The sequence below is a fragment of the Trachurus japonicus genome, chromosome 22 (assembly GCF_045865225.1).
Source record: "Trachurus japonicus isolate A0001 chromosome 22, Traja_1.0".
NCBI classification, from domain to species: domain Eukaryota; kingdom Metazoa; phylum Chordata; class Actinopteri; order Carangiformes; family Carangidae; genus Trachurus; species Trachurus japonicus.
The window spans coordinates 11,459,928-11,603,165 of NC_140928.1; the positions used below are offsets into that span (position 1 = coordinate 11,459,928).

Sequence of the window (143,238 nt, forward strand, 5' to 3'; positions counted from 1 at the left end):
GGCCCTGGTCACAGTGATTCCTGGAAGATGGCAGCATCATAAATCTACAGCTTATTCATGGAGCTAACCTGACCTTTACAGCAACACCGAGAACAGAGAGGGAGAGAGGGAGGGAGAGGAGCTGGAAACCAAGCAAGCGTGGTAGAAAAGACCGGGAGGAGAAAAAAAAAGGGAGGAGGTGTGGGTTTAAAGGTAGAGCTGAGGGGATGAGGATGATAAGAGGACGCGAGGAAGCAGGAGATAGAAGAGGAGGGGAAGGTGGTGGTGGTCGAGCAAAACACAGCAAAGGAATGAAGAATAGACAGAGGTGGCTGGGGAAGATGTGAATGATGGAAGATAGAAAAGAAAATTCAGGGGAGAATAGGGGAGTGAAGAGAGCGACAATGGCAGCCAGAGGATGGAAGTGGTGGGACCAAGAGGTTATTACGGGATGAAAGCAATCAATGAGTGTGAATGGAAGGAGGAATACGGAGACGGGGAGATGGAGAATTGTGTATGCCTGAGCATTTGTGTGCGTGTGTGTGTGTGTCTGAGCTGATGGAGCCCCTCTCTCCTGGACCTCCGTCACCTGTCGAGTCTTTAATAAAGTCTCCATGTTGGGGGTTTGGTTTGCTCCCAGATGGCACCACGTCTCTCTACATGAGCTGTCTCGCACCTGACCAACAGCACTATAATGTGCTTTGAGAGTTGGCTGCTGCTGCACGGCACGCCCCCTGTGTATGGCATATAGCTTTTTAAGTGCGTTGTTTGCTTGTGTGTGTCGCTGGCTGCAGTGGTTTTTAGTGTGCATGCAGTGCAGAGAGAAGGGAGAGAGGGGGAATCCCATGAAAACTGTGATTTTTTTTTTGTCATCGTAATCAACTCAGGCTTGAAACAAAATTGATGGCTTATATGTGCAAGATACAGGAAAACTCCCTGTAACCCTATAGAGCCCTAATTGGAATAATACAAATTTAAATAATAAGGACAGACTCTCCTTCTGGAAGTAATACTTGTTCAATCAATCAAGAGCTTTCAACAACATCTCACAGTCTTCATTAGGGATGGCATTCTTTCATCAATCCAGCTAGAGGAGATGTTGATGACAACTTGATATAAATCTGCTGAAAATTGTATTAAAATAATTGTTGCTCATCAGAATAACAATAAAATGTCAAAGAGTTTCAGGAAAAGTGTTGACAGTGACGATGGATGAGAAGACACTGTGTCAATGTCTTTACACTATTTACACAAACACACACTTACATGTAGATTGAGTCCTGAAGTTCAGGTACTGGGAATAATGGGGACTGGACACCACTGGGACTTGAGGTTTAGTGACTTCACTCCAGTGAGAGACCTGAATAATAAAGCACCATATTTCAAATATAACCAATTAGTGATAATGTGGTTTTTATGCTAAACAAAAACAAAATAAGAATGTTCCAGAAAAAGAATTCAAAATGAACAAAAACTGAGTTTATGTGTGATCCCATAGGGCTAATATACCACAATTATAACTGCTTCCAACTTTCCTTTCTCGCAACTTTTTTTAATGAAAGGTACTGTATTACCAGTTATGGTCTTATCTACTGTACTATAGCCACTTTCAATTCTAGATTAAAAGCTGCCTTGTTTTCCTGATAAATTTTCTCCACCGAAGATTTATTGTACTTATTCAATTTGGGTTGACTTAAAAAGTTTTCTTTCATATTACTCTTTTATCAGTTTTATTCAGTAGTAATAGACTTTATTTTCTTCTTCTTCATCATCATCAACAAAACTTTATTCCAACACATTTCTCTAAAATTAAACATTATATACTGTTAATTAACTTGCCTGTTTTATAATCACACCATTTAACTTCAAACTGAACCCTAACCTGAGTATCAGAAATGTACAACAACGTGTTGAAATTTCACACATTTTCCTTTTAAGATGCCCCTGGAAAATACACCTGGCACACGCACGAATACACACTCGCACACAAAACACCAAGCCTACGCTGTTACCATGTCTCATTATTATCTCAAATGATACGCTAACCATTTGTACCTAATTGCTTTGGCAATATTGTTTCTTAACTTTCATTCCAATTGAGCTCATTAAACTGAAATTGCATGGAGATGGAGGTTGATTTGTGAGCTCGCGGTGTGGTGGACTGATAACTCCATTCCTATGGAAACTGCTCTGCTCATTGGTATTCTGCACCTGTCTGGCACACAGAGCCATCGTAGATCCAACGAGCAAAAAAAAAGAAAAAAGGACCATTAAAAGGCAATGACTCCACTGCTGCTGTAGAGCGAAGCCACACATACACACGCACACACACATACACACACACACACACTGTCTTTAACATTCTGCAGATGAAACGCCACTACATACAGTAAGCCAATTAGCTACTACACCATCAGCTTCAGCATCTACTTCAACAGGGAGGAAATCTTTAAGTGCAGTAAATGTTGGATGTTAACTGTTCGCCAGGAAAATGACTCCACTGCTTGTTTCTGAGTTGTGTTTATGAAGAAAGACCTTGGTTTGGTCCGGGCCTGTCACTGCTTCCCCAAAATCCACATCGAACGAATCTGAAATGACATTGCGATTCGTTAGACTGGGGCACCCTGTCAAATTTTGAGTTTGAATGCGCCGTTACAGTTCGAATTTGAACTTTTTCTCCCCCCCCTTACGTTCAAATGAATGTTCGGATTTTGAATAAACAGTGACAGCTCTAGTTTGGTGTGAGGATTATTTTCTCTCAGGCTGTTGTCTTGGGGATCTGGCTGTAATTTCAGCGAAACTAAACGATTTAGAAACTCAAATGAGATCCCCACAGACTGCCAGGAAAAATGAGTGAGTGAATGGTCAAGGCTGCGGAAAGTATACACACACACACACACACACGCACGATCACAAATATGCTCATGCACATACATCCAAGCGTGCAAGCACAGCTGCGCCCACAGGCATCCAAGCCAGCAGTCGACAGATACACTACATGCAGACACACACATACACTTTGCAGCCGTAAAATTGTGCAGGTTCACAAACTACTACACAGACTTCAGACACTCAAGTATCCATGCAGAACAATTACAGGCAGTCTTTTGGGGATAATATCTGCAAGTTTTCAGGTGATATTCAGAGAGGAGAGGGAAAAAGGAAACAAAATAATAAATAGAAAGAGATAGTAAGACTAGAAATCCAGTCTAGTAGAATAGTAATTTTTGAGTGACATGTGTTTGTTATTTCTTTCCAAGAGTCTCATGTCTGTGTGATGGCACCAAGATCAATGGAGATGTAGTCGTGACATGGTTTGTTTGGTTTAGTACAGACGTTGGAAGATTCGATTTGTAGTTAGCTTCACTCTGCTATTTTAAAGGCGAACTATGCAATTCAGTCACTTTTTCGATGTTTTGGTCAGTTTTTTTCCTCTATGCAGCTCCCCCTACAGTTTCGGAGAGCATATTTTCAGTATCGTAAAAAGTCATTGCTAAAATAAGGCCTTGTGCATTTGTTTTCAACGAAGCTGGCGTGAAGGCAATCCGTGCAGCGAGTGGTGGGTAACGAGAGATTACGGATCGCCAGACATGTTTGTGTCATAGTCCTGTAAAGCAGTCCGTGTTTCTTGCGAGACAAGAGCTAGGATACCGGGTTGGAGGTGGTGAACTTGCAAAGTTGGTTTTCGGCCAAGAGATGCTAGGTGGAAGACAGAGAACCTCTATTCTCCCCATAACAAGTCATTTAACCATCACAATTATCCGGAAAGCTGCTTTACTAAGGTGCAAATCTTGCATTGTGTTGCATGTCAACTGAAATGTAAAAGTTGCCGTTGTTTTTGCGTTAATGAATTGTTAAACGAATATCTCTGACTCACACTACAGAGTTTTGTTTTTATCTTTCTATTTACTAATGTGATACAACATGTTAATGAGTGGGCTGTGGAGGTCCTTGTAGGCAATTTTCTTTTTTAAACTTTTGACAGAGCCAGGCTGTTTCCCCATACTCCCAGTTTTTTATGCAAAGATATGCCAATTGCCTTCTGGCTTATTTGTAATGAACACTGATGCAGAGAAACATGAGAATGATATCAACCTTATGGAAGCCTTGGAAGAAAGGTCCTTCAAAAACATTTGTGGGTTTTATTTTTGTAAGTTTCTCCAAACTTCAATAAGCAGCCTAGTTGGAGTTGGTAAAAACAGCTGGAAAATGTCTCGTCCCATCATTGAGGTTGGAGGACTTGTTGCGATGCTCTGTCCAATAGTCTCTTTTAAGTCATGAGTCCTCTGCAATGATTACAAAGGTTTTCACAAAGTGGCTATTTTGACCATAATAGCTCCTAAAATGGCGTTTGTGTTGAGCTCCATCAAGCCGAGGCCTCTCCAAGGTGAAATCACAGCATTGAGCACCGGTCACCTGTTTGACATCACCTCCCCCTCCTCTCCTTCAAGCACATCGATAAGCTCTCATTCTGTCATCCTCCTCACATCCTCGTCTTTCTTCACTTCTCACCCGCTCTCCATCTTTGCCTCTATGAACCGCTCTCTTCCTCTCCTCTCTTTCCTGTCCTCCGTCTTTCCCCTCCTCCCCGTCGTCCCTGTCATCTCTCCCCCTTTTCCCTCCTCGTAACTTCATAACTCTGTCTCCTCCTTCCGTCTTCTTCTCCGCTCTCCTCCGTCTCTTCAAAGTCATCTCAGTCTCCGCTGTCACCGCGCGGAGAATTACACATCGCTCAAAGCGGTAACATCTGACAAAACGCTGTTCACTGACATTGTCAGTAGTAACACGCAGGAGTGATAGAGAAAGTTCACTCAAGCAGCCATCCTATTATGTCACCAGACGCACACACACACACACACAAACTGTACCCACACGTTGACGGCTGTATAGGTACATCCAGTTTACCTTGTAGCGGCCTCCCAAAGGGACGGCGACGACTGAACAGTTCGTAACTCAGAATGATAAAAAAGATTAAAAAAAAAAAAAAAAAAAAAACTGCATGTGAGTGTGCAATGCACCATCCACACTCTTCCACCCTCCCACTCTGCATTAAGTGCATTGGAGTGGCTGGTAACAGTAGCAGCGTCAGGCTTTTATCGCTGTAATTTGCAGCCATACATCAGTGTGACAGTGGCCGGGGCAGGACAGCATCGGCCCGCTCCCAGACACCGAACTGCTCTCTCTTCTGACATACGCCAAGGGCAGCCAGATAATGTAGATGTATGAATAAAACAACACAACTTTGATGTTGCAGATCACAATGCATCATTCATTCACATCCACAGTGAGACACAGAAGTGAAGGATACTGTTCATTTACAGCCGCGAGGATGAGATAAGGGATAAGCGATGCACTGGTCATGGCTGGACTTCAATCAGGGGTGCCTCAGTGAAAATATACAGCGTGCTATTTATGCAGTGGCTCACATCTGCATTCAAAGTGAAATAGCTAAGGGGGGGAGGAGGTGGGATGCAGAGAGAGAGAGAAAGAGAGAGGGAGATGGTGATACAGAGGGATGGAAAAGAGGATGAGAGGGATGAAATGTCAGAGCTGGGGTTGACAGACGGGGAAGGTCCATCCACTCCATCTCTGAGTATACGGCGGGATAGAGATGAAGGGAAAGGGAGGGGATGAAACGGGAGCAGGGAGATAGCCGCAAGGTAGAAGAGGACTGTATTAGAGAGCGTGGAGGGAGTAGCAGGACAAGGGAGGGAGGAAAGGGGTGATGGGAGGGGGGGGAGGAGGGCAAGGGATTAGGGAGGCAAAGGAATGAGTGTAGAAGTTATAATGGTCTGTCGGAACAGAGGAAATGGAGAGGAAAAATGTGCAGGTTGATGAAGGTGAAGAGGTACAGGTGGATTTGAATAGCAGTCTGGGGAGACGGGGGATGAGGGGACAGGAGAGAGGGAGGGAGAGGGAGAGGATTGGTAAAGGTTAAGAGGGATTTTGTTAGATCTGTTTTCTTTATTCCATCCTGACTGATTTTAATGGGGTCTTAAAATCGCCGTGAGGTTACCTAGGCAACTAAAATACGGTGTTGGACTGGTGGTGGGACATTGTTATCTGTGCAGAAGAAGGGACGGAGGAATTATCCAGCTCTGACTGCGAGAAAGGGCTGTGTGTGTATGTGTGTGTGTATTCTAGTGTCTGTCATTGAATGTGACTGTGAATACAGTGTGCTTCATGCAGCCTATAGGTTTGTGTGTTAGGAGAGTATCATGACAGTTGTGTGTTAAGTGTGTATTAGTGTACCCGTCTACATGTCAAGTCAAATTGTGTAGCACATTTCATATACGACCAGCGTTCTTGTGCGTAGAATAAGAGCTATTTAAACACAACAAAGACATAACAGCAAATAAATTACAAAGGACAAGAGCAGGGTAGCTGATTGAAACCACACACAAACCTTGTGAAAAGAGATGTTTTTAACCTGCGTTTAAGTGATAGAGGGATTGGACCGTAGTGACCAAAAGCACAGCAAGCTGATAATGTTCTTGGAAAAGTGAGGAGGCCTCTACTTCCTTACTTCCCCAAGAGTCTATCTGGTTATGTTATTGATATAAGGTGGAGCGACGCCAGCTTTGAAAACAATAAGCAAGATCTTAAAATCAGTTCTTTGTTTCACGGGAAGCCAGTGAAGAGAAATTCAAATTGAGTGATGTGCTCATATTTTTTGGTCCTGGTTATCACTCAGAGCTGCAGCATTCTGAACAAGCCGGAGTTTGTAAAGTGCCTGTTTTGTTGTGCGTTACTCGAAATGAAAGCATGCACCAACTTTTCAGCATCTGGGAGAGATATAAATGATCTAACTTTATTTATGTTTCTAAGATGATAGAATGCAGTCTTGGATATGGAGGAAATATGCTTCTGAAAATGAAGATCACTGTCAATAATAACACCTATAGGTTCTCGACATACTCACTAGGCTTCACAGAAAGAAGAGTTACGAGATAACCTTCGGACCCATGAGAAGCCCCAATTTCAGCTTTATCATTGAGTTGTAAGATGTATGTTTTTGGCTATCCAGCACCTAACAACATTAATGCACTGGATGAGATAATTTACAGGACTAAGATGTTTAGCAGAGACGGATATGTATCCCTGGGTGTCGTCGGCATAGAAATGTGATAAATTGCATTGATGGATTATGGAACCAATGCATAAATTAAAAGAAGACGGGCAAGGATAGACTTTAGGCATCCCATATGAAACAGTGACCTCATCTGATAAACAGTCTCCAATTGAAACAGAAGAGGATCTACCAGTAAGCCTTTCATATTCATCTTTGTGAGGTCCAGTTTTTAGTCACATTAACTTTTATTGCAGCACAGTGTTGGACTGTGTTCAGTTCATTTCATCATAGGCGGTGGATTTGTTTGTGAAGTTGTAATAATTCAGCTCAGTTCAGAGTTCGGCTTTGATGTGCAAATTTGTCTTGTTGACCGGTTGGCTTCACGGTGCGGCATTTTTAGGGACTGGAGAGAGTCACATCAAGCTTTCTGCATCTAGTAGTGGACTCAGTTTACGACCGGTCGTTTAAAGTGGGCATTTTTTTGGAAAGCAAGGATGTTTAAAATGGCTCTCACGTTGCCAGGGGGCTGTTTGAGTTATTATTTTTAAGATGTGTTCAGACAGAGAGCACATTTTCACCTTTTTGACCACTGCATTGTGTGTTTGTTTGCTCCAAGCAGCAGTCAGTGTACTGACTTTACATTAGCTGTAAACCCACTGGTGTGTTAACCTCAGTGTCTGATTAACTCAGAGCCAGAGACTCTTGTTCTTCCTCTTACTTCCCCCGTGGTGTCTTACATTCTCTTCATTAATGAAGGTGATTCATAAAACCAAAGGAAAACCACACATTTTTCTTCCAAATTGATATGTTCAACCCTCACAGATGTGTCTTAATGTCAGTTCTCACCACGTTTTGATGAAGTTGTAATAATTTCTCATTAACCTTTAAAGGCAATTTGTAAGTTTAATAAGCAGTGTAAAAAATGAACAGCTGCATGTGTATAAGAAATGTTTTGAGCATAAACCCTTGTTCCCTTGCTCATTGAGCTGTGTCCACCAATGAAAAGAAAAAACAATCTAAATCTTGTGTTCTCTATCTTTATTTAATATTTATTTCAGTGGCCTCTTCTCTTCTACTGAAGTTAGCATGCTAACCCATTAAACTCGACCATCTTCATCATTTTTCAACACTCAGTTACTGTAGCATCCAGTCTGCCCTGATCAAGTTAACACACCCCCTTGTCTTCTGCAACAGTGACAGAGGTTCAACAAGTGATCATTATCACCATTGGTTACCAGCAAGAAACATGTTTGTTAAGTCCGGGGTTAGAAAATCCATGGTCCTCAAAAGTACAGAGGAGCAGATTTGTGTGTGTGTGTGTGTGTGTGTGCGTGTGTGTTAGTGCAGAAATGTGTGTGGTTTCGATGTACCTGCAGTAAGTGCCTTGTACTGTTTGTTTTTTTCTTTTTTCCTCACGTGTGCTTGAGTCTTTTTGTATAGAAGTGTGTGTTTTCCTGTTGTGTGTAGGACTGTGCCTTGTGTACCTGTGTATGAGCCTTGCTGGTGTGTGTGTGTCACAGGACAGTTGGGACTGGTTTTATTGATTGTTTTGTTGTGTATATTTTAGTAGAGATTTTATGCATGTTTTTATTCTCTTGTGTGTTTTAGTTATATAACTGTGTTTTCCCACTGCCTGTGAACCCACCATCTTGATGAAATGCACTGCACCTGCGAGGCTCTCCTGTTCTCCTACAGACCAATCATCGGCGGAGGAGGAGGGCCCGGACCGGAAAAGACCGGAAACAAAAGACCGCGGAGCACCAGAACACAGAGGGAGAGCTTGGCTAGAGAAGTTGCCATGGGGAGGCCGGACACTCGAGTCGGACGAGGAAAGAGACGAAAGGAAATCCAGACGTTACGATGTGTAACACTCGCAGCGGCAGGGCTTTAACGCTCTGCCTCGTGTGTGAGTACCCTTTTGGGGATATTAGTAACGTTTTGGTGTGGAGGTCGCTAAGAGAGCTTTGCTCATTTTGAACGTGTATACTGGCAGTGATCTCGTGTGTTGCAGGTGGCCCTCCAAAGAAGGACGAGGCGCTGCACACGAGTTTCCCCTCCAATCCCACTCGCCTCCAATCCCACTCGCCATCCCGGTCTGGCTGAATCCTTTTTAAATAGAGACTGCTCGTTTTATGGATTTTACCCCTGTTGGCTTTTTAACCCTTTTAACTGGACTGCAGCTGTTTTAGAGGGTTTTTATCAACTGGGTCTTATTGTCATTTTAACTGTAAATAAACCTTGTACATGCATTGGCATCTGCGCCCTCTGTTTTTTTTTATCTTCACTGACAGTGTGCTCCCACCCGATCGTAAGAATCTGCAAATAATCCATAAACATTTATTATTCAATCTTTATTCACTATCCACCCCTTACATGTGCATGTGTCCTGTGAACAGTTTTGCTTGTGTGTGTTTGTGCGTGTGCGTGTGTGCATGCACCCATGAATCTGTCTGTCCATGTAGCTGTGCTTGCACTATACGACGGCGTGTGAATCATCAGAAGCAGCGGAGCCATAAAGCCCAGAGCTGTTAGGCAGGATGGCTCCTGGAATGATCACAGGGCGGCTGTACTTCTATTTCCCAGGCAGCCATCACTGTGGGAGGCTGAGGAGCTGCTGTTGTGTGTGTTTGAGGGGACCTGAGGGTTAGCCAGTATATAGTCACGCCTGACAGCACAGCCAATGGCCATAACGTCAGCGACAATGATTGAACACATGAAATATGTGCTCTTTGTCCGTGGTATTGGACAGGGTGGAGGTTAGAGCTAGGGTCAGGGTAAGGGTTAAGGCAAGAGGAAAATTGCCTGTTTGGAAAGAAAGCCTGCCTCTCTGACTCTGCCTCCATCTTTTATTAGTCATTGTTGAGAGCTCGCCTCAGTGACAAACAAGATATTTGTCAGGTTTGATTTCTCCTCTGCAGCAGAACTTTTGCTCGTTACCCCAACAGAACACTGTAATATCGAGATATTAATAATGCATATGTGCCGACTTCCAGGGCGGATCTATATAATTGCACCAGACAAAACATTCTTCTGATACCCACTAACGTAGCATAATTTTGAATTATATGATAAGCTCATTTGTTAAGGTTGGGATCAAAGCTGGGATCCAGCTGGGTAAACTGGGACCTGTACAATGATTACTGGTGAGGTAAGCCTAACTTTTTCTTTTTGATAAACCCACAAATGATCATTATTACCTTTAATAATGTACATCCTGATTAATGCAAGGAAAACTTAGATGGAAAATAAAAACACAAAGTAGATATATGGACCATTTGGATGGTGAAGGGGCGAGAAAATGACAAATTACACATCATATTCAATATTTTGCCCTTCAGCTGTAGACTGCTCTTTTCTGTGTTTATGCTTCTCCTTTTCACCCATTCTTCAGTTTTACTCTCCATATCCCATCATTCAGCAGTGCCAGTGTTTACATTACACCAGTGGCACCCGCAGCTGCCATTAGAATATATATGCAGCCATTGTTTTGCATGTTTTCACCATTTATATTAGTTATATGACATTTTGTGACAAGTATGAGTTTTTGTCATTTACCTTCTACTTCAGCTGGAGCGACTAAATGGAGGCTCGGCTGAATAGTGAATGAGAAATAACAACATTATTATTGTTAAGTGTTTCATAAGTAGTTTTGCAGGCAAGCACATCCATCAGCGCTCCGGGGGGGTGGAGGCGGGGAGGGGGATGTACGAACCTGGTATGAGGAGGCTGAACGGTGGTTTGGTGGTTGTTACTGCTTTTTATCAGGCTGTTGATGACTGGAGATAGCAGCAGCAGGGTATGGAAGCTCAATAGTGCCATCAACAGATGCACGGGGGCAGTGCTGCTCACTGACCGGCTCTGAGCGTTCACCGGGGTGATATTCACCGAGCTCTTTTGGGGTGTAATGGTGAAGATTTATCAGAAATATGATCAGGTCATAAAATGAAATATGCCATCGTCTTTACAGGGCTTGGTGAAGGATATATGAGGCTCGGGGATTAAGGTGAAGATGAAGCTGGCTGATGTCCAACCTATTCACTGCCAAGGTTAGACTATCCTCTGGCCTTTAAAACCCTGTCAGCCATGCACACACACACACACACACACACACACACACACACACACACACACACACACACACACACACACACACACACACACACACGTTCTGATCTTATCCTGCCCAAAAGGGAGGTCAAGGTTAGAGCCCACCCTCTCTCTCCCCCCACACCTTCATCACCTTTCACACACTCTTTTTACCTGTCTCGTAGACTCTCTCTCTCTCTCTAACACACACACACACACACACACACACACACACACACACACACACACACACACACACACACACACACACACACACACACACTCATGCATACTGGACACGGAACAAACCAAACGCACCAGAGTTTTTCCCTCCATAAAAAAAAAGCGTGGTCCATCCATCACGGGGCCTCAGTGGGCCCTGCGTGCCCTCTGGCTAGTTCAACCCAGCAGCAGCAGCAGCACACTGGGGGACAGACAAAGAAGGTCATCCCAAACCTCCACAAGGAGAGGGGTAATAATAATCATCATTCCTTTGAGTATATCTATGTGTGTGTGTGTGGATTCTTTGCAAGGCAAAGGCCCGCGGTGCGTTTAGAGTGGTTCTCTCTCTTCCCCCCCCCCCCCATCACCCTCACTACTTTGTATAGATTTTCCGTCTGTCCAAGGCTAACTGACTGTCCAGCGGAGTCGGTGTGAGAGCTTCAGTGTTAGTTGCATGTTTCACACCAGTCAATGCAGACACGGCAATGGAGCTCATGTAGAGCTTCAGGGAACCGATATACAGTAGATTCACCCCACTGATAGTGTTGTGTTGTGTTGTGGAGATAGAGGGAATGGAGGAAAGTGGATAGGAGTGTTTGCATGTTATTGATAGAGGAAACACACAAACTATATCTCAGTAAGTCTGCCTATCTGTATACAGGTTCATTTTAATAGCAGTATGAAAATATAATGATGTTTCAAAGTAGACACCAAAAGTAACGCCTATAGGACAGGTGCAACCAGAAAATTCCTTGAGAATAAAATGAAAGTTTTTTTCTTTATAACCAAAGTCTTATGTAGTTTTGCCTGTCTGATCCTCATAATAATATAATATTTTCCTCAGTTGTTGATGAAGATTTTCTACAATGTGGTCATGCAGTGGTATACAAAAGGTCAACAATTTAGATGATCGTACAGGTTGAAAACTAGATTATCCACAATACATAAATCACTGCTCAAAAAAAAAGGAAAAAAAAAGTAGCTTAACGTGGTTAGTTGAAGTTCAGGTCCAGGAGGAGACCCTGCAAAATATAATGGATGTTTAAAACAAACAGATTGTGACTGTGTCTAAACAAAAACATCTGTTCATTTAACATTTGTCCCTTTCACTGAACCATTAGTTTTAGTTACCAAATCTTAAAGCAGCTCAGTATAAATAGAATCAGTTTTATATTCACCATGGATCACATAACTCGGTAGTACTTTTTGACTTCTACAGAGCTTTGGAGCATATTTCAGCTCAATGTTTTGGTGGTAGATTTGGTTTCGTTAGTGGCCACAGTGAAGCATTGGGAAACAGAAGTAAAAAATGAAGAGCATTTAATATAGATTTGTTAATCTATCAACTTAAAGGTTACCATGTCAATGTTGTTCAGAGTCACTTTACATCTTCTACAGCATGTGCACTCTCATATAACCTCATTTTGACCTCTTTGCAGTTGATAAACTGTCCCTTGGCTTGTGTGATAGAGGAGTAGTTCTTCATCAGCCCCTCTTACCCCGCAGATCTTGTTTTTACTCCTGAGGATTTACAACTACCTGCCAGTGCGGCCTGAAAATACCAACAGTCAGCTAAGGGCGAGTACTCCCGCTTTCCTGTTTTCTATAGTATAAAGGACTGGATTGTTCTCATCTCAGGGCTCTTACATACTTTGTGTGGACAATAGATCATCTCTGTGTAAGTGCCGACTCCAAGCACATTTGGAAAATTTTACATTTGAATAAAACCCTCAAAGACAGCCCTGAGTCGTTCTTCTTTCTAACACTGCCACAATAGTGTCGTCACATGTCTTGGTCTTTTGATAGGTGGACTTGCTGAGCTGATTTGGTGAGAATTTGTAAAATTGTTTGCTCTTTTTTTGTCTCAAATGAAAGGGTTTGTTTATGACCTGATCATCTGCCTGTATTAGTTGCCCTGTTTAGATTCCTTCATAGGAACACCTCCAGATCTCTGCAGTGAGATTGGTTTGTCAAATGTGCTCATAAACAACATGAGCGGTGTCTGAAACTGCAATAATAACGGCGGCATTGACATTGTATTTTCCTCCAAAGCCACTGTATGTGAAGGAATGCATTGCGCCACCACTCCCTTCTCCTCCCACATCCACAAATCTAACCTGAGGACTCTGAGATAAATGGGCTGAAAGCATCATATATTTTACCACCAATTTTCCCCCAGAATATTTGATTTTTTTTCCCCCACAGGGACGTATACCTTCCCACAATGAAATTAAAGTCCACTATAAAGCCTTAATGAAACAACATGTACCTTAGTGTCACCTGTTTTGCCTTGTTTGCATGAATTTACACCAAAAACCAGTGGCTCACTCTTTGACACAAATAGGTTGCACCTCGTAGCGTCACGACGCCACTGCTATCAGAAGTGACAGAAATGGTTCACCCTCATCACGCCTCTTTTGTCTCCGCAGTCTAATTAGGGAGTAATCGCTGTCAATTAAGTCAGGGAATTTATGCAACACGACACATTCTTACAGCGCTCAAGGGTCTCGTGTATCCTCGTCTTGATCAGAAACTTAATGTGGTGTTCTGCTTATTTATAGGAGGCTCTTAACCTTTAAAACTGCAGGGAATGGGTCCAGCAGCGGCCGGAGACCTCATGGATTTATGTCCCCTAGTAAAATAAGATTAGTCTCAACCTCTCTGAAGCACTCTCCCCTTCAATCCAATACGATGTTGTAATTTGTTCGGCTGATAGGGAAGATTAAAGAGAAACGTCCGAAATGTCTGAAACCACCATTTAAATGAAAAGTAATATTGATTATCCTGCCATGGGAAAAAAAAAATGTGTTTTTCATTTTGATATGGACTTGCGTGAATGACTTTATTAAAACTCAGATTGGTAGATATGTTCTACCTGTTTTACTTTTTTCTCAAGGACATGGTACAGTATAGGCCTTTATTCTTGTGGCGCAGCAATTCTATTAAATGCACCCTTTTCAAAATGTTAATCACACTGTGTGCCAGGACTTGTAAGTTTCCACTTTTGTTCGGTTTTTAAATCAAGGGTCTTTTTTTTTTTTTCATTTTTCATTTGGCAACGCTAACGTTCTTAAATATTCAGCCGCTCTCCCCCCTGTGAACACCTGTTTGTAAAATGAGTCCCTCCAACCACTGGGAACCTCTTATTAGCAAGCACTTAACAGATGTTTGAAAAGCTGCTGGTGGCTCTTGCTGTTTCGACTACTAACAACCTAAATCTGATGCATCTGATGTTTTTCTAAATGAAAAAAAAAAAAGGAAATAGACATTGCATCATGTATAGTTTTCTACTGCTGCAGGCTCCCCCACCTCATCTTCATTAATGAAAAATAAGTGTAATATTCAATGGATTTATTGAGCTTTTTTAACCACTCCTTGGTTGTTTTTGATTCAGCATCGATCAGTAAGTTTGGTTTAGTTGGCACACACTGCAATACATCTCCATAGACTCTGCCCAAGGTTTCATTTTATTAACTTTTTTTTTATTGCTCTGTGTTTAATTAATCCTCATATGTCCAAAATCAACATATTACAGTACATGCTACATATCACCACCTCGTGTCCTCACAGCAGCACATTCAGTCTGTCACGTGTGATTTCCCACCCTAGCTTTCTCTTTTATTTGAACAATGACTCATTCTTCACTCTGTAGACACTATAATTTAAACAATATACTATAATATTCATTTCAATGTACAGTATGTTGGCTTCCCTATTTATTCCTTCTGTAATCCCACAGAAAACGACACCTTTTGTTTGGTCGTGCATTCTGCCTAAATGGATTTATGGTGTGACATAAAATAGATTTAACGCTTATGGGAATGCACTGAAAGAAACGTACAGTAATCTTGTAATAAAATATGATTTTAACACTAAGGCTAATGGAGTTTAAGAATCAATGAAAAGGAAAAGATGTCCACTGAAAATGGGAAATGTTTTCATGATGGCTGTTTTCATCTCTTTTTTTAAATCAAAAAGTACCAGAAAGATCATGGAGCTTAGTGTGTTACTTTTACAATTCAAATTGAGCATTATATTGTCATGAGAATCAATTTAAAGGTAAATTAGACATTTTTTTCCTTTTTTGCCATTAAATAGTACCCTTGGGTTATTAAAGAGCCAAAACTCCTTTTATGTCCACATTTTCATTCAGCGTACTGAGCTGCCGGATATATGCACAGGAAGCACTAAAGAGGCACTTTATAATGGTTCAAGGATACTCAGCCTTGAACAGGACGGCGGGTCGAAGCACTCAAGGAGAGCAGAGCGCGGTGTGAACATACAGAGTGTATTTACAGTGGAATAGATGGCAGATGAGATGAGGTCTGGTTTTAATAGAGCAGAGACCTGCTCTCACAGCCAGCTGCCTTCAGAGGTCTCGGAGGAGAGGTGCCAAGGAGAGGTGAGGAGCAGAGAGAGGGAGAGACTGTATGTGTGTGTGTGCGCGCGTGTGAATAAAGTCGGTGCTTTTTTTTTTTTTTTTTTTACAAGCATGTGGGGACATTTGGACCTTGCTCCAGCTAAAAACTTGGCTGAATAGTCACCTCTGAGGGTTATGCTCAAGACCTCATTAGTGAAAAGCTGATTTTTAACGGTAAAAATTAAGCGGTTGGGGTTATAGCCAGAGCCGTGTGTGTGTGTGTGTGTGCCAACTCGAGAACCCCATTCATGATCTATGCCTTACTCTCCTGAAATTAAGTTGTTTTTGCTTTTTTTGGCTCCTAAACCAAACCACAGATGCGTGAAACCAGAAAATAATAGTTTTATCTTCGAAACAGTGAATTATTATGGAACCAACATTAACCTGGTGATGATGTCATCAGATCATAAAGTGCTTAGGTAATAGGCATTAACAAACACATGTGTGTCATTTCCAGGGCTTGTTGGCGTCGCCTGTCTTCGATTAATTACATTTGCACACGTGTGATAGAAACATAATGCATAATGCTGCATCCATCCATTAGCTACAGTACATTGTATATAGCGTTAGCTTATCCATCCAGGCTTGTGGGAGGGTGAGGGCAGAGTTCACCACTCTATCACAGGGTCGACATATAGAGAAAAAAACACACACACTCACATTCACACCTCGTCGCCATGATCAAACATGAGTATCCATGGCACAGGGAGAACATGTTGACTGATCAACATTACCAACGTATTGACAACATATGAACACGTCTGCAAAATGTTCGTCTAATTCAGCAGAGTAGCTATTTCACTCTTGTCAGCCTTTGTGTTAAGCTAATAAACTAGGGCCAACTAACAGGAAGTGTTTTTATGCTGCATTCAAAACAGCTCGGAAGTCAGAATTCCCTACTCAGAAATTTCCAACTTCCAACATCATTGCGTTCATGCTGCAGGAACTTGGAAGAGAAAAAATATGGATACCCGAAGGAAGTTTGGCATATTGTGGCTCATTGCTGAATACGTAAAATATATGCAGCAGCAAATTATGTTTTGGAGGCAAATGAAGCGGAGAGGAGACGGCGCTGATTGCCTAGATAACCATTAAACGTTATTTCCGTTACATACAAGGACCACAATTTCACACAATACAACAATCACAGCTCCTCAACAAATAACTGAAAATTTTGAAATTCTAACCGTTTAAGACAAAGGCCGCCATGTTTTGATGTTGTTGTGATGTCAAGTCGGAAAATCGGAGCTCTGAAATGATACCCGAGTTTCCGACCTGTAATTTCCGAGTTTGATGCCGTTCAATTCATTTTTGACAACTCGAAGCTCGTTTTCTGACTTACGAGTTGTTTTGAACGCAGCATTAGTTGTCCCTTGACTAGTGGAGCAGGTATCCTCCTATTTTAGTCAATACTTGCATAATAGCAAAAAACTTTGCACCGGTAAGTTGTGTTTGTGACTGGTTCTGCACCTGAACGCCTCCTGCTGCTGCTCTGCACGTCCTGCACTGTGACATGACTACTATCACCCTTAGCATACAGACATGATAGTGGTATCAATTTTCATCTCATTGCAAGAAACAAAAAAACCATATTTCACAAAAGGTCAAACTATTCCTCTAGGTACTGTGATTTATATGCCCAACATCCACCCACTCCGGCCGCCTCCTTACCACTTGCATGCGTTAAATGTTCCATTTCTGTTCTGCTAAACATCAAGGCAGAAATTACTGAAATGAAGAAAAATGGGAGTACACATTTTCAGTGTATAAATAGAGTTTCTAAGAAACAAGGGTTGACAAATATATATACACATATACACATGGGTGTATCTGTACATTGCTCCATCCAGCTGACATCCTTTTTGCAAACATCTGCTAACCTCGTCTATATGGGACGGACCGATGACTTAGTAATTACACATATTTTTTGAATGAAAGGCCTATGAGATATTCATGCTACGCTGCTTCCTGTCTCTGTTGCATACACACATACACACACACACACACACCAGGATATTCTTCATCTGAAACTCTCTGGTCACACTGGTCCCTCACAGCTGTGTGATGATGACAAGATGCATTCAGAAACCACCCCCTCCCTCTCCCCCCTCCTCCCTCCACCATCTCACACACACAAACACTCATTCACGGTTACACCCTGTTCCTCCAGACCCTCTCTCTCACTCTCCAACACTGGTTTGACAGCTGTGGAGCAGCTTGCCAGCAATGTCACGCAGATAGAAAGCTTTTAACACAGAGAGGTGTGTAATATTCATAAGGAGTGCTCCACTTACTGTGTAAAAGACGTCGGCGAGTGCAAGTGTGAGCAACACTGATCTGGTCCTTTGGTGATGTGGTCTAATATAATATTAATGCTACTTGTGTGAGATATAGTGGCTCCTACTCTGTTGTTCGTTCTGCCCCATTTCTCACATGCAACTCACTCCCATGTTACAGCAGAGACGCTCAATAGGAGCCTGTTTAGCGTCGTATCCCACAGCAGGGTGCTGTAATACTATAGGGGTGTGCAAAAGTTTTTTTGAGTGCACCTCTTTTGAGTTTGGTTCCTGCTGAGCTGCATTCTTGTTTTCGCACACACAACTTTCCACTGTGTAGATACGGAGCAGTGATAGATTAGCTTGGCAGCAAAACAAGTCCACATTTTTGCTAACCAATTTGGCAGGGATTATCTAAGGGCACAGGCGCACTAAAGGTTTGTTTTCTTTGCTTTAAACCGTAGTTTAAAAGTTCATATCGTTGCGTTTTTTTGTAATTGGTCCCTTCATGTCCATACTGCCCAATTACAAGTGAACCAGGGCTTGTAAACAGAGGTCACAAGTAGTTCAACTGATCTGAGCAATTTTGCTAATCTGCCTTCCTGCAAGGTTGGAGAATTAGGTTTATGTGTTGGAGTTCTTGCAACTTAAATAAAGCATGAAGGACTTTCTTTGCTGTAATTCACCTCATATGATTCTCATATCAATGACGAACACATGAAGAAATGGCTGATTATGCATTGGTATGTCCTTGGTTCATTTTGTCATGCTAGACCTTCCAAGCATGAGTATATGTGCTGACTCTGAGATGTGCAGACGGTTGACAAATTAAAGGGAAAATTTGAATAAACTAGAAGGGCACTCGGGGAGCGCAAGGCCAAAGTCAAACATCACGCACCAGGCGTCAGAGGGAGAAAAAAAATTGAAATCATAGTAAATGATCCGGATCTGTTCCAAAATTTAATGGGTTCCTCTCCAGCCCGTCTCACATTCTTCTACCAAGTTCAGTGCAAATAGGTTCAATGACTCGAGTTTTGCAGACCACTCTGAGCTGAGTGTACAAATGTGTATTAGTTCTTTGAAGAAATGTATTGATGTTTTTGTATCATTTTAAGTCCCATACCAAAAGAAAAAAGTAGTTCCTATGATGTGTGGGGTTGTCAGAGGAACTGTGAAATACTAGTGCAGGTGCAACTGGTCCGCATGCTTAGAAATAAATCTTATACTTTATACAATGAGTTTTTATTTTATTTAAAATATATATCACAATATATCCCAATGCATCATATTGTCACCCCCTTCAAGATATGTGCCGTATCACCAGATTCTTACCAATACACTGCCTGATTGTCATCAACATACTGAATGAGGTAATGTCCTCTGGGACAACGGTGATCATCCCTCTGCTGGAGCTCAAGAGAATCTGTGCCGCGAAACGTTGAAATAGTTCTTGTAACTTTAACTTTTTCACACATCTGAGCATGTGCCCTTGAACCCGTGGAACCTTCTGGTAATTTGTCTCGCCCAAAAGAGGCTGAACCGTGTCCTCCTTCCCCTCGAGGAGGACCAACACCTGCATTTTCAGGTGTCTTGTTGTTTCAAGTTCTGATCTAATTCTTCTCACCTGCCTGAGTGAACCACATTTCCTTCGACCCCGACGCAAACTGAATCCGAACCACTTCGGCGATCAGCCCAACTTCTTTCTCTGCAACTATCTTTCCTCACATTTTCACATTCACCCTCATTTTCACTCCATCCCTCACTTCCTTCCTCACTTCCCCTGCCACCGTCTGCCTCTCGCTCTGCGCTTCCTTCCGTGGAGCTTCTCCTTCCTTCCCTGTTATTTCCCCTCCCTTGCTCCATCTCTGTGTAACTAATGGTCCTTAAACACAGCTCCAGCTGTCGTAGCGTTGAGACTAAATCACAACAATCATGAGTTATTATCAGCGGTGTGCTGACTGATTGTGCTAATGTCCGCGCTGATCGTATTAATGCCAGGGCTGATTGGAACGCATCCATCATAATATTCCTGGCAATGAAGAGGTAATAACCAGCATTATCCTGATAATGAAAAAGACTGTTAGGCTGAAGATTAAAACTAAACAGTGATAACAAGGGACTTCATATTAGGGAATTACTGAGAGCAGAAGCAGAAATTGCTGCTGTGCCCCTCCCTCCCTCCCTCTCTCTGCCACTGTTTTCTCTCTCTGATGATGTCCTTGTCTCTTCTCCTTTACCTCCCAGTTCATCCCATTTGCTAATCACCGACTAAATGCCTCATTTTGCTCTCTATACATCATTTTTTATGTCCTCTCCCTTAACCCCATCGACCTATTATTCACCATCTTGTCTGCCTCCTCTTCATCTTATCCCGCTTTCTTTCTCTTTATCCTCTCCTCTCAGTAGACCTCCCCGTCCCCCTTTTCTGCCTATTTTGTCCTTGTTTTTTTGTTTTTTTACACTTTTCTTCCATCACTCTGCTAATTCCTCCTCTCCATTCCCTCCTTTTTCCTTTTCCTTCTTATTTAACATCCCAACAGCTTACCCGCCCTTTTCCTGACTGTTTGTCCTTTCCCCCGTCTGCTCATTCTTCATCCTATTTGTAGAAATCCTTCCTGCTCTTTCCTCATTTTGTCTGCTTATTCTCTAACAATCCACCTGTTTCTTTTCCCTCCATTCCCTCATCTTCTCGTTTGACAGCCCACCTGCTTCACTCCCTTATCCTACCTGTCTCTCAGTTGTTTTATATATATATATATGTGTGTGTGTGTGTGTGTGCGTGTATCCCACTCTATATTCCCACCTCCACAGCACTGAGGAGTCCTGTCCATTTATGAGAAAAGAGAGGGGGAGAGAGATGGGTGGAGGAGGTGTGGGAGGGAGTTTGAAGAGTTTTAATGAGCCAGTGCTCACGCTCATGACAGGACGGGTAAGTGATGGAAAATTAATCTGTGAGAGAAAGTGAAGGAGAGAGAGTGTGTGTGTATTAAGTGGCATGTGTGGACGTGCATATGGGAATATTGTGTGTGTGGGAGTGTGTGTACACGTGTGTGATCCTATGTTGTTATCCCATGTGAATTCACTTACAAGCAAACACATTTATAACTTGTGCATTCAATATGAGTGGATGCGTACTGTATGTAGTGTGTGTGTGTGTGTGTGTGTGCGTGTGTTGTACTGATGAATGGCCCAGCTCTTAATGTTCTCAACCACTCTGTGGACTAACTAGACTATTTAATCACCCTTTCTCATCCCCCGCCTTCTCCTCCTCCTCTCTGTTTCTGCCCCTCTGCCAAAGCTGAGTGTACTGCTCAGGTTAGACAACACTTATTTTACAATACGTTTCCCCCTGTGTGTGTGTGTGTGTGTGTGTGTGTGCGTGTGTGGGCAAAAGAGTGCGTGTGTGAGCATTAGCGCTGCATCAGTCAGTGTCCAGCCTGCTGGCTCGTACACCTGTCGGCTCGTTATGGAGCACAGGAACAGATAGAGGTGGCACACTGAGCATAAATCTAACACACAACTGTGCGCACAAACACACCTACACACATCCTTGTTATACTTGTTTGAGTTACAATCACTCTCTAACTTCCCTTAACTTCCCATGCCATTGCCACCACTAATTGCTTGACCGCAGCCATTACCTTCACGTTAACATTTAACTGTGACACTTAAAATAACCCTTTTCCTAATGAGGTTCAGAAGGGGCTGCACACAAATTACTCTGTGACCAAGACCTTTTATACAATAGTGGACATAGACACATGCACCTTGAGGACTGGACCTGCAATCTACCTGTAACTGTGGGTGTTGGCACATGAGGCAATTTCTTTGTGGCGTGTGGTCTTGAGTTAGTGTGTGAAAGTGTGTGGGGGTGTGGGGGTGTGAGAGTGTGTGTGCGCCTACAGCAGTAATGAGCACTGGGCCATGGGATGCCCAAAGGCAAGGTCTCCTAACAGGGTCAGGCTCAAGGACGTCTGGCACTGATCCACGTGCCCACCTCCACCACACACATAAAACATATTGGACCAGTGGACCGCAAGCTGATCCAGCACCATTAAACAATGTGAGGAAACAACACGCGTTTCGTACATCACACCCACCCGTTGTGTTTTCTCTCAATTTGTCTGTTTTCTCTCTCTTTGATACACACACACACACACACACACCCGTACACACACCAGCACACACAGTGAAACACCCTCTATTCGTCCCCAAACGAACGAGATTCACGCTCCACTAGCAAAGACTCTCAGAGTGTAGGTTATTAATGAGAGCATGTCCTAACAGCATTACAGAGCTACTGCCCCATGGAGATGAGAGGAGAGGAGAGGAGAGGAGAGGAGAGGAGAGGAGAGGAGAGGAGAGGAGAGGAGAGGAGAGGAGAGGAGAGGAGAGGAGAGGAGAGGAGAGGAGAGGAGGAGATGGGAAAATAGAAATCAGAGAATCAGATAGTATGAAAGAGAAGAGAAGAAAAGAGGAGTGAAATACGAGAGCAGTTGGTAAGTTAACATGAATGGAGATGGGAGGAGACAGAAAAAAGGAGGAAAGAGGAGAAGAGGATAAAAACAAGAGCAAAGGAGAGAAGAGATGAAAGATGAGGGGGAAAGGAGGAGATGGAAGGATTAAAGAGGAGGAGAATAAATGAGAAAAGTCAAGGAAAGCAGAAAAGAGGCAGCGTAGAAAAACTAAGGGAGGAGAGAGAACAGGTGGACGGCAGGGGAGCAGAGGAAAGACGAGAGGCAAAGAGAAAATGTGACAAGAGCGTAGAGGAGAAGAGGAACAGAGGAAATACAGAAACACATAAAGTTGTGATCGGAGGAGAAAAGTGTCAGTTAAGTGCTATTTGAATCCCCCTGTGGGCTTATAATGGTTTTATTGGAAAAGTCATGATGGATGGGCTGCACACTGCTGAGGAGACAGTGCCATCTAGTGTTGGGCACCTGAAGCGTCTCTCAGCACAGTGAGAAACCACTGAGCTCTGCATCCTCGTGTCACACTCACCTACACACACTCACGCGTACACACACACACACACACACGACTGTGCATAAATATCCTCCTCCCGGCTGCTTCACACTCAAACAATCTGCTGCTCGTGGTCATTTTTCACCCAGCCTGTGCGTCATTTATGGAGGCAACACGCACTGTCACACAAACTGAGCGCAAAAACACATTCTAAATTGATAGCCAGTCTTGTGTGCGTCCGTGTGTGTGTGTGTGTGTGTGTTTTTTGTGTGTATGTGTGTTTGTGCTTGAGCTGCTTGGGTTTTATTGTGTAAGTGATCCGGGGAGCGTTATGGGAGCAGAGCGATAAGCCTGGTGTCACTGGCGTCTAATCATACTCCATGTTCCTTATCGGCTTCGGGCTCAGGAGACTGAGTGAACTGTGGAGAGGGAGAAGAGGAGGAGGAGGAGGAGGGGGAGGCAGAGATGGAGGGAGAAGGTGAAAAAGAAAAGGGGGCGGGGTTATAGGTGGGGAGAGAGAAGGTGATAGGGGAAGAGAGATGAGGAGGAGAAAAAGTAAAGGATGAGAGAGGTAAGAGGAGGAGTAGAGGACATGAGAGAGGAAGGAGTGGAGATTTAAGGGTCTGCTGCACTAAAAGCATATAAGAAACCAGTGCCAAGCCCCGTGTCCCGACTCACCTCGCCACCCACACAGCACAAACCCACCTTGTGTAAGAAGATCCACCACTTCCCACTCTGTGTGCATGCACGTGGGTATGTAGCCAGTGTGTGTGTGTGTTTGTGTGTGTTGGGGTTAAGGATGGGTGGTAATTGAATAATGACAGTAACACCTCTGATGGATTACCTGTCACTCTTCCCTCTACTCTCCCTCCATCACTGTCAGTCGTCTCTTCTCCGCCGCTCTCGCCTCACAACCTCCGGTCAAACCGTCTCCCCCGTCCACCGCTGTCGGTCGCTCGAACCAGCAGCAATAAAGACGCTCACAAATTACGCAAAGATGACACGGCTGTGCAGATTCACACGCGTGCTTTCACACCACAAGCTGCGTCCTCACACTTTTTTACTGCCACCCTGCCAAAAAAAAAAATCTCTCTTAAAGATACTAAGAATATGAACTAATTTGCACATACAAGTCACCTCTAGTCAGGTCAATTTGACTTGACTGGAGGTGACTGGAAATGTGTGAACAGACTGTAAAATAACTGAGAAAATTAGACCTTCCCAGACGTTTTGCTAATAAAAGCTAGTGGACTGATTTCTATGTACAACACTCTTGTAAGTCTTGCTTCAGTGGCCCTGCTATGTCCCTTTGACTTCAGTGAAACTAGTCAAATAGAGATTATAATATTCAAACTAAAACAACAGTGGAACAAACTGACTGCAGTTCACTTAACGACCACCGGTGTCAATGAGAAAAAAGTGTTTCATAGAGTACCTTTAAGTTAAAGTAAAAATTCATAGAGGTACATGACAAAATGTGAAAAAGTTACCATATCCATTGACATATCCTTCTAAGAGGGTTAAATTACAGTATATTCTACTATTGGATTATTACTGATGCATTAAGACGTTAGCAGATGCTTTAATTTTTGAGCAGCAGTTTAATTATTTGATCAATATGGAGTCAGTTCTTTATGATTAAATATATTGGACACTTAAATGCACTGCAGTGAGACATATTATTTTACAGGCTGATCATGTGCTTTTTATATGGAAAGTCTGCCAATGGTAATGCAGGAGAGTTGTTAAATTAATGTCCACTACAGCTTGAATGTTCTAGGCCTTTGAAGTGCTGCTGGGAAACTTAATCTATAATCTATCATTCATAATCTGTCTCCACTACCTTAAGTAAAAACGATAGCCATCAAAGAACGTAAAGGTGCAATATTTCCTTATAAAATGTAGACGAACTAAAGAATATAGAGACTTAAAGTGTGAATAGTGAGAAGAAGTGAACCAGGCCGCGGCTCTGCCACTTCATATTTCCACTTCACATCATTTCTGAGTTAAATATTACATGTGTTTGACAGTTATGGTTATAAGAGACTTTGCAGATGAATATTTTTTACATGCAAAACGGTTCGTAAAACATGATGCAGTAGTAAAGACAACAGTATATGAAGCAGTTTCAGTGAGCTCCACCTCACCCTCTTATACCATATTAAACTCCTGCCTACACATCGATGCATACCGGGACTGCAGAACCTACCGTATATACTGTATATTACACATTAAGCCACATTTAACGACCTCAGTACATCTTCCACCACTGCTCATTTTCCTCGTACTTATATGTCCTTTCATTTAGAGTTAATGTTTCTCAGATTAGTGTCATCTCACTGTCATTTTGGGGGTCATCGTCCGCTGTACGAGCCTGTGGTTCCTCGATCTCTCTGGCTTCATCTGTTTGTTCAAGTGCAAGGATACAATTACTTTCCACTGCTGGTATTGACCCACTTTCCCCCCTTTCACACCCACACCTCAAGGTTGAGAGGACTGTATTGAAGTCACATTAGTTGTTTTTATTTGTGCAGTACAGCAGAATGGCCGGAGCACGAGGGCTGACGATTGAGAGCGATTGCAGCACTCTGCTGCAATGCAGTTCTATCTACTGTATCTGCTCACTGCTAAATGGAGCTCCTCCATCACGGGCACAGACTTCCTCTAAAGGATTACTGTTGTAAATCAGGTGAAGCAGTGCCAGCAGGGGCTTTTGGTCCATGCAGGGAAGAGGAGGCCCGTCTCCAGCTATGATGATGGTGTGTCCCTGATTCACCTGTCTACCTGAGAAGCACTTCTCTCCACCTGAGTGAGCACCTTAGTCTGTGTGTGTGTAGGTCTTTGTGTGTTACGAATTCCCTTTTTTTCCGCCTCCCTTCATCCTAATTCTTCTTTGTTCTTTCTTTCCATTCACAAGCGTATGACAGGAAGCAAGCTGCCTGTGTCTGACTGTGTGTGAGAGAGAGAGAAAGGGAGAGAAAGAGAGAGGCAGGAAGACGGAGAGAGTGTGAGACAAGAGTGTGAGATGCAGCCAGAGAGATGATATCAAGCATAATTCATTTCCACACAGATATCATGTGGCTGTTTCGGGATAATTAGAAGTCGGCCAGAAAGGAAGAGAGGATTATTTTCTTTATCATCATTCATTTAATTGGTTGAAAAAAAAAAGGTTTGCAGCTCTACACATTAATGCGGCGAGTATTTAGTATTTACATCAAGCCTCTTTCAGGACTGTCCGACAAATGGAAAAACAAACGGCACCATTGGCACAAACCAGCGTTGAATTAGTACAACAGATATGACTTTACCCTTCACTAATGAGGTGAAAAACACAGCTTCTCTCCAGAGTTGTGGCGTCTTTCATCTCACACGTTCACACTTGGGGAGTTTTTTCTCTCTCGTTCTTTTTGCCATCAAAAGCAAAAAAAAAAAAAAAAAAAAGTAACACATGCAGTCTGGTAAAGGAGATTGTGGTGACAATTCAAAAGGAATGCACTGGGTTTCAAAACAAAGTCCCCGTTAGCTCAGGAAACGACTTTAACGTCACTCTGTTGTACGAGTTCGAGCTGGTTGTATTTCTTCCAGTATGACGAGGTCAACCACTACAGGTTGATGAGGAGAACTTCATCCAGTTTATCGGTTTCATGTCGGGCTCTGTGGTGCAGAAAGCAAATGAAATAATAGAAGTGGAGGCGACAAGAAAAGCCCAGAATTACAGTGTGTTATACATTTTTACAGTACATGACTCCTCGTGTTGAGTAAGGCTTTTAAACAAGCTGCTGGTTTCCTTTAATTACAGTAACTGAAACATGTCAGAGAAAATAAATGATCTTGTGCGTTCTCTAGGCAATCACCATTCCTCCATAGCACATTAATTCAGTTACACTCTCCTCCATGACAATACTATACACTGCACAGGCTCATTTCTGCTTCCAATACCGGCCTCTAACATCCTCCCATTCATAACTATTACCCCCTATCATATCAGCGTCTCCCCACTGGCAGCCGTGTTCAAGTATAAATGGCATATCGTGGAAAAACACACGCTCCCTCGTGTGTTGCTTTGTGAATAAAAACAGAAGCATGTTTTTGGGGGGGAATTTGGGGCGAGGCATTGACGAGAAATTTGTCAAAGCATTTACACTCAGGGGTCAGTGGAGGCAGCCCAAGCCCTAATCCCCTTTCTCCTAACTGTATGGTGTAACAATACACTCTGAGCTGGCACGGTCCGGTCCACCATACCAGACGTGAGAGAGCAGTGATCCAAAGTCGAAATCTATACAAGCCATGGGAAAGCGGCAGTCCTAGCAACACACGCACACACATAAACTTACAGACACACTTTCTCTCACACACAAGCAGTATAATATGCCAGACTGCCAATTAGGGCAATAATGGCTGTGGGAAAAAGTGTATACTCACACGTCGCACACACACATACACGCACACATACAGTTACTGAGTCTTTCAAGCTCATACTTAATAGCACCCTGTTGTTCAGTGCCAGAGACAGACCCTGTGGGAGGAGGGTACTCAAGCTCAGACTAATGCAACAAGCGAGAAGAAGCGAATTTCCCAACACACATGCAGAGCATTAACGGTTAACAGGCTCTTTTTTCTTTTTCTTTTTTTAGCGCATGTACACGTAAATCAATTTAGTTGGACACTTTTCTTGCTTGTGGTGTAATCCTACTAAAATCTTTGTCAAAATTCTCTTTTAAAAAATGCTCTAAAAAGAGAAAAAGTCTGTCAATATCATCATAACAACAACAACAACAACAACAACAACTCATTAACCTGCTCTTCTTTACTTTTCTTTTCTATTGTTTTCTAATTCTATCCTATTCTCTTTTTTTTTTATCCTATAATGTCCTTGCTTCCCAGTGTCCTTTTAATCATGCTCAATTTCAGGGACGTTTTGTATTATTTTCTGGAAGTTTTTCTTAGCCGATTAGCCCCTCTAACCCTTCCAGACTGCATATTAGAAGTCGTGGTGGGTTGGAGGAGAATGAGGATAAGATAATGGAGGACAAGTGTAATGTAATGCCGGGAAAACAAACACAAGAAGCTGAGGCAAAAAAAAAAAAGAAAAAAGTGGAGAGATGGTGAAAGAGAGGGACAAGAGTGTCAGGGAGGGAAAGCAGAGCGGGAGGATGGAGACAGAGGGACTGCAGTGGGAGTTGTTGCGCTGGACATTTCCCTACTGTTCCATCAGCAGAAGCCTGTTGGAGAGAAAGTGAAATAATGAGAGCAGCTGCAAAAGGATACACACACATGCACATTGCACACACATATACACAAAGGGGAAATCGCTCCTCCTGTCACTTAGCCACTTACTTTCCATCAGCAGATCCAAATTAACACACTTCAACACGCAGCCACTTACCCTCACACTCAAAGGCTTGCAGGATGGTGGTGTAAGAGTGGCCCAGCCAAGAGGTGTAGCTACCCAGAACCCTCTGAAGGTGGTGGGTGGCATCGCTGAAGAGCAGATCGGATTCGCCATAGCCTGCTGAGCTGAACAGGCTGAAGCCCTCGGTGGCGTTGCCAAACACATTCTGCAGGGGGGAGAGAAAAAGTGTGTGACAGCGCTTAATGCATGAGGGCATGCATGGATGTGCGTTGGCGTGCTCCGTGTACGTGTGTGTGTGGGTTTCTTTGGGACTGTGAGGACATCTGTGCGTGTGTGTGTGTATTTGTGTAGCCAGAGGGGTCAGCACAGGAGGTATCAGTCATCCCAGCGTCTCTCCCACACACTCGCTAAGAAAGAAGGATGACAGTCTCCAGCAGATACCTGTGCTCTGAGACGTGCAGATCGATATGGATGTAGACACACATAACTAACTAGGGAACAGCACACACACACACCACACAGCTGATTCGATGTCCGACCGTCCACACCCACCTGTAAACGTTCCAGGTACTTCCACACACGGCACTTGTCCTCCACGCGCACCACCACAGCGTTAGCAGGGACGGCTGCCAGGTGGCAATGTGCATGCTCGTCCAGGCCCGCCTCGGTCCCGTCTGGACACAGCAGCTTCAGGTCCTCCAGCTCCAGATCCAGGGCCCAGGACTCTGGGTTCCTACCTGGGTAGCAGAGGGGCACAGGTGTGTGTCAGAGTGGATTGAATTGAAAGAAGCTGGACATTTTGGGGGGGGATATGCGTATAAAAGACTAGGAGCAGATGAAAACAGCTAGTCTGGCTCAGTGCAAAGCTAACAAAATCCACTCACCAGCAGCTTTGAAGCTCACTGATAAACAATGTTGTTTAATTTGTAGCCTACTACACCAACTGAACTATGGTTGTTGTGGTTTTAGGAGGATTTGTCTCGGCCACGGTGAAATCCTGGAGTCTTTGCCGGTTGCTTGGAAACCTCACAGTCACAGACATCAAAGAAGTCCAGCCAAGAAATAGTCCCACACATGAGCATCCATACGGTCACACCTTGGAAAAGAGCTAGGCTAGCCGTTTCCCCCGGTTTCCAGTCTTTTTGCTAAGCTAAGCTAACAGAGTTGACAACAGTCCAAAAGTCAATGATGCAGCATTTTCATGTTAGAATAGTTTGAATCTAAATCTGACTAAATGTGTGAAAGTCAATTCCCTATGGGTCTAATTATTCTCGATTTGTTAATTATATTTTGAGTTATTTAATGACAAGTTAAACGTTCCCAAATTGCTACTGAATTAGTATTTGTTGACTTTATCTGCTGAACTTTTCATTATGAATTTTAGAGATTTTCTTGGTCCCCTCAGACTTAAAAAAAGCAAACAAATAATTAGAGGAAAACACGCGGGCTACCTTGAAGCTACTTTCTCCTCCCGCCAGACAACAGCACAGACCTTCTGTGTTTTCTTGACCTCCGTTAATTGGTCTGACTCCAGACATTTCTGAACCATATGAGAAAGCGTGCTTCGTTAAACAGCGACAGTGTTTGAGGAGCCGGCGTCAAACTGCTCCTGCTCGCCCTGTACCAGCAGAGTCTGTGTTGCGTGACCGTGATAATGATCACCATTAATTTTGGATGTTGCCCAAAGCGGAGGAGCAGATGCAGCAAAATGGAGAATTAGGGCATTTCATTTCTGGACACAGATGTCTGCTCCTCAGTCTGTTTGTCTGCATGTCTGTCCCCTCCTGTGTCCTGTCTCTGTCTGTTCTGTTGTTGTGTTGTTCTCACTTGTGTTTTCACTTATCTTGTTTTTCCTCTATAGTCCTAGAGTCTGTCTCTCTCTCACTCCCTCACACACACACACAGACACACAATTTCTGAATTTGTCCATCGCACACTCCTCTGTGGATTCCTCTGGGTGCTGCGATGCTCATCTTAGAAATATTGTAAAACAGTGACATCCAGTGTTTTGACAGGGACTAGCAGTCTCTATCTATCGGCTCCCCCTGTGTAACCAGCATCATTAATCATATAAATCATAAAATGATGTCATTACATTGTATAACTTCTGTTCTCATCTCTAAAATGCATCATAATTCAAACACTGACCATCCAGATTGTCAAAGACGGTTGTGTGTTTAACAAAGGCCACGTCGCCGAGGTTTTCAGCCACACATCTGAGGAAAAATAACAAAAAGAAAACAACAATCTGTTATTGTACTGTAACAGCAGCTCTTGTTATCTCGTGTAGCTCTTTCATTCCCATCTCAAAGGCCCTTTCACTAAGCACCGCTGAACAGCTCTATAATTATAACACGCAGGCAGTGATTGAAAAGCATTCACACCGCAAATATAAATTAACTGTGTTCATGCTCCTTTTATCTGCTTTGTTTGTTTTATCTAATGTACATTTATGCGTTTCTACCATGTAATTTAATATTGTGTGACTTCTACAAACCCTATAGGACTTCACAGAAAGCTGTGTGGGAGATGCACAGACAGCAGTCATAACAACTACACCTCCTCTGTGTGTCATAAGTGTATTATTGCACACGTTGCTGGTGTCAGTGTCGTACCTCAGTGCTCCTGCCTCTCCGTAGTGCCTCTCTCTGTGGTTGCTGGCACAGATGTGTCTGTCGTTCTCGTCTCCGATGCACGCCTCGCACAGGTTCTTGGGGTTGTTACCTCTGGGGTCGTGCTGGGGGTCCTTGACACCAGGAACACAGCTGTAACCAAAGAAGTTCCCGACCGCTGGTAAAAAAAAAAAAAAAGAAAGAAAAAAATAAGGGGAATGGGCGAGGGGAAGAGTCTCCCCTAAATTATATTAAACTGTTATGACATTCTCACATAATGTAAAAAAAAGGCTGGTGTTCTTCATTCCTTAAGATTACCATGGTCTCTTAAGAGAAATGCTAAACCAAAGCTACAGAAACACATTGTGGCAGAAATCTAAGTGTTAGGGTTTTTTTTGTCTCTCCTGTGTTTTTTGCATAAAAGAGACCATAAGGCTTGTAGTAGCACTTTAGAGCCACAGTTTCAAGGCTGTGTAAGCAGCTGTTGGAGAAGTATGTATACTAAAATGCTCCACACAGAGACATAAAGCTTCATGAAGTGTGAGTTGTCAAGGTTGTATAGAGAGTGACTCATGTATGAACCAAAACACCTATACCTAAAAATACCTGAAGTAGCACTATGAGGCCAAAGCATCTCATGGGTGGGATGGGAGCGAAGGAGCGGTGTATCAATAAAGTCTTGGTTGGAGAGTTCAAATTGAATTTTTCAGTTTGTTCTGTTGTTGTATGTGAATTGTGTTTTCTGTCTCCACAGACTGCAAGATACTACACATCCACAATTGAAGATATTGACTTTGTGTCAGCTTCTTTCTGGTATAATTGGTGTGATCCATTAATGTTTGACATGTGTACAAGTGAGCTATACAAACACATTGTGGACATCTCCAAAAATGTTCAAATAAACCTGATAGGCATTATAGGTATCAGCAAATTTTAAAAACCAATCAGTCATTAAAAGTCGAAAGCCACCCACAGTGCCACCTCATCCATGGCTCTCAAACCCCCACATGCATTTGACATATTTCAAAACACAAATATATACCATAGTTTAATGTTTTAAAGCTCAGTAATTTCCTAAAACCACTGGACGTTTTAATCAGTTGTTACTATAACGGGATAATAATCTAACGGTTGGAGACACAATTATATGTTAATCCTATTAAAGGAGCGTGTTTTAGTCAAGTTCTATGATACAGAGGATTAAAATACTAAACTAATCTACTTTGAACACTGATACAATACTTGTCAGTTGGATCATTTGTTATTAATTTAACTGTTTATCTGCGGGATTAGTTTTTTTTTCTTTTATGTAGATATAAGACAAATGTCCCCAGCCTTATTCTTGTAATGATATGTGTCTTCTCTTCACCATCCAGCTTCCTTGTTCTTCTCATGAAGATGTAATGATGTTCCAGTAGATTCTTCTGTTCATCATCACACTCCCACTCCCACACACATCCCTATCAAAATCACATTTGCAGAGAAAGATGCTGTGGTCTGTAACCGACTCTTCTCCTCTTACCTCTTGTCTCTTACATCGCTTCACCTCTCTGTTCTGCATCACTGCTTCTCCCCCTCTCTCCCTCTCAACCTCTCATATACCATCCACACAAAGACTTACACACATACACACACAGTCCATAGACCTCCACCCCCCTCTGCCTCACCTCTGGGGAAGTTGCACTGCTCCCCTACGCTGATCTGGGAGGTGTTGACCAGGTAGCCTATAGGGACCGTCCACCCCACTGTCGTACGAATGCCAGGGTGACAGGAACTGCGCTCGTGCATCTCCAGCAGGGAGAGGTCGGATGAGGAGCGACGAGCCATCGCCACCACGTAGTAGCTAATACCATCTGGAGGAACATGTTGAGAAAGCAGGTGGAGATCATTTAATAGGATAACAGTTATGTGTGTACTGCCAGATTATAAACGGTTGCCATAAAGTTGGAATATATATATTTTTTTTTTACCTTCTTCTAATGAAATAATTGTGACAATGTGATTTATTCTTGATAGATAGAATGTATATCTTCTCAAAACTTTATTGATCAATCTTTTCCAAATATATCACTGTGAAAATTAAACCACAATTAGCCTTTATAATAGGAATTAAAACAGAAAGGTGTCTAAAAACAAAATTATTCCAACTTTATGGGCAACCATGTATATTGATATGTTCGGGCATCAATAAGTGAAGCCTTTACATGTACTGTTTCACATTGGGCAAGCTGCTCCAGTGTTTACTCACCTACTCCGTTGTGGGACTCCCCGGCTGCGAGCTCCAGGCCGTGGCAGAAACCAGCACCGTAAATGTCATCTGCAAACATGGAGGCTGCATCTGCTGTCCCATTCTGAGGAAAACACATTTATTTTGTCAGTGTCAATTGGCTGATAGATGCTGGGGCTCAGTCAAAACTGTGTGAAATGGAAAGGAAAATGGAAAGACTTGATGGTTGTCAACTTCCTCTATGGAGCTGAAAATAGTTTAGATGGCAGATGTGTGATCAGTAACTAGAAACCAAAGATATATATCTCTGAAAAGACAAAATGCAACCAGCCAACCAAATCTCATATTCTTATGACTTGTTATGTCTAATTAAGACTTTTAAATGCTCAGCTGAGACTGGACAATTCACTGTTTTTTTAGGTACCTTGATCTTGTCCATACAATCTCTGGTGTTCAGGCCACGGACACATTTCAATGTTCCTCTGATATTCCGAGCTGTGGCGTTCCCGGCCAAATCCAGACACTTTTGCTCTTCAGCATCAGACACCACACACCAGGAAACTGAGCAAAACAGTGGGGAAGAGTTAAAAATTAAGTGAAGATTAAATCCAAATCCTCCTGTACAAGAGCAAACTATGAACATATTCCTATGCATTATTTTGAGCATGCAAGTACGTTAATTGCACAAATCCATCAAAAGCCAATTTAACATCATCTACCTGTAGTTTTTTGATTGGAGACACAGTTGACAGACAGAAGAGGCAGAAGAAGGAGAAAAGCTACAGGCAGCTTTCTCTGTAGATGCTCCATGTCGGCTGTGATGGGAAACCTTCTTAGGACAATCTCTCTAATGCAACAGGAATAAAGAGCAGGTGGACTTCATTGAAAAAAGTCTCACACCTGTCCCCTCCCTCTCTTATAACCTGGCCATCAGACAGAGGTGGGAGAACGCGGCAGGTAGGCAGGATGTAGAAGAGAAGAAAACATTACATTATTCCTCTATCCCCTCCTCTTAAGTCAAAGTCCTCAGTAGATAATCCTTCATCCATCTCATGATAACAGTATAGCATTTCCCCCACTCCAATTATCCAGTGAGACTTATCCCCAGTGGAGAGGATAGTGCTCGGCACATGTACGCTCGGAGCAGTTCAGGTCACCTGGCACGGAGTGTCGACCCCAGGCTTTTAATTAAAAAAGCTGTGGACAATGTGTCTCTGTGCTGGAGCTGTGTTCGTGGAGAATAGATACCGGCTGGGCCTTGCTCCGACTCACTGGAGACTAAAGCCCCAGGTAAGCAAGAACAAACAGTGCTGGCTATTGTTCGCAGCCGCAGGACCTGGAGGATAGAAAACATATCGGCTACTTGATACAATTCTCCCTTTTCTTTCTCTTTGCACACACACAGACGCACACACACACACACAGACGCACACATTTTCTGAGAAGCTTCCAAGCTAACCAAGTATTGAATAAATCTTAACAGGTGACAAGTGGAATGAATTTCCTCCTTATCCGCCATTTTGTTGCAATTTCAGACCTGCATGATTGCTCAGAAGATGAAGGGTCATGTTAGTTCTCAGGTAGGTTTTTTTTTTGGAAAGAAAGGGAAGGCTCCCTTTTGAGAGAGGGTATGTGATCCTCAGCATGCATGGGTGAAAGGAGACAGAAGCACAGAGGGACTGCTGAAATCAAACAGTCACATGAAATATGGACTCTCCTGAGAATCTCAGTGAGAATATATACGATTCTCCAGTTTAGCTGCAGACTGTAAATTTCCCAGGGCCGGCTTCATCTCACCTTGTAATTAGATGACATGCAGTAATTTGTCATCTGAAGGTTTACCAATTGAAAATTAATCTGTGATAAGAAGAAATGTCAAACATTTGCTGTTTCCAGCTTCTCATGTGTGAAGATGTGATGTTTTTCTTTTTTGTTAATGATGGTAAACATAATATATTTGGCCTTTGGACTAAAAGCAATTAATCTGCACATTAATCATTATTAAAATAATTCTTTGTCAGACAAAATGTAATAAATAGGCTCTGCCATGTGCTTTTTTTTTAAAACTGAAAATGCACATTAACAATCTTTCCTGTTATAGCAAAAAAAAAAGGTACTAATCAGCTTTTGTCCCTTGACCTCTAGTTAAATTAGCCATTAAGACAACATTAAAATAATCAACATGGAAAATCAAATGAGGAGAAAGCAGGCGAATACACAAAGCCAATGAACAGCACGTAAATGAGAGAGAGGCAAACAACGTGCAGATAAACAAAAACATGTAAAGTAGACACTAGTAAATGGACTGCACTTACATGGCAATTTTCTACCTTAATGGGCAAAGAGCATCACAATTTGACTCTTATTCATCCACAGCTGCCCAGTCGGTGCAAGCACCTAAAATTTGGCTAATCACATTAGATTACAGGAGGGAAAAAAGTAAAACCAGAGCAGACATGTCAGTTATAGTGAGCATGTTCATTCACACACTACATTAAACTTTCACATTGAGTTGCCTTCGTTTCGGGCTAGGTTGCCTGTTTTTGCTATTGATCACTGGAAACTATATGTGTTTCTTCTGTTGTGAGAATTACTATTCATTCATTCACTGGTTGCTACATACTAAGGATTTCTTTTTCTTTTGGGCTGTTGTTGTACTGGAGAATAAATATTTATATGACATTTAAAAAAAAACTAGATCATAGTAAGAAATTTAAGTTTTTCCCAATGTCATCATAATTAATAATCAGTGGAACAATGACAAAATGGTTGCTGCACCACAACAACTTCTAAACTTCTAATGATAATGATGTTAGTCACTACTAAGTAATTAACCAATCTAATTTATGTTTAATGACACTGTAACATCAAAGGAAACTTGAGTTTATGTGCAATACGTCTTAAAATGTGTTGTAATCAAACATCATTGTCTGTTATTGGACTATGGACTCACATTAAGAGACTATAAATAGTTATTGACTTTTTCTGTTGCTGTGTTTGGATCCTGAGATAATCAATGTCTGTGTTGTTTAATGTCTGTGGAGCTGTTGTACATGTGGCATTAGATTATTAACTTTGTGTTCACAGAGGGAGATAACTGTAAAATAACTATTAGATTTGTCAGAGTTAAAATTACAGGATAGTCCTCCTCCTCCCTCTGAGGCTGTTACATGTGCGTGACTCATACAGTTTGTATTTGGAGGACACGTGCTCACACCAGTCCAGCTCTTTGTCTATATTTAGGCCAGTCTGAGACACATAGAAAGTGATTCTATCATATCTTGTTGCTCATAGTGGTGTCCAAATCCTAGTAATGCAACAATATTGTTAGATAGTATGTCATATGTCAATTACAGAACCTTAAAGAAATAGTAAAATATTAATTTAAGAATTGTCCATATTGTACACATTCTTTAAAGTTTCACATTATGAAACATATGATCTCTAACATTATTGAGTCTGACAACATTTTAAGAATGTGAATATGAGTTTACGTAATTTAGGTATAATATACACTTTTCACAGGTTTCCTCTTCTTGCACATAAACAATAACTGATATGTTTTCATTTGATTCTCAAACTTGATTCAAGCCCAAATTATCCAGACATCAGCTGTGGTGTAACGCAACTATGTAAGTCAGTAGGCTACGTTAACTATAGACCTGACAAGAAAAGAAAGTCATGTAGGCTACTGTAGGCCTACTGTTTGTAGTAAAAATAAGTGGAGCATTTACAGTATTGTTATATTACTTGAACTGCCAAATAAACATTATTAAAGTTATCCCATTGTAAATGTTGAAGGAAATAGAGGGGAGACGAGCTAGAGGGAAACTTAATTTAAAACAGCCAAGTATAAATAGGCTACTACATTAAAAAGCATGTGGCTGGGCTGAAGTTGTGGCATAGCCTGCCAGAGGATCTCAAACAAAGCAAAAACGTAACTTAAAAAAAATTAAAACATAGTAGGCTATGATAGAAAGCTATTTTGGGATTGAACATTTGAGATTTGACTGCAGCTTTAATGCTGATTATTTATTTGGCTTTGTCTGTTGATTATAAGCTCTAAAGGTTTAACTGAAATGAAGAATTAAAGGGTAGGCATTTATAAGCTGAATAGCTTCAGCCTACGGTACACCTTTTCAATCTATGTAACAATTGTGCATTACTGAAGGTTGAATGATTGTTGATTGATGCCTGACTGTAACAATTTGTGCATAAGATCGAATAAACTACTACTACTACTAACATAGTAATAGAAATAGTAATAGTAATTGTAACAGTAATAGAAATAGTAATAGCTAGTAGGAGGCTAGATGGTATTTTTTGCCCACAGCCTGCTGGAGGACTCCTCCGCCCCACAATGCACCTTGATGATAATGTTGTGGTGACGTCAGGTGTGGCTGGAGGGGAGAGCAGCAGCCAGTGGGTGGTGGGCTGGGCTGTGGTCCTGCTTTCTGCTCCCTTCACCGCAAACCACACTAATATAACACTGTTTTAACCCGGTACGGGCGGATACACAGACATCCCCAGAATGAGTTAGAGGCTGCACTACGTATGTGCCAGGTAAGCGGCTCTTTATTTCATCGCTGTCTCTCTCTGTCTGTGTCTCTCCGTCGGCAGCAGCAGCAGCCGCCCGTCGCCCCGGCTGCTGCTGCCTGGCTGCGCTTTGTTGCTGTAACGTTACAGCTAAAGCTTTTAGCTCGCAGGGCTAACAGGCAGCCGTCTGTCTGGCGCCTGTAGCCGGCCAATAAAACAGCCTGTTTAGCCTCAGCAAACAAGCAGGCCTCCGGTCTGCGAGGTGTAGCGAGTGGCCGCTGATAGCTGAGTATTGACAGACTTCACCTCGACAACACCCGAGGGCTGTGACATTGACATAATATGGTGTTAGCATGCTAGCCTAATTTGTGTTATTACCGGTAGGTAGACTTTGTTATTGTCATTGCACAAGTCGCAATCTCAGAGGTGCAGAAAGAATAAATACAACAAGAATATAAATAATAGATTAACAACTAAAAACATGTTTTTATCACACATAACATACATATCGCACATTATTTTTTTTTAAAGCAGCATTCAGAGCAGCAATGGCTCTTGGGTAAAAACTGTTCCTTAGTCTATTTGTTCTTGATTTAGGAGCCCTGTATCTCCTGCCTGATGCTCTAACAGAGGGTGACCAGGATGAGATGAGTCCCCCATAGTGTGACAGTAAGAGCTGGTCTGAAAGAGGAACAGCTACAGTGGAAGAGCAGATGTTGCATCTGAAGCTACTACTTATTCCACAACTTCACAACTAACATGATCACGTTACGTTAAAGTAAAGAAATGTAGGTGCTTATAGAAAAAAGACTGTAGTGCAGATTGTCTTTCAAAATGTCTGCAGCTTATTCGATAATCATTAACGTGTATCAAATGAACCTCTGACAAAGACAAACAGATGACTCTCGGGGTTCAGCTGTTCATAAGTTGTGGCTTCCTTCTGTCTGAAGCCTTGGCAGAGATCATCAGAAAACATAGAGGGGCTAAATGTAATTATCCTCTTTGCAAGAGTGTACTCATTTGAACTCTCACTGGCTCCTCTTCCCTCCTTCCCTCCCTCTGTCAGCGCACTGAAACATGGGTCGTTGCAGTGTCTTCGTCCTTCTGCTGCTCTTGCTGCAGGCCCTGCAGACATCAGCTGAGGGCTCAGGTACTGTGTACTTCTGTTGTCTTTTCCACCCCATCATTTTGAATGTTCGCAGACTGTAATGCATCTTATCAGTTGTCGGTGCTTCCTGTGCACCAAGAATGCCCGTGAGCAACAGAGGCACATGACTGGCAGCTGTTGATTTTGGGATAATTGTTTAAAAGAGTGGCACTATGGAGTAATTTTGTGCCAGCGCTTTAAATTTGCACTGAGGTTTAAGGTGTACTCAGGTGATCTAATATTTGTCATTGGCTCCAAACCTGTTTGGCTTGTGTCTCCTTATATATTTATTATCTCCTGGCTTAGAAAACTGTTTAGAGGCCTTAAATTAAAAGGTGAAAAACACCTAATGTGGTGTGGTAAAAATGCTAGTTTGACTTGGCTGTCCACAGTCACTTGGGGCTCCTTCCACAAATTAAATTCTTGATGCATTTACTAATTAAAAGCTGTTATAGGACAGATATACAGTGAGGTAGCTACAGGCATAATCCGTTATGATGGATTGTTTTTGGCCACTTTATGCCACTAAAATAGTGCCTGTATATTGTCAGACATAACATAATTTCCAAAAACACAATGCCATAAGTAGTTGAAGAAATAAAAAACCTACATAGTTATACTTATCTGTAAAGCTCCATCCTCTTTTAAATGGTATGCTCCTTTGGCACCAGTCTAATGTCACATAGTGCACAGTTTGTGTGTGAGTGAGGCAGAAGTCTTTCACTTGGCTGACTACCCAATGTAAATCCAATGCGTATGTGTTTTACTGTTTTTATGTTCTGAGAAAAACAGAGTGTATGTTGAACTCGTATCATCTCCTCCACAGATGGACAGCTGGTGTGTCTGTGCGATAGCCCGACGTGCCCCCAGGTCGCTCGCTGCCAGGGAACCCGGTGTTTCTCCTCCGTTCAAGTGAGGAGCAGCGGGGTGGTGTTTGAGCACGGCTGCTTGAATGGGCAACAGAAAATCCTTTTACACTGCTCCACAGCTCCATCCTTCCACCAGGCCATCTTCTGCTGCTCCGAGCACATGTGCAATGGCAACACCACCAGGAGCTCCCTCATGTCTCTGCTTCCATCAGGTAGGTGGACATGACGTGTGGATTTGATCTAAGAAGGTTATTGTTAAATAGAATATGCCGGTGTTGTAGAGAGTTATCAGTATCTGTTTTTCCCCTTTGCTCTCCACACACGTACGACTACTCCCTCTCTTCCCAATCCCACAGAAGCTGAGCCGGCAGGTGAGCCGGTTCGGTATCGTGTCGAGACCTTAGCTCTCTTTGTGCTCGGCCCGGTGGTGGTTCTGGCTCTGCTGTCTGTAGTGTCAGTGCTGGCCTGCAGGAGGCTCCACCATGGCCGTCTGCAGAGGCTGCAGGAATTTGACACCGAGCAGGGAGCCATAGACGGCCTCATCTCCTCCAATGTGGGAGACAGCACTTTAGCGGTAAGAGTAAAGAGCGGCTCTTGTTGAAACCATGAAAAAGAGTGAAGGAGAGAGAGTCAATTTCACATGTCTTGTTCACTAACTGCCTTAACAATATATACATGTTTCTATAAGATGCAAATCAAACTATATTATATAAATTCATTGTAGCATTTGGCCTGAATGCAGTTATTTATGGCTTATTATGCTTTAAATGACACATGTTTTAACGATTCGCCATTTTCTAATCAGAAAGTTAACAATCCTTTCATTGTGTTATATTCTCCAGTGATGAAAGCAATCACATTTTCCACTCTATTTGCAAGATGGAAATCACCATTAAAAAACACTTATCAGGTCCCAAATAACAATGTAAATAGTAATGACCTGTGTAACTGCTCTATCAAATGATTCTGACATACAGCTGAACTAAAATCTGTCTCCGTCTCCAGGACCTGTTGGCCCACTCATGTACGTCAGGCAGCGGTTCAGGTCTTCCCTTCCTTGTCCAGAGAACTGTGGCCAGGCAGATCAGTCTAGTGGAGTGTGTAGGTGGGTAAAAAAAAAAAGGATTCAAGTTTTTCTGATTGAGAAATTGATTGGTTTATTCATACGACACACTCACTAAACTAAATTACAGACAAATAAATGCAACAATAGCCTTTGGCACAAAAAAGCCCGGCTGCACAAAAGGCAAATTGTTTTTGATAGATTCCAAGTAATGAGGATAAAGGAACGGCGCAGCAATGAGCACACTGTCAGTGTTGTGTCATCCACATATGCAGACTGCAGTTCGTCATGCTCAGTTTCACATTGCTGATCACATCAGTACTTTTGAATGAGTCTACATATCTATTCTAGGTTGTAACCCGTATTAAGATACAAATCTGACAGCAGTGTCAAACTGATGACTACAGTGCAACAATAATAGGAGGTCGCATCATCTTTGAAAGATGTGTAGCAATTGTAAAACCACAGGTCATGTGTTGATCATGTTTAAATAAAAAACTACAACACAAGTTGCTGCATTGACATTGACTCATTGTCATGGGAACTCTGACAAATTTCAGTTTCAGTGACCAAATAAAAGTATGTAGGTCAGATGCCTTTGGATCCTGTTTTGTGCCACAGTGATGTAGTACAGCTTGTACCCGTTTTGAATTGGAAAAATGTGGTTTCGTGCTTTGCTTTGTGCTGCTGGTGAGAAATCTGACAATCAAGAGCTACATCAGCTATGAAATGAATGTAGAAAAGATACAGTGAAAATATCACAAAAGCCTATTTTAAATGCAAACTGTAAACTCTCCTCTCTGGCTTCCTTTGTGCATCTCTCATTTCTCCTCATTCATCCCTCCTTTCCAGGCAAAGGGAGGTATGGAGAGGTGTGGCGGGGTCAGTGGCAGGGGGAGAACGTGGCCGTGAAAATCTTCTCGTCAAGAGATGAAAAGTCCTGGTTCAGAGAGACGGAGATCTACAACACAGTGCTGCTCAGACATGAAAACATACTGGGTGAGTCTGTGACACACATCTATGACTCTTTACCGACTGGAACAGCAAAATGGGAGGAAGGTCGACAGAGAAAAAAGAAGAAAAAATGATTTTCCTCATTCTCAGACACTTTGTCTTTTGCCATTTTTCCCCACTGGATTTATTCTTGTCAGAGATGACGTTTTTTTGCACTGTTTCTAAGAATACAGTGGAGCTTCGGGGGAAAACAGCTGCAATGATTTGGTTATTTGAGCTTCATTAGACTTGTGTTATGCTTGAGTTACTCGTAATAAATATCTCTGTGCAAGCCAGAGTCTGTCAGACGTGTTTTCCTCTTTGCTTATCTTTTTAAACCTCAGCTTCCAAAGCTTCACGACATGGCAACATTCATATTCTTGTCATTTCCCCACCTTCATGTTTGAAGGCACTGATGCATACAGTGCATTTTAAAAAATAGCAACACATGTGCAACAATTCAACAAAATCATTTAATTATATTAACTACTACCCAAGCAAAAGACACTTGACTGACACTGGTATAAATTACACATGGTTTGATGAGCGTTTCTGCTGTCTCTGCTCTCAGGCTTCATGGCGTCTGACATGACTTCCCGAAACTCCAGCACCCAGCTGTGGCTCATCACCCATTACCATGAGAATGGCTCGCTTTATGACTACTTGCAGCGAGTTGCTGTGGAAACGTCAGAGGGGCTGGCGATGGCAGCGTCGATAGCGTGCGGCCTGGTGCACCTGCACACAGAGATCTTCGGCACAGAGGGAAAACCGGCCATCGCACACCGGGATCTGAAGAGCAAAAACATCCTGGTCACAAAGGAGCTGCGCTGCTGCATCGCAGACCTGGGTCAGTCAAGTTTCTGCTCTTTTCTGCTTTTATTAGTTTTTCAGAGAATTATGTCCTTAGAATAAAATTTTATCATGGCCTTCAATCAAACCTCAGTTAATGTGGCACCGTAGCTCCCCTCTCAAACCACTACCACCACTAATTAATCAACAGTAACATAAAAATAACACCGTCAAGAAAAATTTGTTACATTTGTCCTTTTTTATTTTACATTTTAGATTTAGAGAATATTAATTAAATATGTTTCTAAAGGATTGTTTTTTTTTTCTTTTTTCAAAATAAAGAAAAATAAAATAAATTGTGTCTTTGCAGCCTGCCGATTTTTCAAACAGCGTGTCTCGCCAAAATGCATCTTGTGTATTCGTAACACTACCCCAAAGCATATATTTAATGCTTGGAAACCTACATTGTCTATATGGGATTGCAGTGTTCTTCTCCTCTTTGATCTGTCAACCCTCTTTTACCTGCTATGTATTCATTTTTTTTTTTTTTATGTATTCATGTGGGTATGAGCCACAGCTTCTGTCTATTTCAGGACAGATTTTTTGGAGGTCCTCCTACAGTACTGCATATTTCTTTGCATGTTACAGGGCTGGCTGTGACCCACTTCCAGGCTGACAACCTGCTGGATGTGGGCAACAATCCAAAGGTTGGCACCAAGCGCTACATGGCACCTGAAGTGCTGGACGAGACCATTCAGACAGACTGCTTTGATGCCTACAAGAGAGTGGACATCTGGGCCTTTGGACTGGTGCTGTGGGAGATAGCGAGACGCACATACAGCAACGGTGAGCGCACCTCGGCCCGTCCAAGTGTCAGCGTGACTGTTGTATTTTTGGAATCAGCTTCACGCCCTTAGGTTAGGTTGTGTTTGCTTTAATTTCTGTCATCTCAATTTTCCTTTCCAGGTATTGTTGAGGAGTACAAACCTCCGTTCTATGATCAGGTGCCAAACGACCCGAGCTTTGAGGACATGAGGAAGGTGGTGTGTGTGGAGCAGCAGAGGCCTTTCATTCCCAATCGCTGGTTCTCTGATCCTGTGAGTAAAAATGATCACTCCTGCTGTTCCTCTGTGATGTCAAAAATGTAGGTCAGCTGAACTTAAAGAAAACACTTGTGGTTCAAAAATATATCTCTGTGGCTTTCTGTGTCTGTTGACTAACCGAAGTTACATAAAAGAAAATTAGTGGTAGGATGTTTTGGGTGTGTGGGCACCTGTGTGACTCAGTGTTTATGGACTGACTGTCCTTTATGCAAACTGGGGGTAGTGGCCTTCCAGATAAACTGAGGGGTCACATGACGATTAAATGGACAGCTGAGAATCAAATACATACTACCTCTGACTTCTTCCCCACACAGTTTTAATATTTCAGTATTCAAAATGATCTGAATAAAAGTTGATGGGGAAATGGAGGAAGATTATTTCAGTTGACGTCTTCCAGACTAGCATCACATTTTAGAGTTTGGACAAAACGAGACATTGATTATGTCACCTTTTGCTTTGGGATATTATGATGGGAAATTACCAGTAGTTGAAAGTTGAAAGCATGAAAGTAAAAACATTACAAGTTAAAAAGGAAACCTCTGTCATTTGTATGTTTATGAGCTTGTTATGATGTCAGCTCCATGGATATTTACAGCTGCGACTGTAAAATGATAAAGGAGGGATGGGATGGGGATCGATGTGAGTCTCTGTTAACACCCAGAACTTTCAGAAATCTAAAAGCTCCTGCACTCACATCGATCGCAGACTCTCCTCTCACTGTGGGAGTATCACTGCCCGACTCTCTTTTTATGTCTTTGTCCTCTCCTTTTTTTAGACTCTCTCTGCCCTGGTCAAACTGATGAAGGAGTGCTGGTACCAGAACCCCTCAGCCAGGCTGACAGCGCTGCGCATTAAGAAGACCCTGGACAAGATTCACAGCTCTCTGGAGAAGGGTAAGGAGTCGTGAGAGGGAGAGGAGCTTCAGAGGCAGCTGCCTGATGTCAGGGATCGACTTATGAGAAGCGCCACAAGTTAAAACGACAATGGACGATACGAAGGTCGGGGGGGACGGACCGAGGACCAGAGAAAAAGAGTTTCATCAAGTGTCATCAAGCCGCATCCTTCTCTTGCTCTCTCACTCGCTCTTCCTTTCTCTGTGGTTGCCTTCCCCCTGACATCCCTCTCTCTCTCCGACTCAAAGCCCATGTGGACGTTGGGACTTGTCCTGTCTGAAAAAGCCAGCCTTTGCTACGGGACACAAACCTGTTGCCAATGTGTTCGCACTGACCTGGACTGTGGACTGTTACCGAGTGTGAGGAAACATGGACGACATATTGTAGTACCCCCAACGCTTTAACGCCCATTTATGACTGCTCTGGGTTCAGCTTTCTCACACACACACACAACATATTACCACATAAAACACCACATACTCCTACTACAGTCTCTTAAAATTCAATTTCTGATCCCCAGCCACTGGTTTTGGCACGCGGTCATGAAATTTAGCTCAGAGACAATCAGAAGTATTATCAGTCATTAAGCTTTATCAGAACATGCTACAAACACACAGCCACTACAACACAAACACATACTTACACTTACAAGAGGAAAAGAGCCAATAGAAACAAATTTGTTTTTAAACTTTTTAAATATAGTATGATATTTATATATTAAATCTCCAATGCTACTACACTACTGAGGATATGTAAGACTAATATACGATGGCGTGTGAAACGGACTGTATACATATATAGGCACTGACTCTGCTGGACTTTCTTGTCATTGTTGAAGCTAGTAGGAAATGATTTGTTGAGGAAATAGTGGGAAACGTAGGAAGTTATTCCAGCTGAGCTTGTGTCATTGTTTTGAAAAGGCAGGATGAAACACTACAGATATTACACGTTTATCCTGGGGGTTTCCTGGAGTAGACACACATTATGTACCTGCCAATAGGAATTGTAGTCTGTATCTTATAATAAGAATTTGAAATGAATTGATCCTCTCTGTCTGCCAACTTCATAAACTCACTGTGGCTCATCTAAAGTCTTCTGTGCGAGCAGAGAGGAATCAAGGAAGATCTGTTTTTTTTTTTTTAAAGATACCGGAGATGAAGTCTTTTTCCATAGCGAGCTGGGCCTCCATTTACTCCTCTCGCCTCTCATCATGCCACCCTGTACGAGCTGCCTGAGCATTGAGAATACAAATTCAAATACAAACTCATTTGGAAAACGGTTTAATTTAAGATTCATTTGGAAACGTATACAGTTGCCTAGGTGTGCGATTACAAAAGAATATGTTCACAAAATGCTGGGTTTGTTTTGGAAGAAAAAAATGTTGCTTTGTCTTTTTTATATGTAATAAAACATTTACTGCATTCTTGCTTAACTATTACCTGGACTGTGTTATAATTTTACAAAACATGACTGTCTGCCAGTAAGAGAGGATTGGGAACCTGTTCTTAAAAGGTTTGGCACAGGCTTCAGTTAGAGAAGAGAACATGTTGACTGTGACAAACAGAGCTAGGGTACAGACTGTAACTTCAAGTAATTACACATACAAGACTATTTATTATATCCAAAAAAATCACTATTATTTACCCTCTAGCAGCCGGACTAATATCTAGAGTGGTCCATCATGATCATTCATTTGCTTCCTCTCTACAGTACTGAACAATATGTTCTGTGCTTCTCATCTACAACCTTAATTTAGCATCTAAAGGCAGAGGTAGTTAATTGTGTTGACTAACTTGTTCTTGTTGGCTATTTTGAGTGTGCTATAAAGTCAACACTTAGTTGATGTGGACGTTATTCTGAGAGAAATTCTTTGCACACATGAAAATGAAACTACTTTTCAAAGTTCTGTGGACATACAAAACACACAGGCGTCACTTGGTGTGAAATGCCACTAGTGCGAATTCTTCCACTCTGCGCTAAGTGGTGTGACAGGAAAGAGCGTGAGCTGGCATAAGAAACCACGAGGAAGTCAGGCAGTAGTTAGAGCTTCTGCATAAACATGCATTAGCACCTACCCCACAGCAGTGACACAGCCGGGGTCATTTCAGGTTGTCTGGTAAAGTCTTGTATGGGTTGAGAATGCCTTTGGGGTCCAGCATGGCCTTGATGTTACCCATCAGAGCCACAGCCTGGCTGGGTTTACTGTAGTAGATGTAGTTCCTTTTCTTCAGGCCCAGCCCGTGCTCGGCGCTGATGCTGCCCTGACAGCCGGCCGTCCACTCGTAGACGAACGGCTCGATGGCAGCGAGGAGAGACGGGTCTTTGGCAGGGGAGGTAATGTTGAGGTGGAGGTTACCATCACCTGCAGGAGGAGTTCATGAAGGAGAGTATCAGTGGGTTTGCATGAATATATATATTATATACAGCACTGGAAAAAATAAAGAGACCACTCCAAAATGTTCTTAATAAATCAGCTTCTCTACATGTATGGCAGCCATCGATTCCAGTGTCTATTGAACTCCAACACTTAGCTGATCACCTGAACCAAATCATATTTAATGAGGAAGAAAGATTATAAATGAATTTAAAAAACACTGCTGTGATTAAAAATTGGGATTATTCCACCAATGTTGATTTCTAAACTCTTCCTAAGTTTAAAAAGTAGTGTTGTGTTGTCTTAAAATGAATATGAACTTCTTTGCATTATACAAACAGCAGAATTTTTTTGTTACTTTGACCTGTTGCCATGTTCTGCAAATAAATGCTCTAAATGACAATATTTTTATTTCCAATTTGGGAGAAATTTTGTCAGTAGGTTATAGTAGGAAACAAAACTGTTCATTTTACTCAAACACATACCTATGAATAGTAAAACCAGAGGAACTGATCATTTTGAAGTGGTCTCTTAATTTTTTCCAGAGCTGTATATATATATCCAGACCTATGTATATACTGTATATATATTTCACATTTCACTGAGGTTTTAAAACTCTTTCTAAATTCTGATCTTACCTACGTGTCCGTATCCCACCACGCTCTTGGCTCGGTCCCCCAGGTGCTTCCTCATGTCCGTCACCAGCTGGTAGATCCGCTCCACTGGGAGAGAGATGTCATACTTGTAGGTGAAGCCTTCGTGAGTCAGAGCCTCCGTGACGCGTTCACGCATCGACCACAGAGTCTGGACAGTTGGAAAATGAAAAGGTCACAAGATCATCATCATCATCACCACCACCAGCTACAACACATCATGATGCTGGAGTTACCACGGAGACAGTTCAGTGTTAGTTGGCAGGAGAGACACTGTGATGTCGCGTCACCTTTATCTTTGACTCCTCGGTCGCCACGGTTCCATCAGTGACCATTGATGATGTCATCGCCTCCTCCAGAAAGTTGTGGAGTTTCTCTCCATCATGTGTTGCGTCAGATCCAGATGTTTCTATGACGACATAGAATGGGCATTCTGCAGGATGGCGAGAAGGTGGTTAGCATGTGTGTAAACATGTATTAGTAACACAAATTAAACTATCCCTTTAACAAAATCTTGACCAATAATTGACACTTCATTAACAACTATTGACAAATGTTGCGTGTATGTGTGTGTGTGTGTACCTGAAATGGGATTGGGTAGTTTGAGGTGTGTGTTCAACAGCCTCATACATTCACTGTCCAGAAATTCAAAGGCAGACAGGATTTCTCCCAGCATGCCTCTGCAGAGTTGAAATGTCTGCAGTAGTTGCTCAAAGGTCTCACAGCCTAATAACAAAAACACAGGTGACTGAGTGAATGATCCACTCATTGGTACAATTTAATCTGTAAAAGAAAAAAAAAACAATCTGGGAGGCTAGGAGAAAATCCTACCCAGGAAAACCACGTTGACAGATTTAGGTTTCCGTGGACAAAGGACAGACACTGCGGTAATGACGCCCAGTGTCCCCTCTGACCCTATGAAAAGCTGTTTGAGGTCATATCCAGTATTGTCTTTCCGCAGCGTGGCTAAGCAGTCCAGCACTCGCCCGTCTGCCAACACCTGTACATGTCACACAAACACATTTACATTTAATCAATGATTTTACATTTAATCTAAATAAAATCCCAACATCTCTCTCTGTAAACTTTGTGTTAAAGATCATAAAAGGCCCCTCAGGTACTGACTCCACTCACCACTTCCAGACCCAGCACAGTCCCATGCAAGGAGCCGTACCGCAGCAGCCGCAGCCCACCTGCATTCGTTGCCACATTGCCCCCAATGTGGCAACTGCCTTTTGCCCCGAGATCCAGTGGCATGATGTAGTCTTTTTCCTCCAGGTAGAGAGACAAGTTCTCCAGAACACATCCTGCCTGGCAGGTCAGAATACCTGAACAAGAAAGAGAGAGGATCTCTTGTATTTTGTTTGTAGTTTCAATTTGCAAACAGCTACTTTTGGATTAAATATAAGAATTTTTGCACTTACCAGAGATGCTATCAAAGGTAAGGATTTTGTTCATAAGAGCAGTAGAGAGTATGATCTCATCATAGACGGGGACGCTGCCCCCAACCAGCCCAGTGTTGCCACCTTGTGGGTTCACTGCCAGGTTACGACTGTTACAGTAGCTACAGGAGGGGGAAACAAAATACTTAGAACACAAGATTTATGTTTCTTTCTAGTCTTCTTCCAGTGTTCGTCTTTACCTCAGAATCTGAGAAACTTCCTCTGTTGTCTGAGGTCTCAACAACACTTCACTGGAACCTGCAGAAAAAATGAAATATGCATTATATCGATTCTTTAGTTTGATGCAAGAGTCAGCTGAACTCAGATCTACCTGTTACCTCTCACTGTTTTGAGCCAGTCCACGTTATTCGATTCCAGCAGGTCTGGGTCGGTGATGGTCCTGCCTGGTAGGATCTTCCTGAAGAAGGCCAAATCTTCCTGAGTTACTCTGGAGAAAGGCAGTCTCTCTGGGGCTGCAGCCGGAGATGGACCGGCTCCAGCTGCCCCAGCACAGAGCTTTTGAGTGGTGACTACAAACCGCCGTGAGCTGCAGCAGGTGAGAAATGGAGTGTGTAGGTCTACAGGAGAGAGTCTGGTTGTGGCTGCAGATGAGAGGGGGCCATTATGGCTGAGGTGTCTCAGAACCGTCCATAGCTTTGGTGTTCTTTGAAAAATCCCAGCCATGACTGGAGAGATCACACAGAGAGGCAGCTAAAAAAAAAAACAGGCTGCAGAGAAGAAGTGGGATCAAACAGACAGAAGCTGGTTAACAAGTCCATGCAAGAGATATTCAGATTCTTCTAACTATCATGTCTACTACTCATCTTTTAAATTATGTTTTAGGCCTTTTTGCACTTGTATTGTATTGTATTCAAATTATGTACTGTAGCACTGCATTTTTGCTGTGCCCTTTGCACTAGTAGAGTATATTTTTTATTGTTTTAGACATTGTAGGTAGGATATATGTTATCATTTCCTCTTAAAATGTTATTTATTTCCTTTGCACACTTCCTTTTGGAGCAACCTGGCACAAGCATTTCCTTCAGAATGAATGAAGTTCTCTCTCTCTCTCCCTCTGTCTGTATTAAGCAAGCAGCTCCTCCAACAAAGTATTGTCCTAATGTAACAGAGAATATGTATTCATTAGCTGTGCAAATACTGAAATGTCCTGGTAGCTTGGGCCAGACAATATTTGATCTTTGTTTTTGGTCCAGTTAGAGCAGCCACATTTCATTCATTGACACTTTAAGATAGAAGAGCATTCATCATAAAACAGAGAAAATACAAACTTTGTGTGCTATCCCTCCTTGACACATCCACTGAGCCTTTTTGTGACAATAGGAAAAGAAAGAAAAAGCAGAGACACACTCTGCAACCTAGTTAATAACAACACCTTAATGTTGAACTGTGTCTTTCTTTGCATTAGAAACAAGAATCTCGTTTCACTCAATAACATGACATACAACAAATGTTTTCTTGTCCTTCTGCATTATCGTTTGATATCTCAGAAAAAAACACGTTTGTAAGTTGCTTATTAACAAGTTGACATTGTTCATGGAAGAAGAGTTAAAGCTAAGTCGCTGTCATCATCACTATGAACTCTTTGCACCTAATGAAGCTGAATTCACAGTTAGCTTAGCTCACCCTTGGACTAGGAGTTAGCCGGGAAATATCCGTCGTTACTCACCACAAACGTTCACTTAACGACCCGCATCTCACTTCTCTTGTGTCTTTATTCGTGTCATATCTTCGTGTAAAAAACTGTCACAAAGTTCAAGGCCAGTGAAGTTACTCGGAGATGTCACATTCAGCGTTGTTTACAACTAGCACGACGACCGGAAATAGCTGCTGTGGTTTGACGCTGGAGGAAAGGACCAATCAGATTGCTTCTCTCTTTCAGATTAAGCCAATCGGCGTGAACTTGTGTCAGCGAACAGCCAATCACGACTGTTGTAAGTAAAGCATGACCTATGTGAAAACTAGTTAGTTCTGTGTTTTTAAGTTAATAAACTATGATTTGAGTTTACAAGTGAACAGATTTTTGTTTCTTTTTAACTGTGTTTACAAATAAAATGATACTGTATGATTAAATACATACTGGTGCTACCACAAGAGCACATACACATCTGCTGTTTGACTGGGAGAAAATATTTCTTTATCAATTTAATACCACTTTTCAGACAACACTCTGAATTGGATCTGAGTCATCTGACTGAGTTTGAGACCAACCCTAACATGTTTCATTTTTTAGACCCTGAATACAGCACTGTTTTACAACTACTCATTAGTTATTTATACATTTTTATGATAACTCGACATTTGAGATATTGGTGTCTCAGACTCTGACTTACACCACCCACTGATTTAGAAAGGTGCTAATGAGATGAACTTTCACAGGCTCTTCTATCTAGTGCACTGGCCTTAAATAAAGCACCAATTAAGAATAGTCGTAACACTCTTAAGACACCTAACAGTGCACATTATATACAAGGTAATATACAGGTTGTGCAATAGCATTTACATAATATCTGGTCAGGCAATCAAAGGTGAACTTGAACATGCCATACACAAACCACCTGACCTGTCACACCTACTTGCCAGCAGATAATAGTTGTATGTTTCTGCTGGTTGTCATAGCTCTATGTTTATTCATTGGGTAGTTCACTGCCATCTAAAAAGCAATAGGATCAGAAGATGTTTAAGGAAAAGTAACCAATGGTCTGGCAGATATGATTTATAGTTAACATTTTCAGACCATGGTATAGTAAATTATGATAAACTATATTATTTGTCATTAAGACCCAGTGCTTGAGATCAAGATCAAATGATGACTAATATTTAATCCACCAAATTAAAACACCTCAACTGTTTCACTTCACTTAAACCATACTTGACTTATATCTTTTATATTTGGGGTATTTGTAATTGGTGCACTGTGTGAGACCTTTGTTTGGCTTTATGAACTGGCTGGCTTTGTTAAAACCATTATGAATTAGGGAACAAATACAGAATGAATAACAAATGAATTTATTTGAAAGTCAGATGAAGTCTCTGATTTACTCCTCATGCATTCTGTACACAGCATGCAACAAAATCCTTTCATTTTTTTAATTAATCACTGTCTCGTCCTACATAAACAATAATCTAACTTTGAATACTCGAAATTAAAACTGGGTTTTAATTATCATACTTTTACTGGAGCTCATACTGTAAAATTCCCTGAATACAACCTCAAGTTCACATTGTGTTCAACATAACAGTCTTCTGTGTTCTGGGAAAATCACATGAGGGATAACACCAGTGGAATACCATGAATCCAGACCACAGTTAGTAACCATTTCAGGCATCAGCAATACTTTCAAGAGCTGAGCAGATCAGATCAGATCAGAGGAAACCAACAACACTGATACAGTTTTAAATTCACTAAAACCAAAGAATACTCATGGACAAATGTTGCACATCTGCATCCCAGCTGCCAGAAACCTTCACCTTCGTCTCTTAGGAGCAGTCTGGGTATGTACAGCGTGCAGTCTCATGCTTCCAGCATAAAGTGTGAACATTGACATGGCGAACAGAACACATAAGCAAATACCCAAACTGATGTTTACATTTCATCCACAGAACTAAAATGTGTCATGGGGATGGGACTCTGAAGGTGTTTTTTTACGTTTAGCACCATCCATCTCTCCACATGTAACCGTTTTCATTATAAAGAGTAAGAGCTCAGTTTCAGCTTTCAGAGCTTCAGTAAAACTATTGTTCCTCCTCGTGTCCTTGGCAGTATCATGTCTCTGTAGCAGCAGCTCACTGCCTGAACCATTTCTCATAGACGTCTCATCTTGTAAGACAAGCTGCCCTCAAAGTCCCACGGCTGCTCATCACACAAACAACTCCCAACCTCACTGACATCTTCAGCAGGTCTTGCGAGACTACATTTAGCCACGACCATCCAATCCAGCTCGATGGCACTTAGGTCAGCAGCGTCAGCCTGCCTCGTCTCAGGGTTTGTTTGTTATGCTCTCCAAGTTCACTTGTCTCGGAGTTGGTCTTCAGTTTGGACAGGGCTGCTCCACACTGAGCTGCTTTTGATCGTACTCCGATATGAGCTTCTTGATGTGAGCCAGTTTGTTGTGTAGATATTCACAGCGCATCTTGTCCTGGTTATAGTTGGGGTTGGACTACGCGGAAAGAAAGAAGAAATGGTAAATGGTAAATTAGGGAAGTAAATGTCACATGCAGCGATCTAAATATAAATCTCAAGTTTTCATACTGTCCTTACCTTTTTAATTTTGCGATACTCTTGAAGAATTTGATTATGAACCGTCTGCAAGAGAGAAATACAACAATAGCATGATTAATGTAATACAGCTATAATCTTTTAAAATTATTTTCATGCCTTTAATGATAGTAGCAGTGGGGAGAGACAGTGACAGTATGTGCTTCTCAGTGAATCTAGCCACACCAGAGCACAATGACAACAGTATAATTACCTTGTATTTATGAGATTCCTGATTAAGCTGTTTGAGTTGCGTGTCCAGCTCCATGAACTGTCGGGTGACGCCATCAATGCGAGCATGTAAATCTCTGTACTCGTCGTACTCCTTGTTGAAGTCCTGTTTGTAGCTCTGCCTCTGATCGTGGCTGCAAATCACTGTGTACATGCTGCGCAGAGACACATAAAGACACATCACTGTCAGTAAAGTACCCATCAACAATATGTGCTGTATTACCTGCAAGAGGTTTGTGTTGAAAAGTTCTTGATTTTTTTGTAATCGGATAAAGAAAACAAACATACACATAAACCAGTGTGTTTTTATGATGTTGCATTGTAGAAATCTGTTGCTGTGTTAATCGTTTGATAGGGGTTAAAGTTCCTCTAGTGCACAAACAGGCAGATTAAACTAATTATTCTGCAGATATATTAAAAGTATGATGGTTGTAATTCATCTTATTTGTTTGTGCATATAATATTGGCCTGAACAATGAAGCCTGGACTTCATTGTCAGTTCATGATCATAAAATCTCTCAGGATGTATCTTGAATATTATCTGCCATAAACTACATACAAAACAATAAAGAACATCTGCTGTGGAGAATGGGACCATACTTGACCAATCAGTGACATTCAGTCCTATAAGCTCCACCCCAAAGGTTTCTGAATCTGCGTGTGCAGGGACAGTTTGGGGGAAAAATGGTCTTCTATGAATTTAATTTAGACCCTGGTTCCTCCACTGAAAACGCTAATAGGGGAACTGAGTTCCTAAACAAGCTTTCTGTTCCCTGGAGAAAGTTCCTGTGGCGGAAGCAAAAAAGATTTACTCACGATAAATAATCTGCCGTGTCATTATCCACTTGAAGCACACTGGAATCAAAGAAAATTTCACTTGGCTCTGAAAGAAAAAAGGATGCACATCAGAATATTTAAATATATTGACACAGTGATGTCACCGTGTGAGCAGGTGGCAGCACTCACCTGTGCAGCCCAGCAGGACTTTGCTGTTTGGATCTTCTGAACTGTGATCTTTCCTCCTTTTTTTACTGTCTCTCCGCCTGTCCTTCTGCTTAACAAACAAAAAGACAAACTAAATACGATGACATTTTACTCTAGAAAAGCTCACACACCTCCAGGCCTGTCCTGTCGTACTCACCTGATCTTTGTGTTTGTGTTTGCTCTTCTTCCTTTTTGTTGTGTGTCTACTCAGATCCGGCACTATCAGAGGGGACGGAGGGAGAACGGAGTCGGGCTGCGCATGGCCTTCTGGGCTTTCAGGCTCCTCCTGAGCACAAGGAGTCGGCTCCAGCCTTTTAGCCACTTCCTCCTCCTGCTGACAGACTGCTGACAGGGAGTCCAACAGCTTTCGAGGGTCAAGCGAGTTCCTTCTCCCGTCGTCCGCTCTCGGTTCGCTGACGTCTTTATGAGCCACTTGGTCAGACGGCCTCGATCTTGATTTGTTACCGGCCGTTTTGCGAGACAAGTGGGATATCCTGGGCTTCTTATTAGCCAGAGGGTCGGTGTATTCCTCTGGCAGGGAATGTTTTGAACGATGTGCTGGGGAGGAGTTGGGGGTGTCTCGCAGTGGGCTGACCTGGGCCTCAGGGACAGTGAGGAGGTTCTGTTGTGGCTGAAACAGTCTCCTGCACACACAGTGATATAGCACATCAACAACTGATATCTCTACAGAGGTTTTGTATAAACTGAACATGGTGTTGTAGCCCTGCAGTTGAAGACTGCTGACATACACAATAAGCAGCAATGACAGTTCTCAGATGTGGTTAAATGATAACTTCAGGGTTTTTCAACATGGGCCTTATTTTTGAGTTGTAAATGATTGATAGGGACGGAAATCTTTGAAATCAGTTCAGTATTGGGCAAGACCAGAAACCCTGAAACAGCTGTTGCAATGTGCACAACAGAGCAGCTGTCCATGTCAAAATAAATCCACTCCAAGTGCTTGTTTTTTTTTTTTTTTTGACAGACTGACAGCCGCAGATTGTTATTATAAGTATCTGACAACACTCTGGGTTGTTAGAGATAAACCTTAGAAAGACAAAAACTGTCATCCTACTTCACAGAAAGTGTGTGTGTGTACTCCGGAGTTGCTGGAGTACACACAATAACACGCAAACTGACTGATAGAGGCGGCAGCACTGACTTCCTGAACAGCTTGTCTTTGTCAAGATTTAAGAGCCTGATAAATATAAATGAGAGAGCTGCTAGAGAGTCGGTATATGAAGTATAAGCCAATTCCCATGAAAAGACCAAATGAAAAGCCTGAAATAAAAGTGGCATTCATTTGCCTCCAAATAAGTTGCATAATATTCACATTTCTCAAGATGCTGCAGAAACACACAGATCTTCCTTCACACCTCTGAGTGCCTGTATTTGTCCACATCATATTATATCTGATTAGTATACAACTGTAAAAGTGCTACCATCTGCAAAGTCATTTTCCCACTATTTCATCAGACTTTCATGATATTGTTTGTTACCTGACAAGGATCCTTTTAAGCAGCTGCTGGTCTCCTGACGTATAACCAGGCCAGTCCTTCTGCAAGTCCTTATACAGACTCTCCTTTAGTACGAACGTGTTGTTTCTGCTGTTGAGCTGTCCAACCTGCAAACAGACATATACAAGAACAAAAATGGTCAAAAAACTTCTTTAATGTGTTCATAGTTACCTCAAGTTCCCACATCTATTTGTAAAGAGTGTATAACACTTTAGATGTGGTAATTATCTAACTGGCAAAAATGGACACTTGTATCTGTTCTTATGAGACCTGAGCACATCTTGTGTATTGTTGATGATGCCTGTATTTATTAAAGGCAAAACAAAAAAGAAAAGTCACCTCTGTCAGTACAGAGTCCATAACATCTTTGTCTCCTGCCGACAGTCCGTCTCTCTGTAGCCTCAGGATCAACTCAGGCCTCTTGTACGGCCTCAGAGCCAGCAGGTGTATTAATCTCTCCCTGAGCGGCCTCTCCTGCAAATCGCCCACGCTCCTCCTGTTGGACGCACTGGTACCTTTCTTCAACTTGGACACGCCCTCCTTCCTCTTGATGTTGCTGAGGAAGGACTGGGGTGACTGTCTGGGCTTGGTCAGGCCGGCCAGTGCCGGGGCCGGCGCTCGTACCGTTACCTTCTTGCCTGTGAAAGAGCAGGAAATCACACATCAAAAGACGCCATTCCCAAAGAAAGCAAGAAATACCTTCAAAAGGAAACCTGTGAACTTCAAAGGGACCTGACTGAGGTTTCTATCATCAAAGCTGTCCTTGTTCTGTAGTCTTAAAAACAGTTCAATAAGTTGTTTTTTTTTCCCTCTAAATTTTGCTTTTGCCTGAACCGCCAGGTTGTGAGTGCGTGTAACTACTGCTTTTACAGGCTATATGATGCGTGATCAGACACCAGAGAAAGAGACATGGGTGGATCATCATATTTGTCCTGTGACAGAACTGTGGATAAAAGAGAAAAGGCCTCATTTCACCTCTTGAGCAACCCACATCCAGGTTACACAGATGCGCGTCATAGTGAGGAAAAGCTGCTAACTAATGTAAGAAATAACCACATGGTTGCACAAGCCTCAAGTTCTTCTTTTTTTTTTTTTACATGTACACTTCCTCTGAACTGACAAAATCATCAAAACGTAGTGTGTATGTCCCTACGCATGCTTGTGTGTTGTATGTGCCTATGTGAGTGTTGACTGAAACAAAATGATGGTGGTTAACATATCTATTTCGAGGAAGTGGTTTAGTGGTTAGAAGTAGAAAGAGATCGGTGACACAAAAAAAAAAAAAATCAGTGACTCCATCATATGTATGTATGTCAAGTGTGTGTGTTGTACAGAATAATCTCTGTATATTGTGCAAGTATGTTTCTATTATAGATAGATAGATAGATAGATAGATAGATAGATAGATAGATAGATAGATAGATAGATAGATAGATAGATAGATAGATAGATAGATAGATAGATAGATAGATAGATAGATAGATAGATAGATAGATAGATAGATAGATATGCATGTGTGTGTGCACTGTATGTAAAGTTTCCTGCAGAAGAAAAGACAGATTACTACCACTGGTTACCACACATGTTGCTATGGTAACCAATGCAATATGGCTGACTTTTTTTTTTTCTTTCCTTGAGATAACCAGCACAGTACAAATTTGTCTTCAGGCCAGTCTTATTCCTTAGCTGGAGTTAACCATTGTATAACGAGACAGACTCTGTGTACATGCGAGTATCTCTCTCTCTCTCTCTCTCTCCCTCTCTCTCCGTACCCTGGAAACGCCCCCCGTGTTTGATGACAATGGCCCCTCGGCTGCGCGTCTCCTCCTCAGCTTGGGCCATACTCTGACGAGCCTTATCGTACGAGTCATCTGTAGCGTTGACTGTCATCTTTTTCTGAATCACCCCGAGACATGACAGCTCCTCTGCAGCACTGGGTGGAGGAGGAGGAGGAGGAGGAGGAAGGGGAGGGAGGAGGAAGAGGAGGAGGAGAGAGGCAGACAATGATCTAATATTGCTCTCAGGACTCCTTCTACACGTTATACATTTCAAACAAAACACTGTTTAACACAACACACTTGCTTGACTGATGCTTTCACAGCGTTCAGCTACAGCAACAGTTTTAACAGGTGTGATTTGCGCAGCAGCAACAAACACTGTTGCATTTTTGTCAGGACTCAGTGGCAGATTTGATGAGTAATTCCTCAGCTTTTTTTTTTTTTTTTTTACAACTCCTGACACTTGTCACATTTCCAGCTTGTTAGACCCGTACAGTCAAGAGGCCTGTGTTTTCTCAGGCATTAAAGTGATGCTACCAGCGGGGTGACTCTCACACAGCAGCAGGGGAGTCGAGACATTTTTAAAAATATTGAAACAAATTCAGACGCCCAGTTAATACTATACATAGAATACAAAGTAAACATGCAATCATGCAATTAGTGCAGACAAAAGCAGAGTACAGCCCTCATGAGTAGGTTTGAATACTATGAGCATCCCTTTATACCATAAAATGTGCAATCCCCACTATATTTATGACACTTTCGTTACACCTGCAACTGTTTTTGAGTATCAAGTTCTCATTATTGTTCCCTAAAGGCCAATTATCACATCTTAAATCTGACAAATGCTATAAAAAGTGCAAGTTATCCTCATGTGTTATAGGGTTTATTTTCTTGTGTTTTACCCGGTGCTGAGCTGTTGGACGCAGTCGAAGCTTCCATGTGGATTATCACGGGCAACGTTGGTCACACCAAAGGTGAATATCCTCCCTTCATCTCTCTTCTCTGAGGTAGGGATGGTGATTCTCTGCAAGACGAAAAAAAAATCGTACATTTAAAAACAAAAAAAAGATGTTCAATCTCATGAACAGTACTGAATGAGTTACTGTGTGCGAGTCGATAGTAAGACCAGTTCTTCTTACCCCTTGGTTTCCGCTAAAACAGATGGTGGGGTGGGAAGACCAGCCCTGGAGAGCAAAGAAAAATCGTTAGTTTAGACACACAAACACAGATCTGATAAGACATTAACAAAGACGTATGTTTAACATACAACAGGGTCAACTTGTGGTTTGAACAACAGCGCTTTTGTTTTTCCATCAGCTCTTATTTCTATACGCATTTGCTTTCCTTACGCTGTTGTTCCTCAGGTTGTGTACATTTTTATCACAGTGTTTTAACCTGTCAGTCTGATAAAGCCCCTCAGCCCACATTTCTGCCACCTGTTCTATGGATTTTAATGTGGGCGTTATTTAATGTTACAATAAACATAAAAGCAGATATTGTAAACAGTGATGAGTTTTTTTTACCTTTTCCAATTTCGTATCTAAAACTTCAGATCAGGTTATAGGATGAAGCAGAGAACCAGTAGCTACCAGTCTCCTCTTTTCCCCAAACTTTGAATCTGAATTCCTCACGTCATCAAACTGGTATCGTTTTTTTTGTTGTGCAGCTGTTGTTTCCTACACACGGTCTGCCTTGACCGAGTCACAAGTGAAAAAGCGCGAACTCAATTACCTGTGAACGTCACAAGTGCCTGCTCGCAGTTCACAGGTTCATATGTAAAAAGCCATTTGAAACCTTTTGTGGTTGCAGAGTCTGAGGACAGCTGGATCTGAAAACTACAAACATGTTTGGGTTTTTTTGTTTTGTTTTTTGTTTTTTAAACTGGGTGGGTGTGGTGTTTAAAGTTTTTAAAGCTTATGACGCCTCTGTAGCTTGTTACTCACCTCTGCTTGGATCTGGCAGCTATTAGCATACCAAACACAAGTACTCGGTGGTCAAGCTGCTTTGTTGTAACACAGGCTTTAAGTTCAACCAAGAAGAATATGAAATACATTTTAAAAAAGGTTACATTTATCATCTAATTTTCATGACGAGTGGACTGATCTTTTAAAACCGATAATGACAAAAATTAATCTACTGTGTATTGATCATGCCATGACTGATCCCTCAGCGTTGATGCAACTGCAGTGTACTGGTTTTGGTGCATTACTGGTATGAATACTAAAGATCAGCCTCCTTGAAAGCTAAACAGACATGCAAACAAAGGTTTTCAACCAAATCAATCGACTGCATGAATAACCCCACAGTAAAAACATGTAACCCTGATGTATCCCTCACTTGTATATGACATACCCTTTGAATAAATTCAATTTGATTGTTAAAGAGGGCACCGGCTAAGGTCATGACGACCCGCTGTTCAAATACAGCAGCCTGTCACTTGAGCGTACGATGAAAACGCAGCAGCGAAATAACAGCCTGTCATCTCCTCACAGGGTCGAACTGGCCTGTAGGAAACTGTAGAAATGACAGGCCAAAGTGACACGTTTGCAGCATGGAGCGGAAAGTATGCGACGACGAGAATCTAATTGACCTTTTCGTGAAGGAAGATTTGTGAGTCCACCTGTTGATGAGTGCAGATGAGCAATGTGACTGTTGGCCTGTACATGAGGAGGTGGTGTTTCTTTTTTTTTAAATTTTTGCTGTTTTTATTTTTATTTTTTGTCTTTATGATCAGGCCAAGTGGGTATGAATAGCCACACTTGAAGCTAAATAAAGAAACTAGATACGTGCACAGCAACAGTATTGTATGCGTGTGTTTTGAGTCAGGTGTTTTCCCCACCTTCCTGTCTGTCTGTCTCTGGGCATACACAAGAGCAGCAGTGTGGTTGCTGTCACCCTTTATCAGAAAAGAGGTGAATGTGCACTTCTTCTCTGAGGAGTTTCCTACCAGTGTTACTAGGAATCACTGAATTGAGGAAGTGTACATCACGGCCGTTGTCATACTTCCTGCAGCGTCTGATTCATTTGTGATTAACTGGGTCAAATGTTTTTTTTTTAATTTTTGAGTCCATCCATCTGTGTATGTGTATGTGTGCCTCCCTCCTGGATATCATACTGTAGATACAAGCTGGCAGCAAGTGTGTATTTCTTTGGCAAAAACGCTAAACATTCTGTACAAATGTAATCCAAAAACACCCTCCTACTAACTACCAGCCCCACATCCCCCCAGCCTTTCTTTCTTTCTTTCTGTCTGCCTCTCCTCTCCTTTCTTCTCCCACTCCGATTAGCATTCATAGTACTCGCCAGCAGCTTGTAACGACTTGAACGACAGCTTTATTTTTCTCTTTTTACTAATCATCATCAAACAGGAGGAGAGCGTTGTTTCCGCATTGTATTATGCAACATACTTTCCCCCCACTTCACGGCTGAAAAAAAAAGGAGGCTCGTCTGAGGCAACAAGCCCGAAAACATACTGCTGCTGGTGGTGGTGGTGAACTTCGGGTTGAAATGTGAAGCTCAAACCCGCCTTCCTTCCTTCTTTCCTTCCTTCCTCGTCCCTTTTTCTCGCCACTTCGTCTTTTATAGTGTGGTTGTTGGTCCTCTGAACGAGGCGGCACAACAGGTTTCAACTGCAGTCGGCTATGTGTTGTTGTTGTTATTGTAGCTAATTGTTCGAGGGTGAATTAGCAACAAACAAATATTAAAGAAAAGAGATAGAGAGAGAGAGAGAAAAAAAAAAGACGACCCACCTTGCCGTTTTGAAAGGTACCGATGGCTCTTGCCGCGCTGTCAGTGAGTTTGACGTGAAAAACGGAGACGTTGCCGCCGCCGAGGCTCAGTTTTCCGCTGGACAGTCCGTAACACTGGTTCTCCCGGAGCACCGACATCCCGCCGCGATGGCCCCCGCTGCCAGGCTTATTCCCGGACGGCGGCACGAATCCGACATAAACAAACCGACACACCGGGAGGGAGGAGGAGGAAGAGGAGGAGGAGGAGGAGGAGGTCCAGAGAAAGAGCTCAACGGGCTCCGCGCGGCTGCTGCTGCCTGCTGCTTCCCCGCCGCGCGCTATTCTGGAGTAGATCGCATTACGTCATGACGGCTGAACTCAGAGCAGATTTTATTGGCCGACGGACATAAATAAACCATTACGTAGAGCTTACGTAACCACTTCTACTTTTCCTGTGTTGTCTCCTCTCGCTCCGTTCATTTTCCCTGCTTTCACACACGCAGGGAATTTCTTTCGTAGGAGTTTATCAAGGCCATTGACCTCGTCTGCCCTCGGGTTTTAGTGTTTTATATTTTTATTATGCATAGGCTAGTTTTTAAAAGTAAAAAAAAAAAAAAAATCATATTTTCATCAATGAACGTAGCCAGGTTTTAGAAATCCTCAGGTCTGGCATTTTCCTAGCGGTTCATTTTTACGATGTGCAAACATTTAAGGCACTTTATTTGTTTGATTCTTATCTATCACGTAGCCTAATGTCTCACGAGGGAGGCGTCTGCTCTGTCACACATTCAGTCTGTGGCTTCAGACAAACATACAGGCACAGCCATAGAGGCCTATGTACAGCAGGGGCCCTGTAACAGATGGTCTGGCCCCCACAGAGCTCTGATCTCAGCATCATGGAGTTAGTCTGAGATCACATGAACAGACATTACACATTGAGACAGCCTGAATCCACAGGATAATGTCATTGTTTTCTTTGTTTACAACATTTGCCTCATGTTGATTAATAAATAAAAAATGTTTATGCCTGTTTTTAAAAATCATCCTCAGTTTACTTTTAGTGCTTAAAACTTTTAGGCCTATAGTGAATATCCATGTTTAAAGGTTATCATCGCTCATCAAGTGTCACACACCCACATGGATTTACTTACATGCAATAGAAAGCAGAACATGCTATTATGTACTTGTAAAACGCATAATTACAATACCTTTATAGATAATGTATGCTGACAGTGGGCATTTAGCAAACATTTACAAAAACTAACATCAAGTCTAACATCTAATAGGCCTATGCATTTCACACTCAACCTCATTGAAATCTTGAAACGATGAAAACGGTATTTCTGCTGTTTGTTTGTTTTGTTTTGTTTTGTTTTTACCACATTATCAGTGGCTAAAAGATGTTGTCATATAGTGTGTTATCTCCCAGTCTGCAATGTAGATATTATAAACTCAACTCAAAGTGAGAGCTCTGGGTTAAATATTGTCAGACGATTAGTGGATGATGACGAGAATGTCACACTGCTGGTGGTAAGTTTACAGTTTATGCAAATAAAGAGTAGATTATTTACAATGTATGAGTTTATGTTACTGATTTATTTCCTGAAAGTTGGAAATGTTCTTCTCAGTGGAAGGACAAAGCGTCTTTTAATTTGAAAAATTACAAACTACAAAATCAGACACAACTGAGAGACCATAGTTTGAAAAACAGCACATCTCTGATGCATATGAGATGACTCAAATGCAAAGGCTGATGGAAAAGCTATACACACACATACACATAAGTACTCCAAGAAGCTGCCTAATTAGAGGACTTGAGGTGCCACTGTCATTTTCATGTCCATTCAGGATGTTTGCATGTAGATAATGGAGGGAAAATTGATTAACAGCCCTGATTTCTGCTAATACCCTTTGCTATTTTTGTTAGCTCCAACTAATTGCTGTTCGACTTAATTACACGTCTGGTATTTGAGGGTTTGTGAAGTGCTTTTCTGATCTCAGGCAGACACAGTCTCTTTTCTCTCCCTCCCTCTCTGTCTGCCATTTTCAAACCATTCAAGTCACATTTATTTATTTAACAGAACAGTTGCTCAGTACTGAGAGAAGTGAACGCAAAGACAGACAAATACAAACGGGAGAACAAATGCACGGCGGATTTTCAGATACAAATGAGCTGCTGTGAGTTTATGCGTGTGTGTGTGTGTGTGTGTGTGTCAATGCACTTTGAGTTTCAGTGTGTGTGTCCCCGTCTGTCTCTCAGCCAGTGTTTGAACACAGACGGTGGTCACAAGGCAGATGAGGCCCGTTCAAAGCTGACTCATATCAAAGGGCCTCTGGGTCTTTGTAGTGCAGTGTCTGCAACAGGTGGCATTTTGAGCTCAAAACTGTTTATAACTTTGAACGGTGGCTGTGGAACGAACCTCCCCTCAACCCAGCAGGTATGAGGAGGACAGATCAGGACAGAGGGGTAACGCAGACAGAGGCAGTAGATGAAAGTTAGTGTCCATGAGGACGCTTCAGTCAAAAGCTGAGGTAAAGGTTTCAAAGACAACAACTGGATAAAAATGATCATTTCTATTGGCAGCTGATCTGCATACCTCAACATGGTTTGTTTCTTCTTGCTGGAGGAAGAGGAATAAGTAAATAAACACTGCAGAAGGACCGGCAAGGTGAGTTCAGTGTTTACTATTTGTTTTATGGACATGCATCTTAGTGCCCTGTGGATGCTCGGTCATGTATGTCACTTTTTCACATTAGATAATGTCCAAGTCTGTCCAGTTTTGTTTGGTATTTTTGTTGTAGCAAGTAATTAATTCAGAGTTTGAATTTGTTTTTGTTATTTTTGTATGTTAATATAATGCAGTTCTAATGATTCAATGGTAATTTCTTGAAGAGTAAGGCCCCTAAGTGTACAATAATCACAAAAGTCAAATTGCTCATTAGAAAGCAGAATCATGAACGTTGACAGAAACAATTATCGGTATTATCATTGACCTTTAGACTATGCATTTCAGATCAGGTAATAGGTGTCCAGAGCATGCTGTAAAGGGTGTTTTGCCCATAAAATTGGAATATTATTCATATCATTATTGAATGTAATGAAAATATAACCTGACTGTCCTTCACGCTCTCTGCAGGCCATGTGGGATCCCTTGTCAGACTGCAGTCCCCTCATCAGCGCAGCAGCCTCAGGTAAGCTCCGTCTGGTCCGCCTGCTGCTGGAAGGTGGAGCTCAGGTTAATGGGCGCAACCCCAGAGGTGAGACGGCTCTGCTGGCTGCCTGCAAGGCCCTGAGAGGGGAGCCTGCTGGGCCCGACACAGTCAAACTCCTCACATACCTGCTGCAGAACAAGGTCAGCCTGCATCGACTGATATTTCCCATTTCAGAATGCGAGCTTAAATGCTTCTTCTACATATACAGGTCTAAATGAAGGCTCAACGGTGTATTGATTTAGGTGCATTTATAATGCATAGTAAATCTGCTGCTGCAGCAACGGAGGTATATTTTTAATGCATAGTAAACAGGTTCCTCATGTAACCACTTCTGCTTGTGTCCTCAATTCACCTGCTGAACGGCTCCTTCACAATGTGACACAGTAGAAAACAGCACACTGGACTCTGAGGCAAGATAATTAATGATTATACTGTAGGGAGGACTGTGCATTAGAGACTAACTGACTCATAAAGTGTCCCCTAACTCAAACCCAAAGCATTAGATTAGATTTTATGATCATTTGTAAATTACATGCAATTCTAATATAGTCTGGTGTCCTTGCAAACAACGATGAGCTTGCTGACAGACTGTTAGTTCACACCAAGCATTTGCTAAAGCACCTACACACTTCTTGAATTGTCATCTTATATCTATGAGATTATTGATAATATAATGATAAAACAAGTTCACATTTTTCTTTTCTTTTGTACCTTTCAGGCAGATCCCAACACCCAGGACCGTGGCGGCCGCACTGCTCTGATGTATGTCTGCATGAAGCGAGCAGGAGCTCAGGTGGCAGCCACTCTGCTGTCTGCAGGAGCCGACCCCAGTATGGAGGACTACTCCGGAGCCTCGGCTCTGGTGTACGCCATCAACGCACAGCACCAACCGACACTGGAGGTAAAGTCAGAGACAGGAAAGAATGATCAAAGACAAATTGGGACAAATGAGGAGGGAGAGCAGAACAACTACAGTAAGCCATCTAAATATTTGATGTTTATAATCACATAAAGATGGTGGAGGAAGGGGGAGCACATATACTGCAATGTAAAAATACTTCTCCTCAGTAAAGTGATGTAACATTATAAATAAAAATTATGAATAATATCGAACTTTAGATGTCAAATATAAAAGATATTTCATTGTCAAGTGGCTTGTGATTGCTTCAGGTGCTGATGGATGCCTGTCGGGCCAGGGGTCGTGACATCATCATCATCGCCACGGAGATGGGTGCGAACGGAGGTCCAGTGACCAGACGTTACCTGAATGTCCCTCCGTCTCCCAACACCTCTCCGGTGTCCTGCATGTCCCCGTCTGACATCGTCCTCAAGACGGGCTCTCCCAACTCAGTTGAGGGGGAAAACGTCTTCAACTTCAGAGGAGCCAGTGAGTGACACCGATGCTTTTGAGTGACAGACAGAGAGAAGAGCTGTTGATTTACAAGGTAGAAAGACAGGAAAATCTTATTTTTGCTGAGCTGCAGTGTTGCCACCTCTCGCTCTGCTGCTCAGTGATGCACACATTCACACCAAGACACTTTGACACCACTGTCAGGTGCAGTACAACATAGCTCACTTTAGACCACACCCAGCCTCTGTGGTGGTGAGAGACGACAGGCTGGGAAACAGGCCAAAACATGCAGGACAACAAGATGGTTACCAAAATAAAACAATCTCACCACAGGGTTCATTTCGTTCATTATGTCTGCTGAAGTCAGCAGCTAATTTTCAGTCCCTTTTTCCAAGCAAATATCATGACAAAGTCCTTACAGTGCAGAAAGAAATGGACATACCGGTATACACAAATGGGGGACATCAGTTTACTGAGCAAGAAGTGTGTTGTGTGATAAAAAAAAAAGCCTCTGAGAAGCTGCTTCATGGCCTTCCTCTCCAAATTGAAGTATGGACTTTTAATATTAAAGGGATAGTTCAACATTTTGGTAAATTGGCCCATTACCATAATCCCTGTAGTCATAGTAGGTTCGTTACCTTTAATTGTCGCTGCAAGCTGTTTTTAGAGCCGCAAGGTGCTCTATGTTACGGAGGCTCATGGGATTTCTTAGTTTCCCTCATCAAACTCATCAATCCAACAACTCCAAAACGCTCTCGTGGACAAGTTGTGACCTGCACATTCACCACACTATGAGATAATAACTAGGGCCGGGGCTTTAACGCGTTAATTACGATTAATTAATTACACAAAAATTAATCAATCAATAATATAACAGAACGTTACGAGACAGACTTGTTTTAGAGGTAAATTCATGCAAAACCGCTGATGCACGTTCCCGTCGGGGCAGTTTTTTGGCAAGCAGTCTCTGCATTTGCCTCGAAAACAACTCTTCTCTGTCTCGTAACGTTCCGTTATTATCTGATAGCGTGGTGAATGTGCAGGTCACAACTTGTCCACAAGAGCGTTTTTGGATTGATGAGTTTGATGAGGGAAACCAAGAAATCCCATTAGCCTCTGTAGCATAGCTCTGAGCAGCTCGCGGCTCTGCTACGCCGTTCTAAGAATAGCTTGCACCGACAATTAAAGGTAACGAACCTACTGCTAAGACTACAGGGATTATGGCAATGGGCCAAAAAATTTGCCAAAAATGTTGAACTATCCCTTTAAGGAACAGTCAGTAAATTCACTTCATCCAGCAATCTTCTCATTTTCATCTCATGTTAAAAGCTTGTTTTGAAACAGTACTTTATATTAACATCAGATCTGTCTGTGCTGTATTATATAGGCTATATATATGGAGAGACAGCTTCTCCATCTCATTGTTAAGATCAGTACCATCAACAGCAGTGTTGAAGTGTCTGTATGCAGACACCGTGCTCTTCTCTGATACAGCAGAGCAGTGTTAAATAAAGGCAAGTCTAGACAGATGAGAACAAATGCCTGCTGGCTGAAATCATTAGGTGAGCGCTCATTCCTCTGGACAGAAAATGAAAATGTGTTGCCAAGGTGAGCTGATGCTAACTATTGGTGCATTACAGCAAAGAAGCTACATTTCCTGCCACAGGAACTGACACTTAACTCACCACAGAAACTAAAAAAGAGTACCCGCATTTAAAGTTGGTGAAAGCTCGAGGGAGTGATACACATGATGAGGATGGAGTTAAGGACCGGAGTAATTTGGTTATACGAGGTGAAATTCCACATGGAAAATCCCACTTGAGTAAAAGTGGAACGTGAGAGGTAAATGATGATTAATGTATTACTGTGTATGACATCATTAGATGATTAATACTGATGCGTCAGTGTTGCTCAAGTTTTAACAACTTTACAAACTTTCCCAAGAATGTGATGATGACACATGTCTGAATATACCGGTATGAAGACAAAACATTTTGGTAAACATTTTATATATAGATTGTTTTAGTTAACTTGCATAATGAAGAATTAACTAAATAGCATACAGGGTAGGCCTATATGTCCCTAATCTGTTTTACCATACGCAGATTCATCTTATTTTTAATATACAGTATGTGAATATACATCTCTATAAATCACAGTTATTTCATATATTTTCTAAATGTGTATAATATCTGCCATACACTGTGCTTAACATGACTTTTAATCACTTTATAAGGTGAATAGATGTAGAGAATGACTCACTTTGAGGACATGAATGTGTTTTCAGCCATTCTAGCTTTATAGGGCTGTGGGAATGGACACAGGCTGGATGATCAAAAACCTACAAATCCTCTGACTTTGCCTCCAGCTCCACCAGTTGGATACAATTTGAGATGGCCCAATATCCTGGTTTGTGGCCTATACAGAACTACTGGTATTAGCTACATGTTGTTTACCGCCAAATGTGTTACTTGTTTATTGTTTTTTGATGTTCTCTGCACATTAAAACCTGCTTAGAGGATGTAATTCAGACAGGACAGATACACTGAAGTCAACAGAGGAAGGACTTCTCCTCCAGGACAGGCAATAATAACGGATAAGGCTTTTCCTCATCTATTTTCCAAAGTGTGATTTACCCTCACAAACTGTGTCTCCCTCACCTCCACCAGGTCAGAGGGGAAGCAGCAGCAGCAGCAGCAGCAGCAGCAGCGGTGGTGGCGGCAGCAGTCGACATCCGTCCTGTGAGCTGAGTCCACTGAGCCAGTGTAACACTCCTTCTCCCAGACAGAGGGTGTTATCTGAACCGTGGCTGGCCATTCACAACCTGGCCTGTCTGAACAGAGCTTACGAGGAGGGCAAGAGGGAGAGGAGCCTGCAGGAGGAGCGAGAAGGAGAGGATTTAACAGGGGAGGGAGGGGAGAGTGGAGATGAGGAAGGAGAGGATGAGGATGAGGAGTCACCTTTGCATCAGTCTGGGATGGAAGAAAGGAGGGATAACAGACATGGAGGAGGGAATTACAACGGTGAGGATTTCCTCCCGAGGGTCTCCCGCTCCGTCTTGTCCCTCACAGAGATGAAGAGTTCGACTCAGGCGGCCTCCAGCAGTGTTCCCCATAAGACGTGTCTGAAGCCTGGAGGGTCGACGCTGGACAAGAAGACCCAAACAAGCTCTGTGGATAAGCTTCCTGCCTGTCCATCAGCTCACTCCCAGCTCCGTAGGAACACCCTCCCCTCCGTCACGGTGGTCCCGCCTCTGCTTCACCTCCCTCCTTTGGTCGACCAATCGCATTCTCACCTGCAGATACCAGCACAGGTGTCCCTCTTCAAAAGCAGGAGCATGGTGTTTCTGCCTCACCCGCCCACCTCTGCACCATCATCATCATCATCACCATCCAGAGCATCTGCAAGGCCAGGCCTGCTCCCCCCGCTGCCCCTCTCCCTCTCCGTCAACTCGCTGGTCGCCCCCCCAGCCTCCTGCTGCAGCGAGCGGAGCAGGAGGTCGCTGCGTCGACACTCAGTGCAGCTTGGACAGATCAGAGGAGGAGGAGGAGGAGGAGGAGGAGGGGGGCAGAGCAATCACTTGGGGTTTTGAGATTTACCTCATGACATGACATGAGAAAGAATAAAGTTTAAACTAAAATGATGAAGCAACAGATAGATGTAAGGACAGAGGGGGAGTTGTTAATTTCATCTAGCATCTTATTGAATCCTCAACACGTCCCCACGCTTGGCTTGTTTTCTAGCAGGAGTGCACACGAAGCACGGTAAAATTAAAATAGATTAAAAGCAGTGAGAAAGCAACACATCTGGTAATGTGATTCAGCTTCACTCAAGAGTTTTTGATAACGAGCTCCAGAGTGAACTTCAAAAGACAGCGGGATCATTAGTGGATATATAACAATTACCTGATCGTTTTGAGGACTCGATCAATAGAGGATTAGTTGAAAAAGCCTGAAGGAAAAGAATAATGTCAAAACCTAACGTGTATTTGCTGGTTTTCTATATTTCTGTCGTGGTAAAGTGAACATTTTTGGGGTTTAAACATGTTTTAATGTACAAAACACATAGGAAAAGATGTTAACTGGCATCTCTGAGCTCGTGATTGCTGTTTTTCATTAATTATTTATGATCAAACTAAACAGTAAATCAATCTAATATAGAAATAATACATTGGAGCACTAATTACAGACAGATTTCACCTTTTAACAGTATTTTTTGGGGCTTTTTGCCTTTGATTGATAGGACAGGTTAGAGAGACAGGAAAAGGGGAATGACATGCAGCAAAGAGCCACGGGGGGAATCAAACCAGGGCTGCAGCAGTGAGGACTAATAGCCTCTGTATATTACCCAGTGAGCTTTACATTTGAATGTTAATTTCAGTAGCGAACTGACTCCAAATGTCATGTTTATACAAGGATTTTGTTTGTAATGCAACACCATCACAGCAAAAATCTGATGAATGTATTCATTAATACAAAATAATGCATTTGTAAATTTAGTAAAAATAACTAAATTTTTTGGCACCTTTGCTCACAGCTTTTATATGTCTGTCCATAAACTTAACGTCGTTTTTTGACTGGTATTTTCTCGATGTCTGAAATGGTAAAGTTCGTACGAAATATTTCAGTAAAAACAACCAATAATGTCTTCTCTGACTTCTTAATAATTTGGGCTCTCAAATTTGTTTTGTAGCCACCAGGTTGGAAACAGCGGGGTCGACGGGGTCGATCAAAATAAGAAATAGAAATAGAAAAAAACTGGAGGGTAAATTTTGCGGAGACAAACCTGTAAATCTACAGAAAATAAAATCTCCTGTTCATGGCAAAAGGAGTGAAGTCATTTTATTTGTTTTTAATATGTATCTACAACAAGGGGGACACAGGCAAAAACGACTGACAACTTGATGAAAATTAAAACAAAACCAAAAAAATGAAAATAAAGAAAAAAAAAACATTTATTATCAATGCAGTTTTCCCACCTTTTTTCCAATAAGCAACATTTTTTTTTATCTAAAGAAACTTTACAATATAAAGAAACATACGAAGAAGGAACCTCTTATTTTACTACACGAGACATTTAGGATCTGAAACTACCCTAACATGAGATACAAAGCAACTCCCCAAGGACAGACTGCCTCATATTCAATACTGCTTTGTCATCAAGAGGAAAAATGAGGAACTGAACAGAAAAATCTTTACTCCCACTCCCAAAAAATTCCTCTTAACCCTCCCTACCCCTGAATGTTACAGTATTATACATCAGCACAATAGAAATACAGAAATGATCAACGTTGTGACGGCTTTACTTACAGGACAGAAAGATAGAGAGAAGTTTGACTGCATTTTATACAACAGTATTTCAAAGTACAGGGGAGGAGACGCCTGTTCCCGCACTCTCTCTCTCTCTCTCTACCTCGTCTTAGCAACAAATCTGTCCATTATTTTTATTCTTTTTTCCCCCCTCTTTTGCTTTTCTCAAACATTTCTCCCACCCCATTTTTAAATAGATAAAAAAAATCCTTCATAGTAAAGTCTGTTCTCTGGTCCCTGGTGTGTTGGATTGAGAGCCAGTGTCCTGTGTGCCCTGCTTTCTGTTTTCAGTTGTGTCGAGAAGGTAAAAGCTGAAATGCAGTGCATCGGAGGCAGACAAAGAAGGGACGAGTTTTATTATGAAAAACTGACCTCTTTTGCTCTGTTCTTGCAAATTTCTCTGTTAAAAATGGCAACAACAAAAAAAAAATAAGGAAAAAAAACAACAACAACACCTTGCCACCTCAAACCAACAGTTTCCAAGAACAGAGGCAGAGGACGGAGGCTTTTGGACAAGAATCAATTCAAAGAGTTTTCAAGGAAATGTGTGTGTGACAGTGAGTTATCTAAAGGCGTTCACACACACTCGACTACAAAATCTTCCTCCCTCGTCCTCTTTACGAACCCTTGACGCTACAGCTCTGATGCACAGTAAAGCCCCACGTTTTGTCTATGATGAGGTGAAATAGCATAATAGTCTATAGCAGCTCCAGTTTCTGTTTCTCATCATTCATATTATTTCTGAGTAAAAGACACACCATCTCTGAACAAATACACAGTTGCCCGAATCAGTACGTTTCTGATCAACTGTGAAGTTGTGATCTGAAATATCAAAACATGTCAATGATATCAAAATGCATTTTACAGTATTTACAAAAAAAATTAAATCAAAAAGATGGAGAGTTGTACAAAAAAAAAAAAAAAAAAAAAAAAGAATCAGAGAGGGGTGGTGGTGTGTGACTGGGTGTGTTGATGCTGGCCCGCTGGAGAGGTGAGAAAAGGGGGGAAAAGGACGGAGGTCTTTTTTCAAGATGAGCAAAGGGAGGGAGGCCACTCGCTTCAGTCGCTTCCTGTCCTGCCTTTCTCCAACATAAAAACACCAGAGGATCCGATCGGCAGAGAGCCACAAGTCCTTTTTTTTTTTTTTTTACCGTAATGAGGGAGCACCGCGTGGATGAGAGCAAAAATGTCCGCAAGCTCGACGACTGACCGGTGTGTGAAAGCAAATTTCCATAAAAGCAACGACATAACATCACAGTGTGTTGAGGACTCATCAGCAAAACAAAAACAATACGAGTGTTCACTACAGGTCAGCAGAGAGACGATAAAACGCAGCCTACGCACACGCTGGAGCTGAGCCGTGACCAAAGTGGGCAGCATTAGTGGAAGCAGCATGAGAGGTGGTGGTGGTGGTGGTGGTGGTGGTGGGGGTCAACATGGTCGACACAAAGTGATTAATATCAGCACCTTCAGGGCTCGGATAGAGGGGTCTAATGATGTCAGACGGAGATAAAGACGCACTGCTGAGTGGATCTGCATATTTACAGAGTTGCTACTAGTTCTGCAGTTAACAAAACCAAAGAAATACAGGGATAACATTAAAAAAAGGTAACAATGATTCATAAGACAAATTAAAAGTACATAAATAAATAGAGCTGTGCATTTCACTGCATGGAAGCTACTAAAACAGGAGCCGCTTCTTCTTCTGGTGAGTTATTGAGCAACAAAGTTTTAAGAAAAAGTTGTTTAGATCTTTTAAAAGGAAGTAGCCAAACCTCTGAGAAAGACAAAAAAAAAAGGCCAATCAGTACCATGATAGATAAAATCTTACCTGCAGGGGGCAGTGTGCTCACATGGAGCCATATGTTAACACAGCCAACAAGGTCTGACCTGTGTGGACATATATACTGTCTTCATCATAATAATGTGCCCTTAGAAACAACAGAAATTAGAACCTAATCTTAAAATGATCATACCAATATCATTAATAACAATAATACAATAATAAAAATAGCAATGATACAATACATACACAAAAAATGAAAAGAAAAAAAAAATTCACTGATCATCACAACACCTCTGTTAAAAATGTACAGACAGAGAGAAAACAATGTGTGGGGAGAAGGTCCGATCCTCCACTGAATCCGTCGGGAACAGCAACAAAAAAAAAAAACAGAAAGAAAAAAAAGAAAATGACGATAAAAATTTCAAAAACCCAAAAGTGGTGGTTGAGAAGCTTCCAGGCAGCTGCTAAGAGAGACCCAATCCTGCGTCCTCAGGGGGAGGGCTGTGTTATCCAGTCTCCTCTCTCTCTCTCTCCCTCCTTCTCTCTGTTTGTCCTCCTTCCCTCTCTCATTGTCTAGACCCTGACAGGAAGCCGGGGAGGCCGGGGCCGGAGTCAGAGAGCAGGCTCTTCCTGTGGCTCTGTGACTGCTTCCTGTTCAGACCGCCAGCCATCTTGCATGCTCCAGGAGGGCCCGTCTTAATTAGAGTCCCAGCATGCTCAAGGGCCGTCCCGGAAGGCTGTGTGGCCGAGTGAGAGGAGGGGTTTTTTTGGGGGGCAAAATGGGAGGGAGATAGCGGATCCCATGTTTGGTGGGTGGGGGCAGAGGGGTTAGGGGGCAGAGGGCGTGTGTGTGTCATGTGTGTGAGGAGGAGGGGAGGTGGTCCAATCCGAGGTGATGTAAGGATTGAATTGAAGAAAAAAAAAAAAAATCAGGTGCAGGGGTACAAAAAATAAGGAGGGGGGGGGAAGGGGTTGGGAGAATAAACAAAAATACAAAAAAAAGGAAAAAATAAAATCACACACTCATCGTCATGTTGGGTGAATACTGTAAAGAGAGAGAGAGGGAAGGGGGAGGAGGGCACAGATGAGTGGATATGTCACTGACAACATTTAAACACCAGAGGGAGCTCAAACCCAGCCCTGCAAAGCTAGAGGAAGCACACTGAGGTTTCAGCCTTTCTCTAATACACCTGACACAAGTGATCAATACAGCAATAATTCAGATGACAGGGGCGGGTATCGAGCCTTTGTGCTTTTTTTTTTTTTTTTTTTTTTGGTACAGACTCAGTTCTTCAGTCAATATACTGTTAAAAAAGAGTTGCAAAGCCCAGATTCATAATGTTGCTTACTTGTTTTTGGTGCAAGGTTTACCGATTGTGCTCAGTTTTTTTTTAAAAATAGGTAACAAATTCACTAGAGTTGGTATTATTATGGAAACATTTCAAACGATACCAAAGCCCCTGCCGCTGATCGGTTGAATCAGGGGTATTAGGGCTCGACTATTATTCTAGCCTGTGCAGCCCGTGGCTCTGCAGGCCGAGGGTAAGAGACCATCACAATTTTGTTTTTTGTTTTTACAAAATATAAAAGGAACAGTACCCCCCTCCACCTGTCACGTTCCTCACAGAAAAAGACTCTCTATAATGTCACATTAGCATTAGCACATTTACTTTTTAAATGTGTTTGAAACATAAAAAAACTCTCAAATCAGACAAGGCATTATTACTGACATGTGTGTTGGCTATCATCACGTCACTGATGCAGAGGGTATAGAATGATTTCTAAGTGATTAGTAAGCGGCTCCAATGCAAGCAGAACATCAAATTTTATTAACAGCCCTGTTTTGTTTTGTTTTTAAACCCATTTTGGACAATGAACACGCTGCTGTGAGCGTAAGAAGTTTTGTATGTTAAATTGATTGTGCTGTGTCCCAGGTAATAAGAGTGTAAAGACCGTGTTTAAGCACTGAAACTGCATGTCGGTCTGCTGAGCCCTTTGTAACAGAGACCTGACCTGCTAATCACACTAAGTTGATGTAAAAAATCTGTTCCCAGTTGGGTTGTGTTGTGTTGTGTTGTGTTGCCATGGTTCTCCTGTGTTTTTTTGCATCACTATGTGTTGCACCTGGGCAGATGTGAGTAGACCTGCAATCAGCTCTAATCATGTAGTACGTCGTAATTCTCACAGTAATAAAATGTGTTTTTTGATGCATGATGCAGAAAGTAAAGTGTTGAAGTGTGAGACGGCTGCTCTCCCTTTGACTGCAGTTACTTGTTGATCATGCTGCTGATAAGATTCTCTCTCTACTTGGGTCCGATGGGACTGTATTTTTTGGTTTGTTCTGTTTGGACTCTGCTCCGATTTGTAAATCTACTTTGTTTTTGTAGGTCATGAAAGAGTAAGTGAAGAATTAGGTGCAATGTCTTGGTAAAAACCTCCACTTCAAATAGCTTTTTGACTTTTGCACTGTGAGACCAGTTAGGACTACTTCCTGCTCAAACCAATGTTGCTAAAAAAAACTAAAAAAAAAGAGAGGGACCAGACACAAATGATCAATACTGACGGATCAGGTGAACCCTCTGCTTGCATTCTTCCACTGGTGTATGTCAGGATATGTCAGGATAACTGTTAAGGGTCGTGAGATGTCATTCACTCGCTCCTACTTACACTTTCGCTTTGGAATGGGTTCAAGAAGTTCCCGCCCATTTCGCCGTCATCTCTCGGCGTTCCAGGAGGGTTGTTCATGCCCCCCATGTTATTGGGAGAGCTCTGCGGGCGGAGATGGTAAAAAAACAAAACAAGTTAAAGTGTGGAAAAGTCAAGATTCTGAATAAATGGTTTAATCTATAAGAACACTCAGCGAGCAAACAGAAAAAATAAATAAAAGTTTAGAGAAAATCTGATTTTTTTTCTCACCTTTGGCAACCCGTCCATATCCCCAGACCCTGAGGAAGCGAAGGAGAGAAATTTGTTCAATTGTTTCTGAGGTAAATAAAGTCTTGTTTCATTTGTAAACTCATCAGGAAAGCGAGAGACCCGTAAAACCACGCTGTGTGTGAAACCAACCTAGTGATCCGTTCATGTGGTGTGGCTCCATGGCTCCCATAGCTCCCATTGGCCCATCAGGCCCAGGTCCCATTGGGAACTGGGAAAAGGATGTAGAACAATATGTAAATGACCAACATCTTTTCAGCTGATGGTGAAGCAACGATTATTGAACACATTCTTCTTGGTTCATTTCCACTTCAGCGTAGCAGTATAATGTTCCTCTAATGCTGAGTTGTACTGGTGCCCAGTGATGAGGTTATAAACCCTATTTGAGCTGGATTATTTTTGTGGGCAAGGTTGTGTAATTTTAATCATTACACTAACAATCCATTATTTTAACTCAGTCAATGTGCAGCATTTGAATCTGTTACAAACCTGCAAACTTAAAACCATTAAACACCACTAAAGAGCTTTTTTTTTAAATTAACTTGAATCATATGTTAGACTCACGTTGGGTCTGTTGCCTCCTGGTCCAATAGGATTCATCATTGTGTAGATGTTTTCACTGGAGTTAGTTGAATCTAAAAAAAAAAAAAAAAAAGAGAAAACTTTATTAATATGACATTAGGGAGACATACGTGAAGAATGAAGTGTGAGATCATTCTGCTGATGGTGATTGGTGGAAGAGGGGACACATTCATGCTTGTTAAGTGAGGAGGAAAAAAATGGGAGTGATGTGTGTTTTGAAGTCAAGTTGTTAGTGCTGGGGACATAGTTAGGTGACGCACCACCTGGGCTGGGCATGATGGGAGTTCCGGGTGGACCTCCTCCGCCTGGAGGACCCTGGGGAGCAACCAATGATAGAGGTTAAAATGGCACTTGTCTTCATCACAATAAAAGCATAATTTCATCCTGGAAAGCTGCACTGGCTTGTGAGAGATTTTTAACTCACCACATAGTTTCCTGGAGATGAGGAGGAGTACGCTATCTGCAGGGGGAAAGAGGAAACAGATAATTAGATCTGAGGGTCAGAGGATGCCAAATGTGGGGAGAAAAGATAAGAGGATCATTTTACAATCTAATAAAACCAACACAACAGTCCTGCAGTAAATATCACTTCTGAGAAGCTTGTAAATGTTCAGACTCTGTCAGGAAAGTTTCGTTTTTAACAAAGTTGGAAGTTTATTCAGGCACTGTTGGTACTTTTGTCTGGAGACTGTCCTAGAAAACGTAAAACCACAGACACAACTCTCCAAAAACTGACTGATGGACCCTATTACTATATTTGTGCAACCTCCAAAATCAGAACTCATCACTCACTGAGTTAGCATTAGGTCCTGGCCAAGGCCCTCTTCCTCCGGGACCCCTGAAGAAACAACAGAGACGGAACAGAATAATTAATGGAGGAGAGAAAATGATTAACAGGGAAAAATGAAAATGGTGTGAAGAGACGTGAAACATGAATGACCCCCTTAGTAAAGTGATTTCACTTGCTCCAAGAAGTCTTATGGTGTTTTTACTTACATGTTCATTCCTGGCATCGGACCGCCCATGGAGTTGGGAGGAGGCCTCATGCCTCCGTAATTCTGCAAGAAAAGACAATAAAAAACAAAGTCAGAACAAAACAATAGAAGTTACTTTGGTTTTCCTTGACTGGGGTCTTTGCTTTCTTTTATTCTGGTGATTCTAGCTTCAGGACTTTGGCTTTTGTGCCACATTTCCTGGTGATATAAGACATACATTACTGGACTGACAGCAGCTGCAACACTTAAAACAAACAAATAATCCATCAAACAGCAAACAAGCCAGCCCTGCCCCCGAGTACTGAACCTTTAAGAGCTGCGATATACCCTTCATAGCAATATATCAATGTGTTTAATGTGATGGCAGTTTAGTGACATTAACAAAATCAATATAGTATAATCACCATGTTGGCTGATACTTTTACGTTATCAGATTTATATTTGCGTTGTCTAATTGACGTTAAATTTAGGTGTGTGTCTACCTGTGGACCCATGGCCATTCCTCTGGGAGGGTTCATTCTCATTGGTCCGCCCATGTTAGGATGTCCTGTAGAGACACATGTAAAAGTCACACACCTGACTGCGACACAACTCACATTCACATGCTCATGTACCGTCACATATGGCTCGCCTCTATAAATCAGGAATTAAGACATGTCACAGACAATACTCCATCCTAATCCCATTAGTCGGACCCCTCTGGTCCCCTGAAGCTGTAATCTGCAGCTAAAATCACCACGGAGATTTTCCTGAGCCAGACACACCCAACCGTCCAGTCCACACAGGACAAGAAAGACATTTTTTAACAATCTGTACTAAGTCTGGTGCTTCCTTCATTTGTTTATTAACTGATTAGTCAGAGAGATAGTAGTGGATTTCAGTAATTAAATATTTTCTCAAAGCAATTTGTCAAACAAAAATGCCAAATATTTGCAGGCTCCAGTTTTTCCCCATAAAAGACTTGCAGCTTCTTGCAACATCTATCCCAGTTGTACCTTGCGGTCTTGTCGGGTCCAAACTGTTTGGCAGGAGAGGCTGAGATCCAGGGATTCCCCCAGGAGGCTGAGGAAAGACCAGACATGGAAAACTGATTACCATACTGGCACATTCTTGGCAACACAGAAACTCTGTGAGTGGTTGAAATCAAACATGGGAGTGAGTGAGAAAAGTCAAAATCCCCGTTCCAAGTATACCTGATTTGGCATTCGGAGCGCGGGGCGTGGTCCACCTGGATACCGCGGTGACATAAAAGGCTGAAAAAGAGAAATGGTGGATGGAGGAAGAAAAGGAGGGAAACGGCGGGGGGAGGTTGGAGAGTGGAGGAATGTGGAGAAAAGAGGGACAGAGAGAAAACGACATTTTCATTATTAATAAATCCAGGAGCACTCAGACAGGGGTGTGTGTGTGTGTGTGTGTGTGGGTGGGGGGGGTAGCACCGAGGACACGCAGATGGACACGGTGTGGTGGGAGGATGGAGGATGACACCGAACAGTTGCAAACTCATCACTTCAGCTCGAAAACATCCAAAATACACCTGAGCGAGAATCTATGTTTTGTGATTTTTTTGCAGTGTTTCCCCAAAACACAACAATGTACACTCAAAGCAAAGATTTGTACATGTGCAGGTCAGCAGCGTGTGTGTGTGAAGACCGTGCTCACACAGGTCCCTGCCTGCTGTCACTGTAGTGTAAGCTGATTCTGCTTGTGGTCTGCCTGGCGTAGTGAGAGGCACCTCGGGCCAACAACACCGTTCAGAAAACCTTAGAGGAAGCATGTCCACACTCTCTCGCACACACAAGACAGAAACCAGAAACCACAAGAATTAAGAGCCGCCGCTGCCAAAGGCTAGCTTTACCTCCACTGTGGCATCTGTAGCTACTGTTGTGAATAGGTGCTGAAACGGACGTTGACTGAGGGGGGAAACTTGTACAAGGCTTCATATGCTGAACCTTCTTTTAGGTAGTTGGAGGTTACTATTGTATGTATATATATATATATCTATATATATATATATATATAATATATATTATATATATATATATATATATATATATATATATATATATATCTATATATATATATATATGTGTGTGTAGGGTGCATGTATATATATGTGTGTCCATGTGTTTATGTGACGTGTCCATAGTGCCTGTCCCCCTGTTTTATTTATAAGGTGCTAGAACAAGTAAGCAGAGGGGAGGGGAGGGGAGTGTGCTCTGTATGTGCGTCTGTGTCTCTGTGTGTGTGTGTGTGTGTGTGTGTGTTGGAGTGGAGGAGCAGATAAGTGTGCAACCCCCCACAAGCTGCTCCGGGGGAGGGGCGAGGAGTGAATTATTCATCCCACACAGGGACAGCCGATTGTGGGCCTTGCAGAGAGAAGAGCAGGCCCTGCTGCCTCTGGATGCTCCGCTTTTCTGACGGAGCCGGCAACTGGAGGAGGAGGGGGGCGTGGTGGGGGGGGGGGGTAGACGTCTACGGGGAATCAGCCAGAACAAAACTAGATCTAACGGGGCTCCAGGGTAAGAGGAGGAGAAGAAGAAGAAGAAGTAGAGAGTGTGCGAGCAGTGAATGGAGAGAAAAAAGAGCATGTGTGTGGGCGAGGGGGTGGTGGGGATTTAGAGGGAAGGAAAGAGATGGGGGGTGGGGGGTGGGGGGGTGTTTGAGAGAAAGTGTTTGCATCTTACCTGGCCATGAGGTCCCATCATGGGGTTGCTGGGGTTGTGTGGGGGGGGCTGTGCGTGGGGGGACTGCTGAGAGCCGGGTGGTCCCTTTAAGAAAGAAGAGCGATATCAGAGAGGGGAGGGGCCAAAAAAAGGGGAGGGGAGGGGGTTTACACCTGAAGGAATTACCCGATCAAAATCATAAGAAAGAGGAGAACGAGAAGATGGGAGGGGGGAGGGAGGGGGGGAGTGAGTGGGGAGTTTTTTAGGCTGAGGGGGAAGAAGAGGAGGGGGGAAAGCTGAACATTTTGGGCAGGTGCTTTAAAAATGGCACTCCCTCCCAAAAAATAGATTAGAAAAAATACATAGAATTAAAAGCCACAGCCCATAAAGAAAAAAAACAGTTTTCATTTGACTTTTAAGTCCAAACAAGCTCAGAGGGAAAAAAGAGAGTTAATCATTTGTATTTTGCTGGATGGGCTTCACATGTGTGGCTACAGTGGAAGAGGTGATGGGTGATACTCAGGACCCTCAGCCTCAGGACAGACAGGGGAGTACATGCAGTTCTCCCCTCCACCACTTGGGGGCAGTGTTGCCAAAGGCTGACTCTCAGGCAGCAGCAGGACGGGCACTAGTGGCAACTTCAAACCACAACCAAAGTTTTTCCTGCGTATTGTAAACCTGCTTGAGAATGACACTGTATCCCTGTACACAAAGAGATCGACGACCCCCACACACACACATACACAAGCTCCTTCACACACACACACACACACACACACACACACACACACACACACACCGCTGTGTTATTGCTGACATTTCACCCCAGGACAAGAGGTTAACGACCCCTAATAAATAACTCATTATGCCAGAGTCTCTCTTCCGCTCTATCGCTGTCAGTGTCTTCTTCTCCCCCGCCCCGTTTTGCAATTGTCTGAAGAAAACAAAAAGATGGGCAATTTACAAACAGCACATGGGAGTTTTCCGTGTGTCCCTCGAAGACGCCACATATGGATTTACCTCAGTGAGTCTCTGTGGGGATATCTGTATCTATAGCTGGCTCCAATAGAGCACATTTTAAGGTTGGGAAATACAAAGTCCATTGAGATTTATCCAAGTATCTGCATCCTAAATGACACCAATCACAAGCATACACACATCGATAATAGAAGTTGGCATGGGTCATGAAATCATAAAACTTCCCTGCACCTAAAACTGGAATCAAACTCATTTCTAATTAATCGCTGTGTTCATAAAATGTCAGAAAAGAGTAAAAGCACAAGACAACTTGATTTTTTTTCTTCAAACCAACAGTTCACAACCCCAGGATGCTTAGCCTGCTATCATGTGACAGAGAGAATCATCAAAGCAAATGGCTGCTATGTTAAAAAAAAAAGAAAAAGACACCTAAAACGGTTGATCAGTTATTAATTTCTGATCAGTCTGGATTGATAAAAGTTGCACCTATTTGATCAAACAGTGTCAGATTAAATCAAAAATTCTGCCAGTTTTCTGTTCTTGTACAGCTGCTTGCTCATTTAACATTTGCGCGAGCTAAGCCAGAGTGAGAATAAGAGTTTTGCGTGTTTGTCAAAGTGGAGTATCATAAAAGAAAAAAAAAAAAAAAGTGTTGTTCAGGTGTCAGAATTGTCACAACACTTCTGACATCACAAACTCATGTAATGATCCGCAGCTCTCACAATGAGCATCAGCGATATCTGCAGAAAACAAACCAGAGCTTTCTGTTACATTAAGGTCCCTTGAACGCAACGCATGCACAAACACGCATGCACACACACACACGCACACACAAACACTCGTCCAATCTCACTCCCCCACCAATGTTATAAATAGCACTTCCATGCGCCCCCCTCCCTCCCCCTAGCTTATTCACAGTCGTACTCTCACTAGTATCACCACCGCTGCCGCCCCTCCTCTCCTCTCGGCACACTGCCTCGTTCTCAGCGAGCAAACAACCGAGTGGTAGGTAGCCACAGAGACAAACACCGGGTCACAATTCTTGTGGTGCTGATCTTTCACATTTCCCTTCTCCTCTTCTCTCCCCCACCACCTCCTCCTCCTCCCTCCCTCCCTCCCTCCCTCCCTCCTCCTCCCACCACCTCTTCATCTCTCTCCATCCTCCCCTCCTCTCTCTGTCGAGTCACTCGCTTCTCCTCTCCTACTCTTCTCCACCACCTTATCGTGCCTCCTGCCAAATGCCAGTGCTGTCCATCACACCGCTGCCTCACAGAGAACATGCGTGCGTTGTGTGTGTGTGTGTGTGTGTGTTTTTGTTTGTGACTGTGCGTACATATGCCTGCATGTCTTTTATATAGTATGTGTGTGTGCATGTGTGCGTGTATGTCTGTTTCATTCTCTCTTCTGTACAGACAGCCATTTCCCACACTAAAACCTTTTCCCTTCACAGAGCCGGGACAGGTCAGAGACAGAGACGGGGATGGAGGTGGAGGAGTGGAGGAGAGGATGAATAAGGCAAGCTTGAATCACGAATCGGTTGAACGGCGGCCCGGAGAGAGCAGATGAGTGAACGGCGTGAGCTTCAGAGGCTGTGGTGGGTGTAAATATCAAGAGAGGAATAAACGGTGTTTGGAAAAATGTGGGGATACCAAAAAAAAGAAAAAAAAAGAAAGGGAAGAACAAGGAGAGAAGAAGACCCTGAACTGTAACTGTGGCGTCATCTGATCAAACTCCATTATTGATTTTACACCGAAGGATTTAATTAGTAGAGCCCGACTGACAGTGGGTTTTTCAGATAATAAACGTCACATATCATCAGATCAGCCAATAACGAACATTTTGTGGTAAAGATACAACTGACTGCAGCTGAACAATAAACTAGTTTTATTAGTATTATAACTATGTCAGAGATGTTGTCCTGTGAAAACCACATAACTTCAAAGTTGGTGATGAGAACTTTTCCATAGGAACTGACAAGACGAGGCGTTGGAGATGCATGGTTTTCACAGGACAGAGGGGACAGGATATAAGAGTTATGTTCATTAATAGTAATAACGATAAATATGAACCATAACTCTCAAAACAAACTATAACTCAAATATTCACATAATACATCTGATGTTGCAGTTTACCGCCAAATATATATTCAGTTTATCTGCTAACTTACAAAATGATACACATTCACAAACATCTGGGTTCTGTATTACTGCTCTGATGGTACGAGCCCAGCTATATTTATAAGTCTGACAAGCTGTGCCTGTGCTTCTCCTACAACATCAAGGGGATTTAACATGTCTGACATGTGTTATAAGTGACCCTGAATTCACACTTGACAGGAAAAGTACTAAAGAGCTGTTTGTTACGGGTGAAAAAAAAGAAAAAGAAATGATTAATGTGCTTTAGATGTAGAATTAACTGGTTATAAGTGGGTGGATAAATTCTAAAGGCCAAAATAGCTTTTAAAAAAATATTTACTGAATTTGAAATACAAGACGCCTCTGTCTTAGTGCTTCAGACAGAAATCATCAAAATCTAAATGAATTCATAGTAGAGAGAGAAGTAAGATGCATGAAAGGGTTGGGTTTGAAGGTGATGGAGAGATGGAGGAGTGAGCAGGACAGTGGGGGAGGGGGCGGGGGGGGGTCATACCTGGAAGAAGCCTGGGGGCATGGGACCGCCTGGCATGGCGTCGTTGGGGGGCATGTTGCCCATCACTGGGCTGGGCGCTGCTGCCGCGCTCTGAAATCACACAAGGACAAAAACAAGTGATGAAATGATGAAATGTGCTGTTTGTGTGTCTTTTTTTTCTGTACCAGTGATCTATAGAAACATTTACATATGATGCACTGGCCATCAATTTACTACAGGGGGCAGTGTCTGCACTTACAATCACAGCCCCCCCCCCCCCCCCAACCCCACCACCACCTCTCCCTCCCATCTCAAGTTTAATGGTTAATTCAGAAAAGTGTCTTCTATTACAACCTTTAAACTGTTCCCTCATCTCTGTGTTAGAGAGAGAACAGCATTAACCACCTCATCTCGCTCCGTGGACTAAGACTGAAGGGAAGAGAGAAAGTTCAAGGTAAAATACCAAAATATTATTCTGGTCTTCCTCTCTCCCAGAGCCCATCCTGTGATGTCGCCTGACACACACACACCAGTTAATTGAAGAAAACTGATTTTACTGTCCTATACCCAGCTGTTATTTATAAGTTACAGCTAGTTAGTGTGTGAGCTTAATGAATGCTGTGCATATATGTATATATATTTAACATTTTGGTTTACTTACACTGTGGTGCACTGTTTGATTATTATTCTGATAAAAATGTAAATGTAAATGTTCTTATATGCTAATCAATGCAACAGCAGTGAGGCTTTGCGTAGACTGTGGCAGTTCGTTAACGTCCAACTCAGTCATTGGCTGATTTTGGTATGTGTTGCATATACACTGGATTTGTCAATATATTAGGTACAGCCAAGTACATATACAAATACAACAGGCATGCAAATAATCACGCAAACATTTACTAAGCTTCTAATTGGTTTTATTAACAATGTCAGAGGTGTTTTTTTTCAGCTCTATACCAAGTCTGGAGGTGGTGTTGGATTTAACTTCAGTATATTTGAAAGGTGACTCACTACGGAAAAAAACAAACCACAGTGTGAGCTTTGCATATTTGCACAGTAATTGTAGCTACATAGTTCTCTCTAATATTGAAGCTATGTTTACTAAAGCCTGGTACACACATAAAGATTTTCTAAATCTCAATAGATTTTTTTTTTATCTGTGAGAGACCCCACACAAGAAGATAAAAATCCTTGATTGAACAGTTTCGATCGTATTGTGTGAAGTGTACACTACACTACACACATAAAGGTATGTCTTATGTCTATGACACACTAGAATCTCGTCCCTCTCGCGTGATCTGACGTACTTTGTTGATGGTAGCCATGGAGACAGTCAGCTCACTTCTTTATTGGTTACATTCAATTTCACGTCACATTCTGCGAAGTCTGTGATTCGGGATTGTCGGCTTCCCCCACACACAATTTGACTTGGTCGGAATGGGGAAAATCGGGGCAAAATCAGCTGGATTATCAATGTGTGTGTGGCAGGCTTTATCTTTTATGTAAAGGTTTTGTTACATTTAATGCACAAGTTTAACAGAAAATGATAAATTTAACTTTGGAATGCAACAAATTCACAAATTCTGTCTGTTTTTTGCAGATTTTTCTTTTTTATAAAGTTTATTGGGATGAAAGAATTTATATTTAAATAGGTCTGAACTTGACTGAGGAGAGGAATATGTTTTCTTTTTATTCCCCAATACTGGCAATTTTTTTTAAAAATATTGTTTTGATAAAATTAAAAAAACAAAAAAAACAAGTCAACATTCAATATTGATATAATGTTGACTTCACTGTGGGTGAAATGACTTTAGATGGAAATTCGTCAAGTGTCTTAAAGCATTTACACTTGCATTCACATTGCTTGTAAATAGTATCAAGTCATCAGCAAACAGAGCAGCTGTACTGTTTTCCAATCATTAGAAGTGACACATTGGGAAATCAAAGTCGACTATAACCATAAACTGTCCAATCAATCTGTTTTAAGTTCACAAATGTTTTATGTGATGACTTAAAATAAAATAAATAAATAAAATAAGAAGAAGTATTTTACTATGACTTCAAAATGAGCAATATTGCCATTTTATGACAGTATCAATTATATTTTGCATGGAGTAAATCCAGATTTTACTGGTAAGTGGTTACCGTAACTGGTTTTCTGTCTGTGTAATTGTTCTGTCTGGGAAACAGGTAGGGAAGCAAAGTTTTGAAGGAACATTAATCTTGATGAGGCTAAGTTTGTTTGTTTGTACAGATTTTTGGGCAGATGCAGATCATTTACTGTGGTTTTTTGATTTTTCTTTGCAGAAGCCAGGTGTGTGTTATTTAAAACTGGTCCGTGTTGGGCTCTATGTGTCTCTTAGTGCACTTTAAGTTAAGGAGTTAAGGAGTTTGAGATGTTGTTTAAGTCTGGAGATCTGAAGATGTTTAAAAGCAAAAAAAAAAAAGACAAGTGTATCATTTAGACTTGATGAGAGCAGCTGCCAAACTGACACTAATCATATTACCATATGCAACAACAACACTACTGTTTCCAATCCCCTTTACGTCAGTCAAACAATGTAAAAGAATAAAACTAGAATCTAGGATAGAAGAGGGGAAGAGGGAGGGAGGGGTAGGGTGGAGGTGAGGGGGGGTTCAGCCCGGGAGTTAAATATGATATAACTGTATTCTTGTCAACACACATAGACGGAGACGCATGTTCAGAGTGCTTACATAAGCACACCGGAACAAACGCACACATGAACACACAAGCACATGAGCGCGCAAACACACACACACACAGACACACACACACTCTGAACTCACAAAGAGTTGCATCACAGGCTCATAAAGTGCAGCCCTTCAGTACAGAGAGGCAGACAGGGGAGAACCACAAGCTACAGGACCAGAACAGGGAGGGGGTTTAAGACCCAGGGGAGGGAGTCGCTCTCACAAACACACACACACACACACACACACACACACACACACACACACATATACACACACACACATACACGCATCCTCCGTTCCACCAGCACTCACACACACACACACCTAACGAACGCACTGCATCCATGTGACATATACTGTATGCTTGGACAACAACGCATACTACCAATTACACGGATGTACACAAATACACTCGCTGCCCTTCTTCTCCTGACTATCTGAGACCAACACACAGAAAGAGAAGAAAAAAGAAGAAAAAAATGCACACTCGCACAATGACACACACACACACACACACACACACCTCCCCCCATCTTTATGCTAATTCTGCTAGTGAACATGAGCAGGCCACTGAGTCCCTGGGGAAGAAGCTGGGTCGACTGCCTCTTTCTCTCCTTCCCTCCCTCCTTCCCTCCCTCCTTCTCTCCCTCCTTCTCTCCCTCCCTCCCTCTCATCCATCTCCCTCACTCTCTTCTTCTACACACTTTTCTCTCCATCTCTTCTCCTCTCCGTGACCCCCCTCACTTATTTTTCCCAGCACTGGTGCACACACACACACACAACTACGCACACACACCTTCTCTGTGCCCCAACCCCTGTAAACCCCCCCACCACCACCACCACACTCACACACCACCACCACCACCACCACCCCCCAGTAGGGTGTCAGCAGCTTGCAGAAGCTGTTGCTATGGAGACAGGTCCTATCTGCACTCTGTCCCCCTGGCATCCCCCGCTCCAGGAGCGCAGAGAGAGAGAGAGAGAGAGTGAGAGAGAATAAGACGATGTAGGGGAGAGAGAGAGAGAGAGAGAGAGAGAGAGAGAGAGAGAGAGAGAGAGAGAGAGAGAGAGAGAGAGAGAGAGAGAGAGAGAGAGAATAAGACGATGTAGGGGAGAGAGAGAGAGAGAGAGAGAGGGAAGGCACAAGAGCGAGATAGAGGAGAGAGTGAGTTAGAAGATACAAGAGTGAGGCAGAAGAGGGAGAGAAAAAAAAAAGATGATGATAGGGAAGAAAAACAAAGAAATTAATGCTACACAGAGAGAGATTCTGTTCACAATCAATCACCTGGTCTTATTATTGTTGGAGACTATTAATGACCAGCGACGTGCCTCTGTATTCTCCAGTTTGCCGACTGAAATTGAATGCAAACTAAAAGCACACAGAGGGTGCAGTTGCCACCAGCAAAGCGTAAGGTAGATTTAGTATGCAGTCGGTCTTTATTAAAACCATCTGGCCTGGGGAAATACAAAAGGATCCAACAGTGCTTTTTAGTTTTTTTGTAGTGGCACCCACAGTACTGCCTATATCTACCTTTCAATTTCAACTCCGAGCTCAGAAGCAGGAGACTGTCAGACTTGCCTCGTTGAATCAGAAACAACTTGATTCAACCGAGAAAGTAAATCTACAGGAATTTGTTTTCTTGATGGCGGTGCAGGTAAATAATGACTGCTAATGCAGACAGAGGAGGAGGAGAGAGAGAGAGAGAGAGCGTACTACCTATATGCAAAGAAGCAAGTTAGAGAAGACAGCACAATCCACAGACATCAGTGCTGCACTAATTAGTTGATATAATGAACACAGAGTTTTGTAGTTGAGTTGAATTATTCATTTTCAGGCTGGATGTATGGAAAAGTCTGTGCGCAAAGGAAGCGCTGGGTGGCGGCACAACTTGAAAGGGCTTTAATGCCCGACATGCAGCAGAAAGGAGAAGAATACGTTTCTTTCATTGAAGCTGGCTGAAAGTTCAACAAAAACCCACGGGACACATTTTCACATGTGTGGGAATATTTACACTGTTAAAAACCGTAAACTAAATTTTAATGGCCTCTTCTCGGCGGCACTGCACAAAACGTGGCGTCAAAACCATCACACAGCCACGTCTGCACAAAAAGTAATATTAGGTCAGTTTTTATGTCATCAATAATATAGTACCTGGACTGCAGGCCCCAACTGTACCTCATCCTTGTGGCTGTGATGGGTCTGAATGGAGAACCATGACTTTTTTTTTCTTTCTTCTTTTTTTTTTTACAGTGTAATGCAACATCAGTCATCCTGTCAGTCTCTTCATTAAGGATCTAAACACTGGTTCACTGTTTTAAGTAAAACTTCAATTGTATTTTGATTGAAAAGCTCAAATGACTTGGCTTCATGTTCACAAATACGATTTTCTTTGCTAGAATATGAATTATTAGGTGAGAAAAGAAATATTAATGTGGTAGTTAAAATAAACAGTTGCTCTCAGTCTAATCTGTACAGATGGAGGTCATGGTAGAGGTTCGCCAAAAATCGATCATAACATTTATATATTATCAACAGAAAAGATGTTTAATTGAAGCACAAAAAAAGATTTCATTCAGATGTTTTTTTTTCTTCCTTTTGCTTTTCCAAATAAAAATGCACTTGATGATTTTATGACAAGTGCACTCAGCGGTTGAAGACAGTCCACTAGTTCCTCCCTTTTGTAATGACACATCAGAGTAAAGCATTAATTGGACGCCCCGGTGGCCTCGCAGTCGAAGACACGGAGGAGAAACCACATCATCTGAATTCTGCTCGAGACCTTTGTTGCATGTCATCCCGCTGTCTCCCCTCACGTTTCCTGTTTCTATCTCTCTCTCTGTCTGTCTCGCTCTACTGTGCACTTTAAAACAAAGGCGAAAATGGGCCTCCTGGTGGACTGGCAGTTTCACTGTAATTGTAGCATCTCCACTTCAGTTCCGGCCTTTGTCTCATGTCACCTTTTAGCTATGCAAAAATGGCACCAAAAATGATACTTAAAAATTGACTGTCCCTTAAAATACTCTGAGTAAAAGTAGAGGTTGGCGATATATATCGCCTCCGATATTATCGTAAATATTGTTTTGACAATGTGCAATTTTCCATTATTGTGTATTTATACTATGTCGAAAAGAAAACAATAGACGGTAAGGAGAGGCGCATGAAAGTCCTCATTCGCCAAATTCATGCCTCAGAAGCCAATCAGTGGGCAGGATTCAGTCACATGGTGGTAACGTGATCTCCTACAAACAGTCTCGGTGGCAACCGTAACACAACATCATCTTGCACGGAGGAAATATGACCCATTACTTTCAATGCGGACAATGTGTACAATGCGGACAATGTGTACAATTCACCTCAGCAGATAACCTGACTCATTTAATGTCTCCACACTGGAGTTTAACTGGGGGTCTGTTGAATGCTTAAGTTCACAGCAAATAAACAAGAGCTGTTGTTCCGAAAAGCTGTGTCTATCCATAGATGTCCTGGTAAGCAAGTTGAGTTTTACAACATATTTTGTAAAACAAAAAACCAAAATCACATTTTAAAGGATATCATCAGATTACCATTATCAGATAATTGAAAAAAAAAAATTGAGATATTTATTTTTTGCCCTTATCGCCCACCCCTAAGTAAAAGCAACAAAGAGCACAAGAGTATTGATCATTGAATTGACCTGTTTGTCAACAGTCTTCCATTTAACTTGGGATGCAACAGAACAAAGTTCTCAAAATAAAATGCATCCATATTTCCTGGAGCTGAAACGACTGGGTAATTTATCAATCGGTTGATTAAAATAAATGAGACTCCAACAGTCTTGATGGCTGATAAATCGTGTAAGTGATTTTTCAAAGCAAACCTGCAATAAAAAACCAAAACACTGAAGCCAACAGCTCAAAATGTGGATAACGGCTGCTTGTCTTTTCGATTCATTGCTGAAGTAAATCATTAGTCGCAGCGCTAAAATATTCAGAGACAATGTAGCTGAATGCGTAACTGGCATGTCTTCACTCTGAGGTAGGCATCAGTTGGCTGCGAGCGCTTGAGGTACTTCCTCCACAGGGTTCCTACATGATATCTGGCTCTGGTTTGTTTGGGAAGCAGGTTTAGATCTCGCTTCACACCATAAAGCTGCAAACATGTACTGTAATATAAAGCTGCAACCTCTGATTCCTATAGTAAATATTCACTCTCAACCCCGGGGTTCATCCCGTGTAATAAAACTTCATCCGCCCCTCTGTGACGCTGCGACGGCATCTTTGTGGCAAAATATTTCAAAACACGCTGACGCCTTCATCTGAAGTCGTTTCTCCTCATAAGGATGCCCCGATGTGCTCGCTTTTTTTTTTTTTTTTTACTCCTCGGTGAAAGCCTACGATGTTTATGAATAATCCATCAGAGAACAAAAGACTAATGATCTGATTGGCTGCTACGGTACAGTATGTAGATGGGCTATACAGAAAAACATTGATCCCTCCCTCTCCATTTCCCTCTTCCTCTCGCTCACCCATAGGACCTACCGGACAGATCAATAGTGCTCAACACATTATTGACCTCTGCCTGATACCTTTCACAGGGCTAAAGACAGAGACATAAACACTGGATGGAGAGAGAGAGAGGGGGAATGACGAGACGGCAAATGTATCTGTGTGTGTATGTGTGTCTGTATTTATGTGTGTCCCTGCCTGGAGAGGGGACTAATCTACATTCTGGTTCACACTGATATGTACCTCATCACTGTCTCCTTGACCTGCTGTCCTTAGCGCACAGAGAGAGGGAGGGAGAGGAAGAGAGAGGGAGGGGGGGGTGAAGGAGTGAGGATGGGAGAGACTTGAGTGTGGAGACGGGAGGGAAAATAGCTGACTGTGGTGATCTGGCTAATTTATCAGCCCAGTCAAAACAGTGTGTTTCGCTCTGAAGCAACAGGATACGGCTGCTACTCTCACCGTCACGTCTGACAAACAAATGCACACACACACATACACACATTCACACACAAACACACACACGCATACATAGACACGCATGCACAATCTCTCTGAAAGCCCAGCTGGTCCTCAAAACTGGCAAAGACATGCGCACCAAACACACGCTTCCCCAAAAGCTGCTGCCAAGGTAGTGGTACTGAACCAGACAGGCGGACTCGTGCGCGCACAAACACACACACATACACACACACACAAGCATGCACGCACGCCGGATGACAGCACTAATACATGCTGCAGACACAACATCCACTTAGCCAACACTCCAGAGGGAAGGCAGCGAGGCCGAAAGACAAGAATATGAGGGGAACGAGAACAACTGTGGACTCCTGAATATAGCTTTGACTCAAGAAGATGGATGTTTCAGTTCTTCTCCTTACTCCAAACTACCGTATAATAATTTATTTTCCACTCATAAAAAAAACAAAAAAAGAACTTCCTACTTCTTGACCCCGCTTCAGTCTGGGGTCAGGATTTCCAAACAGCTCCCCTTCAGCTGATTTACAGTCAGTCCATCGCTCACTTCACTACAGCAGCCACTTACACAGGACTCAACCTGCTTCCTTAAATTCAGGAATACCGTCTCTAACGTCCGCAGCGCTGCTCCGTCTCGGCTTTAAATAAGGCGATAAGCTGCATCCAAACCCAGTGTATGGAGAATTCCTCCAGAGACAACTGACATATTACACAACTGTTGTCAAACTCGGTCAATTGCATCTTGAATTATGATTTCAAATATAGATCTTTACTTCAATGTAAATAAACTCAAGTCAAGTTCTCTCTCATTTTTCCTTCGTATTCTACTATTCTATAAACCTAAGTCATAAAACACTTTGTGTATAGCACTTTCCTTACCAGTGTCACAAAGGTCATCATTTTATATTATCATAAAGGTCTTAAGACCCAAAATACTTGTGAAAAGTTTGGATCAGTTTGCCATGAACTATCAAATTTTATTTTATATCCACAAATCATTTACAGTTGTTAGTTTAATATAGTCGCTTTTTTCCCTCTTTCCATTACACTAGATTCTTCTGGTTGCAGAGAATAGGATAAACAAAGGTTCATGCACAATTCACGCAGCCGTCTAGTGTTGTGTTAGGACATTTCTATGCATCCATGAGCTGGTTTATAACTTTTTGAAGGTTTTCTCTTTTTAAAAACTGCAGTGTAACCGACATGTGCCAACTGTAACTAATACGTCTTTGGGTTTAAAATTCTCATGAATATTTAAGGCAATGAGAAAAACTGAAGTTACACCTGTGTCATTCTCCCAGACATCAGACGGTGCTGAAACCCTCCAAAATGTAAATTCTGAAAAAGTGTCACTGGGTTTTTACAATAATGTTTGCACTTGGAAAAAAGAAGGTTAGTTTAGAAAAGCAGATGAAAACTTTAATTACACAAAAGACAATACTTTGAATTATGACATTTGCCTAAGTGTAATAAAACTAACCAAGGGGGATTCAGAGGAAATATGACGTTTGAATAAATGTTAGAACCTTTACCTTTGCTAAAATAGGAGTAATGATAGTTCTTTTAGTTTCCTACAATCCACAGACATAAAGCTGTCTTTAGAGGTATAGCTTTACAACCGCCCCCCCCACACACACACACACACAGATCTCCTACAGTTATGTGATTTCAAATAAAAAGAGAATTAGATCTATCATCCATTTCCCTCCCTCTTCCTCTCTGTTTTGACATTTGCCCACTCAGCTCAATTTTCAAATACCTCACTGTGTCTTGGTTGTGTCTTCTCGTTGACTACGCTGCCCTCTCCTCCTCGGCACTACTAGGCATTGTGGGTAAACAGCTAGATTAGCCAATCAATCTTCCCTCGGGAATGGAGGTAGTACTGGTGGTGAGGGGGGTCAGAGAGAGGGGAAAAAGAGAAGAAGAGTTGGGAGCGAGGGAGTGAGCGATAAGGCGAGTGAGACGAGAGAGAGGAGAGGGGGCGGACTCGTGTGCTGGGTGAAGGAGAGAATAAGAGATATAGTAAAGCAGGGTGGGAGGAGAGAGAAAAAAAGGCGGCGTGTGGAGGAGAATGTACATGGAGAGAGAAAGAGGGGGAGGGAGGAAAGATGCAGATGTGGGGGTGTCGCAGAGAAACCACAAGCTGCATGAACATGAAAACATGATGCGAGTTGCACAAAATGCAGCAGAGAGGGAGGCAGAGAGAGAGAGAGAGGGAGAGGGAGAGAGATGGGGGGGTGGGAGTGAGAGAAACGTGGGCAGATGTGTTAAGAAAGAGTGAAGAGCAACAGTGCAGGTAGAAAAAAAAATTAAAAATCAGAGGATCAGTGTGATGAAGGAGTGAAGAAGAGGCTAAAGAATATGATTGGAGGTTGAGCGCTGTGCTGCTGGCAGCAGGTTTAATACCGCACATGAATTCACACCTGTTTATACGTTTTTTCGTTTTGGGAGGAACACGTGGTCGCACCATTTCTGGCTCGCGATTCCTCAAAGCCACACAATGCATATTCCTAATCCATCTTCACAGGTTGCATACATCCTCTAACCTACATCTATTTCTATGCGCATTTTTTCAGGTTGTGCACAAAGCAAAAGAAAAGCTGAAATTTCTAGGAAAGAGTTGGCAACCAGGCAAAAAGAAAGTTGTGAGGTTTTCTTTTTTTTTGGGGTGGGGGGGGCCTCAGCTGAGGTCGAAAAGTTGATAAAATGCATAAAATATGATTTTGACGCATATGATGTATGTGACTTGACTGTTAGTTGTGTGTAACAATGAGCCGCCAAAAGCTCAGAGACAGAACCTAACAGGGATGTTATCAGGATTTAACGCTGATTAAAAAAAATTCAATCAGTCTAATTAATTAATTACTAAATGACATGATGTTTGAATAATGTATGGCATGTTGTATTATCGTCTATGGAGATGACAGGCAGGCCAGTTAAAAATGAACCAGAGGACACTCAATGGGACAAAATTAACTCCTGGGTGTAATTACGTGTGTTCAATTAAAGTATAAAATTCACCTTTTAACTTTCTAATTTCACATCAAATCATTAATATCGTTAAAATCATTCATATCATTAAATAAAAAAAGGATCATATTAATGTCAGTGACTTTATCGATGCATCACAATAGAGTGAGGTGCTTAAAGCCTCAGGGATAAAAACCAGTAAATTCTGTATTTAACGTATGTAAAGCCACTTAAGCCTCAACTTAACGCCAGCATAAACAGATAAATTAAAAAGACGTCAGAATATTGATGTGAATGTATATCCGAGGGGAAAACATCCTCTACCTGATCTCTGTAAAGCTGCCTCTTTAATTGGTGCATAAGATGCCCGAGTAACAAACCCAGAACTTGACATTGTCTAACTATCGCGTCCAACTCGGGGTTTCATAACCAGTGTCAGGACTTGAGGTAGAAGTACCGTAGCCTCAACGGCAACCATGAACCTTTGCTGCGTCTCGGCACCCAGCAGAGAGAACTGTGATAATGCCTCTTAAATGCTGGCTTGCAATCTAGCAATCCTCAAAAGACTAAGAAACTCTTTTGAGGTAAGGTGAAATATTTTTTTTCTTCCGATGCCTCTAACCGACTCGTTCTTTTGAAACCAGGAGAAAAGGACCTGTGCTCAGAGACTAGCCTCGGGGGGCTGGAGCCAAAATTAAACCCTTCCCGTCTCCTTCGCTTTATCACTGTTCGGAGCAGACTCCAAGCAACCGTGTAGCACACCCATCCACATCTACACACATGCATACACACAGGGTTAACTGGCACACTGGCTGGCACTGAGGGTGTGAGCCCCTCAACCCTCCGTCTTTGGGCCGGCTGCCAAAGATGCCCCCTGTCCAAAAATACAAACACACACTCACACTCACACACACAGACACACACACACAGGCACACACACACAAATCCCTGGCTTAGCCTCAGCCCAGTGCTGGGATTACCGGATTAGAACTCTATTCCATTATCTCCCCACACTATACAGTACACACACACACACACGTACACACGCACACACACTGTCTTGGCTGGAGAGCAGAGGCTGAAGACAGACGCACAGTGTCAATCACAACACATGACATTTTCACATGAGAGGATACAGTTACAGTTTGGCCTCACGGTGCAGAAGAAAACCCGTCTTTACATTATTATTGGGCCCCGTGGTGGAGCCGTTATTATTAGGACTCGGTCTGCAAATGACCTGAGCCCAGACTAGAGCATCTGTGACAGCAAACAATGCACACGCTGGAGCGTCCTTGGGTAGGACGCTGAATACCTATAAACTTTGTAAAAAATAAATAAATAAACCTGCTCCATAGCCAACCCTGACCTTTGACCTCTGACCTCAACAAGATGCACAGAAAAGAAAAGTAAAAAAAAAAAAAAAAGCTGAATTTCCCCTTCAAGCTCTCAAAGGCATCGAAAAATCCCTCAAGGACGCACACATACAAAAACACACAATGGAAACAGAACTTAGAGAGCTGCGTGGTTGTTGTATGAAAAAGAAAAAGAAAAACATGGATCACAATTTAAAAAACAGGTGAAAACATACAACACCATCAGTCCTTAGATCCACCGGCTCAGAGAAGAAGTCTCGGAGCAACACAGTGAGGAGGAGAGATTTTGGGCGTCCGTGGTTTCTTTTCTTCTCTAACAATTTTAGGAACAGCACTGCTACAGTATGTAGTAATGAGATGGTTATTTGAATAATTGATGAATCGTTTAAGTCATTTCTCAAACAAAACTGAAAGAATCACAGTTTGCAGCCTCTTACGGAAAAGATTTTCTCTTTTTGTCTCGTATCATGTTTGACAGAATCTCTTTGGGTTTTGGACTGTTAATCAGATTAATTTAAAGATGTCACATTGGACATTTTTCTCGGTTTTCTGACATTTCATAGATTAAACAATTAGTCAAAGAACATATTTGACAGATTTATCAATCATGAAATTAATTCCAACTTCCAAATAGCAACTGTGTCACAAACTATTCGTTTCTTTAATGATAAGCTGATGGGACAATTTCAAGGAGGAAGTGAACTACAACTCCCAAGGTGCATTTCCAATGTTTTGCTGCATGTGCCACCGTCAGTGAGAGGAAGCTAAAGATCCGTTATGTTCCCAACCAGAACTGTTTTAAAGCTGCTGCACGGACTGTCGCCTCTTTTCCATAGCAACAGTGCAAAGTAAACTGATAAACAGAACATAATTTCTTCTTGCAATTAACAGGTGGTGTAGCCGCGCAAATTAACACTGGGGGCAAGAACTTAAACCTGCCAGCAGAGACATGCGATTGTGTATTTATTAACCTGCATTAAAGAACAACTTGACGTGGGAATACAGAACGGAGACAAACACTGTCGCACATGTCTGATGATGCTGAGTGTCGTCAGGCAGCATCACATAATTAATTTGTGTTGATGTATCAGGTGGTTGGAGAAGTTAGATTTGTCTTTAATTTTGAACTCCATCTTACTCATCGATAGTTAGTCTAAAACAGAAATAATCATTATTCGGTTTTATTATAATATTCATAGTGTTTGCCGCTCTTCTCTGTTACCTTCAGATTTTCAAGCGTTTCTCAGACAAAACAGAGGAATTTAAGGACGTCACCTTGACCTCTAAGAAAACGTTTTTTCCCCCTTCTATTCACTTACACTTTGTAGACGAAACTTAATCTTGAAGTTCAGCTCTAGTACCTGCTAATACAATAAATATGAATAAAGTGTACTTCTCTAGAATAGAAACATGTAAACTTTTCAAAGTTTGATCCACTTGGCCAGATGTCCTTGAGGTGCCCACCATCCTCTACCTGCTCTCGTGGATGCTACTTAAAGATTCTTCTATACACTTGACCTCGCTGTAAACCATATACAGTTTTCTTTCTCTTTTTTTTTTTTTTTTTTTTTTTTTTACTACATGTGTGCCTCAGGCAGGCACACAAAGAAACAAAAGCCCTGATTCCACAAAGTGTCTAAAGACAGTGGCTGTTTGTAAAAAAAAAAAAAGAGAGAAGTGGCAGCATGCAGAGCCCATCTGTCACTTACGTAGTCATGGAAGGCCTTGGCCTCACTGGAGTGCTCGCATGTCTCCCTTCGGTCTGGAGCCGCACAATACAAATCCCAGAATACGCTGAAATGGAAAGGAGGGTGGTGAGGGGGGGAGAGAGGGGAGAGAGGAGGTTAAAGGTTACCAAACACAGCAATACAAGCAAATGTGTAACAGCTATTCATAGCCCATTCACACTCTCTCACTATCTCCATAGCGCTCTTAAACTGCCTCTTACACACTTGAGCATCATTGTAGGAGGGACACAATGCCAGTGTCGCCCCCTCAATCAACCTCTCACTCACTCAGAATACATACACACACGCACACACACTTGCATTACCATACTTTCATGGAGATTTCATTGACTGCATTCATTTTTTCGCCCTAACTTTTAACTGTTACTGCCTCAACTCGGCACTCGGAGTACGCTCCAGTACAAATGTTGACTGGTAAATGGCCTCATTGTTGAGGAGAATCGGCTCGACGTTTGATCCGTACAAGAATAGACAACTACAGCTGACACACGGAAATACATAAACAGTTTTCAAACAAGCTTCCGTTTCAGTTTCTTTGGACGCCTTAAGTGGAAAATCACCAACACACACACACAGGCCTAATAACAAGGCTAACGGCCTGTGTGCTACCTGTCTAAGAGGTCTTAATTCAATCAGTCTTTGTGCATTGATTTAGTGGAAGTGCTATAAACACAGGGAAATAGCGACTCGGCTAACGAGAGGACTAATCAGACAGCCACTTCACGTGCCATAGCAATCTGCAATGCACCCAAACATGTTGAATCCTAAACATCTGGATTTTTTTCGTGCACCTCTGTACTTCATGAGACACAGTCGTAGTTTGGGAGGCTCAGGACAGTTCAACAGTCCCAACTCTTTTCAAGCTATTTCAACACATCAAGTGAAATGTATGGAATATTTCGACAACTGAAAACTCAACTTGTGCTCTCACTTAACCTTCTTCCATGAGAAGGTCAGGGTGCATGGTTAAACTACTGAAGAGCAAATGTGATAAGCTGCTCAAGGGTTCATCAACTGGGGGGCACACTTAAAAAGTTACTTGTCTCAACCCTAAACCTCAAAGCTTTCAGTAAAAAAAAGAAGTTATTTTTCACCCTCAAGGTTGTGCACATTAAAAAGACGAAGGGGTGTTGATAAGAACAGTATTACTATTAAAAAGCTATATTCTGCAGTGCAAGTCAAGACAACATTATTTTATACTTATATTTTTCCACTAGGTTTCTATGAAAGCAGTCCATAATCAAACCAGAACATCAAACTTGTTCTTCAGATTTACCCAGGCTTGTATGCTTTCAGATTATTATTCTATTCCTTCATTTTATTTTTATTAAAACATGTCCTTGGGGCCATATTGCTGATGATGCTCTATAGGCCTGACGTTCATTCTTCTGACTCAGCAGAGTGAGGGCGAACGTTACGCTGTTTTTAAGACCATTGAAGAGTTTATTTACAAGTCTGGGATTTAAATCCACAGGTTTTTTAAACATTTATTCCTGTAATATGCACAGTGCTAACGTCAGTGCAGCGTCATTCAGCATCATTTTCCATGAAACGGTTTTGGACAACTCCAGACTGACGATTTCTGACATTTTGATTAGTGAAGACTCAAAAAAGTGATAATATATAGCTATTGCTTGCTAAGTGCTTTATCTCTGCAGAGTTTATAACTTTCAAAGTTATTCTCAACAAATCCACTGAAAAGACTACAACCCACAAATATTGATGATCATATTACAGATCAAATACAAAGTACTGAAGAACTCAAATGTTTTGTTGCTAAAATAGTTTAAACCTACCAATACCCCATAATGTCAAAGGGGGGGAAATTTTTTTTGTTTGTTTTGTTTTCATTTTTAATAAAATTTAAAAACTGAATTATAAATCATTGCCATAAGTATCCAGGCTTCTCTGTTCAGTAGTTGAAGTACCCTTGGCAGCGATTACAGCCTCAAGTCTTCTTAGATATGACGCAACATGCTTCACACCTGGATTTGGTGATTTTCTGCCATTCTTCTCTTCAGAGCCTCTCAATCCCTGCCAGCTCTCTAGGGAATGGTCACTGGACCGTCACGTTTAGATCTGTTCATTTTTCCCCTCAACCCTGACCTGTCTCTCTGTCCCTGCTGATGAAAAACATGACACCATCGTCACCATGCTGCACCATAAGGATGGCACTGGGCAAGTGATGAGTGGTGTCTGATTTCCTCCAGGTATGATGATTTAAGTTGATGCCAAACGTTCATTTTTGGTTTAATCAGACCAGAAACTCTTTTTTTCCTCACAGTCTGAGAGAACATTAGTTGCTTTAGTGCAGTCTCGATGAGGGGAAGCTTGTATCTGACCACTCTGCTATAAAGCCAGCAGTAACGGCCGTGCCTCTGGATGTTTCTTCCATCTCTGCACAGGATCTCTGGAGCTCCGCCAGAGTGACCATCAGGTTCGTAGTCACTTCTGTTACCGAGGCCCTTTAAGGTTGACTGGGCAGCCAGCCTTAGGTAGAGTTCAGGTTGTTCCAACCTTCTTCTATTTAAGAAAGATGGAGGCCACTGTCCTCTTGGGAGCCTTCAGTGCAGCAGATTTTTTGTATCCTTCCCTAGATCTGTGCTCTGACATGATCCTGTCTCTGAGCTCTGGAGTCGGTTCCTTCCTCATGTTTTTTGCTCCGATATGCACTTTCAGCTGTGAGACCAGTACAAAGACAGGTATGTGTCTTTCCAAATCATGTCCTATTAATTCAAATTACCCCATGTGGATTCAAATCAAGGTCTCCAAGATGATCAAGCGACATTGGAGGCACTTGAGCTAAATTGAAAGGAACATGGTGAAGTGTTTGAATACTTACGTCAATGTGATATTTAAATATTTCCTTTTGCATAAAAGTCTAAAATTCTGTTTTCACTTTGTAATTGCAGGATATGGAGTGTGGATGATAAAACAATAGCAAACTAAACCCTTTCTTACCTGATCAGAGTAGGATTCAGATAACAGTGTTACAGTCAAATACCTGCATCAACTGGATCCAACTTAGTTCAACCTTTACAGCAGTCAGCTAAAGGTTAAAGGGAAAGTTCAACATTTTGGCAAATTCGACTATTGCCATAATCCCTAGTCATAGGAGTAGGTTTATTTTACCTTTAATTGTATGTGCATGTTTTTTTGAGATCTGCGGGGCAGAGACGTGAGCTGCTCAGTGAACACAATGGAGCTGAACGGTACTGGTCCCCTGTCCCTCAAAACTCATCGAATACACAATCAAACAACTCCAAAACGCTCTCATGGACAAGTTGTGACCTGCACATCTGTCACGCTATGAAATAATAACATATACTATGCCACATTACGACACACGAAGCAAATACTCTGTAGTTCTTGCGCTTTTGAAATCACTCCGCCCAGCAGCCGTGTCTGGAATGAAGTTCTGGCTGCATTTGCCTCGAAAACAACTCGGTCTCGTAATGTGACATGATCATTTCATAGCGTGGTGATGAATGTGCAGGACACAACTTCTCCACAAGAGCACCTTGGAGTCGTTGGACTTTGTATTTGATGAGTATTGAGGGACAGGGGACCTGTAAGGTTCACCTCCATTGTGTTCGCTGAGCAGCTTGCGTCTCTGCCCCGCGGATCTCAAAACAATATACAATAATTAAAGGTAATGAACCTACTGCTATGACTATAGGGATTATGGCAATAGGCAAATTTCCAAAAATGTTGAACTATCCTTTCAGGTTTTTGGCTTATTACATTAGAGCCAGGTTCCTGGTACCTCTGTGAGCAGCATCATAACTTAAACTGATGAGTATGAAGCTATGATAAATGGCTGATTAGTGGTTAACTCCATATTATTACACTGTATTACAGTACCCTCCCCCGAAAAAACTGTTTTTTTGAAAAAAAAAAAAAAAAAAAAACACGAGTGAAACTGCTGATCAATGCTTAAGGTGTTGCTGACCCCAAAGGTCAAATCTTAGCCAAGGGCAGAAATGACAGAGGGGGAGGGGGAGGAAGACAGCATAGGGAGAGGTGACACAAAGGGAGCTGGAATGCAATGGGTTAATCTGCTAAGAATCCCTCTCCCACGTGAACAAAGGAGAAAAGTGGGAGGTTGGGGGAACACAAAGGGTGACGAGAGGGTGAGGAGGGGGAGGGGAGTGTAGAGAGAGAGAGAGAGAGAGAGGGAGGGGGGGTCCATTCCCTAACCATCTGGATCCATTGTTTCAGGAACGGGGGTGAAGGATGGAGAGCTGGAGGAGGGGAGAGGGTAGAAGACGGGGAGGGAGGGGTCACGCCCTCCAAGAGTCTGGTCAACCACAAAACTGAGACCCGGCCCCTTCCAGAAGTCAGTTTTTAATCACAAATGAGGACGAGCACCAACTGTTACATTAACATCTTGTCATTTTCCAGGCACCCGAGTATTTGACTGTTTATGTCCGTCAGTTTCAAATATTGAAAATTGAATTATGGCATTTTCATAAGGAAGCAAACTATAAAAGCTCTAATGAAGCTACTGTTTATGCATATGACATAATTACTTATGTAAGGTCAGGATGGACACTCTGGGGGTCGTGTACTTGATGTCCAAAGAATTTCTGCTTTAGATGACTGATTTCATGTTTGTTTTGATAATAACACATTGAAAAAGAACTAGTATCTGTTTTTTTCTTGATGTATGAATCTAAATTGAAATCAAGAGTTGAAGTACCTGTGTGGAAATCACCTTTCTCGGTTTTGCATTGATTTTTGTTTTGTTTGTTTGATTGTTTTTTGGTATAACCTGTTTTTCGTTTCCCAATTTCTTAAAAGTAATTGGGAAACGAACTGTTTGCCAAATTTGGTTTTCTTATTTCAAAATAAGAATTTGTTGGCCGCCAAGTACGCCGACCCTCTAGAGCCCCATCAATTAGTGCATGTGTGGTGGGAATACAGTGTGAAACGTGTACTGTAATATCTCTAAATCTATACACCTTGAAAAAAAAAAAGAGAAAAAAAAGCAAAACCTACCACCACCACGAATGGAGGAATCCAGGGGGCTCCCCTAATGTAATATTCTTCTCCCATCGAATCTGCAGGAGAGGAGAGGAGAGGAGAGGAGAGGAGAGGAGAGGAGAGGAGAGGAGAGGAGAGGAGAGGAGAGGAGAGAAGAGAAGAGAAGAGAAGAGAAGAGAAGAGAAGAGAAGAGAAGAGAAGAGAAGAGAAGAGAAGAGAAGAGAATCAGTTGCAGCCACTAGAGAGAGGATTATGTCTGCAGGTCCAGGGGTTAAGAACATATAATCAGTCAGTCTCAAACTGTCAATGGCCTCGGACGTGAAGATAGGCATCTTTCTGGCTCTGTCGATCTCCATCTCTCGATCTCTCTTTGCTCTGTCCTGTTTCCCTTTTTATATGTGAAGTACATTCATGAATCCAGGGAACACCTCACTCATTCACTAGTGGCCTCTCAGCACCCGACAGGGGGGGGTTTGGAGGCTTGGAAATGTGTACAAAGAACAGAATACCTACGTAGGTTACATCCGTTGTTTTGACACCCTGGACTCCACATGGCCAACAGTGAGCACGATCTGGTGTAACTTTATAGAATCTCCTTATGAAATATTCACGCTACACCTTGCACTCTGATCATGTTTAGCATGTTTGCACTGACAGTGTATAAGTGTGAGGGCTCAAAGCTAGTATAGCAAATAACGTGTTTTAGCGCTGACAAAAGCTTTTTTAACAGACCAACAAGTCCTTCAAACTAAATGACCATACAGGTTGTTTTTTCATTTGACACCCTGTTACAGCTCGTGGGCCTGGTTTGATGTGGAACAAAAACTCCATAGCTCACGCTTTCAGCAAAACTAAATACTTTGTTGTGAAATGTATAGACCGATCAGGGCCATATAAAATAAACAAAACTGACTGACCGGAAAATAATGGCAGTCTCCTATGTTTCAAGTCTAATGTTTCACTGACCCACCCAATACCTGTGGTAGGTGTAGGCCCGCCCCTTGCCTGCCTTTGATTGGCTAGTACATCGTTAGGTTTAGGCATGAAGAGTGACACCCCGTCCTGACATACAGCGATGCGACAGCGACACGAGCGAGGAAAAGTGATTAGAATGCGTACTTTTCAATCAGCCTGTCCTGACGTGCCGCGAGCGACATCGCGCCGTCCAGCGATGTCGCTCAACCCTGAAATTATCGCTTGCGTTGTCTCTATCTGGACGACATTTCGCGGCGGTGTCCCGCCCCTAAGCGCTTTTTATTGGTTGATAGTACACGCTGCTTTCTGTTGACAAGCAAGTTATCAGAGAGAGGAGAGTATGAGAGGAAAAAACACTCAAAGATGTGAAAAACGGCAACCAGGAAATGCCAGGAATCTCAAAATAGCGCCGCAAGTTTGTGTACGTCCCTCGATAATTTGATTGGTTTGGATTCTGAACCAATAGAATATACTCGCGACAAAATCGTCATGCTGCATATCAGGACACCCTCGCGCGAGTTTTCTTTGCCGTTTCGCTTGCTCGCTGTATGTCAGGACGAGGTGTGAGGCGAATGTTGGGTTTCGCACAAAAATACTCGAGCAAGCCAATTAGAGACAGGGTACAGGTGTTGACGCCACTCAACCCCAGCGACTAGAGGGCTTTTCACCTGAACGTAAACATGCCATTTTGCTGAGAGACTGATGCTGTCTCACATTAGGATTAGATGATGCTTACCAATAATGGGTCAAGAATCATGGGTTGTAATGAGCTGCTTGAACCAGCAACCTACAGGTTAATATTTTTAAACAGAGTACAGTCTCTTATATTTGTAAATCAGACAAATGTTTGATCGTCTTACCTCAGACAGGAAGGTCTGTGCGGACTTCTGTGCTCCCACATGTAGCAGGTACTCGTACACATATAACGCTAACCTGAAACGGAGAGGGAAAAACCATTAGTGACCAAACTTTATTTTGTTTCTTAAAAGCGCTGTGATTCTTACTAACTCGATTCTCCTTATTTTACATTTTTAGATAACAATTTGGCAGCTCAACACCTTCTGAACACATCAAAAGTGTGCAGCCATAAGGGTTCAAAGTTCTTTTGGTGCATTTGTGTTCGTATTTTTACCACAGTTGTCTCTGCGCTCAGCTGCCTAGCAACTTCTACCAGCTACCAGTGTGTGAGGTGTTTAGGGAACAAACGTTAATTGTAACCACAGAAAATAACTTGGGTTACATCCCCTGCCCTCTAAACTGCATGAGTCTGTGCAAGCACATCAGTCACACGCCGTGCCACCCACCACCACAAGTAAGTAGTGGGTAACACTATAAATGAAAACAGTTGTTAAACAGGGGGAGCTTTTGCTCACCTCAGACATGTGCATGTTTATTTCCAACTATGTTCAGACTTGGGGATGATAAACAAGTCGTAGCTGAAAACCTATGTAGCGCCAACCATAAGAACTGATCAGGAGTAGTAAAGGGAATTGACAAAGAATCAGACCTATAAACAAAAGTGACCATTGTATTGGTATCAATGGGATCACCTGTACAAAAGCTTCTGGGTATGTCTACACATTCCTGAGTTACTGTAAATTTTCTTTTAATCAAAAAGAGCCAGGTAATCTCGTCAGTAACTTTTGCAGATTGTTCCAAAACTTTAATGTCCTAAAATCTCAGTGGTAAAATAACACTCACCAGCTTAAATGACAAATATGTTTGGACCAAATACACCAGATACTGACAGAAAAAGCTGTGGACGATAACGATTCCCACTGTAATTCCAACATTTTCAAAGCTTTGGCCAGATTTTTTTTTTTTTTTTTTAAATCACTGCTATTGTAACGGGCCAGCCACACTTGAAAATGGCAATCCACCAGGGTCTATTAACAGACACAAGAACCATGCTGTGGAGTGGGAAACCCCCATTGGCCCAACATTGTACTCCTAACTCCTTCACTTAGCAGTGTTTAATAGGCTGTTAATGGACCATCAATCGACCGGCAGCGTGGATATGACAGTGTCCTGTGTGCCGAGAGCAGACAGTCCTCTGACAGGCCAATAAGGTCCTAATGAGAAGGACAGTAGCTCAGTGTCATAGTCCCCATCATTAGTCAATGTACTGATCAATGAAACATGGTTTTGAGATAATCAGGCTGTTGTGCAGTTTGTTTTTAAACCACTGACGGTCTTTTGCCTTTTCAGTGCCGTCTTTTCTCACACTGCTATCAAACGGTAGGGAAGGCGATGTCTTTTAAAGTGAATTAAGTGCATTTATGCTTCTTCAGATGATGTATACATGTGTAATAAAAAGTTGGGATAGGATGCTGATAAACTCTCACCAACCCCATATATTACAGAAACCAAATACAATAGGTTTTCCTACATTTCCTACATAACATTTGCCAATGATTAATGTGTGTATGCACATTGTCTGCTGTTACACCATTCCTTGGTGTTATAATACAGAGAAGTGAATATTTCAAGGTTTGGACTGTTGCTGGGACAAAACAGGACAATTGATGACATCACTTTTTGTTCTAATATGACGAGATGAGAGTTTTTCAATGTTTTCTGATGTTTCATTGACCAATTAATTAATCAAGGGAATAATGTGATCATAATCATAATAAGATGATTTGAAGTGCAGATTTGTGAAGAGTTACACATTTGGGTTGGGTGATTTCTCTACTTTTTGATTCTTCTATTGGATGTTCTACTACGCTTATTGTTAGTGTCTCCTATGATTGCATACAGATTTTTTATTGCTCTGTGGATGTGTTTTATGAATGCCCATTTAGGAACAAGTGTTGCAAATTAGTTGCAGTTATGAACGCTATGATGTATGGCATTAGGCTGTGTGGTTAATAGTCTACGTGTGTGTCTCTATAAAAATAACCATGAATACATAACTGAGAACAAACATAAATGTCCACATGGGGGATAGTAAAGCACTGCACACGTGTCAGGGAGAGTCGAGCCTAAAACGCACTTGTGTTCAGCTGCCATTTCTGCTAAGTGGTTGAAGTCAAGATGAAGATGAGGCGGGCACACTGAAGCAACAGAAACGCCGACAACTGCTCGAGTGTGTTGTGATGGAGATGTGATCTGTGTCTGACCTGCTCTTATCTCTAATGGTAATTCTAAAATGATGGAAAACATTTATATACATTGTTAGTATGCAAATTGAGTCTATGAATATAAAGATATGAATAGGTAAATAGACAGTAGCTGTAGAATGGAGCTGATGGTCCATGCTTGATCACAACATAGACGGTGAACAAGCCATCCCAGGATACAAACTTCAGCTATTATTATACCCTTTTTGACACCAACACTGTGGTTGAACAAACGCACAGCATTGCACCCACCACCACAGAAACCGAAACCGAAACTTTTTCTTAATAATTACGTAATCCAATTCAGTCGAATTCTACAGTGCGTGAAACGACTGTTGCAGATGGCCCGGTCTCTCTGTAGGATGATGACAACAAATTAACATCCGATAAAAAGTCTTGTGCTATGTATAGGTCGATTGCGGGTTGAACATTGCATTCGCGACATACGCGTTTGGTGGAAAGCGTGCCATGCTGCTCGGAAAGTAATAAATAGCTGAGGGTGTGCCCCTCTTGCAGATAGTCGCCAAGATAAGAAAACATACATGAGCAAGCAGACATCCAGACATGCAGATGAACAAACAAACAGAGCAGAAGTGGCCTTGAGTTCTAAAGCTTCCTGGAGGGATTTGCGCTGGTTAATAATATTCTACTGTAAATAAATCCATCATACTGCACAAGAAAAACACATCCACCATCAGGAATACATCCTGGCTACATCCACTTGTTTAATTCAACACAGACAGTGGGACAGATTGGTTGTTTCACAAATGACCGATGTACTTAGGAGGCTGAAGACTGCAGATCTGTACACACACACACACACACACACACACACACACACACACACACTTTTAGACAGGGGAATCTGACCACTTTCTGAGGCTCCCAGCAATTTGTAGGTCACAAAGCTCTCTGTGACCGCTGGTGTAGAGTGTAAGTCACTGCCACTTGCAGGTCAGTCTAGTATACTGGACCACACATACACCTGCACTGCACACACACACACACACACCCTGAAGCATTTCACCTATGCACTTTGTTGGTTTCTCATCACACCTACAGTACAATTCTTTGCATCTGCGCAGTTTAAGCACTAAGGCTCACAGGAAGCTTTGGGATACACCGAGAGCTTCAATCGAAACCGTTTGCATCACTGACGCTTTACTGGCTTGCTTACATGTACAATCCCCCATCAGAGTTTGACTAGCGAGGAATAGTTAAAAACTTTGTCCTTTGTCTGGGGATATGAGGATCACACTGCAGATCCCCCCCCAAGAGGCCTTCAATGAAATTTTTATGTGTAGTGTGTGTGTGTGTGTATTTTTGTGTGGGCTGCAAAAGGGGCTGCGTGTGTGTGCACCTGGCCTACTGCATTATTAAAGCTCAGAAGCTAGCTCATAGAAAAGGAGGGGAAGTTTGAGGAGAAGAAGAGGGAGAAGCTATGGGCTAGCAGAGCACAGAGAGGAGAAGAAATAGTTTTGACTGGAGCGTAAGAGGGGGCATGCCCCATTTTTATAGAGGAAGAAACAGTAGGAGGTACAGGGGATCAGAGGAGCAGTCAAGTCACGATGAAGAGAGAAAAAAGGACGGTGGGGGTTGATTTTGACAGCCAGAATGTTAAATTATATTCAAAAGGAAAGGTGAGGGGAAAAAAAATCTTAAAGATAGCTCCAACCACCCTTACTCCAGAGTTTTTAAGATTGTATGGCCTGGTGACAAAGTTTCTCATCGCATGGCTGGAAGTGGAAATAACCTCTACTCATTTCTGGTTTCTGCACCTTCGCCGTCCTTTATCATGCCGAAACTACAATTTCCTCCTCCATCACACCATGTGAGGTGACCTCCTGACCCCCTTCCCCGCCATTCCCTCTTATGTTCCGAGAGGGGGGACATCAGTGCGTGCATACGCTTAATCCCATAGAGTGAGAAATCTCCCCCGATGTACACCGGTGGCACACCTGACATCCTGCCTGAGGCCCCCGACAAAACCCCCTCTTTAAACATGGATGAGTCTGCCCACCATATCTCCCTCTCTTCTGTCTCTTTCTTTCTCCTCTGTCTCTCTCAACTCTGACGCAAAGCTGAGAGCAGCTGCTTCAGTCTGTCTCAATAATTCAACATTGAAGCGAGGGATGAGGACTTTGAGGAGCAGCAAAAGGATGGGGGAGCCAGAGTCAGGAGGCAGATGAAGACAGGCGTTAGAAGAAGCATAAAGCATAAAGAATATGGGTTCACATAAAGAGCCATGGTCGGGGTGAGGTTAAGGTAATGAGGTGCCTGCAGATCTTCATGCAAACATTGAACAGTGTGACAATTCTGTCCTCGCCTCAGTTCCCCAAAATTTGCTGAGTGGTCCAGCAAGTCAGAGTGAGCTTTTTACTGATGTTCAGGCTGGCCACTGTGAGGAATAAAGCCACATAACGCACACACCTGCATGGAAGGTCTTACCTTTAGATTATTTAACAGTTATCCAACAACAGCTATTACACACTATTACCACAACAGCAGGCTCTGAATCCATAAAATCTTACAAAAGTTTAAAGAAAGCATGTGCATGTCTGAGGTGGCTTTGTTAACAAGAGACCAATGAACAAATGAAGTTCGCTGCAGGTGCTGCTTTCTACTTCACAACAAGTGCATAAAAATGGTTGGTAAAAGAAACATTTCAGATCGATTTGGAAGCTCTGTGTGATTGTGAAAGTGTCGGTCACCGTGCGGCATGCATCTCCCGAGCGAACAACAGGCATCGAGACAGAGGCATGCAGACAAAGGGATTGGAGGGCTACAGCTCTCGAAGCTAACACCACCTTAAGTTTTCCTGACAAAACAGCCACGGGGAAGCCTGCGTTTTTTTTTTTTTAGGGAGGGGGGAAGGTTTATGATAGCGAAGCGTTGGCGCCACTTCTTTGCAAATCTATCCCCGGCACCGGTCCCTGCAACTCGGGGTGACTGTGGAAAATCTGCACGGGCCACAAAAGTTATGAGGCGCAGCTCCCCTTTGCACTGATGGTGGTGGTGGCGGTGGCGGTGGGGGGGATCGCAGCGGCGTCTCTCCGCTGACCGAGCGAGCGCACACACACATGGATACAATGTAGAGCCCGGCGCGTTCTGGTTATGGAACGCGAAACAATTCTAGAACACGTTCCTGTGCCATTTTGTAACAAAGCCCCAAACAGCTGTATTCTATTTTTACCTGCCGCTTCAGCGAGAGGCGACACAAAGCCAAGCTAGCTACAATGCACGGCGGCGTCACTCTCAACGCATTGTTCCCCCCTCTCTCTCTCTCTCTCTCTCTCACTGGGGCGAGGAGAGAGGAGATGGAACTTAAAGTGCGATCTCCATCAATGCTCTTCGCAGGACTGAGAAAGAAAGAAAAAAAAAACACAGCAAGCCCACCCCGAGTGCACATTTTAACGCGTTATTGCTGGAAAACACGTGCAAGCAACACTCTCGCTTTGTGGAGGTGGTGCAACTTTTAGTCGTTAAAACTGCCACTCTCTGTTTTGCATGAGAAAGAAACAAGAAAAACAAGAGTGAAACTGGCAATGGAGCTAGCCGACCGAGCTAACTTAGCAGCCCATGCCTGTGTAGTTTTTTTAGGAGGGATGCAAGAGGCAGGGGTGCGGGCAAAGTGGCGAAACACAACGAATAAACTACCACGGCATCACTTTTACGGGCTTGCACGTTAACATAAAGAGGTGGCAGAGCGTGCGCACCTCTGCTGAAGTGACTGAGCTGCCTCACATCAGTTAGCAACTTTAGCTACCTAGCAGCACACTCGTCTTGACTGGATCTCTGTTGTGACAGTGCAATAATTTACTTACTTTTCTCTTGCTTGACTATCGGAGGGGACCACAGCTCCTTTACCCTTGCCGTACATCTTGGAGGCTGTTCTGATACTTTATTTTATCCCACTCGACACCTGTCAAAGAAAGCTACCAGGAAAACCTACTATCTCCATAGCTACCCAGTTAGTGTTGTCTCCCTATCTCTCCCTTGCGCTCTCTTTGCTCCGGTTTCCTTTTTTTTCTACATCCCCAACATTGCCCACAAATCAGGCAGGGTTTCAGCCGGGGGGAACTTGAAACAGTCCACTGGTGGAGCTTTTTTTTTTTTTCAATCGCTGTTCCTGGATTCAGCTCACGCCCCCCCTGTTGTGAGACGGTGGGGGCTTCTTAAAGGCACAGCGTCTCAGTTTTTGTCTACTTCGCTCAAGTTCAAGTTCTCTTCTGAAGGCCTTCAAGTTTGAAGCTTACATTACAGCTTTGTTCATATACCACGCCAAATAGCTCATACTTACTGCTGTTACTGTTCTGACGCCTTTATTTTAACCACATATATGGCTGTAACCTAATGGTACCTACGTTGCACTGTTGTTCTTGACCTAATGTCATACCAAAAGGGCACTTGATTGGTGCAAATGTGCACCCCCAGTTGATTTACATGCCATTTAAGTGCCACTATGTTCGGCCTAAGAATCTATATCTAGTGTGGCTTTAGGGCAACCATAAACCTCGACCAAACGGGCCTCATTATTTTTCACCCCGAACCTCAGATAGTCCGCGCAAACCACTGATTAAGGTTATTAACTTACCTGATTACATAACTCTAAATAGAGGGGGACCAAATGGGGTTCAGGAACTACCAACATAGGTCGAGGCAGTACATAAATAATTGAAAAGAAGTTTTAATTCGGTTTAGTTTAATCATTTCATTTTGTTCTTATTGGTTGTTGAGGAAGGCAATGCCATTAAGTTGACATTGGTCTGTTTTGTTAATCTCTTTCTCATTCTTTTTAACTTGTAGTCATTTTATTCAGGTAGTCCTATAGCACTTCATTTGTTTTACTGTTTCGAATATCCATGCACATTTGATCCAAACAGTTAAAACACAAAAGACCAACACAGAATGCTTTGTGTAGAAGAAAACATCCACAGACTTGGTTTCATGTAATAATATCTAAAATTCCACAAGCACATTCACAACCATATGATAGGTTGCTGTTTTGTTACTTTAGCATTAAAAATACTAACACAAAAACAAATGCAACGTACTGTAATCCTCAATATGGTACCCTCTAAACAGTTTGCTAGCATAATGTTGACGGTCAAATAACATTTTAATCATGATTATATTAACAAAGGATGATACAGTCCTTGCACATATTGTTATTCAATATCCAGGTATGGCGCTGGCACTTGGATGCGATGTATAAGTCTGTGTCATGTCCCTTTAAGAGTGTGTAGAGGGCAGTTGCAGAGTTTGTGTGTGCATATGTGTGTGTATATGTGTGTAAGGCAGGGACAGGCAGTGTGTTCTCTTTTCGTGCTACTTGCTGTGGGAAGGGCACAGCTGACTGTCTGTGTGCGGTGTATGTATGTGTGGAGACAAGCGCATGTATTTGTGTGTACGTGAGAGAGAGAAAGAGGAGGGAAGATAGAGAAAATACATTTCTGTATATGGCAAGGCTTTTTTTGATATGAGAATACAAACACCTCATGATGAGCAGACATAGAATGAAAGGAGAGGATAAAATATACAGGATGAACAGGAAGAAATAACATGAGTGAGAAGCATTTTCTTTATAAACGGCAAGAATTTTCCCTGGTGAACTAGTGTATGTTACATATAGCAACACATGCTGAAAGATGCAGTAGACAAACAGAGTAACATGGTTTTACAAGTGACATACTAAGTGCTGACGTCTTTACAATATGTATAAATTGAAATCAGAAAAACACAGAGCAAGAAAAACACCTCAGATTTCTTTGTTTCAATTGTGTAGAGTTACTGCTTGATTTCACATTGGGGGAGAATAGTTGCCACCAATCTATCTGGCTGTGCATTGTAATTCTTCTCAACTTTAATTATAATCTTTTAATATTTACATGTAGGCTATTATTTATTTAACATCCTCGCTAAACTGGTTCACACTGGTACATTTGTCCACACCAGCATTTTCACGATTTATTGACACTCTCCATCCACCATGAAATACCAAATGCATTACGTTTAAGTTGATATGTCTTCCTTTTTTATCTTTAAAATCAGCAGGTGTAGCTATACAGTGTTTTAATACAGCGAAACTTACAGTTTAGTTCTCATGAAAATGAGAACTAAACTCATGACGACTGAATGAACAATAAAAATAGACATTGAAAATAAACCTCATAAACCTCAGATGTATTTCAAGGTATCACAAAGTCATCTGAGAGTTTGAACATTCAAATGAGTCAAACAGGACACAAGAACATCTTATGTCTTATCATTTCCCAAAAGTTTTGTTTTCTCCTATCCACACTAAATGTGAGGCTGGAAGCCATTTTCAAATAAAGAAAGACAGTGTGAAGTGAAGACTGAGACAGTGAACGGGATGCATTTTTGAATATCAATTTAGCAGACGCAGTGTGAGAGAGAACGAGAACGAGAGAAACTGATGTTGTAGGTATCTTCTAAGCTCTATAGACCACAAACTCTATCACTGTCTCATCATAGCACCAGTATTGATCCAAGAACCCAATGATCCCCGGGAACACTGGCTATTCCTCCTTTTGCACAGAAGAAAAACACAAGCAGTGTCGTCATGTGTTGCCTCCATTTTTTTTTTTTTTACCAAAATGCAGATAAGGTTGTTGGTGTTTCGTCCCCATTCTTCTGTCCTGTCCATCCATCTTTCAAGCGCACCAGACTCCAATAGCATTTTGGATTTGTCACGTGTAATTTGATAATTCAGCTCCTACCATGTATGGTCACTCTAAAAGGTCGAAATGCACCGCGATACGTTAATTCTCACATATCATCATTTCATTTTTTCTCACAATACTGAAAGATGATTTTGAAGCTAACTGACCAATAGATCCAATTACATCTCTCACAGCCTCAAACTGTGTTTTACAAGTTTTATTTGGTATGATTAATTGTTAAATAGTTTTTTCCCCCTATACTTATGACCATGTGTATCATTGTTAACTGTTTTTTGAATTTCAATGTATGTTAGTTTGTCCTGACATGTAAAAACCCTGAGTCTTTAGTTCATTGTTTGGTTTTCGGCACCTGGCAATGCTGCCCCACGAACTTTTACCATCCCTCTCTCCATCCCACCCTATCTCCATCCCTCCCTTGTTTCTCCCCCTGGTATCATTCTCTCCATCTTGCCTCATCACTCTCTTCTTCCTTCTCTTCCACATCATCGTCCTCTCCTCTGACCCACTTTCCTGCCTTCTTGCCACTATCTCCCTCTGTTCTTGTTCGTGCACCCACATCCTTCATCTCTATCTCTCTCTGTCTCCCTCTCTCCTCCCCCTTCCTCTTCTCCCTTCATTTCAGTCTTTCCTCTTCATGTCTCCTGCTTGTGTTCATGCTTCTCCACCCTCACACACGTCCTCCTTCTGTTCCTTCTTCTTCTTTCTGCTTCTTCTAGCTCTGCACCTCTCTCCACCATTTCTTCATTTCTCTTCCACCTCCTGCATCACCTTCTCTCTCGTTCTACTCCTCTCCCTGGTGCATCTCCATCCCTCCTTCCTTACATGCAGCCTCACTGAATATTCTCACTCTCACTCTTTTCTCTCTTATTCCCTACCTTCTCCCTTTTCCCCTCTCCCCTGCATCCTTCTTCCTTGTCTTTCCCTCCTCCTTCTCTTCTCCTCCTCCTCCCTTCTCCTCCTTTCTCCTTCCACTATGAGTCATTTTGTGCTCTCCGTGCTCCCCTCACTACGCCACAGAGCCACTCAGGACAGACATTCATCAGCGGCCTGAGATGATAGATGCTGCTCACCACAGCTCCAGCAGCCAGTTAGCCTGGGGTGATGCCTTATGCATACAGATATCACCTGGCTAGCTGTAGTCTGTAGCGCCTCAACCAGGATCGAATACACACAAATGCTCTCAAGTTTGCACACATACACACACACACAAACATGCACATACACACAGTGCTGCCTGGTGTCTATACTGGCTCTGTGCGGAGAGACAAAGTTTGGAATATGTACAAAATGTAGTGGTAAGTGTTCTTACACTTTAATAAAGTGAGTAAAAGTGCACAGGCATTAATGTTAGAATATATTGTATGTGTGTGTGTATACATATGTGTGTGTGCACTGGAGATTGTTAGGTATGTAAATTCCAGGGGAGTTAGGTTAATTGGGTCTGAAAAAGAGGTGGGTGTGTCTCTCTCCTCTATGACAAGCTTATTTACATAGCAAAGCTGTAATTACCCTAACGAAGCCCCTATCCTATCAGTGAGAGTGCACACACACACACACACACACACATACACTCACAGACACACATGTGCAATTCCCAAACAGGTTTGAGCTCAATCATGCCAAACCTGTATTTTTCATCACTCCAGATCCCTCTCAGAGGCATTCCATTCACATGTTTGTTTCTAATTGAATGGCATCCTTTGCAGTGCCAATCAGTCGGTTTGTTGGAATTTCTGTATCAGAGCTCATTGGTTTCTTAGAGAGACATGGGACCCGTTCCAGCACTTAGCAATCACTTCCTTCCTTCTCAACCCCCTAAAGTATTCTTTTGTAAAAAAGAACAAAAAAAAAAAAACGAAAAAACGAAAAAAACAGGCTTTCCCTTTGTGAGTTACAGTTAATGTAGCTTTGTGTCATATCGATTTAAGTAAAAAATGTCTAAGTCATTGTTACAGAAAATGAGACGATGTAAGAATAGCGGTGACATTTGGATGAATCGTTATCCATCAAACCAGCTAGATTTAATACAAACTCACATTCTCTGTGTAAAGAGGCATGTTCGATCAAATAGTTAGCACAATAATTAAACCACAAACCTTCACCTATCACTCTGCTGGTTTTGGACAATGTGTCAGAGTTGGTATTTCACCATGAGCCAAGCTGAAACCCAACAAACAGGTTTGGAGATAAATCTGGGGATTGTAAAATGGACAGAAAGAACAGGAGAAGAGGCATGAGAAACCAGATTTTTGTTCCACGTGTTTTTTTACAAATTGCTGAGTAACTTTTATCTCTCGAGGTCTCTAAAATTTACAATGCGTGCACGCTCGCCAAATTCACAACAACAGAGAGGAATTCCAGCATGAATGTTGAATATCAGCGCACAACACTGATCATTAAAAAAATCTGTTGTTTTTGATACTAAAATGTTGCAAAGAAAACATTTTTTTAGCATTAATATGTTAGGTAGTTGAATTGATGATTCACCTAAAAAACAAAAAGTCATGCGCCATCTCATTCAACTGGTATCTAGAAATGAGGTCAATTCAATTATACTTGCAAGGTTTGTAGATAATAACCACCTAGGTGTGCTCAGACTGAACATAAGTGACACGATTACAAATGAATTCGGGAACACAAAGACATGAATAGACAGGTCTATATGCAAATTCACCACGAGTGATGTAGGTTACATTGGTGTGTCTGCAAACGTGCGAATTGTTGCTCCTATCCCTGAAGTGTAATATGACATGTCACGGATGTAAGAAGACAAGAAGAAATAACAATGTTGGCACGTTGGCTGTTTGAGCAGAATAAACACGGACTTTGGATTGGAGCCACGTTCTATCAAAGAAATAGTTCCTGTGACAATAGTTAACACTGAGGTCTGTAGGCAATCTGGTTTTGAAATGAATATAAGTGTTTTTTGAGCTACGAGTTGAAATTCCATTCAACTCCACTTACTCCACTGGTGCAAAAACAAGTCCTAACTATCTATTGGCACCACACAAAAGTGCAAGTGAAGAAATGTGCTGTTTCGTTAGTTGACCCTTTACATTTCTCCATCATTGTAGCTGCACTGTGAATGCCTCATCTTCATGTCAAGATATCCATGTGCCAAGGTGTCAGATACCCAGACAACCACTGGCCTTTACCAACTGTTCTTATGGACGATGTTTCTGCATTATTGAGAGGATTTGTCCTTTAAACAAGATGCAATTAAAACCCACAACTGGCAGCTTTACCCAGGCAGCACCCAGTGCGCCCATCGCCTCCCTCAGCCTCTGCCCTTCCCTCTCTCTGCACTTCCTATTCCAACAGGAATTTAATCTTTCAAGCCATCGTTGTTTTTCCTCTCCCCTATTTTTACTGCCGCTGCTGCTGCTTGGAAGACCACAGACTGCCTCTGTATGCTGATGCCCCCCCTCTCGTCTCCCCCACCCCCTCCTTCTCCGAGCCTGTCTCTCTCTCTCTCTCTCTCTCTCTCTCTCTCTCTCTCTCTCCCTCTCTTTCTGTATCTCTATTTGTCTAACTCTCTAATGCTCCCCGTCTCTCTACGTGTCTCTCTTCCTCTGCTCTCTGTCCTCACCCCCCCTTCCCCTCACTTGTTCTCTTCTCTACTTCTTCACTCCTTCTCTCCCCTCCTTACCCCCTCCCCCCACCCACTCACCACCACAACCACCACACACGCACACACACACACACACACACACACGCGCACGCACACACACACACTCACACTTTTCCTTTTTTTCTCCCTCCTGTCTGTCTATCTGCTGTTTCGTAGCTCTGCTGTACGTGCCACAGATTCAGATGGCAGTCAAATGGTAGACGGAGACAAACACGAAGACACATGCATGCAATTACATGCTCACACACACACACACACACACACACACACACACACATGCAAATGCGCAGACTGGCAACTGCATGCACGGACAGACTCACACCTACACACAAATTTGTGCAAAGTCACATGCACACACACACACACACACCTGCACATACAGATGTGTACATTTAGTTGTACAAGTATTTCAGTCACCTCCCTCGGTCAGTTTAGTAGGGAGGATATTACTCTTCTAACACAAAGCTATCAGAAAACAGAATGCAGGAAATATTAATGAGAACGGAGACTTTTCTGAGAGATTAAAAATGAAGAAAGAGGGAGTTGTGGAAGAAGTTGGAATATGGTGCAGTGAAGCGAAAACAGTATGAAAAGTAGACTTTTCAGGTGTCAGTGCGCATGTTGTCACGAAAGTATATGATACTATTTGTGTACTGCACTGTTTTAATGTTTGGGTGAGAGGGAGACAGCGACACCAAGAGAAAGAGAGGGGTGGGGGGTGGGGGTGGCAGAGAGGGAGAAACAGAGAGGAAAGAGGTCAGTCTGCGCTTATGAAACATTTTCTAACCTAACCCGGCCTATTTCTGACAGGGCAGGACTGTGGACTTGCAGTCAGACACACAAGTTCCCAGGGTTGACGTCGACATGCCTTCAGGGTCTGACACACATAAACACACCAGGGAAGATTCAGACATGCACACATACTGTACTGTGAGCATCTGAGATACTGTAGTAGCATGTAACTTTACAGTCTCACACTTTTATCAGCCAGAGGGGCCTGAATTGAAATCCCATCTGACCTTGGAAAAAAAAAAAAAAAACCTTGTCCGAAAGTGTTAAAGCCCATTCATTTCTATTAAAGTTTATTTTTTGAATGCTATGCTACTTTTTTTGTGTGAATAGAGCGACATAATTTGGAAAATACATTCATTCACTTTCTTTGAGTTACATGAGCAGATTGTGGTTACATATGGAGCGAGGACACATTTAGCTTAGCTTAGCATAAAGACTGGAAACAAAGGGAAACAGTTAGCCTGGCTCTGTCAGAATTTGGAAATTACACCTAGCAGCACATCCACAGCTCATACAGTAACATTTCCCTCAATCTGTATTCAACCCCCAAACCCTAACCCTAGCCTATACACAAACAGAAAAAAAGCTAAAGTGAAGCAGTCTGTCAGCAGTTGCATTACAAAGCCTAACCCTAACCCCACAAATTACTAAGCCCAGCCCACTCCTGTAGCTTTGCAACTTTGACGACATACAACATTTAAAAGTGTAATCTTCAGGCACTGTGTCTTTGTGTAGGTGCACTGTTGTGGCGCACACATTGTAGCCTATTTCTTATTTACTTCTAATGCTGGGAACTCACTGCTTCTGGTTGCTGTTTGCCAACACAGTTTGTCCACCTTTCTATATGTTTACTTTGTGTTTGCATTAAAGAAATTGAATAATCATTGAGGTTTCTCTCTGGGTGTAGGTAGGCAGGTTTTTCTTTTTCTTTTTTAATTGTTTGCCTTTATGCTATGCTGAGTTAATTGGTACCCAGCTCCATATTCAAAGGGACTAAAGTTTTCTCTGCCAGTGATATGTCAGTGGGGGTGATTGTCACTTGACAAAAGCTTAGTTTACAAAATAAGAGGTTATAATATGCCAGTGAGTCACTATCGGAAAGTGATGAGTTTAGTTGGGGCTTGCTAGCATGCTAACTTCCATAGAGGAAAAGACATGATATAAAGTCAACACTATGGCTATGTAGCAAATTATACCCTATGCTCTATTAATTTTGCCAAACAGTGTAAAATACAATCCTACACTGTTTGTTTATTTGTTTTTAAAAAACATGGATGCATAGACTGGCTGTCATTTTAACATTTTAAATGACTGTACAGAAAACTATCAGCGATTGGTAAGAGGCTCTACATGCTATATCTTTATGCTACATGTTCATATATGTTTTGAAATCATGTGTTCATGTTGAGGGATTTAGCCTGTGGCCTTGTTCATTCAATCAATAACCCTGGAATATTTTCTGAGGATTCTGACTGCATGCGCCGATATGTAGATACACAGCTGAAAAAATAAAATGTTAGAGACTTTGGACACTTTTAAGTACACAAAATACATTTTTTAATAAACAAAAATGATGGAATGGCTCATTCTGAAGGACAAACACATCTTTATATCGTCAGCTGTAGTGACTGCGTGAAAAACAACCCTGATCATACGCCCAGTTGTTACCATGCACATCGCTGCTCAGAGCCTAGCGAAAGTTCAGCGGGAAAGATTACTTTTCACATGTTTAGTCTCTCCTATTTATGCCTTTTCTTTTTCCTGTCTCGGTTATTTCCTGTGGGTTCTCCCCTCTTCACTGCAACCATTCTGGTTTTGCCACAGCCTCACGCTCAAATCGTCCTGTTGCTGTCAAAGAATTTGAAAGCGCTTCCTTTCTCTGCTGTCAGCCTCATTTCAGTGTCTAACTGACGCAAGAGCAAAAACCAAATGAAAGTGAATAAATGTTTACATGCCAAAAATACAGTGTTTTCTGTAATCAGATAATGTGGCGAAACATAATATTTACCTACCTACTGCAGGTTAACTGGAATTTCTCATCTGTGTTAAAAGGATGTTCCAAAGTCTGGCAAACATTGCTACCGTCTTCTTCACTTTATAATTAAGCCATTTTTTTCTGTGACTTTAACTAACCTGTGAATCAGTCAACTAATAAAACAGGAAGTATAAATCTATAAGGGTATTATTTAGGTTTATGTAAAATGTAATGGAAAAATATGTTTTTTCACCTTCACAAAGGGCCAAAACGTCATTCACACCTCAAAAGCACAAATCATACATTTGGTATGGATTCAGCAATGTGACAATTTTCTTTTTTTTTTCTTTAGCTTTTGTGTGAAGAATTCACAACATAAAGTGCCCACAGTCTTTTATTTACATTTGACCTGAAAGCTCGCGACAGAAACATATGTCGACTTGGATGTCAAATTGGATCCAGATTGCGTGTCCTCTCGAAAATGTTTGAATGGTTACAGGATCTTTTTTTTTCTATCAGAGACACAAACATGAGTGTGCGGTGGTATAATTGGCTGCACAGACAGTCTACAGATGTTACTTTCTTTCAACTAGCAGAGTAATTTCAGATGCTGTTTTTCTGTCACCTTCAGAGATTTAGAACAATGTGGTCCGCGCTCCTTTCTGAAGTGACCATGACGACTTTTCTATTCATAGCCTAGTCCTTTAACAAATCTTGAATGGAATAAAAAAAGCGCCACTGTGGAAGTGTGTTGATCAATTTTCAGCTCTTTTGTGAGTTTTTATAGCTGAAGAACATTTATTCACCCCTTAACCAAAAACAAATAAGATTAAATTTTGGGTGCAATTTTGACAATGGGAGTATTTTTTTTTTCCCAACTTCCCGTTCAAAAGTTTTCTTTTTATGACATCCTTAAAGTTCAAAACACAGCAATCTCCATTATGAAATCATTAGCTATAAAGATCTTGGCTTGAAATTCCACTGGTTTGGTAAAGTGGGTATAGTCCTAAAGACTGCATGAGCATGAATCAGAGCTGTTGGAAAATGAAAATTGCTTCATCATAAACTGACCCAATTTTATGTCTCTAAATATTTTATTGGCTTTCTACAAGGTGTAATCTTGATCTTCTAGCCTTTTCCGGAGGTACGCACAACCAAATCTTAAGATTAGTCAGTGGGTGTTTAATTCCGTAGGTAAATTAGTGAAGCAGCTGCTCATTTGTTGAGCTGATGATCCATTCTGGAGAGTTTTATGCTAGTCCAAATCATGGAGGTGCTCAAGCATAGACCATGTTGACGTCACCACTCCAAATAATCAATTTTTGAGATCTCTAAACTCAAGACAGACTTATAGAAGTGTTGCCTCACGTGACTGCGTATGGTGTAGCTTGTTTGACAAGCAGCTGTATGTTTATTTGAAAGATGAAGCTAACAAACTACCGAAAACGCATGTGGGCAGTTCACGACAAAACAGCTGCAGTATAAGTTTCTCAGTTGGCTTAAGAAAACGTTGGATATTAGTCAATGGCCAAAAACATGACTCCAGGTTAATTCTGCTGATCCTGATAGGCTTCCTCCATGTCTTCTAAATGTGTAAATAAGCAACATTTGTTAGCATGGTAGCTATATGGCTCTAAAATATCATGTGTGTATGATGAAAGGTTGTTTTGAGGAGCTTTTGTTTACCAAATTAAGTGGTGAAAGGGCTAAAGGCTGAGAGCTAAGGGCTACAATAGCTGCTATTAGCAACACCTTCAAACTTCCAACTGAACTAAGCCTATTGGTTGTTTGGGAATACAAATGTGCAGAATAAAATAGAAGACGTCTGGTCCTGCTGCATCAATTTCAACCTTTTTTTTGTTGAGTCTGACAGTGAAGTGCAAGGCTAAACCGGATAATTCAATAAACATAAGGCTATCAAAATGAATTACCTGATTAATCAATAATTATCAATAAAAATGTTTTCTCAGGAAACCTAAGAGCAGCAATGTAAAACCAAAGAAAAAGTAAAGTATTAAGCTTTTTGATTGCTCAGAGCTGTGTTTGCAGTTCAATGTTCACACCTGCTTGATCATTGTTGTCTATTCCTACGGTTTTGAACATTGATTTTGTGTGGATCACACTTGTTTTCTTGCCTCTGTGCGTGTACTAATCATTGGCCAAACCCTTTATCGTTCACAGTGTATTCAAATCTCCATTAGTTCATACAAGGGCAACACTGATTTTTCGGGGGGGGGGGTCAACAGGAAACATTCATAACTGCAGAAATGCACAGAAATGTCAGAGGATGGAGCAGTGTGCAGAGCAGGTTTATGAGCCGCTCTGCTCTCGCTCTGCTATTGTCCTGGATGAAGAGTTTTGTCTGAAGGTTTGGATACATGTGTTGTTGACTGTCTCGCCCCTCGGCCAAAACTACAGGGCCTCCTCTCCCCCCTGCGCAGGGCCCCTCAACCTCTCTCTCTTTCTCTTATTCTCAGCCATTCACTCTATCCTCCCTGTCGATCTTCTGCTTTCTCTCCCTCTCTACTCGCTTTCCTTCTCTTTAACTGCTCGTCTACACACACACACACACATACACACACCCACAAACACACACACCCGTCCTATCCTTTTGCCCGTGCTCACTGCCCATATCTTTCTCCTTTCTCTCTCTTCAACCCCCCCCTTTCTCTCGTTCCCTCCCCTCCCCCCTTTGCCTTCCACCCCCCCCCAACCCCCAATCCCTCTAAAACAGAGTGTGTGTTCTGCCATGCGCACACACGCACGCACGCACACACACACACACACACACACACACACACACACACACACACACAAACTGGTGCTTTACCTCCCCTAGGAGTTGTTCTTAACTCGCTGACTGAGGCACGCTCTGTATGTGTATGTGTATATGTGTGTGTGTGTGTGTGTGTGTGTGTGTGTGTGTGTGTGTGCGTGCACATGTGTGTTAATGTGGACCGTGCATGGGGGGTGGGGGTTAGCATGTTTTTGTGTGTCTGCGCTGCTGACTCCACACATGATCCCCATTAGAGGCTGGCGGGAGTAGACACACACACACAGACACACACACATTCATGCACACTGCACATGCACTCTCATCCACACCCGGACACACGATTTCATGCTCACACACATCTACACACACACACACACACACACACACACACACACACACACACACAATCGTGCACAGATGTAAGCACACTTGTACATGTAGGTATACATGCATCCACCACACACATATGCACAGTGGGGTTCTGTGGGGCCTGATCCCAGTTCACCCCTGAGGCTTTTCCACTGACTAGGGGCCGATGTTGGAATCGGTTTGTGAAGAAAATTTTCTTTGCAAAAAAAAAAAAAAAAAGAAAGAAGAAATTCAGGTCCTCAGACGCTGAAACCGGCCATGTTCCAACCACTCAAACCTGCTTTTCTGAAGAGATCGGGGGTGATGTCACCGCCATGTAAAATCTAACATCATTCCAAGGCAACCGCAAGTGTCCTTAGAAACAAGATGCATTGTACGAAAGAAGGGGAGACTCAGTTGGGTAAAAAATATAGAATTAAGAGTAAAAGCACCATCCATCAGGCAGCTGAAGGGCCCTGCAGTGCTTTACTGGCAACACGATGCATGAGAAATGATGAAGATGGAAACATGTGCAAAAACAAAGCGGGAGTGCAAATCTAGGTTCTCCCAAATAATGGAGTCAACCATTCACAGGGGACCACAAAAAAGTCAACAAGTCCCTTAAAAAAAATAGCAGTGTTTTTGTGAATTTCTGTGGTCAGACAGACACTATTGAATAAAGTGATTGAGGAACTGTATGTGGCCAATGCAACATCTGAGATAACGTTTTTATCATCTACCAGATATGGCTGTAACAGATTATCGGAACATGTTCTTTATCTTACAGTATAATGACTGTGTAATATGGGGTTTTTCTTCCTACCACAGAGATCACATGGGTCTAACAAGTCTCGCCCTTGATTGCATTTGAATGGCTCATGTGTGACAATAGCTGAGGGAGCAATGAATGGCCATGGAAGGGGTGCAGGGTCAGGTCTAGGATCTTTCCAATCAGGTTCCTTTTTGGGTGTAACAATGTTGACAGCTGAAGCCCTATCATACTGCAGACGGGGGGAAATGACTTTAATGATAGCTGCAATTGTTCCACACATAGGCTACGCTGTGCAATTATTGTGTAATTCTATACTTTCTCCAGAGAGATTTATCCTTCTCGGTCCATCAGCTACAACCAGAGTCATGCCAAGTATTGGCAACACACAACACAACCACCTAACATCTCACTGCCAATCTGAAGCCAACGCAAACCCGATTTAACTTGTACTTGTCACAGTGGATGTGGAATATTCTCTCTCTTTTTGGACAAGCGGCTGCAGCGAGTAGCTAACCGACCAACTGGCAATTTGGCAGCAAGGAAGAAAACAAGATCAAGATATAAGCAGAGATATCATTTGATCTCCAATTCATTAACTCAACATGTAATGTGTTGGATAACCTTGTCAGAAAACATGACCGCGGTAAACTAGTGCCTATAGCTAACATCAATTCTTCATGTGCAACGAGTGACAGAGATAGATACAGTTACATTGTAGAGTATGCTGCCTATGTAGAATCAACTATACCCTTATATTCACTTGTGCCATCCTGGCCATATTGTGTTCATAGGCAGTGCAGTAACACAGTTAGCTCTTATCTTATTGTAAGGTTTAAACCTTTTTACAGTAATTTCCATCCAGCCAGTTAGTATTTACTTCAAATTATTCTCTCATGTGTAAGATTTTCATCTTTAGTGTCAGTGTCCACCATTCCCACACAGAATTCCCACACACAAAGGATTCACGGGAGACAATGCAGCATTTAATCCAGTGTTACGGTTCATAGTTGTATTTAAGTGATCAGCCTCAGTGTTTACTGTCCAGTCTCCTAATGCAGAATCAGAGCCGTTGCTTCCCTGCTGCAGCTGCTGCTTCACAATAAAAGCGTTCAGCCAGTGAAACATGGAGCGCTTTTACTGTGAAGCAGTAACAGGAGACACTACATATTTGTCACTGAGGCTCACAGCGACTGTAAACAGGTTGCTCCTTTGTGGTGTTTCTGACAAAGCAGCACTTTTAGGAGTGCTTGGTGTGTTTTAGTATTAAACCAACTGTGCTGTTACCCCGCGAAAATACAGGGATCATCAAATCTTAAGCATTGACAGAGTCAAGGATTGAGGACGATAACTTTCCGAAGAAATATGAGTAGGCTAATTAGTAATTGATTACTTTCACTAAGTAACTTATACACATGGCGCCACTGATTTACTGGAAGCTTCAGTTGTACCTACAACACCACCCTACTATAAGGCCCCCAGACTCTGGAACAGCCTATTATTATTATTTATTTTGTTTTTGTTGGGCTCTCATACTGGAATTTTTGCTTTTAAATACCATAGGTCACAGGATTTTACTTTTACTTTACTTTTCATTGTTTGTGTCATTTGTTTGTCACTGTCTTTTGTTTTAATGGTTCTTAAATTATTTGTATCTGTGCAAGCACCTTGTAACTACGTTAAGAAAGGTGCTGTACGAAACAATCCCATTGTTACAGGTGCTATATAAATAAAGCTTATTATCATTACAACATATTTTGTCAATGTCATGTTGGTGGAAAACCCCACTATTTTTCTTGTATCCATTCTTTTTGCTGTGTTAGCAAAATAGGATTTAACCCTTACAAAATAAGCTGGTGCTGTATATGTAAGTACTGGCGGCTGTTAATCAAAGGCATACACACCCATGCTGTCTTTGAGCTGCCAATATTTGATGTGTTTTATGTTGTAACGTGCACAACAACATTTTAAGCCAATTACAACATACTGTTGAACCTACAGGGCTGAAACCTCATCCTACATGTTACACTCAAATGAATTCACAATGGAGGATGGTATGGAGCACAGATTTAGGCTTGTTTGGGCTATAAAGAAACCAACAAATACAAATTAATGTATCGGTGTCTGAAACAAATTCAGCAGTTAAACAAAGTATATAGTCTTGGCAGGCAAGTAGAGCATATCGCTCACTGTATGCCAAAGACATTGTTATCTTGTTGGCCGGGAGCACGGCTGTTTGACTGTCATTACTTCCTTAAACATTAATTTTAAAGCATCTCTGCATCATTGGGTTGTATACAGAGGACAGTAATGGGGAGGGGTGGACAGAGGGACATGGAGAAAGAGCAGATAATTTGATTTCAGAAGCCAGATCCACACCCAAAGCATCACGACTATGGACTATGTAACTTCATTTATACCTTGTAATTGTCATTAATTTTGAAAGCACCAGTGATGCTCACTTAATAAAACAATGGCTATGCCTCTGTCCTGACATGTGTGGAAGTGAAAAAAAAAAAAAGCTGGATCATTTAATTTGTTTCATTGGTTCCAAGCCTCATAAATCCTAAGAAGATTATAGAGGTTATGAAGATCATGTGGGGTCACAAAAAGGAAAACAACCATTGAATTCACAACAATATATTGCTCGAAACAAACATTTATGAAAATATGTCTCATAATATGATTATCATATTAAGAAAGGTGACACTTCCCACATATAAATGGAAATAAATCAAAAAAATATTAAAAATGGATGCCGCCTATGTATATTTTGGCTTCAGATAATAGAAAATAATTAGTAAAACATCTTATTTATAAAACAAATGAAGGTCATGGTTTAATACCAAAAGATTTTTGCAGTGTGAGAAATCAGACTCTGGACTGGAAAGGATCAGGATCAGAGTTGCAACAACTGGAGCACAGAAATATTGACCTGGTTAATTGGTGCTGACACATTGCAAGAAGTATGGGAGTGTCACACTAGGTCCCGGGGAAACCATAACAGGAGCTCACATATTATAGCGTAGATAAGACAGGCTGCATGACGGCAGACTAAACATAAACACTCTGCAGGTATACATTCAGAGCTGAGGAATCTTTCCACTGCGGCAGCACGGCAAAGTTGGTAACAGCTGATGTTCAAAGTGGAGCTGGGCTGATATTCAGGCACAAGATTCACCACAGATGGAAAAAAAAAAACTACAACCGCACTGATTTCAAGTCTGAGTAGCTAATACCTGCCTCACTGCTAATATGACATATTGTATTTCCATTTCCATATACAGTACAGTATTACCCATATATACGCAACAGTAGCAGCAAAAACAAAGGCAGCATGAGAGATAATCAGTCTTAAGTCCTCATCTAAACTACACCCAGTCTGTCCAATGCCTGCTGGCCCTGGGGATTGTGCTGGAGTTTTAATCCACTTAAAAGCAGAGGACCTCTGCTGCTGTTTCCAAGGGGCTTGACCCATGTTGCATGTGCGCACACACGTACACACACATGCACGCACAATTTCAGTCACTCATCATAAACATGGAGAGTGTTTTTGCCCCCCCCCCCCCATCCAAACACACACATACAGTGTTAAGATGAATGCACAAATATATGCATGCATTCCACGTGATAAACTATGCACAAGTTTAAAATGCATTCTGGCCTGGTCAGAGATGTATTGATCATGAAATTTATAATAACTACGTTGAGAAGCCAAGTACGGTAGATCCGCTGTGTGTCGGGGGCCAGGATGAAAACTCTAATTTAAACCTCTATAGATGGCTGATGGATTGCCAACGCACAACCTAACGTTGACTGGATTTATTGAAGAGGGGTCAACACTCCACCATTGTTCAACTCCACTTTCTGCTGTAGGTCTGTTACAGTGTGTGTATGTGTGTGTGTGTGTATGTGTGTGTCTTTGTGCGGGAGGCTTCTAAGTTCTCGACCTTTAATATTACAAGAATTTGAAATGTTATTAGCTCCACTTCTTCACACTGCTGCACTGTAACACAACAGCAAAAATATCTAAACAACACACAAACATTGTCCATATTAATGTGTTCAAAATCAGCTGTGATTAAAAAATGTTTTTGTTTAGGAATAAAAAAATATTTTTGCTTGTGTTTAAATGGTTTATTTTGTGCGGCGAACACATTGTCATAGTTTTTCTCTTCTTGCACCAACATTTGTCGTTATCTAATTTGAAATGTACTAATTCCTTATTCTTGCGGAGGGAGGGTGAACCACTGACTTGAACAGCTGCTTCATGACCCAAAAAACTGTCAGTCTTTCCCTGGAATAAATTGTGGAATATACCATCTTTGGGTACAGGGGGGAGCTGGAAACGTGCATTTTCAGGAAAGCGGGTGTCACAAGCAAGTGTGCTGGTTTTGGAGGTATCACCAATCACACCACATCACTATAGACTTCAATTCGTAAAATGCGTCTTATGCAGAGGTGCAAGAAACGTATAAATAAGGAATAATTGAAAGGTAATCTCCCCTGTGTTTCGGAGCCGTGTTTCTAGAGGACCCATAGTAGAATCAATTCAGCGAGAGGGGAGCTTGAAACTGTCCACTCATGCTTTCCTCCGAGTCTGAGAGAAACACAGTTGAAGTGAACACACAGACCAGTCGGCCGCACTACATGCTCACAACAGGCAGGCTCCCATCACTAACGAAAAACAACAGCAGCCTCTCAACGTATAATTACAATAATACACTACTAAACACTATGCAAAGATCTCAGGAAAACATATCTGCACAGTTATCACCGCGAGAGCGCCGCAGAGATTTCAGTGAAACTAAATCACATAGAAGTATGAGGTCACTTCAGAGTGTCACATGTAAACACCTTAAGTATTTGTCCTGTTTTAAATCTGATTTTTGAAACGCATACCTTCTGTAAACAACTATGAAATTATACATTATATATGCTATAGCCTACGCTGTGAATCATTTGAGTTTTGCATTGTAGGTGGGTCATACTATTTCTGCGTGCAGATGTTGTAAATGCACATGTCACCGAAGCGAGTTTTATTAGGATGCTCTGGAACAGGCGCATGATTACCTGTGCGCGTGAATTTGCCTCCGCGAGGGCCATAAAGGTCTCATATTATAAGGAAACGAACATATATTTAAATGAATATATGTAACAAAGCAGATCTAAATAAATAAATAAGTGAGGACGGAGTGAGGGATAGATTCAGAACAGGACAGTCACAGCCCTGTTTGTCCTGTAGCCTCAGATGCTGTGCACAGAAAACTCAGCAGCAATACATCTAGCTCATATGCACATATGCTCAGCGTCCCACTCATTTTTGCTCCTAAGCATTTATAGCAGCTTCACCAGCCTGTCTGCTGTTGCTCTTCGCTGAACAGCTCAACCGCATTAGCTGGACGTGCCTTGCTCAAGGGCATCTGTTGATGGGGAGGCTGAGCCAGCATAGGCACAAGCAAGGCACAGCATCAGCTACTGGCTGAAGCACTCTCATTATCAAAACTATTGGGGGGAAAAGTCACAACTGCTTCAACTCAGATCCTCAGTCACATCATGGATAAAACTACCGCATATGAAAGAGAAAGTTGTGGAAAACATTTCCTGGAAAAATAAAGGTTTAAAAAAAACCGTGCTGCGTTTTGTGTTGGCGTCAGAGCAGGAAATCTGCAATATCAGGGGTCAGATTAGAGAGAACAGTCTGACCTTTTAACCGTCATCATGCTGCAACACCTGCTGCAGGCATCTGGGCGACAGTGGTTTGGTCATGACGGTACACATGCGTCTTTGTGTCTATGTCGAATGACTTACGTGGTCGCAGTATTTGCATGCGTGTACAGTGCTCACATGCATCTGCGTGCATGTAATCCTCATTTGAATGGGTTTTGCGCGTGCCTGCCTGGCTGAGGGGTGTGTTTCCACGCCACCACCAGCCCACTCACCAATGTCACCTTCATGGGTGGCTCCATCGTAGGAGCATCCTTCAGAATGTAACAGATTAGCTTTGCAGGCAGGGATGTTGATGAGGTCATCACTTCCCAAGGTCACACCTACACACATCTAGCTGTAGGCCCCACTAGCATTAAAGCCCCCCACCTCTTCAAATACTATAGAGGCTCAGTTCTACCTCCCGCCTGTGTGCAGATCTAAATAAGGCCGAATAAGCCACATCCAGCAGGATAAGCCTTAATGTAATACGCAGTCACTGTACAGGCTGCTAGGGCCCCTTCACGCTTCCTTCAACCTGTGAGCAGACTTGAAAATGACGTGATAGCTTCCTGTTACAAAATACTATACGTTACTTAAAGCTGAGCTCCTGTTGACTTTTCTCATGCCTACATGCACATTTCATTATGATGTATAGTTGCAAGCACTAAAATGCAATGACTGATGATCAGATCATCACTTCTCCAGCACACAGGACGCAACCGGTGCTCAAAACTTCAAGATATGCAAGAAGAAGACACGCTGAGCTTCTACTGCACTTTCAGGACCAGTTTGTTGGTCCTCTCTCATCTGTTTGTGTAACTCTACAACACTATGTACCTAAGTTACGATTGTCCAATCATTCATTTTAGTTTGTGGACAAGAATGAAGAGAGAAATTGTTATTACAGTTCTCCAAGATGGCAGCAGCTGCTCTCAGACCCTACATCTTCTCTGCTCTGTCAGAGGAACATCATCTCCTCCAACAGTTGCGCATTAGTGCAACGAGTGTGCAAAAGATGTATAATAGCTGCGTCTGTGTGTGTGTGTACTAATTTTCCTCCGCTGAATCTCTATGGAAGGCAGATCTCCCTGTCGTACAGTGCTACATCTCTTTCTGTATTCCTCTCCCCTCATGAGACAATGAACACATTGAGGCAAATCTGTTTCCACAGCCTGTGAATAAGAGACAGCCAGCTTTGTTTTGCACGAGTGTGCACACACACACATATGCGTGTCTCTGTATACGTGTGTGTGACAGATAAAGAACAAATGTGTTTGTGTACGGGCGCACATGCATTTGTGTATCCATGTGCAAATGTGAGCGAGATGCCTGCGTCATGCGTCCGCCATGTGAGTCACTTGCTCTTATGTGGGGCTTTAAGTAGTGAGTAAGAGCCCTCTGCTCCCTCGCCCGTCTCCTCTCTCTCTCTGTCTCTCTCTCTCTCTCTCTGGGGCCCCTGAACACACACAACCAGAGCTTCCTCCTCTGCCTTTTGCTCCATCCAACAGGTTGCTTTGTCAATAATGAACGCTCACAATGCGCCGCATGTCCACGAGTTTGAAATCGGAGATAGACTCAAAGGGAAGCAAACATGTGGCCACAATCACCTGCTTTCCCTATTATTCCAGGAGAGCGATAAAACAAACAGGAGCCTTTTTTTCCCCCCCTTCTCCACTGTCGGTGTCTCTTTCTGTCAGAAATCTCGACATGATGAGATGACTGAGGCTGTATTTGAATAATAGCTCCGTCCAGAACTGTCTTCTTTGGAGGCCTGCTGGGATAATTGCAGGTGAGCCTTGGAGGAGATAGAGAACAGCAGTGCAGAGGGAGATAAGTAAACACACAAGTGACGTCTGCACTTGATGACTAACGCTGTAGTGACTCCAGTAACCCACTGTCTTTCTACAGCACCGCTGAAATAAAGGTTGCTGCGAGAGCTCTGCTGGTTGGCTCTAATCATTCTCACTGAGCCATAAAACATGGACAAATATTCTTTATCCAAACAGGATATCACTGCTCCTAGTGTGTACAATCCAGATTTAGATTAATTTGGGAGTGTGTCATGGTTTGTCAAGATATAAACAGATGTAAGGCCCTTACTCTTCTGCTTTGTTATTTTGAAGATGTCACTGACATGGGAGTTCTTTGACACACACACACACACACACACACACACACAGAAAAAAAACAAAAAACAGACAAAAACAGACAAAACCTATTTTGTTGCAGTGTGCAGCTGTTTTTGGACTTATTCCACCATCTAGTGGTAGCACACATGCTGTCACAACACCACAGCTGCACGGTGAGTGGATGCATCCTAATAACTGAGATCACCAGAGGTCAGTAAAACACATTTGTCTTTACTTACATCAGTGCATTATGAGGAAGAAGTGAATTACAATGCTGAACAAATGGCCCAGACATAAGATATTTATCGTTCACACATTTGATTAACTTCATTTGCAGAAACACAAAATAAAATAGTGAATTAAAAAAAAAAAATCAATAAAATGTTTTGTTTTAAAAAAAAATAGCACTTTTTGGGTGAATCCTCATTGGCACAAAAATGAAGAAAAATAAGAAAAGTGCTCATTTAGACAGAGACACAGACAGAGGTAGAGGTGTAAATAAAACAAAGTGAGGAATTAGAAATTAGGACGCTGAAGGCCAGCGAGAGGCCACTTTATAAATTTGAACACTAAATAGATTTAAAAGCAGCGAAGGAATAACAACATTAAATTAAATAGAACTATTAAGATTACATCTGTAGCACCTTGTTATGACGGGGTGACTGTCATGCCAGCAGTCTTTCTTTCTGTATCACTTGTTCCCCAGCAGATGTAGAGATACAGTGTAGTTCCTGCTCCTCAATTCACACTGTACCAGCAGTAGCACAACCCCATGATGCAACACAAGCAGGTCCCATGAAGGTGGGGATATATGAGGAGTTTTTTTTTTATTGGAATGTTTTTTTTGTATTCAATGCACTTAACCCTCTCTTGAAAAGCAGCACCACTTGGAACTCTGTTTCGTCCTCGTCCTACGTGGCTAGTTCTTCGTCCTCCTCTGGCTCTGGCAGGCTGCCAGGACAGGGCTCCATGGTAACAGCGACGCCCATGCCGCTGCGTCCAACGGGCATGTCAGTTATGCACGTCCATTCATTTCTTTCTGGACAGTAACACTCGATGCTGGACAGGAAGCCGTGCTGGTTAAAACCCCCTGCAACGGAAACACACACGTGCTTAATGAAGCTGTTGATGAAGCAATTAAGGACTGTTCAACAGTTGTGTCAATGAATAATTAAATTCAATTACTTTGCAATTTATTTTTCAGCTCACAAATGGATTCCTCAAATCATTTTTTTAAAAGGCTGTTTTTACTTTTTCGTTTTCCATTAATTTAATTTGGAGATGTAGTTTGTTATTACTTTATGATCTGACATTTCATTTGCCTACACAGATCTGTTTACTCTTAACAGTTGAACCACACGCTCCTCTATTAAATTAAGCAACACTGAGTCATTGAGCCACATTAGAAATAAAACAGTGCAGCCCACACTGCACTGTACAGTGGAGTGTATAAACTGGTCACCTCCTGACCTGACTGTCTACCAATGAATCAAAATTATTCAAGTCTTTCAGTATTTTTTTTTCTCTGGCTCACTTGTTTAAGTCTCTTAAGTTTAAAGTAACGTGTGATACAAAATAAAACTCATAAAAATACAACACAACTGTCAACACTCAGACCATATATATATATATATATATATAAAAATGATCACAGACATTTTATTAGCTCTGATAACACGTTTCACTAAGCACTTCATCAGACTCTATAGATAAGCTATAATGGGCCTTAGGACAAGAAATGGTTCATGTAGTCATTAGAGATGGAACATATCAGAGTTGACTTTAGACACAAGTGAAAAATTAGGGTAAAAGATCACATGAGATCTGTGATCATATGTCCCTTTTATTTAACTGATATTCAGTCTTTCATAACTGACCGATGGCAAAGATGCGTTTCTGGTGAACTGTCACTCCGTGTGCACTGCGACAGTACTGCATGGACGCCCTGCTCTCCCAAACGTTCCTGGCTATGTTGTAACGCTCCACAGACGACAGCTGGCTCCTCCCATCGTAGCCTCCGATGGCGTACAGGTACGAGTTCACGCACACCAACCCTGAAAACGCAGGCAGAGGGAGAAAGGCGGAGGAACAGGTGGACCTTGTTAGGAACCTTATTTTCTCTCAGGCTGGGGGTTCGACCAAGAGATCAACACCACACTTATGTATTTGTACAGTTACCATGCAGCCATGTGGTGTAGCTTAGCATGGAAAATAAAAATATGGAAACAGCAATCTTAGCTCTGATTAAAGGAAACCTTTCTACAAAACATTAACATATGTCATTTGTTTAATCTGCACATAATCAGTACAAGTAGTCTATCAGCTTTTGTGAGTTTTGAAAATACTGCTAACCCTAACTATGTTAGGATAAGCAAAGCTAAACTAAGTTAAGATAACTAATTGTTGCCTATGGCCTTATAATGGATTTAGAGATAAGAGAGGGGTATCAATCTTTTCATTTAATGTGCAAAAAAGTCTATTGTGGTATTTTCCAAAATGTTGAACTATTCCTTTAAAAGGCCAGAACACGCACATACAGACCAAGATATCAAGTGAGACTACTGGTAAACACACATACAATAACATTTTTGCCCAACACAATAATGTCTCCATCCCCTATTTAAATATCAGATCCATCCACATAAAGACAGAAGTGTACACACACACACACACACACTCACCCAGTCCGCTGCGTATAGTGCTCATGGGAGCCAGCTGCTGCCAGGTGTTCGAGTCAGGCTGGTATTTCTCTGCAGTGTTCCAACGGTTCTGTCCATCATATCCCCCCACCACGTACAGAGCCCCCCCACAGGCCGCCACGCCGGCCCCTAGACGAGCCACTGACATTGGGCAAACAAAGGACCAGCGATTGGACTCTGGATCCCACCTGCAAGTGAAAACAGCGGTTGTCCAGAGGCTGTAGTGAATGTAGCAATGACGTGCTGTCAGTTCTTGATGGCATTACATAATAGTCGGTCAAAATAATCAAGTAAAACGAGCGTCAGTGCTGCAAAAGTTCAGATGCTTCAGAGGGGAACAGCTGCGAGCAGCAACCTCCTCAATCTACACGAGCCAGTCAATTTTAAGTGGATTAGGTTAAGCTGGCAACCATGTTTGGCAACTATTGACGAGCTTTATTTGAAGCCAAAGAGGCTGTAACACCACCATGAGCATGAGAGTCTACAGGGCTCTGTGGCCCAACAGACGTCAAGTTGCCCACAGTGTTTTGGAAAAAAATGGGTTTAAAAGTCACATTAATCTCATATATTGTCTTTAACTTTTTTTTTTTGTGAGGTAGAGCTCGTAATCTTATCCACATAAATATATTTGCTTACTTTCTGAGACTGTTTTGGTTTTTAAGAAGGATTAAACAAACAAAAACAAACTGTATTAATTTGTGGGAGATTTGGACAGAGCTTTTTGCTAAGCTAATTTAGCCATCCCCCTGGCTCTAATGTCATATGTAACAGGTATGGGAGTTTCTCTGCTAGAAAACAGGCCTCATTCCAAAATGTGGGACTTGAGCTCTTAAGTCAAGCCGAGTCAAATCAGGTTTATTTATATTAAGGCACTTCCGCGAACAATAACAGAGTACAACAACACTGAATCCATCAGGACGAGGCAGCTCGGACAGCACGTTCTCTGGCTGGTTAATGATTCAAAGGTTATTGGCTCAGTTTTTGGCACTCGGTTTCCTCCGTCCGAAAAGTGCAGGTAGGACGGCAGCTGATGTTTTACCACCTGCCCTCCACCACTAGTGAGTTGCCCTTGAGAAAGGCACCAAACGCAGGTCATTTCGTGGGTCACTGTGCTGCCAATGACCCTGCTCTCTGATCCCCGACGTTACTGCTGAACACACCCGCGACAAGGACCTTTACTCGCTTTAGCAGGAACCTTCGAATCCCTGTTGAATCTTCCGCCTGTGGCTCGGATGCTTCGTTTGGGAGCCGTCGTCAGGAGCAGAGGCTTTTCCTGCCAACTACTGTTACCAAGAATGCTCTAATCTGCTTTGATGTGTTTTGCATTGAATTTTCATTTCAATAGTTTCAACAGCTTTCATTATATTTAGCAGCTTCTCGTGAGAAGCCTTCCAATTGGCCTGCAATGAGTTCTAATAATTCTCTAGTGACTAGTATCTTTTAAATTTCCATATCGTTCAATATGAACGGGTACTGAGGTTACATTTAAAGTACAGTTCTTTAGATTTGGAAAAGAGAGCTAATGGTAGGCCTATCAAAAGATTCTGTCACTCTCAGATTTGAAAGTTTTTCTTTATTTGAGTAATTGATTGAAACTTTAACAGCATTAGAACTGCTCCCTGCTGTAAAGCATTCCCAAACCCTATCGACATTCCTGGGAAGTGTGTCCCGACATGTTTTGAAACCGCCCATGTTGTCGTCTAATTAGGCTAAGAGGGATACCTGAGAACTTCGCGGCTGCTCTTCAGGTTGAATGGCAGCTATTCATTTGATCTCTCTCCTGCCATTATCTATACTTACTCCGAGGTAACTGCACTTAATCTCACAACGCGTGCATAGGAGGAAGGAAATCTCTTCCCATTACATCAATTTCTAGCAAATAAGATGTCATTAAAATCGAATTATTTTTCGAGTGCCATGTTGAACAAATAAATCCTCCCTCTTTCTCTCCCTCACACAGCACACACAGTGAACACGTCAGAGATGCCTCACCTCTCCACTGTGTTGTGATGCGTCGAACCCTGGGAACCTCCGACGGCGTAGATGCAGCCGTCCACCACGCCCACCCCGACCCTGTTCCTGGGGATGTTGAGGGACGCTCTCTGGCTCCACTGGTTGGTCATTGGGTTATAGCAGCACAGAGCGCTGGACTCTGTGTTGTTTTGAAGCGACAGGTTCCTGCCCCCGACCTGGATTTATGAGAAGACGGTTTAGAAAGAGAGCCGGTACGGAGGCAGAAGACCCAACCAGTGTCCCACACATATAGTGTATTTGAGTTTCACATTGTATGCCATCCTTTGGTGGTATGACATAACTGGTGCAACCTACAGTGTAGAGCAGTCCAAACAGCGCACAGGCTCCCAGACCGCTGCACGGAGAGCCCATGTCGGCCAGTTTTAGCCAGACATTCCTCCTGGGATCATAAGCCTCCATGGAGGCCAGAGAGTGCTGCCGGTATCTGAGCAGGGAAAAGGAAATAAAGAAATGAGGAGTAGATAAGATGAATGGTCAGTGTAAAAGAGGAGTTTTTTTTACTGGGAATATGGCATATGATCTTGAAATTAAATAAGATAACATGTAGAGCAAATGTACAGTCTGTGAAAAATAACAGTTAGGTAAAAAGGCCAGTGACTGGATATGCTGATATATGCATGAAATTTTGCTGTGATTTTTTTCTACAGATGCAAAAGTTAATGAAATAGCGCGTTAGTTCTTAAGCTTGAAAACCCATGTGTGATTTAGGACAAGACCACCTGTGGCTGCAATGTTGTAATGTCCATGTGCAACTAGAGGAGAACTAGTATCAGCAGAGTAAAGTTATGTTTTTCATTTTGTTAGACAAAAATAGGTCGAAATGTAGAAAGCCACTGTGAATAGGAGGATTTATACATAAACTAAGAGAGCATGGCACCTGTGTCAAGAAGACAGAGTGGATAACAAACTAACAGCCACCGGGGGGCAGACTGAGACACCCTCTAGTCTGGATCTATGAGCTGGTTTTTGGCATTTCACATGATTTTTTTTTTTTTTGCACACATGTGTATTGTGAGGGGACATGAAAGCATCAGTTTCTGATAATCAATATCAGAAATGAGCCTATAGAGGGTCTAAGAGAAGGTTTGCAACTTTTGTGCACTGCAGAGCAAAACAATGTCCACAATGGAAGCTGTAAAAGTTAACTAACCCGCCAGCCACATAGATGAGCTGAGTGCCACGGTTCGGTGCAGGAGGTAGCTTCCTCAGTGTCATATCCTGGAAGATTTTAGAAAGGAAATCCTTACAGGAATTGGCCTGGAGATAAAATAAAGGACAGAAAATAAAGAAAATATGTTACGCATTTGTGAATGAGGTGATTTGTGTTTTACAAATCTCATCTCTGCATTTCTATGAGAGAAAAAAATAAGGTTGTAATTTACCTTACTGAGGATGGGACAGGACAGCAGCTGGTTCTTCAGGAACTTGGGAGGCAGAGCGTAGATGTGAACCGCATTCAGGAGGGCATGTAGGTACTGGGCTCTACCCTCCATGTCCCAGCCGACCCAGTCCGTACAGGCTTTATACACCTGGCATGGATATAGTCAGTATGATATTTACATCTAGAAACAATCTGGTCAGAACTTGGATTAATATTCTGTATTCACAACTAGTAGTATACATTTCAGTGGCTTTTTGTCATTGTGGTAGAACCATCACTTTGCTTCCTTTTAATCAATATAAACCATCAACCAATACAAAAACACTTAGGATGCTTGTTAGTCAAGTTTTCATGAGCTTTTTCAATGCCACACACCTCAGACTCACAGAGCACCTTCAGACTGTCCTGACTGATGAGCTCCAGCAGTTGGCAGTGAGACAGACTGAAGAACTCGTCTTCTTTAGTCACCTGGGACACAAAAGGACATGAGAGCATGATCAGATACTTTGAGAAAAGGTAGTTAGGTTCTATAGTGATAAAAGATACATACCTTTCATTTTAAAATTGTCAGGAAAAGGGAGGAGATGGACATTGTACTGACAACATGTAAATTAGGTGTAGGCGCTCTGTAATCTGTAACAATAATTAAAGTTTGCACTGTTCCACACTTATCAGAACAAAGTGGTAGAGCTGACCCTGTGCCTGTTTGGGGACTTAGGTTCAAGCTATTTCCCAGTCTGACCTCAGCACTGAGCTGAGAGCCAAGGTGGAGGAGCTGAAGTTGATGGAGAGCAGACTGTGCAGAGTGCAAGCTCAGGAGAACTAAAAACAGAGCCGGATGTAACCAAGACTGTGTTACTTCAGTGCAAAGAGAAGAAGGCAGAGGATGATACGAAAATACACACCGACAAAATTATTGATGATCTGGGGGAGGAAATGAGGGGTCACCGGCAAATGACCTATGGTAATTTCACTCTTGTATAAACAAACACTTTTTCTTAAAGGGTCAAAGAGTTGCAGTAGATTGAGCCATGAGGGCGCAGCTATCACTTGATGCGAGCTGAACGGACGATAAACAAAGAAATTTGAGCAGCTGAACTTTTGCAGACGGAGTTGCTACATGTGCTTTTTCAGAGATGAACCCTCGAAGCCAGTTAAACAACACTGATCTACACAAACAACATCCCTAATGCCGCACAGGTATGTGTCTGTGTGAATGTGTGTAATTTAATGAGAGATTATTTAATGCCATGTAGGACCAGAAAAGACACCACATCTAAAAGAGGAACGAACAACCGGATGCACATGTGACATTGTGCTTTTTAAATTTGCATCTCACCTCATTAAAGTGTGTGTTGATGTACTCTCGGCTTCTTTGGTGCAGCTCTGTGCAGCCAATCTCCTCGGCAAAGCGGGCGATGCCGATCACATTAGATGGCTCCAGGTGCTTAGTTAGGAAATCGCAGCAAGCCTTGGCCACGTCTTCAATCTGATATCTTGAAGAAAAGAGGAGAAAAGGGAGGGAAAAACATCACTGCTTATATTAGATTAGCAGACTGACACAGATACAGGCATCTAAATCTGTGTCTGTTTAACTCGGGATTAGCTTTTCCAACACCATGTGCTACTGTTTATGTATGTTTACCTCATCGCAGCCAAAAGAACGTGTAACACACATTTCTCTCCCACTGTGATGTGGGAGGTGTAGGCAAAGTCAATGAGCCTTCCCACCACCTGGGGGCAAACATCGCGCAACGTGATCTCGGAGGCGCGACACTCTTTGAAGCTGCTGGTGAACATGGCTCTGAAGTAAGGGCTACAGGAGGCCAGCACCACCCTGTGCACCTGAGAAGAAAAAATACATATACTGATTAAGAAACAGGGCCTTCACTGTGTTTGTGTCACTGAGTGAAAACCAAACAGTTCTCCGCTATGGAGGCCCAGAACTGACAAAAACAAATTGAACGATTATCAGACAAGTCAAAAGTAAATAAAGCCGTTAAACCAATGGCAAGTCAACATAAACATAATCTGCTACTTAGCGCTACTCTGAGTTTTACCACGCTCATGTTTTCATAACTTATCCTTCTCTCTTGCAGTGCATGTCTTGCGTCTTGGACTTCAGAGTGTGTTTGCAGACAAATTTTCATCATGTAACAACATAAATACTGAATATTGGTAAAACCTTTGTATAAACAATGTACTGGTACAGTGTACACCGATACATAAACATCAGTAGAGGGGAACACAATGTAGATTTTGGGTACTTATTCTAATTTAACTGGGTGTATGGTGACTGACACACAGGTTATAAATAACACAGAGTTGTATCATATTATCAGAAGTATCACTATAACACCACAATATTATTGACCGATGTACCCACTTGTATTTTTGACTTGTCTAATAACCTTTCGGTACATTTGAGCCTCCATAATGAGGTTGACCTTCGTAACTGCAACTTTGTCCAGAATGGCACACAATGCTTTTTGATTGTTTAATTTGGAGGATGTTTCACCTTAAAGTCCACAGTTTTGTCCTTGTACGTGACATGCAGCACCAGGTCACACAGCATCTCCTGCCGCCTGAACTCATCCATGACCTTCATGGATCTGGATGCGTGGGTCTCGACCGTGTAGTCAAGGTACCCGGAGCCGTGCATCGAGGGAACCGCGATAGCTGAGAAATCAGAACTACGCGTGGGGCGTCTCTTCCTCATTGGACAATGCATTGTGGGAGAAAGGAAAGGAAGGGGAGCACTCCAGAGTTATTCAATTTTGTTTCAAAGTTTTCAACAGTTTAAAGCGTGGAGTTTTTTAATCCGACTGGGGTTGGACTTCCAACAGAGGAAATTCTTTCGGTCTTTATTTGATCAATGTGAAGACTCCAGCAAGCAGATGTCTTCAGTTTCTCCATTTTTATGCAAATTCGAACACAAGAATCTCTTCAGAAAGTTGACTTTCCCCAAGGAAGTCAGGTTGTAAATTGTGTAATATCCATTGGTGATCCCAGAAACTGCCAGCAGGCAGAGCAAGCAGTCCACAGGAAAAGCCAGTTACTGCGTAAAAATAGGTTGAGGTCATATATTTCTCTGCTTAAGCACAAAGGGTAAACAAACTTGCAGACTGATGGTGAACCACATAATACTCCCTCATCCACAGGTCCTGGCTCCAACATGACTGACAGCATTTGTGTCAGGAACAGACAGCTCCCAAAGCATGAGTCAAGCCATGATAATTAAATTGCTGTTGGTCCAGATTTTACAGGTTTCAGGGTTTTGAAAGTAATCCATTCTGACTTTTCGGGGAGTCCTCTGCAATTTCGTTTCCACAGGAGGAGGAGAAGTGGTTGGCAAATGTGTGTAGCTGCACAATCAGATGTATCCTGGCAAGGACCCCGTCTGCTGCTGCGCTGCTTATCCTACAAAGACGAAGAGAGAGAGAGAGAGAGAGAGAGAGAGAGAGAGAGAGAGAGAGAGAGAAACAAGAGTAAGCTGAAGAAATATGAGAGACTTTCAGTGGTTTGAAAAGAAGCTAATGGAATCAAAACTTCACGTGTTTCCTTCTCGTATGTGTGGGAGTCTGAGTCACACACTCACAGTTTCACTTCCTTACAGCTAGAACAGAGAAGACATACTCTTGTTAACTGTTTTATGCCACTACATTGGCCTGAGGAAATTGTCAGTGTATTTCCAATAGGGTTACTTCCGGGCAAGGAATTTTACAAGTAAATCATTCTCACATTTAGACTCTATGAGGATCATGTATGCTCATTTATTTTTTAACTTATTTATAGTTGAAAACCAGATATTCATTTGTGCATGTTAAAAAAAAAAAAATCTCAAGCAGATCTCTGACCAAATTATCAAGATTAACCATTGCAAATTTCACCAGAATCCTATTTGCAAGGTCACAGAGGGCGTCAAAGAGCTGGTTCAGCTCCTCAAAGTTTGTTTATTTGAACCCAGTCAATCTCCTTTTTCCACTCTTTCTCACCACTTTAAATTCTTCAGCCAAGCAGTAGACCGTGAATAGTCACCCTCGGCCTGTGAGTCAAAGAGGAGTGACTGAGATTCAGCAGATATGCAGCCGCCTGAAAAACATGAAGGACGCACATTCACACTATTTAAAGTGACAGAAGGTATGAATGAATTCCCACCAGATGCCCGAGAGGGGTAGTTGCCACTCCGCTGCTTCCTAAAAATAACATTCACTTCCATGTTGCAACTTATTCTTTGGGTATGTGGTTAAAAAAATGAATTAACAAATATACTCACTGCCTACTGTCACGGCAGACTCATTTTTGACACAAAACTAAAGTACTTTTTGCACAATCCTGCTCAAGAACAAACAAATAAATAGAAAAACAAGTGAAAACATAGACTACTTGGTGGAGGTGAAAAATATCCATCACTTGCTGTACTTAAAACAATCAAATGTTTTCAAACCCCAATGTTATTATAAATTAAATATAAAGGTAAGTTTAAGACAATTTCATTAAAAGATCTTTATCACTGCATTTAGGTACCTGTAGCAGACATGATGTAAGCACTCTGTCAGTGTAATGTAATTATACGGGTGTTAGTGGTGCACCTGTCTCTGTTGAAGACTAATTAAGAGTCTCATTAGATTTTTGCCAATTAATATGCCCCTAAATTAAAGTGGTGCACTGTAGGTAGTTAGCATGAAGGCAAATGACAGCTAATGACTCTGCTAAAAAAAAACAAAAAAACAAAGGAGACAATATCAGCTATTTTTTCATCCGAGTCACTTTTTAAAGGGATAGTTCAAAGAAACATAATTTTGGTTAAATGCCAAGGCAAAAAGTTAAATTAAAGGATTGATAGGCTGAGAGTTAGCTTGGCCTGAGTACAGGAGACGGCAGCAACAACTGGAAACATGTTTTTCCAAAACAAAAACATAAATGCCTGCCTCAGTGAACCTCTACAGAGGAGGGCGTTACAGGTGATTGAAGTCTCACAGAGGAGCTGACACAGACACCTCCCAAATCACAACGATGTGTCATCCAGATTAAACCAGTTCATTGTTTGGTTCAGAGGGTGGCTTCAGAATAGAGCCAAACAAATAAAGTATCACAAGTAGGTACAAAACCTGTCCATACAGACTTTTACAGGCAGTGGAAAAAAACATTGAATCAAAACAAAGCTATGCTGCAAACCATCTCCTTCACATGAATCATATAGAAACTACTACTGAAGTGTGTCAGTCTTGTTGAGATAAGATTAAATTTATCTTTTTATGATAAGGGAGGATCCCTTAAATTCATTTAGCACAGAAATGTGACCAACTCATCAGTTCACAGTGGACAAATTATAAATAACATTGTCCCAAGTGTCCAATATGTCAGAGAGAAAGATACTTTTAAAAGAGCTCTAACTTTGTTCCACATGGGT

The 143,238-nt window shown here is 42.2% G+C and overlaps 7 protein-coding genes across 15 annotated transcripts in view; 2 read left to right on the forward strand and 5 right to left on the reverse strand.

Moving 5' to 3' along the window:
* Positions 1 to 27,632: 27,632 nt before the first annotated feature.
* otomp (otolith matrix protein) lies at positions 27,633 to 34,097 on the reverse strand. Its single transcript, XM_085767164.1, has 9 exons — positions 33,932 to 34,097; positions 33,637 to 33,773; positions 33,234 to 33,336; positions 32,653 to 32,838; positions 30,989 to 31,163; positions 30,518 to 30,589; positions 28,926 to 29,106; positions 28,407 to 28,578; positions 27,633 to 28,242 (listed from the first exon to the last, which is right to left on the reverse strand). The coding sequence occupies exons 1-9, from the start codon at positions 34,020 to 34,022 to the stop codon at positions 28,232 to 28,234; spliced, it is 1,128 nt and encodes a 375-aa protein (XP_085623290.1). The 5' UTR covers positions 34,023 to 34,097; the 3' UTR covers positions 27,633 to 28,231.
* A 3,529-nt stretch (positions 34,098 to 37,626) lies between these two features.
* Positions 37,627 to 46,026, forward strand: acvr1l (activin A receptor, type 1 like). 2 transcript variants are annotated; one of them, XM_085768493.1, is made up of 10 exons: positions 37,627 to 37,775; positions 38,815 to 38,898; positions 39,722 to 39,976; positions 40,121 to 40,338; positions 40,770 to 40,869; positions 41,680 to 41,826; positions 42,392 to 42,667; positions 43,258 to 43,455; positions 43,576 to 43,706; positions 44,488 to 46,026. In XM_085768493.1, the coding sequence occupies exons 2-10, from the start codon at positions 38,826 to 38,828 to the stop codon at positions 44,617 to 44,619; spliced, it is 1,530 nt and encodes a 509-aa protein (XP_085624619.1). In that variant the 5' UTR covers positions 37,627 to 37,775; positions 38,815 to 38,825; the 3' UTR covers positions 44,620 to 46,026. The 2 variants fall into 2 exon arrangements, with proteins under 2 accessions (XP_085624619.1, XP_085624620.1); XM_085768494.1 differs by having other exon boundaries at positions 40,124 to 40,338.
* Positions 45,752 to 50,947, reverse strand: d2hgdh (D-2-hydroxyglutarate dehydrogenase). 2 transcript variants are annotated; one of them, XM_085768491.1, is made up of 10 exons: positions 50,762 to 50,947; positions 49,413 to 49,802; positions 49,275 to 49,332; positions 49,057 to 49,196; positions 48,767 to 48,960; positions 48,464 to 48,632; positions 48,215 to 48,358; positions 47,923 to 48,065; positions 47,618 to 47,783; positions 45,752 to 46,967 (listed from the first exon to the last, which is right to left on the reverse strand). In XM_085768491.1, the coding sequence occupies exons 2-10, from the start codon at positions 49,756 to 49,758 to the stop codon at positions 46,705 to 46,707; spliced, it is 1,623 nt and encodes a 540-aa protein (XP_085624617.1). In that variant the 5' UTR covers positions 49,759 to 49,802; positions 50,762 to 50,947; the 3' UTR covers positions 45,752 to 46,704. The 2 variants fall into 2 exon arrangements, with proteins under 2 accessions (XP_085624617.1, XP_085624618.1); XM_085768492.1 differs by having other exon boundaries at positions 49,413 to 49,785; positions 50,762 to 50,920.
* Positions 50,948 to 52,085: 1,138 nt separating this feature from the next.
* Positions 52,086 to 61,941, reverse strand: LOC146963577 (RNA polymerase II elongation factor ELL-like). 2 transcript variants are annotated; one of them, XM_085766720.1, is made up of 12 exons: positions 61,613 to 61,941; positions 59,003 to 59,047; positions 58,766 to 58,887; positions 57,855 to 58,015; positions 56,422 to 56,720; positions 56,065 to 56,189; positions 54,723 to 55,209; positions 54,548 to 54,632; positions 54,398 to 54,464; positions 53,565 to 53,736; positions 53,354 to 53,398; positions 52,086 to 53,252 (listed from the first exon to the last, which is right to left on the reverse strand). In XM_085766720.1, the coding sequence occupies exons 1-12, from the start codon at positions 61,748 to 61,750 to the stop codon at positions 53,124 to 53,126; spliced, it is 1,875 nt and encodes a 624-aa protein (XP_085622846.1). In that variant the 5' UTR covers positions 61,751 to 61,941; the 3' UTR covers positions 52,086 to 53,123. The 2 variants fall into 2 exon arrangements, with proteins under 2 accessions (XP_085622846.1, XP_085622844.1); XM_085766718.1 differs by having other exon boundaries at positions 54,548 to 54,635.
* A 2,790-nt stretch (positions 61,942 to 64,731) lies between these two features.
* LOC146963578 (uncharacterized) lies at positions 64,732 to 69,747 on the forward strand. Its single transcript, XM_085767948.1, has 4 exons — positions 64,732 to 64,944; positions 65,523 to 65,705; positions 65,975 to 66,191; positions 68,825 to 69,747. The coding sequence occupies exons 1-4, from the start codon at positions 64,732 to 64,734 to the stop codon at positions 69,745 to 69,747; spliced, it is 1,536 nt and encodes a 511-aa protein (XP_085624074.1).
* A 1,223-nt stretch (positions 69,748 to 70,970) lies between these two features.
* Positions 70,971 to 110,975, reverse strand: LOC146963579 (single-stranded DNA-binding protein 3). Of its 6 annotated transcripts, none has more exons than XM_085767786.1 (18): positions 110,703 to 110,975; positions 104,617 to 104,689; positions 102,797 to 102,858; positions 97,757 to 97,841; positions 84,052 to 84,141; positions 80,446 to 80,529; positions 78,955 to 79,014; positions 78,757 to 78,823; positions 78,244 to 78,308; positions 77,763 to 77,824; positions 77,559 to 77,604; positions 77,191 to 77,226; positions 77,030 to 77,081; positions 76,749 to 76,819; positions 76,317 to 76,395; positions 76,167 to 76,195; positions 75,918 to 76,019; positions 70,971 to 73,987 (listed from the first exon to the last, which is right to left on the reverse strand). In XM_085767786.1, exons 1-18 carry the CDS (start codon positions 110,756 to 110,758, stop codon positions 73,817 to 73,819), a joined length of 1,290 nt encoding a protein of 429 aa, XP_085623912.1. In that variant the 5' UTR covers positions 110,759 to 110,975; the 3' UTR covers positions 70,971 to 73,816. The 6 variants fall into 6 exon arrangements, with proteins under 6 accessions (XP_085623912.1, XP_085623915.1, XP_085623911.1 ...); XM_085767789.1 differs by having other exon boundaries at positions 70,971 to 74,295; positions 110,703 to 110,974; XM_085767785.1 differs by having other exon boundaries at positions 77,027 to 77,081; positions 110,703 to 110,974.
* Positions 110,976 to 132,110: 21,135 nt separating this feature from the next.
* keap1a (kelch-like ECH-associated protein 1a) overlaps positions 132,111 to 143,238 on the reverse strand; it is a 14,740-nt gene continuing 3,612 nt past the window's right edge. Inside the window, exons 2-12 of the mRNA XM_085768437.1 lie at positions 140,344 to 141,245; positions 139,471 to 139,670; positions 139,165 to 139,321; positions 138,201 to 138,293; positions 137,827 to 137,973; positions 137,595 to 137,701; positions 136,739 to 136,868; positions 136,403 to 136,599; positions 134,393 to 134,598; positions 133,589 to 133,765; positions 132,111 to 132,801 (exon numbers count right to left, since the gene is read on the reverse strand). Of these exons, the coding sequence (XP_085624563.1) occupies positions 132,623 to 132,801; positions 133,589 to 133,765; positions 134,393 to 134,598; positions 136,403 to 136,599; positions 136,739 to 136,868; positions 137,595 to 137,701; positions 137,827 to 137,973; positions 138,201 to 138,293; positions 139,165 to 139,321; positions 139,471 to 139,670; positions 140,344 to 140,556 (1,806 nt within the window). The 5' untranslated portion in view covers positions 140,557 to 141,245 and the 3' untranslated portion in view covers positions 132,111 to 132,622. The remainder of the gene's footprint in view (positions 132,802 to 133,588; positions 133,766 to 134,392; positions 134,599 to 136,402; positions 136,600 to 136,738; positions 136,869 to 137,594; positions 137,702 to 137,826; positions 137,974 to 138,200; positions 138,294 to 139,164; positions 139,322 to 139,470; positions 139,671 to 140,343; positions 141,246 to 143,238) is intronic.

Excerpts from the sequence above, each read along its gene's own strand:
- LOC146963577 (XM_085766718.1), bottom strand. The coding sequence starts at position 61,750 with ATGTCGGTGCTCCGGGAGAACCAGTGTTACGGACTGTCCAGCGGAAAA. Across the intron at positions 58,016-58,765 it reads GTCCAACAGCTCAGCACCGG|TGCTGCAGAGGAGCTGTCAT; the intron begins GTAAAACACAAG and ends TCCTCCACCCAG. Across the intron at positions 53,253-53,353 it reads AGTATCGCAAAATTAAAAAG|TCCAACCCCAACTATAACCA; the intron begins GTAAGGACAGTA and ends CTTTCCGCGTAG.
- LOC146963578 (XM_085767948.1), top strand. The coding sequence starts at position 64,732 with ATGTGGGATCCCTTGTCAGACTGCAGTCCCCTCATCAGCGCAGCAGCC. Across the intron at positions 64,945-65,522 it reads CATACCTGCTGCAGAACAAG|GCAGATCCCAACACCCAGGA; the intron begins GTCAGCCTGCAT and ends TGTACCTTTCAG. Across the intron at positions 66,192-68,824 it reads CTTCAACTTCAGAGGAGCCA|GTCAGAGGGGAAGCAGCAGC; the intron begins GTGAGTGACACC and ends CACCTCCACCAG.
- otomp (XM_085767164.1), bottom strand. The coding sequence starts at position 34,022 with ATGGAGCATCTACAGAGAAAGCTGCCTGTAGCTTTTCTCCTTCTTCTG. Across the intron at positions 33,774-33,931 it reads CTCCAATCAAAAAACTACAG|TTTCCTGGTGTGTGGTGTCT; the intron begins GTAGATGATGTT and ends TGTTTTGCTCAG. Across the intron at positions 29,107-30,517 it reads TTTGACAATCTGGATGGTCA|GAACCCAGAGTCCTGGGCCC; the intron begins GTGTTTGAATTA and ends CTACCCAGGTAG.
- d2hgdh (XM_085768491.1), bottom strand. The coding sequence starts at position 49,758 with ATGGCTGGGATTTTTCAAAGAACACCAAAGCTATGGACGGTTCTGAGA. Across the intron at positions 49,197-49,274 it reads GAAGTTTCTCAGATTCTGAG|CTACTGTAACAGTCGTAACC; the intron begins GTAAAGACGAAC and ends CCCCTCCTGTAG. Across the intron at positions 46,968-47,617 it reads GGTGGGATACGGACACGTAG|GTGATGGTAACCTCCACCTC; the intron begins GTAAGATCAGAA and ends CTCCTCCTGCAG.
- acvr1l (XM_085768493.1), top strand. The coding sequence starts at position 38,826 with ATGGGTCGTTGCAGTGTCTTCGTCCTTCTGCTGCTCTTGCTGCAGGCC. Across the intron at positions 39,977-40,120 it reads CATGTCTCTGCTTCCATCAG|AAGCTGAGCCGGCAGGTGAG; the intron begins GTAGGTGGACAT and ends CCAATCCCACAG. Across the intron at positions 40,339-40,769 it reads TGGGAGACAGCACTTTAGCG|GACCTGTTGGCCCACTCATG; the intron begins GTAAGAGTAAAG and ends CTCCGTCTCCAG.
- LOC146963579 (XM_085767785.1), bottom strand. The coding sequence starts at position 110,758 with ATGTACGGCAAGGGTAAAGGAGCTGTGGTCCCCTCCGATAGTCAAGCA. Across the intron at positions 104,690-110,702 it reads GATAGTCAAGCAAGAGAAAA|GTTAGCGTTATATGTGTACG; the intron begins GTAAGTAAATTA and ends TCTCCGTTTCAG. Across the intron at positions 78,309-78,756 it reads GGACCCGACAAGACCGCAAG|GACATCCTAACATGGGCGGA; the intron begins GTACAACTGGGA and ends GTGTCTCTACAG.